The 121,859-nt window shown below is 33.7% G+C and overlaps 14 protein-coding genes across 14 annotated transcripts; 11 read left to right on the top strand and 3 right to left on the bottom strand.

Moving 5' to 3' along the window:
• Window positions 1–1,843: 1,843 nt before the first annotated feature.
• Window positions 1,844–2,791, bottom strand: LOC101966296 (olfactory receptor 1165). The gene has a single exon (XM_005341553.2). It carries the CDS (start codon window positions 2,789–2,791, stop codon window positions 1,844–1,846), a length of 948 nt encoding a protein of 315 aa, XP_005341610.2.
• A 6,122-nt stretch (window positions 2,792–8,913) lies between these two features.
• LOC144376749 (olfactory receptor 5D13-like) lies at window positions 8,914–11,913 on the bottom strand. The gene is made up of 2 exons (XM_078045029.1): window positions 11,885–11,913; window positions 8,914–9,856 (listed from the first exon to the last, which is right to left on the bottom strand). The coding sequence occupies exons 1-2, from the start codon at window positions 11,911–11,913 to the stop codon at window positions 8,914–8,916; spliced, it is 972 nt and encodes a 323-aa protein (XP_077901155.1).
• A 5,871-nt stretch (window positions 11,914–17,784) lies between these two features.
• On the bottom strand, window positions 17,785–19,092 carry LOC106145448 (olfactory receptor 5D13). The gene is made up of 2 exons (XM_078044894.1): window positions 19,001–19,092; window positions 17,785–18,724 (listed from the first exon to the last, which is right to left on the bottom strand). The coding sequence occupies exons 1-2, from the start codon at window positions 19,090–19,092 to the stop codon at window positions 17,785–17,787; spliced, it is 1,032 nt and encodes a 343-aa protein (XP_077901020.1).
• Window positions 19,093–33,416: 14,324 nt separating this feature from the next.
• Window positions 33,417–34,376, top strand: LOC101968012 (olfactory receptor 1165). The gene has a single exon (XM_013365800.2). The coding sequence runs from the start codon at window positions 33,417–33,419 to the stop codon at window positions 34,374–34,376; it is 960 nt and encodes a 319-aa protein (XP_013221254.2).
• A 6,103-nt stretch (window positions 34,377–40,479) lies between these two features.
• Window positions 40,480–41,457, top strand: LOC144376748 (olfactory receptor 1165-like). Its single transcript, XM_078045028.1, has one exon. It carries the CDS (start codon window positions 40,480–40,482, stop codon window positions 41,455–41,457), a length of 978 nt encoding a protein of 325 aa, XP_077901154.1.
• A 10,070-nt stretch (window positions 41,458–51,527) lies between these two features.
• On the top strand, window positions 51,528–52,487 carry LOC144376640 (olfactory receptor 1165-like). The gene has a single exon (XM_078044893.1). It carries the CDS (start codon window positions 51,528–51,530, stop codon window positions 52,485–52,487), a length of 960 nt encoding a protein of 319 aa, XP_077901019.1.
• Window positions 52,488–60,132: 7,645 nt separating this feature from the next.
• Window positions 60,133–61,083, top strand: LOC101963029 (olfactory receptor 5D13). The gene has a single exon (XM_021721337.2). It carries the CDS (start codon window positions 60,133–60,135, stop codon window positions 61,081–61,083), a length of 951 nt encoding a protein of 316 aa, XP_021577012.2.
• A 5,527-nt stretch (window positions 61,084–66,610) lies between these two features.
• On the top strand, window positions 66,611–67,555 carry LOC144376639 (olfactory receptor 5D13-like). Its single transcript, XM_078044891.1, has one exon. It carries the CDS (start codon window positions 66,611–66,613, stop codon window positions 67,553–67,555), a length of 945 nt encoding a protein of 314 aa, XP_077901017.1.
• Window positions 67,556–75,089: 7,534 nt separating this feature from the next.
• Window positions 75,090–76,028, top strand: Or5d14 (olfactory receptor family 5 subfamily D member 14). The gene has a single exon (XM_005342197.2). It carries the CDS (start codon window positions 75,090–75,092, stop codon window positions 76,026–76,028), a length of 939 nt encoding a protein of 312 aa, XP_005342254.2.
• Window positions 76,029–82,503: 6,475 nt separating this feature from the next.
• On the top strand, window positions 82,504–83,451 carry LOC144376747 (olfactory receptor 5D18). The gene has a single exon (XM_078045027.1). The coding sequence runs from the start codon at window positions 82,510–82,512 to the stop codon at window positions 83,449–83,451; it is 942 nt and encodes a 313-aa protein (XP_077901153.1). The 5' UTR covers window positions 82,504–82,509.
• Window positions 83,452–88,920: 5,469 nt separating this feature from the next.
• LOC101956149 (olfactory receptor 5D18) lies at window positions 88,921–94,870 on the top strand. Its single transcript, XM_078045026.1, has 2 exons — window positions 88,921–88,932; window positions 93,911–94,870. Exons 1-2 carry the CDS (start codon window positions 88,921–88,923, stop codon window positions 94,868–94,870), a joined length of 972 nt encoding a protein of 323 aa, XP_077901152.1.
• Window positions 94,871–100,598: 5,728 nt separating this feature from the next.
• On the top strand, window positions 100,599–101,540 carry LOC101962178 (olfactory receptor 5D18). The gene has a single exon (XM_005342196.2). It carries the CDS (start codon window positions 100,599–100,601, stop codon window positions 101,538–101,540), a length of 942 nt encoding a protein of 313 aa, XP_005342253.2.
• Window positions 101,541–108,468: 6,928 nt separating this feature from the next.
• Window positions 108,469–109,404, top strand: LOC101955855 (olfactory receptor 5L1). Its single transcript, XM_005342177.2, has one exon. It carries the CDS (start codon window positions 108,469–108,471, stop codon window positions 109,402–109,404), a length of 936 nt encoding a protein of 311 aa, XP_005342234.2.
• Window positions 109,405–117,090: 7,686 nt separating this feature from the next.
• Window positions 117,091–118,032, top strand: LOC101961898 (olfactory receptor 5L1). The gene is given in 3 exon segments (XM_005342195.2): window positions 117,091–117,457; window positions 117,460–117,592; window positions 117,594–118,032. Coding segments are annotated over 3 exon segments (939 nt in total).
• Window positions 118,033–121,859: the final 3,827 nt, after the last annotated feature.

The raw sequence follows: 121,859 nt of genomic DNA, 5'->3' as shown, positions 1-121,859 counted from the left end.
GGGTCCTTCAGGAGATGAATAGATAAAGAAAATGTGGTATAGATACACAATGGAGCCTTACTCAGTTAAAAAGAAAAATCACCTATGACATTTGTGCTGACAAATGGATAGATCTGGAGAATGTCACGCTAAGTGAAGTAAGCAAGTCCCAAAAAACCACAGGTCACATGCTTTCTGATAGAAGAAAAGTAACTCACAATAAAGTACAGGAGTAGAGGAATGAGGGGAAAATAGAAGTGCACTAGATTCAATAATGAGGACTAGAACAAAGGGAGGAAGGATAAGATACACATAAGATTGCATATTCCATATATTTAGGGTTCAGAGACCAGGACATTCTGACTCTTAAATCAGACGTCCTGAAATACATTTTCCAACCAACTGTTTCATATTTTTCTTTCTTAGTGACTGTCATTCTATAAATTTTAGAAGAAAAGGAAAGATATGCCTTACAACATTGACTCCTTTTTTTAAGCAACTGAGTGGGTACATAAGGCAATTTACTAATAAAAGATTTACAGAAGAGATGAGTTGATTATTAGAATGCCTGATAAAATGTATAATTTCAAAACAATTGTCATATCCCTCAAAACAGGGTACAAGTATTGTTAGAGGTAAGCATAAATTTTTATTGCACTCAGCATTATCTCAATACATTTCATTGAACTCTAATATATTACACTGGAACTCAGACAACAAGGGATGCATAAAAGTATATTTAATACCTACTTTCTGAAGTCAGTCAATAGTTCTCATCATATAAATAAGGGTCCTCATTGTACTTACTCTATTAAGGTGAAACAAAAACTGATGCTTTATAGAACTGCTGGGTCAACACAGTGAGATCTAAAGACTCGCATATGAATCTGGTGCAGTCACTGTTCATTTTTGTTTGTGGCACCTCTATTAAGCACAAGGAAAAGCTAGGCTGTAGCACAAGGAGTGAGTTCTAGGTATGTACTTCTAACTCCTTATTCTGACTTCTGTCGTGTTCACAGGTGAAGTTTAGAAGCATACCTTCTGAAATGCTTCAGAAGAAATATATGAAAAGAGCATATTTTTTAATCAAACTGAAAATTATAAAGCACTCTGAACATTTATTGTAAAGGTAAAATTTCCAAGCTGATTCTAAGCCGCAGAGCCTTAGTTAAAGTGTAAAAGACCAGGCATCCTAAAGTTTCCAAAGTGCAGGGATTGGGTTAAAAAGTAAAAGACTAGGTATTGTTAGAGTCCCTCTGCTACCCCCCAAACCTGTAATCTCTGTAGTTGTTTGGACAATACTGGAACTGCCCAGTAAATATTTCCACTGACTTTCTGGTTGTTTAATAGCTAAGGGTTCCGAGTTGCTTGGCACATAGGCATTGCAGGACCGAAACCAATCAGTTTGAATGTGTACCCCACCTAGGAGCACCAATCACTCCTGCCTGATTGTTCCCGCCAATGTATGCACTAATCCTGACTCAGGGTTGTTGTTCAATTTTCCCGTGCCTCATGATGATTTGTTCTGATGTATGCAAAGCCCCCCACCCTCTCCAAAAAGTGTACTTAAGCTCCTCTGGAACTCTGCTCTGGGCTCTGGGCTGCTCTCCCTTCTTGAGTGAGCACAGAGTCCCAGCACGCTGGAATGTATCCCCAATAAATCCCCTTTTCCCAATTGCATGGAGTCAGTCTCTTGGGTGGTCTCTCCCTCCAACGTTTCGCCAGACCCTAACATTATGATCTTTTCATATTCAATATTTCATGAATATAAACATATTAAAAACATTCAGTTGAAACAAGTTTCATATTTTTTTTAAGAATCATGCATGTTTAAGTTATACAAAAACATATTTATCTGAATTTTTCAATAGAGAGAATGCAGTTTGGTGTAGATTAGCCTCCTGACTGTCTCTTTCACATCTTTGTTCCTGAGACTATAGATCAGGGGATTCAGCATGGGGATCATGACAGTGAAAAGAATAATGTCTACTTTGACCAGGAGCCAGGAGTTTTGGGCATGTGGCACACAGTAGAGGAGAAGAATTATCCCATGGAAGATGCTGATGACAGTCAAGTGAGAGGCACCGGTGGAGAAGGCTTTGCGGAGGCCACCCTTAGAAGGCAACCTGCTGACAGTGGCTATGATGAAGACATAGGAGGCAAGGATGATCAGGAGGCTACACACTTCATTGAATGTAGAAATGACAAAACATGCCATCTGACTGAAAGAAGTGTCAGAGCAGGACAAAGAGAGGATGGCAGAGTACTCACAGGCAAAATTATTTATTGTGTTAAACCCACAACAGGATAGTCTTACCAGAGAATATGTGAGTATCAATGAGCACAGGACACCCCACATGTAAATTCCAGCTACCAGGAGGGCACAGAGCTTTCGAGACATGGCAACTGTGTAAAGAAGGGGTTTACACACAGCTACAAACCGGTCATAGGCCATCACTGCCAACATGAACATTTCTGTAATCACACATGCACAGCCAAAGAAAAACTGTGTCATGCATCTATTGAAGGAGATAGTTCTGTCTTCCACAACTAAGAACTCTAACAGCTTGGGTGTAAATACACTGGAGTAGCAAATATCCAGAAATGAGAGGTGGCTGAGGAAAAAGTACATGGGTGTGTGAAGCTTGGGATTGATCTTTCTGGCTATAATTATGCCCACATTCCCCACCAGAGTGACTATGTAGATGGTGAGGAACAGCAGGAAGATAGGAGCCTGGAGCTGTGGGAATTCTGAGAACCTCACCAGGATGAATTTAGTTATGGTGCTCTGGTTTCTGACTTCATGATCCATGATTCTTCTTTAAAGAAAAAATATGAGGAAGAAAAGAAAATGGAGCAGCAGCACTTGACATGGTGGAGAGGCAGAGACTTAGGTGATGTTCAGTGTGGCCCAGTGCGGACGAAAGCAGTCAGTTTACTGTGGTGAGTCTTCTGCTTCCTCTTGGGTTCTTACTTGATAACTTGCTGCCCATTGATTCGGAGCAATTAGCTGTGTTCATAGGACTGTAGTTTTCTTATCTGGAATGAAAAGTGGTAGTGATCATTATTATTTTTATAATGTAAATTGTCTATAAATGTATCAGATACATGGAATACTTTACATCAAAATATTTTATGACAACCAAGGAGACCTGTTCAATGTCAGACCATCACTGAAATGATCTTATTACTCATATGATAATGTCATGAGAGTCATTGGAAATAGTAAATACTTTCAATATGCAAATAAAGAAGAATAAAAATGAGGGGGGGGCAGAATATATCTTGTCATACATTCACTTTTCTTTATCAATATAAAGAATCTTTTCATATTCTATTCATATTCTATTTTCCTTTACTTTCTTTTCTTTTTTACTGTGGAATGAATCCATGTGTGCTTTACCACTAAACTCCATCTACAGTTGTTTTGATTTTGGGGGACAGAGTCTCAGTAAGTTGCTGAGGGTCTGCCAAAGGTCTTGAGGCCAGCCTAGAACTCACAATTATTCATCCTCAGCCTCTCAAGTAGCTGGAATTACAGGTGTGCCCCACTGTCTCATGCCCAACAAACCCTATTTTCAAATGATCATGAAACACCTACTGAAAAGGGCTTTTAAGTGGTCCCATGAACAATTCTACTGAAAAGCATTTTCTTTCTGTTATATATCAAATGTATGGTAATTTATAAGGTTTGCAATGCTGAATAAAAAAATGATTTCTGTATGGGTATTTTGAAAATTTCTTAAAGGTTTCACATTGATTACTTTCTTCCATGTATGCATTTTGTAGTACATATTAAACACGAAGAAACAACCCATTATCAGCAGTTTTGAGTAAGAAAAATGTAATTTTTCATTCCAAGTAATCCAAAACACTTTAGTCTTGAGGTCATTTTTGAGTGCTGACCCAGGAGGTCATATATTCAAATGATATTTGAATAGATAAGCAGATAAGAAGTACAAATTTTCATTGTGGTAATGTGTATCCTTGAGTTAAAATACAGAAGTATCTCAATAAGATTCTTCATAATCAAAGATAAAGTTTGTCAAAAGAAAGATGTCAAATACTCTCAGTTCGGCTGGGGTTGTGGCTCAGTGGTAGAGCATGTGGCTAGCACATGTGAGGCACTGGGTTCAATTCTCAGCACCACATAAAAAATAAATGAATGAATTAAAGTTTAAAAAAATTAAGAAAAATATTCTCAGTTATGTAAACAATGAAAAGATGGATATGGCTTTATTTATATATATTTTTTTTTCATTTTTACTACCACAGCAAATATAGTGAGATACAATGAGAAAAAAAAAAGCCTGAGTTGACTAGTGAAGGTATCAGAACATATTTTTGAAGATAATATGCTGTGATCTAAATTGGGAAAGTTTCATTTTTGTTTGGGATATGAGACTTGACTGTATTTGAAGGGAGTTGATAGGATGTAAAAAGACATCATCAAGACAGACTGGAATGGAAGAGCTAAGGGGCATAGACTTAAGAAAGGTCAAAGCAATGTAAAGTTTCAGATAACTGTTCCATGAGAGCAATAACTAGTAATCAACTAGTGGTAGTTTTAACATTTCCAAACACTATTTGATTTTAAGAATGATCTAATGTAATAATGTAAACATTTTTTCAAGAACTATTTATTTTAAAATTTATTATCAATGCATATACATATTCTTTACCCAAGAAAATCAAACGTGATTAACTTGATTGGTGGGGGTTCACATAACAACTACAGAAGGAAGATACATAATGTGAAAAAAAACATTTTTTTTACTATAACAATATAGAATTCTCAGATTTTATTAGAAAGTCACTGAACTAGTAATATCAGTATAGTTCAAAATACTTGCATACATACAAGTATAAATATTAAGATGAGAGCAACAAACAAAATGATACCTGTTATTTTTTCTCAAGATATGATATTTGACAGACAAACATACACAATAATGTTGAAATGAAATATATGGGAGCAAAATAGTTAATTTTTGCCATACTCTTAAATTCAAAATGAATAAAAAACAATCGATTACATGTTTTTATAGTAATAGCATGTTAAATTATGTATTTAGGGAAATACTACTTATAATAGTATCAAATATACCAAATCTCTAAAAGGAGGCAAATTACTCTAAACACAATTTTTAAAAATGTATTAAAAAGATTTAGTGTAGTTCATGCAAACGTGTAGTATATACACAGATTGGATACAAATAAATATTATAATCATGTCATTTTGACCAATTCCAATAAAATGTTATGACTATTATTGTTATTTCTTTTGAACTGTGGGATAATAGTTCAATTTTTTTCTTATATTTCTTGTTGTTTTTTAAATTGTTTTTGTTATTGCTTTATTATTGGTAGGTGAACTTTAATTTTGCATATAAATTATATAAATTGACTGTGTCATTTATTGCGCACATATTTGGTCAAACATTATTCGGTTGAATTCTGTGAGGAGGTTTTTTCTGCCGCTCACGGTCCTGCAGATCTTGGGACTTGTCAAATTTCATGATAACATGAACCAATTCTTTAAATTTAATTCCTCATATAGACAGATTCTGATAGATACAGTGATATAAGTATGCATGTAAACACTACCGGTTCTATTTATATGTACTCATTGATCAATATATTTACTATGTATATTGAAATAAATCTGTGATTTTTCCTTATTTTCACAATGCAATAGATTTATTAATGAATTTTAAATGGCATGCCAATTTCTAATTTCTAAAATAAATATATATCATATTTTATATATTAAAATTTATTTCAGAACTTTATTATTAGTATTAATATAATATACTTTTGAGTTTGGGGCTATAAAACTCAGTTACCCCAAAATCAATCTATAATTTTGCTTCTCTCAAATCCACAAATAAAGCCTTCTTTATTCATCACAGTTACAAGCTTTCTGTGTTCTGAGTGCATGAGTTCAAGTTTCATGGAAATTGCAAGACATACTTAATATCACTTTTTCTATAAACTTGGGGTACAGAGACCAGGAAATACTGACTATTGAGTAAGATGTTCCTCAATATATTTCCTAACCAGCTGTACATTTTCCATTTCCTTTCTTATGACTTTCATCCTATAATATTTGGTAGGAGGAAAAGACACCTAATGAGATTTTTGTCCAGTAGAAATACCATTACTGAACCCTCATTTATTTTATCAACATAATACCAAAATTGACATATAAAAAAATTATAATTACTGCTATAATAAAAAGCAAACATTAAGCAGTTTAAACATATTTATCAGGCTGCAAATGTAGCTCAAGCGGTAGTGCACTTGCCTGGCATGCATGCGGCCCGGGTTCGATCCTCAGCACCACATACAAACAAGGATGTTGTGTCTGCTGAAAACTAAAAAATAAATATTAAAAACTTCTCTCTCTCTCTCTCTCTCTCTCTCTCTCTCTCTCTCTCTTTAAAAAACCATATTTATCACTGGATATATCCTCAACAAATATTCTGCACATCTCTTCAGATTAAAAATCATCTTCATATCTAGTAGATCCCATAGTTTAAAAGTTGTGTGTGTGTGTGTGTGTGTGTGTGTGTGTACTATCCATAATCACCACTTAAAACAAGAATTAGCAAAATAACATATAGAATGTAAAATACATGTATTTTCACAATTAAAAATATCTACTCCCAGACTGAAAACACAATTTACTATTTTTTTTAAAAGGCACATTACATTTCTGTCAATACATATCCCATGAGGAGTATTTGAAAAATGCAACTCAATCAACAATAGGTAAGCTGTGAATCCAACCTATGTACCCTTCAACAGATGAATGGGTAGAGAAAAAATGTACTGTATATAAATAGCCAAATATTCCTTAGCCATAAAGAAGGATGAAATCATAGTATTTGCCTCTAAATGGATGGAACAGAAGACTTTCATGTTAAGTGAATTAAGCCAATCTCCAAAAACAAAAAGTCAAATGTTTGGATATGCAGATGCTAACACATAAAATGGGGGTGGAAAAGGAAGAATAGAAGGGCTTTGGATCACACAAATGGGAATGGAGAGAAGGGAGAGGAATGGGAACAGGAAAGATGATAGAATGAATTGAACATAACTTTCCTATGTCCATATACACACGACCAGTGTAACTCCACATCATGTACAATAAAAAGAATGGGAAGTTATACTCCATAAATGTATAATATGTCAAAATACATTCTACAGTCATATGTAACTAAATAACAAATAAAAATTAAAATATATACTAATTTGAATGAATTTACAACTATTTTTGTATTTGCTTAATTTCCCACTATTAAAAAAACTCATTAGATTTCCATGCTTAAAGGTAAAAACATCAAAATAAATGTAAATATAACAATCCAACTTATAACCTAGTAAATTTATTGAATATACAAGTGTTCCATGGTGCATATTCAAACTTCTTAAATCTTTTTGTATAAGAAGCATCATTATTGAACAGCAAACATGCTTCTCAGACACATTCCTACACATAGAGAAACTGGAATGGAGCATTTAATGATTTATCCTCCTTTATTAGTCAACAACTAGAATTAAAGTAGCATATTAAAATGACTATTTAGCACGCTCGAGTAGGATCTAACCCAGGAATTCGAGAATAGCAAGAAGAGTATTAGCGTGACATACAACATCAACAGAATGTAGGATGAAAACCATATGGCCATCTCAATAAATGCAGAAAGGACATTTTATAAGATTCAACAACCATTTATGGTAAGTAGTACTGAACAAATTAGGTGAAGAAGGATTACACAATTACATATAAAAGTCTCATGTAACAGCTGACATTGTTCAGAATGGGGAAAGCTGAAATCCTTCTCTCTCTGATTTGGAAAAAGCAGGTAATATTTTCACCCTTGAATTTGGGGATTAGCGATGTAATTTACTCGGAGTTAAAAGATATTAACACATGGATAACCAGACAAGCTCCAAGTATCTTTCATGGATAGTAAATTCAATTGTGACTCAAGAAGTTCAAGAAGATGAGGGACATGTAGGCTTAAGGGCTGAAGGTGAATTAGTCAAGTTAGTTCACTCTTGCAGCCCAAAGAATTCAACCAATATCAGTAGAAATATTTTAGTCAAGTCATTGATACAATTGCTTAGTAAATATGACTGCAGGGTATGCTTATTTCTATATTATCAGCTAGTAACTGCTGCCTGAATAGTATCTGTTTGTTACATCAATATCAGTGTTGTATATTGTACTTTTATGGAGGAAATTGGAGAAAAACAAAATGAATTTAAAATTACCTCTAAAATATTTAACAACAAATAGTTAATAAAAAAAACACATGAACATGAAGTGCAAGTCTAGAATGATGGCTGTATATTTGCAAATTACATTAATTCCTTTTGCAAACACATAATTATATAAATATAAGTATTATATATATAAATATATATTGCCAAATAAAATATAGATACACTATATTCTAGCCTTTGTAAGAATTTGTATAATTTATTTTGTTTTTATTTTGGTTTCCTACAAATTATCCAATGCTGAAATGACTCATTTTTTATACTAAGTATTTTATTTTGAATAGTTGTTTAGGTACAAATTTTGAAGGATGAGATTAGCTTCCTCATTGTAAAGTAAAATTCTTCAAATCATCTTAAAATATCACACTTTATAGGACAAAAATTGAACTTAAAGTCTTCCTGAACAATCTCATGGAAAAATATGTTAAAACAAAAATTTTTATTTAAGTATAATAATATTGTGATAGTCTAAATTTCATTTCTAATAATATTCAAATTTTAAAATTCACTTTAATAGAGTGAACAGATGTTGAAATGTTAGGTAAAGAAAGCTTAAAGATACATTTAAACACACTTAATTTGTTAATATTTGATTTGTTAGTAAAATAGAACACCAGTACTCAAAAAAAAAAGCTTCTGAAATCACATTTTATGACAAAATAAATGGGTATTGATTAGCTTCATAACTGTCTCTTTCACATCTTTGTTCCTGAGGCTGTAGATCAAGGGGTTAAGCATAGGGATGACCACTGTGTAAAAGACAGAAGCAACCTTGACCATGAGCCACGAACTTTTGTTGTTGGGAACACAGTAGAGAAAAAGGATGGTACCATGGAATATAGTAATCGCGGTCAGATGGGAGGCACATGTGGAGAAGGCTTTGTAGCGCCCCCCAGTTGAAGGCATTTTCATGACAGTGACAAAAATGAAAACATAGGAGGTAAGAACAATCACCAGGCTGCTTATTTCATTGAATGTGGCAAAAGCCAAAAGGATTTTCTGGCTAATAGAGGGGTCAGAGCAGGACACAGCAACAATTGCAGCATGTTCACAGACAAAATTATTTATAAACTTAGTCCCACAAAACGATAAGGTCAACAAAAAGTATGTGAATGTTATAGAACAGACTATACTCCAAGAATATGATGCAGCCACCAACAAAGAACACAGCTTCTGGGACATGGCAACCGTGTAGAGAAGAGGGTTACAGACTGCCACAAATCGGTCATAGGCCATCACTGCCAACATGAATGTCTCTGTCACCACAAATATGCACGCAAAGAAGAACTGCATGATGCAGCCTGTGAAGGAGATGGTTCTGTCTTCCACCACCAAATTTTCTAGTAGTTTGGGAGTAACCACAGTCGAGTAGCAGAAATCGATGAAGGACAAGTGACTGAGGAAAAAGTACATGGGGGTGTGGAGTTTGGGGTTGACCCTGATGATCAGGATCATGCCTGTATTCCCCAGCACAGTGACTGTGTAGATGGTCAGGAACACCAGGAACAGGGGCACCTGGAGCTCTGGGAATTCTGAGAAGCCCAGGAGGATGAATGTCACTCCAGCAGTCTGGTTTCCTTGGATCCTATAGATAAAATGGAAAAGAAGTGAGAATCAATGTTTACAATAGTAAAGGTTAGGAAGAAATGTGAGAGGTATAGTTAGTCTCAATTAAAAAGTGTTGCTGAAAATGTTGGGTTAATGCTGCTGAATTATTTTAAAAATTATTGTTTATTTATATCACATCTGCACAGCAAATAATTTTGAAATTCAAATAATTGAAAACAAAGACAAGAAGAACAAAAATAGAATATATTCTGCTATGTTCAAAAAATAAGTTTCACTATTAAAACAGAGGCTTCCTGAGAAGAGCTTCTATATTTTTGCCTGAATCTGTTAGTAAATTAATTCTGTAGGAAGAACACATACAGCAGATTTCTGTAGCTTCTTCACTGCCTTTCCTCTTGAGTTCTGATGGAATTAGCTCAGAACCATTCAAAAACTTGTAATATGTTAACCTACCTGTAAAATAATGAATTTAGAATTTTATTAGTTCTTTTGTTTTCCTTTTCACTGTCTTTTGTCACTCCATATTTCAACATATTTTGGAGTTGTGCTATGGCGATACTAAACATTTCCCTTTATATTGAACTAGTCTTGAAAATTTTAACAATATCACCTTCCCAGAATTTTATATTACTCAGTAAAATGGGATCACAGCAAAATGTAAAATATGGTGGAATAAAATAGTGAAAGCTATAATTAATCAAAATCTCTTCATTTTCCAATATGGCAAATTTCAGAAGATGAGTAAATGAGGAACAATAGAAACTGTTAAAATACTACAAATTCTTATGTTTTGTTATGTCATGAAAAAAATACATTTTTTCACTCAAGTTTAAAGCCTTGTCAAAACCAAATATCAGAATACAGACTCATTACCAACAGGACATCATGATATTCCTCAATGCCAAAGTAATTTCAACGACAGTCAAATGAGGATCTAAAAATATAAAATTTAAATCACTAGGTAGAAACTTCTGTAAAAAATTTAAAGCATAAGCAACATGGTATGATTCACAGTAGATTGCAGCACTACATTTGTTACAACATGAGAAGGTAGCATGATTTAAAAACTGTGTATACTTGGGAAAGTCAGTCCCAAGCAGCAGCAACTATCCACATGTAGGTACATTTGGGAATACAGTGTAGAATTGTATTTTTGTCCCTGAACCCACACAACAGAAGCACTGTGCAGGATTTCAGTTGGGCAGTTAATCCAAGACCAAATCACCTTCCTAGAGTCCTATGTAATAGCTGTCACACGCTCTTCACTTGTACAGGCTTTGTTCTGTAGGAAAGATGTATCACACAGAGACTGGTTGCTCATCAAATAATCTTTATCTCTTTGCAACACAATGCTAGTCTAATGACTGTTCCCTGATACCTTTCTACCAATCTAATTATTCTATGGAGCACTGTGAGAATAATTTTCCATAATCATTTTAAACTGACATTAGTGGCTTAAAGGATTCAAATATATTTATCAATGAAAGCATGAAATTTTCAGTGTTCTGTCTTGTTTATCTAAAGTGGTCCAGATCTAGATATCCAATCTCATAACCACTCGCCTAACACATTCTTCTCTAGATGCTATATTTATCAACCAGCAACATAGCACATGTTCATTTGCACAAAGTATATTTTTCTGTTCTATTCTCACTTGTATAATGCATGATTTTTCCACTTTCATTGTAAACTATATTCACTTTTCTTTCTCTCCTGTGTACAGGTAAAGAGTGAAGTTTACAATTGACAGTTATCAATGGCTGCAGCCTATCATTTATATAGTTACTCTTAACTCCTCAGAGATTGTGGGTATTGTAAAGGTGATTTTTTTATTACTCTCTACTTACCCAAATGTTGATTTTATTCATGTACAAATTGTGGGTATTCAGTGAGAAAACCAGAAGAACTCAAAAAGTCTCCCTTAGTGAAATGAATTGGATCTGGGTGTATTGGGACTGATACATCAATTTGTCTCCTGTGAATACTATTATAACTTGAGATTTTCCCACTAAACGGAAATAACACAAGAACTGAATGAACTCACCTAAATACAGAAGCTCTTGAGTGCTGCATTTACTGAAGAACTTTTTCCTGAGATCAATGCAATCCCCAAATCATCTGTATTTAATATAACAGACCCTAAATAGTAGAGTCCAGAGTGTATTTCATTGAATGTTTCAAATGTTGCTTTATGTTCCCACCTTTGAAGGAAACTGAGAGATATTGCACCAAATACTTTATACTAGTACCCAAAGTGTCACAAATATTTATCATCAAACCTTGGAGACATGGAATTAGAGAATATCACTGAAGTGTTGCCAAAGAGGCTCCAATTTGAGCAATTAGATACAACATTCACAGTCCCCTGTGGTATCTTGATTGTATATTATTTTTTTAAACCTCTGGGGTGTTTTTGATATAAACTTTACTCATTAAACAACATAATGAATAGCCTTTGACTTTATGTGGATATAAAATAAAGACATGCGCAATGGAAATATCTAAAAAATTAGTCCGTTGTAACTATTAGTAATTCATGTTGAATTTCTTCTTCTCTCTCTCTCTTTTAATATTCTCTCTTTTATCACAAAGGTCTACTTATATAAACTCTGTGTCTGAATATAGATTTACCAACATAATGACTTTTGTTGTTACGGCTTCATTAGTTTAACAGTTATTTTATATATATATATTATATTATATATATATTATATATATAATATATGTATAATTTTATATATATACATATACGTATATATAATACATATATGTATATGTATATATATATATATACACACACACATACATACATATATATATCTCCACATCATTCATTTTCTTAATAGAAAATAATTTGTTGCCAAAGATGTTTAGGTATATCATTGTATCTGAAAATATTGATTTCTGTATTTCAAATAATACAGGGAAATTTTTATATAAAGGATAATACACTCATTAACAGACTTTAAATATACTGAATTTTATTGCCAGATCTGAGTTATTGATGGAGTCTTCACCTTTAGTATATATAACATCATGTTATTTCTAAACAGGAATAATTCACTTCCTCGAATTTTGAATGCATATTAATTCTTTCTCTAATTTCTCTGGATAGGAGCTATTTTGACCAAGAGTATTACAAGTAGACATCCTTCACTTTTCTATCTTGGGAAAAATGTTTTCAACTTTTTCCTGTTCAGTGATATGTGGTTCTCATATAAGAAGACATGAATTGGTGTGAACATTCTTTATATATAAAGATATTTAAAAATATTCTCTATATGTGTAATAAGAATTGTAATGCATTTCGCTATTGTGTATTTTTAAAAAATAAAATCAATTAAAAAAAGTAATATGTGGTTCTGTTATACAAAGACTAGTATCAAGATATGTTCCATTTATACATAATCTCTTAAGAATTTTTATAATGAAGGTACATTGAATATTATTGAATGCTTTTTATGCACCTATTAAGTTATTTATGTGGATTTTGTCCTCATAATGTTGAAGTTATGTGTTGTATTTACTTGCATATATTGAACTATTCTTGATTCCCTGGGATAATTCCCACTTGATCAAGACAGATGATTGTAGTTAGCTATTGTATTCAGTTTTCCAGCATTATGTGGAGAAATTTTGCCTTTATATTTACAGGGGTTACCTGTCTGTAGTTTTGTCATTATTGTTGTACTGCTATTGATTTTGGTATCAGTATAATAATGTTTCATAGAATTAGTCTTTAGAGTATACATGAGTTAAACAGGGAAGTCACCCAATATTTTTTAATGGTGTAGTTTTGACTACTCACTGAATTTTTTACTCATTATTGATTCAATTAGCTTTTATATTTCTTCAGAATTCAATGAGAGTAGGATGTAAGTGCCATGAATTTATCAGTTTCTTCTAGGTTTTCTAATTTGTCACTGTATAGTTGTTTATAAGACTTCCTAACAACCCTTTGTATTTCTATGGTATCAGTTATGTCACTTTCTCTAAATTTGTTAATGCCAACATTTTTTAGGTCTTCTCTATTTTTTGTTTTAATCTAGCCAAAGTCATTTTAGTTTAACTTTTCAAACATAAACCCTACACTTCAATTACAACAATATGTATAACTTTTTAATCATTATGTGTCTTTTCAGAAAATGTTCTGACACACATCTTCAAAGGAAAAAAAAAACTCTCACATTTATCCATCCTATACCCAAAAGGTTTATAGAATAATATCAAACAAAGACATTTGTAATAAAAATAGCCTGTAGCCACCACTTAATCCAACGTTAATGATGTAAATTATATTACTTCAAATGCATTGGGCTTTACAGTTAAAAGGTTTACTCTCAAAAGGAGAATCTGAGAATTTTCTGAAGAAAACGTTTCATTTTTGTAAATAAGTTGCTCATTCACAAACATGTACCAAAATGAAAGTACATTATACTTTAAAGGAGTTTTAACGTGTAGTTTGCAGCTACATATTTTTTCCTACGTGCTTTTATTTCCCACTAAAATAAAGAAAACTAACTGGATTGCCAAATCAAAAATTATCTAATATAAACATCAATATAAAATTCCAATTTTTATTCTAGAGACCCTGTTGAATGTACCAAATATTTCATGATCCATGGTCAACATTTCTGAATACTTTTAGTGTTTATAAACATCTCATTGAGATGTTCTGAGAAGATGGCAGAGCCAGATGGCGGTGTAGGTCTCTCTAGCCTATCCCTCCACAGAAACATTACTTTGAAAAGAGTATTAATGTAAAAAAAATACTTTTAAATTATCTAAAGATCTCAAAATAGAAATGCTATCTTCTTTTAGCAGAATTCTATAGGGGAAAAAATGCATTGAAGAGATCTTGAAGTGCAGTCTCACATTGCTTCCATTCTTCTCCCCCAATCCCAGATACCGTGGTATGGAGAAAGGCACAGTACAATTTAGGGAAGTAAAGGGAGTGTGTGAGGTACTTTACCTCAGCACTAGGTCCAGCTTAAAACTTAGAAGTGGTCAGAAGACCATGTTTTCTGACTCCAGGCTACTCTCTCAGGATAGAACATGTAGACCTGCTAGGTGGCCAGCTGAAATCTGTCACCCCTACCTGGAATCCCAGAAGGTACATCAAGGAGAGAGAAGTATATCCTTGGGGGAAGGAGAGTAAAGTGAGTGGAGGTCTTTTCTTTGTAATCAAGTACTAGGCCCACTGTAGTAAAAACTAATGGTTGGGGAAAACCCTGGGACACACATCTCTGGCTGCAATCTATCAATGGCACTCTCTTAGACCTTTCCCAGCATCAGATGGACATCTAAAACTCTGGTGGAATAGATTTGTGTTCTGTTGCATACAACCCCTGGGTAACTACAGACATTCGGGGCCCCAAATCGACTTTGGTGATAGGAAGGCTATAGTGACTGTGGGTCTACTAATGGGTACAGGATGCTACTCAAGGTGTATAGCCTTTTCCTTTCAGGTGAAAAACAAAGTAGTTTGGAATTAGGCAGAGGTATGAATTGCACAACACAATATATCAAAAACAGTGAATTTTCCACATTAAAATAATTTATTGTAGGCTATAGGATTTTGACTTCAAAAAAAAAAAAAAAGATGATGACATTTGCTTTTGTTAATGACTAAGCCTGAAGTGAAATTTTATATTTATTTGATGTGTTGTACATTCATCATAAATATCATTCCTCCACTAAGTGACTACTAATTCTGTGTGTTCACCCTTTAGTCTGGTGAATTTTTTCACCAGGTTTCTTGTCATAGGCTGTGAAAACAAAATCAAAAGGTGCACCTATCCAGATCACAGAGAATTTGAGATAAGTAATTGATACCTAGAAACAAATAACCCATCACCATTACTTTTTAGAACATACAAGGAAATCACATATATTTGAAAAGTCATATTCTTTGTTATTTACAATGTATATATGCAGTTTTAAATGATAATCTCTAATTTTTTGAAGAATTCTTCTGTCACATTTGTAGAATCAAATATCCATTCATTCATCGGCATTTTCAAAATTAAACTATCTAGAGATTGTAACTATTCAGGTATTTTTCTTTAGAGTTTTATTTTCTCCAGCATGACAAAAGGCTTAATAGAGTTCTTAAATTATAATGTACCATATAACTATCACCTGTATTTTTTAAAAAAATTAAAATTTTAAATATAAGAACTTAAATAATATGTCAAACATAGTTCATTTTATACTGTGTTCACATCCACAGATACATTTTTCCTCTGTATTCAAAATGATTTTATTAATATTGTGCAATATTCGTTAGAACATTTAATGAGTTGTGCATGACATCAGATTGACAGACCTGTGAAAGATAAGTTATATAATCCTATAGTTTGTTGACATGTTGTAAATGTTATGTATTATTTATTGGATAAGTAGGTTAGGTTATGCAGTTTGCTAGTAAATCTTTAAAGTAAAGAAATTTCTATTTTTTTTATTTGAAAATGAATGGCTTACAATTAAGGAGACATCAGGAAACTAGTTTACAGGCTGCTGTTAGATTGGAATCATGTAATATAAAAATTCTTCCAAGACTTTGACTTTCCTATGGAAAATCAACCATGATCAGCATGTGACTAAGACAGTCATTTATTTTCACCAAATCAATGGCTCATCAATTTATGGAAAACATTCATAGACCTAGCACAACTATATTTTTCTGGAACACAGAAAGATACTTTTCCCATTGAAAAATTATCAATAACAGATATATTGAAATATTGAGTACAATTCTTTTGTCTTCCTCCATATACACTATGCCACACAACCTTTCAATTTCATAATAGGTAGATACACTTGATCCTGTTAATGACTCAACTATTCATTTTGGGCTCAACTATGATTTCCATTCGTTAATAGTGTGTCAACAAACATGGCAGAAGGAGACTCATGCTAGCTTTTGTTTTAGTACCTCTTTGTGATAACATTGGAAGAAAATACTCTTACTACTCCAGTGATTCAAAGAGGATCACAAACACTCAGAAGAGTTACCCAGTCACTGTGCAGATCTGCAGAGGAGAGACACGTTGCCCAATCAGACCAGATAAAAACAGGTTAATCAAGAAAAGATCTGACTGATTTAAGCAGGGCTACCTAATCAATCAATCAAAAGTGTGCTATTTATCACTGAAATTCTTTTATTTTGTTATATAGGTATATAACATATATAAATAAATATTTACATGAATGACAAATTCAGATTTAGAAATATCTAATTATGAAGGGTATGGTTGTTTTAATTTTGGATGTGTTATATACAATTACCAAATAACATTTATGTTAACGCATACCATACAATGTAACAAAATAAAAATCTTGACTTTGGGGGGCAGAGATATGCCTTATGCTTTTATAGTGTACCAATGTTCCCTATATGACATTGAATAAAATATTTCTTATAAATTTTTTATCTGTGTGTCAACGAACTCTTAGGTTACGCTATATATACACTTGATTTTTCTCTATCATGGTAAGGCATAAAATTGCAAAAACTCTATAAATTCATTTCCCAAAAATGACTAAAAAAGAATAGAAGATCTATTTTAGAGTAAAGTGCTAACTATAATTTTTTTTCATGACAAACAAGATTAGAAATTTTACTTAAATAAAGACTTATTATTGTATTTTTTTAGAATTTTATGGCTTATTTTCCAAACTTCCACTTAAACAGGCATTGAATTATGGATCAACTGGTGATTATGTTAAACATGTACTGGTTGCTTTTTGAAAACTGAACTTTCAAATTGATGATAATTCTATGATATCTTGGACGATTCTACATCATGATATATTTTTTTAACAAACTTTTTTTTTTTTTTGTGGTGGTGGGGATTGAACCCATTGCCTTGTGCATGAGAGGCAGGCAGGTTACCAACTGAGCTATATCCCCAGTCCCTGCGTGGTATTCTTAAAGAGACATTACAGTATGTGACATAATTTGGTGTTCATTAATTTCCTGACTGTCTCCTTCACATCTTTGTTCCTGAGACTATAGATCAGTGGGTTCAACATGGGGATGACCACTGTATAGAAGACAGAGGCAACCTTAACCATGAGCCATGAACTTTTGGTGACTGGAACACAATAGAGAAAAAGAATGGTCCCATGGAAAATGGTAATGGCGGTCAGATGAGAGGCACATGTGGAGAAAGCTTTGTGGCGACCCCCAGTTGAAGGCATCTTCATGATTGTGATAAAAATGAAAACATAGGAAGCAAGAATGATCACTAGACTGCTTATTTCATTAAATGTAGCAGACACTAAAATGATCTTCTGGTTAATATAGGGGTCTGAGTGTGACACAGCAACAATGGCAGCATGCTCACAAATAAAGTTATTTATGATATTATTTCCTTGGAATGATAATTTCAGTAAAAAGTAAGTAAGAGTCAAGGAACAGACTAGCCCCCAAGAATAGGATGCACCAACTAACAAGTAACACAGCTTCTGGGACATGGCAACCCTGTAGAGAAGAGGGTTACAGACTGCCACAAATCGGTCATAGGCCATCACTGCCAACATGAATGTCTCTGTCACCACAAATATGCACGCAAAGAAGAACTGCATGATGCAGCCTGTGAAGGAGATGGTTCTGTCTTCCACCACCAAATTTTCTAGTAGTTTGGGAGTAACCACAGTCGAGTAGCAGAAATCAATGAAGGACAAGTGACTAAGGAAAAAGTACATGGGGGTGTGGAGTTTGGGGTTGACCCTGATGACCAGGATCATGCCTGTGTTCCCCAGCACAGTGACTGTGTAGATGGTCAGGAACACCAGGAACAGGGGCACTTGGAGCTCTGGGTATTCTGAGAAGCCCAGGAGGATGAATGTCACTCCAGCAGTCTGGTTTCCTTGGTTCCTGAGATAAAATAGGCAAGTTGATTCATAAAAGAAGTAGACCACTTTGGGTGAGGCAGAATGAAATGAGCAAATACTCAGAGACTTACTGGTTATCAATAAAGGTTGTCCTGGAAAATACATTTGGCAGTTACATTTATTCATGAGCAAGCCTTCATTCAATCCACATATAATACAGTATGAAATTTGTACAGATGGCATAATAAGCAAGTATAGAGGTGGAGAACAAAACTGCTATTAGCCCTGAAATATTTCCAAATAGCAAAATTAGCATCACCAGAGAGCACTTACCTGATGGGAAGGACCAGGTTGGATTTTTTTGCATGAAATATAGTTTAATGAGGTACTTATTTTCAAGGAAATAGTCATCATGGTTTTCATGAATTTCTTCCCTGCCTCACCTGCCTCTCTGAAAATTTAATACTCTAAAAATGAATGACTCATCAAATTGATCAAGTAATTATTTCTGTTGTTTCATAGCTATTTCTGAATTTCCTATTTCATTTCCTTCCCATGCTCTGACATACCATTCTCTTCACACATTTTCTATAAAAGAATAATTCATAATTATTGAAAAGTATGAATGCTGTTACCTCCTCTTGGTATTTATTGCAATTTGAGGTTGAAACAAACTTAAGTACAATATGTCCTGACTATTTTTGTTATGTTGAAATATTTCTATCACAACATTCTCAGGTGGTCAATTTAGTCTACCTCCAAACCTCCAAAGATGAGACATTGCTTCCTGAGGAATGATAGTGGTTTTTATTTGCTTCAGATTTTTTTTCTGAAATTCATTGGTTTTGATGGCCACATAGTTCTTTCAATGCTCTATTCTCCTGGTTGTTTCTAGGTTATTCTCCTAATCTCTGGAGAAACAACATTTTTTTTTTAACTTGAGTTATCCCCCATAGCCTCGTTATTGGTCTTTATGAATAATGACAAACCCTAAAATTTCATACAGTATCTAAAACATAACAAATACTTCACTTCCTTTCTTACCATTTATCATTGTGGCATTGTCTGTTTCACTTTAAAATGAAATCCACAATAGCCCAGATGGAACACTAGAACGTAGCAGATCCTCCATAACGTTTATTGAATAAGTAGATGCATGGATGTGTAAATGAATGAATTCTACACTCTAGGTACATATTATACATGTATTTGGGTAAAAGCTTATAATACTACTAAGAAGTTAAAATTGCCTATTGAATTAGGACTGCACTGTAAACACACAAGGGTCTGAGGCACATCTTGTACAAGTAGTTACAGTGAAACCCCATGGGATCTAAGCATGCTAAATTAGTATGAAGCAAGAACAGTTAGGGAATAAAAAAAGGACCATTGTATTATTTTTATATGTTCTCAATATACTTATATATATTTATATATTCCCTCAAATTCCTTACACTATGCTTTTCTTAATTTAATGCAATTATTCACATAACCACATTATAACTACTTTATGAAACCTAAAATAGAAATAGGCATGAAGGGAAGAACATTTCACATAGAACACTTTGAGTCACATGCCTTATGAGCTGACATTAAATATGCCTTAGTTTTCTGTATTATTATGATTTTATGATTCAAGACAATACACACAGCTTGTGTTTTATGAACAAGAACATACCATATGTAACATATCCCTACAGATTTCCTTTGATTCAGTATCCATAATTTAACCTGCTACAATATTGATTTTTTTCTCAATCTATTTTAATATAATACAAATCACATTGAGTCAAAATTCCATGACTATACATTTTTTTCACTTTTTCAAATGTTTTATAAAAATCTGTATTTTTTCTTTAAATCTGTTTTCACATATTCTGAGCGGCCCAAAGTTGAAAGCAAAATCATTGCCATCAAAGACAAATGTATGCTGATATTCATATATTCAGCTGATTCCTACCCTCACATCTTTTCCACGCATGTAGCTTTAACTCACCTCCTACATTCTGCACCAGTACTTATGGCCTTGAGGCTTCAGGCTAAGGTTCACAGTCTCACATTTAGCTTCAGGAACCATCACAATATTCAACAAACTAAAGGTTCAAAGTGCAACTTCTTTCCTTCCTTTCTAGTGACACACACCCTAGCTTATTTCTCATGTAATTTGCCATGCACCCTTCACTGTATGAGCATTTTCAATCATAGAATTATGAAATATAAGCCTTTTCCTCTAACATGTTTCTTCTGAGATTCATCTGAGGAATAATATATGTAATCGCAAATTATGCAATATATCTCAGAATTCATATCACTTATTAAAACTAAAGGTCTTTTGCATTAAAGAAGTTGTTTGTGATACAAAAATAAAATAAAATAGTTCCTTGTAACATAGTCCAGTCAATTAGAGTAAATATAGTGAAAGAAAAAAACAAATATTTCTAGCCTATTTAACTGTGTGGTTGTCAAGGCAGCTAGATTTATATCTGTGTTTGCCTCTTGCAGAGATTATAGGAACATATTCTTCTGCTTCTAAAGTAACATAAAGAAAAAATTGAATCAACCCACCTCAATGCAGAAGAATTTGACTGAATCATTTAAAAAAGTTCTTTACAAAAATTAATAGACTCCTTCAGAAAGAAAGGCTTTTTCTGATTTTTTTATTTTTCAAAATAAACTCAGTGATGACAGAATGAAAGGAAGATGAAAGGCTGAATCCTAGCCCCAAAGGGTGCCACATATATATTCCACCAAGACCTTAGGGATTTTTGACCCTAGAGAGTATAAGTAAAGGACTGCCTCAGAAGCCACACATGGAGCAATTAGATGAAACAAAGCCCATGTGATAATTGGTTGGAATGTAATTTCTTCCAAAGATTAAGGAATACTTTCATTATCAATTAATTTCCATAATCTTACTTTAAATCTGTTTGTCAGGCATAACACATTTTGATATATTTATCTATTAATTTTTAAGTTTACAAAAGAAAAACAGCTATTGAACAACTATCTAGAGATTACTACTCTTAAAAATTTTTTTTTTCCTGAACACCAATGTGGAGATATATATATATATATATATATATATATATATATATATATATATATATATATCCCTGTATATTCAAATACAAAACTTGTATAAAAAATGAATGGATAAAGAAATTGTGGCATATCTAAACAATGGTATATTACTCAGCCACAAACAAGAATGATGTTATGATATTCACCAGTAAAAGAATGGATTTGGAGACAATCATGCTAAATGAAATAAGCCACATTTCCATAAAGAATGGTTGAGTTTTTCTCTAACAAGTAGCCAAACAATCTAGAAAAAGAACGAATTTGGATTTTTGACACTTTCTCATTTCAAACTTTCTAAAAGTTATCATAATCCAAACAACTAAGTACTGGTGTAAAAACAGATATATGATTCATAGACTAATGGAATAGAATAGAAATCTGAGAAATAAACACACACACACACACACACATACATACATACAAACACACATATATATTTAATATATATATCAGAAAATAACCAAGATTCTTTAATGTCAACAAGTGAGTCTTTTTAATGTATGATGTTCAGAAAGCTGGATACCTCATGCAAATAAATTTGAGATTTGTAATTTATAAAAAAAAATACTTAAAATGGATCAATGACTTAAAAAGTTTTAAAACTTAGAAAAAATTCTTAGAAGACAAACTTTATGACTTAGTATTTGTAAATGATTTCCTTGATATCATATCAAAACAATAGAAAAAATTTAAAAATAGAAGAAAATAAGGAAGAAAAGATAAATGGAAAATGACAAATGTTGGGAAGGATGTGAACAAACTAGGCCCTTTACTTTTACATGGGAATGTACAATATTAATGTCTCGATGGATGTTTGTGTGGTGGATCCTCAAATAACTAAATATGGAAACACTATCAGATGCATTAATTCCACTGTGAATAAATATCAAAATAATTAAAAGCAGATTCTCTTGCAGATATTTGTTACTGGTTTTCTTAGAAGCATTATTTACAGTAGCCAAAGGATGGAAAAAACCCAAATGTCCGTCAACAGATGCCATATGTCAATATAGATGAACCATGAAAATATCAAGCTAACTGAAATAAGACACAGAAGGCAAATATTATATGAATAAAAGTAGATGAGATATTTTTAAGAGTAAAATTCATATTGACAAAAATCAGAAAAAAATTAAAGAAATACAATATGGATAAAAGAAATAAAATATAAAAATAGAAGAAATTGAAGAGGACTTTAGAAATGGAAAGACCACCCATATTCTCAGATAAGCAGAATTAATATAGTCAAAATGGTCAAACTTTGCACATAACTTTCCTATGTTCATATATGAATATACATATATGAATATACAGTATATTAATATACAATATAACTTCACATCATGTTCAGCTACAAGAATAAGATTCTAATCAGAATAAATGATACTACATGTATTTATGATATGTCAAGATAAACTCTCCTGTCTAAAAAGAACAAAAGAGAGAGAGAGAGAGAGAAAGATTGTTATACTACCAAAAGCAATATTTAGATTTAATACAATTCCTACAAAAATACCAATGACATTCACCAAAGAACTGAAAAAAATCCATTTTAAAAATTTATTTTGAAGAATAAGAGAATAATCAAAGCAATCCTGATCAAAAGAGTAACACCATTGTGATGGAAACAACACCAGACCTCAAATCATACTATAGAGCTATAGCAACCAAAACAGCATGGTATTGGCACCAAAGCAGTCTTGAAGACCAAGGAATCAAGGAGAGAGAGAGAGAGAGAGAGAGAGAGAGAGAGAGAGAGAGAGAGAGAGAGAGATACATACACATAGACCCAGTCATCAGATACTTGAAAAAGGTGCCAGAAACATCAGAAACATATGTTGGAGAAAAGATAGTCTCTTAAACAAATGATGCTGGGAAACTGGATATCTATATGTAGAAGATTGAAACTAGATTCCTATCTCTCACCCTGCACAAAAGTCAACTCAAAGTGGATCAAAGCCCAAGAAATTAGACCAGAAACTCTGCAACATCTAGAAGAAAATGTATATTCAACACTCTAACAAATTGTCATAGGCAACAATTTCATTAACAAGACCCATTTGGTGGAACAAATGAAACCAAGAATCAATAAGTGGGACAACATCAGATTAAAAAGCTCTGCCCAACAGGGGAAATAATGATGTGCTTCAGGAGAAAGATTACAGAACGGGAGAAGGTCTTTGCCACCTGCTCCTCAGAGCACTAAAGTAAGAATATATAAAGAACTCAAAAAACTTAACTCCAAATAAACAACCCAATTAATAAACGGGCCCAAAACTCTTCTTAAAAGAAGAAATACATGACCAAAAAGTATATGAAAAAAATTTAACATCTCTAGCAATTAAGGAAATGTAAATCAAAACAAGGCACTAATTAAAAAAAATATGAAATAATAGAAGAAACATAAGTAGAGCAGAGGAAAGGAAAGGTGTCAAGAGAAGGAGAAAAAAACAGAGAGGTCCTGGGGACCGAATTAGAGCAAATTATATTCCATCCATGTGTAAATTGCATCAAAATGAAGCTTAATGTTATATGCAACTAATACAAATCAATTAAAATGCAGAAAAAAAGAAAGGATGGAAGAAAAAGTTAAATTGATACAGACACAAACTAGAACACATTTACTGGTGAATGGAAAGAGGGAAAAGAAGGGTTATATTTTAATGGGTATAGATTTTAAGTTTGTGATGTTGGAAACGTTCTCGAAATAGTGGTTATGATTGTTCACCACTGTAAGAGCACTTATTGCCACTAATTGTACACTCAAAAGTATTTAATGTGGTCAATTTTTGTATTATAGAAAATTTAAAATTAAAGCAAAAATTAATACTAACAGCTCAGTGATGTAAAAAACATACTAAAATGGGCAGTTTTTTAGAGAGCTAGACTGTATGGATGGCCAATGATCACTGAAAGAAACTCAGAATTAGTGGGCATCATAGAAATTCAAATTAAAATCATAACAAGATAGCACTACTCAAATGGTAGGTGAGTAATGATATCCCATTAAGATTTTATATTAAACAACATATTTTAAATTTAAAAAAATGCCAATTTCAGATAAGGATATAAAAGAACTGTAGCACACAGGTACCTGATAGGAGGGTAAAGAATTTAAAATATCTTATAACTGTTACAACTCATGGAAGTGAAGTCTTAAAATTTTGAACAAAATCTGTAGACATTTTTTATTTCAATTTTTTAAAATATGTAATGAATGTAGTATTCCTGGATTTAATTGGGAATTTTAAAGTGTCATTGTGAAGGTGGTCCAGTTATTAAAGGGTCCTTCTTAACCACTATTAATAGAGAACTGAAATCTGTAATAGTGGTACCTAAAAGCAATTCTAGGACAATCCTCTGTATGTTCCACATTTATAATGGAAAACTTAATTTAATTAATCTGTATTTAATAATTTAAATGCAGATAGACAATTGATGGATTATAGATAGGTAAATGATGGCTACAGATATACAGAAATAAAGGAAAATCAGAAACATGGAGTTTATATATATAAAAACTACATACATATTTACATAGCTATAGCAATCACATGATTTTTTGCAGTGTATACTTCACATTTTGCAAAACTGCTCTTTATAAGACAGTGCTAAACTTTTAGGCTATATAATTTAAAACAATGTCTAAATGTAATAATTTTTTCCAAATATTGCAAATGATAAAAACAAAATTTGAACATCTGAATGTTTTTTCAGGATAACACAACTCATTATATTAGGAAATGATGAATAAAACCTATATTTCCAAAGTCTCAGTTCATTATTCATTCTTGTTTCACAGGAAATTTTATCTTTCAACATTATTTTAGTTTGAACTAATGAGAATCAACTATTGGTTTTAATTTTCACACATATTATCAAGTTGACTATATTTGTTATCTTATACTCTATACTCGGGGATATAATATGGAAATTGGTAAAATTTGTCTTCATATACTCCAGTAGTAGTACAAAATACAGCTACAAAAGCCTGGGTGAGAAAACTTTTTTTTTTTTTTTTTTTTTAACTTTCAAGTGGTAAAAATAGAATGTCCACTAGGTGGCAGAGCAATATCATCATTTAAATCAAGAATAAACTATTTTTTTTCAAAGTACTAATTTTAAAAGTTTGAAATACTCAGATGAAACATTATACTAACCCATTTCCAATACTTTAAGTACATAGAAAAATTTAAGAACCAGATTCATCAAGGCTTGCTTAAGCAACAGAAACAGACAACCTTCAGAAAAAGTTGAATTTCATTTTTGTTTTTGTTTTTATTTGGTTTTGTTTTGGTTTGGTGTGGTTCAGGGTATTTTGTTGTTGCTGCTGTTGTTGTTGTTGTTTGTTGCTTTTATGTTCCTGGTTCACAAGAAATAAATCTGTTCTATGAAGCTTCAGGGTATATACATCTTATTTTGTCATTTCCAACACAGTAGCTAGTAGAAAAACAGAAAACTTGGTATTGTACATAGACTTTGACTTGAAAAATATGAATCGGAGAAAAGAATAAACAATATAAATTCATGGTAAGTTAAAATTCAATTTTATTCTATTTTTACATAAACTTTGACTCTGTAGAAAAGTGGTTTAAATGCTCCAGTGGTGGGCAGGGGAATTTGTTCCGTCCATTGTACCATTTCTTTCCAGCTTGTCATCCTTGTTTCCTGGTGTTCACCTGATAGAAATTGGTGCACACTAGAAATCAAGGCTTCTTCTGACCTGGAAAGATGGTTGTGAAACTCTTGCCACCACATTCCTGAATGTACCCACTTGATTTTATTGTTGAAATCAAATAATTCCTCTAGACATCAATGTGTTTAAATTGTGAACAGAAACAAATAGGAAACAATGTCATTTGTCTGTCTGAAAATACTTGAAAGTTCATCCCCTTCTGTTTTACAAGTGAGAGACCAAATGTCCAAATATGGTAAAATGACATTACAGCATTTAAATATACATATTTGACAAAATTTTTTTTGTCACTATTAATTTTGACTTGTAACTTATTGATTCCTAGTCACTTACAGCATCAACAATTAAAAAACAATTATTCAGAATTGTTTATCAAATAAAAATTATAAATACCCCTGAAGACTTAAACTGAATCAATATTTCCATTTAATATATTGAGATGTCTCCAAGGTAGCCTGAAAGAATCAATTACATTCATTCAGCCAAAGCATTTTGCATAATTGCAATATGCGGAATGTTAAATAGTGAATCAAACCTAATTCATTTCCTTACAAATCTCACCTCTTAGTGATAAAGAAGCAATACCATGTGGGAAGTTGTAATACAACGTAATGAGTTTAATGACAGTGGTGTATAAGAACTTAGTGAGGTCGCTTGAAAGTAATAACTCCTGGAGTCAGTGGAGCTAAAATTTATTGACAGTATATCTTAATCTATTTAGCTGACAGTATGCAAATAAAAAGATGATTAAAATATGCATAAATATTAGCATAAAGGTAAAAATCCTTATGAAAATACAAATCTTTTAAAAGCATGGAGCAAACAAACCAAATTAATGTTGAAAAGCTATGCACCTATTTATGTGGCATACACATGTATATACTGTAAAATAATAATTTATATGAAAAAATGTTACACAGGTAAAACAAAAATATATGGATTATATTAATATAGTTAATTGCAATGTTAAATTCAACAGGGAGATATATATATGTGTGTGTGTGTGTGTATATATATATATATATGAATTCATAAACAAAAGATTCAGTAAAGTTAAAACTACACTGCTAGCAGAGAAAATATTCTCAATTGTTGAATGCTTTGAAATCTGCTATGACTTTATACATAACTCAGCAAATGATCAATGTTGGTAACTTTTCTATAGAAACTGCAAATATGTATGCATTGCTTTTGTTGGGTGTCATATAAGTTAATTAGGACAAATGTGTTAACATGTCATTTAAAACTTCTATAAAATTGAATGGTGTTATTTGTTTTATTCACCACGGGAAGAAAAATGTTAAAGTCTCGTATAGCCATAGAAAGCTTGTGTATTTCTGGTTGTTTTTTCGTTTATCTTTTTGGAAGGTCTTTTAATAGGTGCATGGAAGTTTGAGTTGCAGTCTCCTCCTTGTAGGTAGACTTTTTCATCATTTTCAAATAATCAATTGTGCTTTTAGTATTTTCTTTCCTAGTCATGTCATATGATTAGAGCTGAATGATATTTCTAGTAAAGTGTGATTTGTGTGTATATATATATATATATATATATATATATATATATATATATAAATATATAACCTTATCTCCAATAGATATAAACATACTTATAGCTGAGAAATTTTACTCAAGATTTTTACCCCACAAAAAATACTTAAGTTTGTTTTCCAAAATATATGGTCCAAAGATTTTATAATGGGACCTGCAAACTAATGAGGCTTGAGAGACATTAAATAAATAAAGCCTTAAAGAACTCTCAATTTTTTTTATTAAAACAATATAATTTATTCAGGCAGTGAATCATAAGCAATAAGAATGAGTGAAAACTGCAGGAACAGATAAAAAATGTCATACATATAATACTGAACAATGAACACAAGTACAAAAAATATAGTATTCTCTATAATTGATTTTATATAAAATTCAAAGCAGGCAAATATAGCAGTGCTTAAATTGAGATAGTAATTTCAATTCCATGAAGGAAGTCTGGCAATTAACAGGTCAAAAGTGTGTTACTGCATTTTGATGTCCTACTGTTGACTTGTATGTTGGTTACACAGCTGATCTCTGGTTGTGAAAACTCATGGAACTGTTTGTGCATATTTCTCTAGGCATATTAATTTTAGTTAAGTTAAAATTGTATCAACATATTTGATGAAGGCAAATATCAAAACATAAGATGAGAAAATTTTGACCTGCAAAAAGGAAAAATGCAGACCATAAAGATACAAATGTATTAAAGTCAACAAATATTTTACATTACAAAGAATATCATTCATAATGAAGTTATGACAGTTTCCAATGTTTATGCAGCCAAGGACATAGAAAATTTTTCATAAAGTAGAAAATATAGGAGATAAAATGAGAAATAAGCATATGACCTTAATTCAATACAAAAGAAAACAAAAGTTTGCTAACTAGGAATACAATCCTAATCAATGCATAATGTGTAACGCAACTTAATCCTAATGAGGAATACAGTTTTTTTTAAATGCATATGAGCACTCATAAAAATTGGCTGTACTTTAGTATTATATATGCAAATACATAGGTGGTCTATATGCATCTAACCATCTGTACAAAAACTATAAATTCAGCAAAAATGATAGATATGTAATTTCCCTGATCACTATTCATCAAAACTATGAATTAACAGGAATGTCTTGTTAAACAATAAAGCATTACATTTAAAAATGTAAAACATTCTTATTAAAAAACAATGAAGAAATTATATAGTTTACAAAGAAAAATTAAAATGGGAGATAGGATATATATCAGAAGACATTCTATATCCATGGGCTAAAAATGAAACATAAACATTCCACATAAGTAGCCTTAAAATCACGATACCATTTAACACATAATTTCTGTGTTATCTATCCTCCAGAAAACCTTTTAAACAAATGAAAACAATAAATGAATCCAAGTTTTTACATGCTGTGAAACAGAGGGACCTATGAAGGGAAAACTTGCCTATAAGTAAATAAATATTTGTAAAAAATGTAAAGAAGTGAATCTTACATAGAACTATCATAATTTGAAGAGTAAAAGGTACAGAAGTATGTAGAGACAGTTCAGTAACAAAGAAAATGGAGAATCTTTTAGTGATACTGAATGATAAAATTGATAAGAAATCTTTATTTACAACAACAAAAAAATTGAAAACAACTTCAGAGGCTGTTGGAACACAGTTTTACATAGACAAGAAAACTAGCAGTTGCTGGAATGTCAGTGAAAAACTTGGGGAAATTCTTTCAAGGGGAAGGAGAAAGGGAGAAAGAAGATGGTGCCCTCTAGAGTTGCAATGTCAAGAGAAGGATGAGGAGATTAGGTTGCTCTAAAAACAAGGTGGAAATAACATAGATACTAAGTACATTAAGCACTACAAGTTTGGATTGATGTGTCCATTTATTTGGGTACAAATATTAAACATACATGCAGATACAGATGTAAACTGTAGACACAGATATATGTAGATACACATGTAGGTATATGCAAACCTATAGGTGCTCTATATGCATCTAACCATCTGTATTGTTGCTTATAATGGGGTAGGCAGGCTTCATTCTCTTGTACCTTCTGCAGGACTAGATACTTTTCTAAAACTCAAATTAATGTTCTCAGCTCCTATTACTCAACAAACCCCCACTTCCCATTCCTATTTTAAATAATAGAGGTGTAAGGGTTCTGTGTTTGGGATCAGGGTCTCTGATGGCTTCATGACTATGGCATGCTTGGTAGGAAGGAATTTACTGTGCAAAGACACAGAATGCCTGGCTGTTAGGAAAACTTCGGTGCATAGATGGGATTTCTGGCTGTTATAACAATGCTCAGCATGGGGAGGCTCTGTGCTAGAGTCTTATCAGCCTTGACCTTGATCTAAGGCACACAGCTCCTGGGAAATAAACTCTCTTGTTAGACAACCACAATGTTTCACCCAGCTCTGTTGTGCCTGAACCTCTCCACCTAAAAGTGACTTTAAACAATAGACTTTCCTGAGATCTATGCAAAACTTCTAACATTGCACATTGCAACTATAGTGTGTAACTGAGGAATAATATGCATAAAGTTGCTAACCTTGCAACCTGCCTAATGACATGATGAGCAATAATATACTACTGATGCCAATGACCTAATGTAACCTATTGATATAAGTAAAATTGGCAGCTTGGCTATTCTGCCATTCTGCCTCTACATTTTGTCTCTGTGTCTCTTTTTATTTTTCTTACATAGAGGAACAAAATTATTTTCATTACAATTATCTTAAATATTTTATATATTCTTATGTCTAACTTCATATATTAAAAATATTTAAAATAATTTGATTCCCTCAATATTTCTAATTTATTTGTTGTAGATACCCATAGTAATATATATATATATATATATTATATATATATATAATATATATATTCATTTTTGTGTGATTTTTTTAGGTTTTGCATTTACTTTTTCCTTTTTTAAAATTGATTTTATTTTTTTAAATACATGACAGTGGAATGCATCACAATTCTTATTACACATGTAGAACACAATTTTTCATACCTCTGTGTATATATAATGTATGTTCACACCAATTCATGTCTTCATATGTGTAGTTTGGATAATGATGTCTACCACATTTCACCCTCATTGCTAACCCCCTGTCCCTTCCATTTTCCTCCCACCCATTTGCCCTATCTATAGTTCATCTATTCCTTCCATGCTTCCTCTCCCTACACTACTATGAGTCAGTCACCTTATATCAAAGAAAACATTCGCCATTTTAGTTTTTGGAATTGACTAACTTCACTTAGCATTATCTCTCCAACTGCATCCATTTACTTGTAAATGCCATGATTTTATTATCTTTATTGCTGAGTAATATTCCATTGTGTATATATGCCACATTTTTTAATCCATTCATCTACTGAAGGGCATCTAAGTTGGTTCTACAGTTTAGCTATTGTGAATTGTGCTGCTATAAACATTGATGTGGCTGTGTTCCTATGGTATGCTGTTTTTATGTCCTAGGGGTATAAGTCAAGGAGAGGGATAGCTGGGTCAAAAGGTGGTTCAATTTCCAAGTTTTCCAAGGACTCTCCTTACTGTTTTCCATATTGGCTCCACCAATTTGCAGTCCCTAGAAGACTCAAAAACCTCTACTAGAAAACTTCTAGAACTAGTAAATGAATTCAGCAAAGAAGCAGGTTATAAAACAAACACCCATAAATCAAAGGCATTTATGCATATCAGTGACAAATCCTTTGAGAAGAAAATGAGGAAAACTATCCCATTTACAATAGCCTCCAAAAAATAAATACATAAATAAATAAAGTACTTGGGAATCAACTTAACAAATAGGTGAAAAATCTATATAGTGAAAACTCCAGAATCATAAAGAAAGAAATCAAAGAAGACCTTAAAAGATGGAAAGAGTAACTGAATTTCTTATGTATGTTCACAAATAATAAACCATCTCTTTTTGGTAGAAAAATAACTTTAAAAAGTTTGCAAACATGTTGTTGGTTATATTTCATAGGTGTGTTATATTGATCTTAATAAGAAAAGTTCTTACCGTTTCAACAAAAGAAAGAGAACAACTTTTAAGTTTTTTGTTCAAATACCTCACAGCTTTAACTAATAATATAGTAATATATTATCTTAGCAAAAATACATTTTCTCAATTTTCCCTTAACTGTAGTATTTGAAGTTCTTTATTAAAATTTAAAATAATCCACTATATTGAATTTTGTACTCACATAGTTGCCTCTCAAATTTTATATTTAATAAGAAGAAATTATGTAGAAAGACATCTATTTTCCAATAGAAGTTAACATTTATATAGATTACAGGAAAATGTCCACATCATACATGAGCAGATGAAAACCTGAATCTTGTCTCAGAATGTTGTAAATTCTGGCCAGGTATTTTTTTATATTACCAACACCAACTTTTTCTTTGTGGGTCAGTCAGCAATGTCTGAGTGTATGTTTTTCCCCAGATCCTTGCCAACATATTTTATTACTTTTATTCTTGATAATTGCCATTCTGACTGCAGTGAGATTACATCTTAGTATAGATTTGACTTATCTAAGTTTTAGAGATGTTAAACATTTTTTTCATATATTTTTTGACCATTAATAATTTATCTTCTGTGAACTGCCTATTCTGACCCTTAGCCCATTTATTGATTAGGTTATTATTATTTTTTTTACTTTAAGTTTTTTGACTTCTTTGTATATTCTGGAAGAGCTTTTGAAAAAGATTTTCTCCCATTCTGTAAGCTCTCTGTTCAGATTCTTGATTGTGTCCTTTGCTGTGAAGAAGCTTCTTAGTTTGATACCATCTCATTTATCGATTGTTGATTTTGATTCTTGTGCTTTAGGTGCCTTATTGAAGAAATTGGTTCTTAAGCCAACATGATAGAGAGTTGGGCCTACTATTTTTTCTAGTAGGCGCAGAGTGTTCATTCTACCATTTAGATACTTGATCCACTTTGAGTTGAGTTTTAAGTTTTTTATTATTTTGTACTTATTTGCATATTAAAAGCATTTACTATTCCCAAGGACTTACGTGATTTGATAATATGAATAAGACAATCATCTCAATGATAGTCTGAGATTACTACATGTCTCCTTGTCTGTCATAAAATTGTATTTTAATGTGAAGTCTTCCATACATCAGAAATTCCATATATAGACAATTTTTATAAAATTGTGATGTTGAACACTTCCACTTTTTTTTTTATTCCAGATAAGACAACTACCATCCTGAAGAACACAGCAACTTGCTCTGAAGCACCAACCAGTAAGATTCCCAAGGGGAGCAAAAGGTCATCACTGCACACTGATCACGTTCATCCTCACTAGCCTACATTGAGCATCACCTCGGTGCCTGCCTCTCCACCATGTCAAGTTCTGCTGCTGTATTTTATTTTCCTTCCTCATATATTTTTTGTTGTTGTTCAAGAAGGATCATGGTAAGTGAAGTCAGAAACCAGAGCTCTGTGGCCACATTCATCCTGGTGGGGTTCTCAGAATTCCCGCACCTACAGGCACCCCTCTTCCTGCGGTTCTTCAGCATCTACACTGTCACTCTGGTGGGGAACTTGGGCATAATTGTGGTCATAAGGATAAATCCCAAGCTTCATACACCCATGTACTTTTTCCTCAGCCATCTCTCATTTCTGGATATTTGCTACTCCAGTGTATTCACACCCAAGCTGTTAGAGATCTTGGTTGTGGAAGACAGAACTATCTCCTTCAATGGGTGCATGACACAGTTTTTCTTTATTTGTATGTTTGTGGTTACAGAAATGTTCATGTTGGCCGTGATGGCCTATGACCGGTTTGTGGCTGTGTGTAATCCCTTGCTCTACACAGTCGCCATGTCTCGCAAGCTCTGTTCCCTCTTAGTGTCTGGGACATACATGTGGGGTGGCCTGTGCTCCTTGTTACTCACTTACTCTCTGCTAGTACAGTCCTATTGTGGATCTAATGTCATAAATCACTTGGGCTGTGAGTACTCTGCCATCCTCTCTTTGTCCTGCTCTGACACTTCTTTCAGTCAGATGGCGTGTTTCGTCATTTCTACATTCAGTGAAGTGTGTAGCCTCCTGATCATCCTTGCCTCCTATGTCTTCATCATTGCCACTGTCAGCAGGATTCCCTCCAAGGGCGGCCTCCCCAAAGCCTTCTCCACCTGTACCTCTCACCTGACTGCCATCAGCATCTTCCATGGGGTCATTCTCCTTCTCTACTGTGTGCCCCATGACAAAAGCTCCTGGCTCCTGGTCAAAGTGGACACTGTTCTTTTCACTGTCATGATTCCCTTGTTGAATCCCCTGATCTACAGCCTCAGGAACAAAGATGTAAAAGAGACAGTTAGGAGGCTGATTGACTCCAAACTGCATTCTCTCCACATAAAATTCAGATAAATGTTTTTGTATATCCTAACAGTACACAACTTTTAAAAATGTTTTTGGTGATACTTAAGTTTTAACTAAATATATAATATGTTCTTCTCCACACAATATTGAATAAGAAATGCTCTTCAATGTTCTGAGTGCTTTCTAATTTTCTTGTTTCATTACAAATATTCTGTTTTTGTGTATTTCTTCTGAAGAATTTCAGAAAGCATGCTTTTAAACATTTTCATGGAACACTACAGAAGTCCAGAATTAGGAGTTAGAAGTCCATATTTAGAACTTACTTCCATTTCTACAGCCTGGCTGTTCTTTGTTCTTTAAGTAGTGAAAACACAAATGACATCTTCCTATACCAGAATCATACTCAAGCCTTCAGAACCAGAAAGTTCTGTGAAGTATAACTTTCTGTTTCACTTTAATACTTTAAGTGCAATAAGAAACTTTTGTTACATATGAAAAACATTGACTGGCTTTATGAAGTAAGTCTTGAAAATAAGAGGTATATCTTTATGCATCACCCATTTTCTGAGTATCCACGCAATATGTTACAGTTCAATGAAAGGTATTGAGGTAATGCTGAGTGCAATGAAAATTTATGGTTACTTGTAACAATATGTGTATCCTGTTTTGAGGGACATGACATAATAGTTATGAAATTGTACCTTTGATCATCCATTCTAACAATAAATTCATCTCTTATGTAAGTGTTTATGAGTAAATTTCCTTATATACCATTGAGTTGGTTAAATAGAGGAGTCAATGTTATTTATGTTCCCTGTTTTTTCCTGAACATCTGTAGGTTACATTGATTATACCTCCAAAATAGATCTATTTATTTTTTTAAGGAAGGAATTTTTTTTTTAAAAAAAGCTTTATTCTAAATATTCATTTGTATAGATCTGTTTCTTGATTTCCATCGTCTCTGATCTATCATTGTAATACATTTGGAATTTAGTGGTTGATGCAACCCTAATATGGTTATTTTTCTTACAAGAAAGTTATTAATGAGAGATTAGCTATTATGTTCTTAGAAAATTTTAAATCTATTTATTTCCCTCTGTTGATTAGAACTGTAATATACATTTCTATTACATTTATAGTGAAAAGCATTCTCTTTGTAAAAAAATGTAGTAATTGACTCTCTGATATTGACTTTAAAATTTAAAAACATGTTCTAAAATATTTTTAAATGCCTAACTAGCTCTTAAGAGCTGAAATATCACCAGTAATTCAAAGCCAATCACAGCCCATTCTCCCAACTCCCAGCAATAATAAAATTATTACTTTAATCATAAAGATATACTACTTCTTCTATAGGTATTAACTGTCTATCTCTTAAAAACACAAATTAGCATTTGCCATTGGCAAACTTTAAGGCAACACAATCATGTAGTGTGTGTTTCATGCATCCAACTTTTATAAATTATCCACGTGATTTTACAAATCATTCATTTTGGTGCATGCATTTATTATTTTAAAACTTTTATTCTTATTTAATATTTCATCAAGTGAATATTCCAGAAATTTTTGTAAGTCCGTATAGATTGAAGGACATTTGGCATCCTTCAAATTAGGAAATATATTCTGTTATACAGTGCATAGATACTCATTATAATGAAATTGCACACGTATTTACATCTGAATATTTTAAATTGTTCCTATCAATTACACTTTTAACAGTAATGTTCAAAATTTAAAAAAGTTCTTATCTATTTTTTCAACAACAGTCAGTATTATTAGTCATTATTTTTACCCATTTGTTGTAGATATTTCATTGCAGCTTTAATTAGAATATTTGTGTTTATTGTGATAAGCATATTTTAATGTGCTTATTGATATTTTTCTAAATGTCTACATATGATGCTTTGCCAGCATTTTCAATTATTTGTGATTTATATTATTTATAACTGAAAAATTTCATATAAATTATGAAAATTATCCCTTTTCAGCTGTGTTCCTTGAAATTTTTTTACATCATGCTTTATTTTCATGTTACTAATATCTTTGACAAGGAGCAAGTTTATACCCTAACTTAGATAGTATATTTTGTCTAATGTTTTATGTAATATTTAAAAACATATTTATGCCCTTGAAATCAAGAAGATATTCTTCCCTAAAGTATTCAAGATGATTTTTGTTCTACACATTCTCTATTAACATTTATTTGATAGAGTTCCTTCAAATATGCTAACATTAATGTAAATATTTAATGATTATCATTTTAGAATTGTTGAAAAATTTTTTCTGCCAAACAATAACATATTTCATTTATCCAAAACATTTATCAGCAACCTCCCCCCAAAACCAACAAAAATTCATACGTACTAAAACAGAATGCGATTTTCTTTTTTTGTGAATTTCAAAAGATTCATATTTTGAATAATCAATTACAAATGGTATAAAATATGGAGTTATTGTTATGGATTGGTTTTATTTTTCTAATGACCAGCATATCAACATGTTAAACTTTCCCATATGATTTGGTGATTTAAATTAATTATAGTTTAAATTAGAAATAAGGGATTTTATCAAAATTGTGTTGTTTATTCTCAGAGAAAACACCTGGTAAAGATTCTCTAAGGTATGATTCCCCAAGGTCAGTCAGTTCCAGGTAAAATACTCAAGTGAGGCCTGAATTTGACTTCTGGGTCTGACTCACCTGAAGAGACTCTGTGATGCCCAGATTTGTTTTTCATAATAAGATAATTTTCATATCCTTGATACCTTCAGTAGTATATTTTGAATAGTATTCTCATTGCTTAATTACCAACTAAAACAATTTGTAAAACATCTACATGTTTTGAGAAATAATTTTTTAAATAATTTGGTAAATGAGACTTCAATGAATAAATCTGTATTTTATTGAATTATTGAATCTAAACACTATAGTAGGATTTGGGTGGGGAAAATTACATTTAAAAATTACAATTATTTTTTGTCAGAGAAACACCTTTTGGGCCTAGTGACAGTCGTGTGTATATCCATCAACTGAGAATAAGAATACCAGGTATTGAACTCTCTTTCCTACACCTTTGAGACCTTGGCATGATCTTGTTTTAAACTTCATCTATGTTATTTAATAATGTTTAATAACTTTGGCAGATATTAATGTTATGCAAATTATTCATTCTCAATTTTTAAAAATCTTTAAGAGGGAGATTTTAAATAAATTGTAACACTATAAAGAGATACAATGTGCCTTGTATATAATTTTTACTTTGAAGTCACATGGGTGAAAGCAGATCTGGTATAAACAGTGTAACTGAAGTCCCTATTTATCACAGAAGTTTTCTATAAGAGTGTACCTGGAATCTGACAGTAGGAGGTAATAGTTCTTAGAATTTGAGGGGAAATCTGTTGTCCTATTTGGAAGTGATATTTTGATGAATGTATTGAATTATAAAATAATATATGCAGGAGAGATTGAAAATGCTGAATGAACAGAAGGAACAGCAGTAGCCTATGGGGATGAAGGTAAATTAGAGATTATAGGTCATCACACAGAAGTTCATAGATTACAGGTATGTTGTGAAAAGTTCATTTTGTAAATGTATAAGAATTTGAGCACCACAGTAATGTAAGACTTAAATTCAGTTGTGCAGGGTGGGAGTAGACTGGTCACCTGAGGATCCCCTGTTACTTAGCTGATTATAAGTGGAATAAGCATTAAGTTGAGAGCACAGTTTGAGATCTTTCATTTGGCTCTAAGTTGTTTTGCTCAGCCTGAAGTCAAGATGAAAAGATAGCGTGAAGGAGCCAGAGAAAAACAGGGAGTAAGGAATACAAGAGAAAATAATGATTAGACCTTGTATCAGGTCAACCTAAGTGGAAATTCTGCCTTAGATGCCTGGTCATATGCAGGATGGAAGTTGTTAGTTCTTTCTAAAACTCTTCTCCTTAAATGTGCAAATAAAATAGTCCCATATGCATAAAGTATTATTATTATTATTGTCATGGGTACATGTACCTGATATCACTATGTATATGGGGCATCTCCAATTAGAAAATAATGTAAAACCATCATCCAGGACTATGTTCCACATTTAGGGAATGTCCCCAGAACTTAGTTTATTTTTCTCTTTACTTTGTGACATTATTTTTATTAATTGAATAACAGACTAATATTCTCAAGGTTTGAGAGCCTGGAATAAGTTTGTATGTAAAACTAAAGAAGTAGTTAGAATGAAATCAACAAAGAACACTGCTTTTACTATCTCTGCCAAAATTTTTCTACTTCTTGTTCCCTATTGGCCCATATCTTGATTTCCAAAAGAATATCTGCCTCTGCGTTCTAGGATTTTTCTTTTTTGGTTAAAAATTACCAGTAAATTTAAAAATACAACTTTATAAAGAATAGAAAAAAGAAACTGAGTCCTAGGTGGATTCCCTACAATGTAGAACACAGTCCTGGATGTTTCAACATCAATTTCTAATTTAAGATATCCCATATACTTCATTATATCATGTAAATGAAGCAGTTACAGTAATAATGATGATGATAATCTAATGCCTGTAGGATCATTGTATTTTTATAGATAAGAGATGCAGAGAGCATGAATAGCTTCTCAGAGCCACATACAAACAGGCTGCTGAGGCAGAATTTTGACAGGGTATTCTGATCTGAAGTCTAAGATTTTTACAAAGTTTGTACATATTTTCAAGAAGAAATGTAAATGATCTATTAACAAGGTTTGGCCAATCAGCAAAATGATTACTAGTATTTGCAGCACTGGTAATCTGAGACAAGGATGTCAAGATGATATGGCCCATTAAAGGAACCATTATTGAAGAAAGGGGAAATATTTCAGGTAGATGTGAAGATTCAGACAGTGTTTACCACACAAGGGGAACAAATGTTTAAAATCTTATAAAATTGGTGTGTTTGTGCTGGATTTGTCCCTTTGCAGACAATGCAAGAAACCAGCTTAGGATTTTCTGACAACTAAACATTATCTATTGTGTGATGTAAACTTTAAGAAACAGAGGGGAAATGTTGCTGAAGACGTGAAAACAGAAGGATCCTTGTGTTTCCTTCTACCCTGAAGTAGGTCTCAACCTTGTTTCGCAGACTTCATCTGTTTGAGCTGCTTAATTGTACCACACCCATAAAAGTAAAACTCAAGTTTTGCATCATGTGTTGATTACATAGATTGGTCTAAATTCTAGGATTTTTGGTAGGAATAATATATATCTCAGCCTTCCAAATCTGCAAGGATTTCAAAAATAAAGTAAATCATTTCTATATTTGAAAAGAACCATTTGTTCAATCACATGAACAATACAAAAAGTTAAAAATGAAACAACACAATGACTCCATGACCTGGACATGGGTGCACGGTTTGTAAGGTGAATTAGCCATGGTAAATTATGTAGAAAGTCATGATTTTGTATAACTGTAAAAAGTCTGTAAAGTGTTGCTTAATACAGATCAGTATTGCCTCAGATTTCATGTGTGAAAATGTTAGAATTATTTATGCTTGTGAACCAAACTCTGGTATACACTTCAATCCTTACTAAATGCGTTTATATCATAGTATTTTACACCCAACATCAAAGGTTGCTTTTTGTTAGTTGGAATTTCTTCCTTTGTATACATTTTCTTGTTTGTATTCGATGTATACAATGTATATGGTTTTTTTGTTACTGCATATGATATTTTTCAAATTTTTCAAATTTTCAAAATAAAAGAATGCTCAATATTTTTCCTTAGAAGTAAAATAATTTAGATTATATAGCTTTTACAGATGCTCAAAGGGTAGGATAGCAGCATCACTGCGAAAGTGAAGTGTCCATGATTTCAGAGAAGACCAATCAAGGTTTTTCAGATGACCCAAGGGGATTCTATGCAACTTTGACTATAGGGTATTTCTAGAACAGTAACACTAAAATATCCATACTGAACTGTTCAGTACGAATTAAGCTGCGGGAATGCATATCTGCCTGACTGGATTATAAACAAGAAACACCTGGTGAAACCCGTTCCTAGGATCCCTATTGCCGGGCATGGTTGAGCCATCTCTGTGGTAGAATGTCCCGTTGCCTGAATTAAGATAGGTTCCTCTGCTTTCCTTTCACAACACCTTCTCTCTGCTCTTTCTTTCAGCTTCTTGGGATGAACTCTCGGATTTCCTCCAACAGGAGCCAAATGCAGGATGAGGGGAACCAGAGTACAGTCTTCACTTTCATCTTCCTGGGCTTCTCAGAATATCCAAAGCTCCAGGTGCCCTTGTTCCTGATATTCTTGACCATCTACACGATTTCTGTGCTGGAAAACCTTGGTATGATACTGATCATCAGGATTAACCCAAAACTCCACACTCCCATGTACTTTTTCCTCAGCCATTTATCCTTTGTTGATTTTTGCTACACCACCACAATTGCACCCAAACTTTTAGATTTCTTGGTTGTGGAGGACAGAAGTATGTCCTTCAAAGGATGCATAACACAGTTTTTCTTTGGCTGCACCTGTGTCATCACACAAACCTTTATTTTGGCAGTGATGGCCTATGACCGGTTTGTGGCTGTTTGTAACCCCCTGCTCTACACAGTTGCTATGTCTCGAAAGCTCTGTGCTCTGCTGGTGGCTGGAAGTTACATATGGGGTGGAATCTGTTCCTCCACACTCACATATTTTCTTTTGGCCCTATCTTACTGTGGATCTGGAATCATCAATCACTTTTGCTGTGAGTACTCTGCCATCATCTCTGCATCCTGCTCGGATTCCTCCCTCAGCCAGTTGGCATGCTTAGTCATCTGTATGTTCAATGAGATTTGTAGCCTGCTGATCATCCTTACCTCCTATGTCGTCATAGTCATTACGGTCATCAAGATCCCTGCCAAGGGTGGCCTCAGAAAAGCTTTCTCCACCTGTGGCTCCCACCTGGCTGCTATCTGCTTCTGTCATGGGGTCATCCTCCTTCTCTACTGTGTGCTCAAATCTAAAAGCTCCTTGCTCCTTGTCAAATTTGCCACTGTGTTTTACAGCATGGTCATCCCTATGCTAAATCCCCTCATCTACAGCCTAAGAAATAAAGATGTCAAGGAGACCTTGAGCAAGTTAATGCACTTAAAAGTGCTTTCTCACTCATGATAGTTACACCCTCCCCCCACACACATTTCCCTTCTAATTTCAAAATAATGTGAATTAAACATTGCATTGATTTTAATTGTTTCTTCAAATAATGATATGCAATTGTTTAGAGAACTTGTGAGATAATTTAAATATATCTGATTATTAAATCAAATTATACTTTAATAACCACTTATGAGCAAAGGAGAATAATGAGAAAGGAAATTCTGTGTGTTTTTTTTTACCTCAACTAGAATACATTAACCTACTACAGTAGGTTAAACAATGGTTTTCTATGATGTCCATAGTCTTTTTTTAGAGCTTAAGTATGTTTCTTTTTATTTTAATTTTTTAATTTTATTCCCCACCCAATCCTTCATTTTTTTTTAGTGTTCTCTTATTCTGTATCCCAATGTGGCAACCTTATACACAGAACTTTTTTTTTTTAAGATAGAGTGAGAGAGGAGACAGAGAGAGAGAGAGAGAGAATTTTTTTAATATTTATTTTTTAATTCTCGGCAACACAACATCTTTGTTGGTATGTGGTGCTGAGGATCGAACCTCGGCCGGACGCATGCCAGGCGAGCGTGCTACCGCTTGAGCCACATCCCCAGCCCTATACACAGAACTTTATTAATAATAATTATCTTTTTATTCCTCCAACCAAGTGAAGAAAGAACATGAGCAACACTATTTGATTTCCACGTAAGCACTTTTCCACTCCCTTTGCCTGCTCTACCTGAAGATCGTGGAATTCATACTTTTTTTCTTCCCAGCTCCAATCTCTATGTATAGGTTTTGAATGCTTACATTTTACTTTTTTCTGCATTTGAAATGCATTTAAATTATACATTCCATTTTATCTGGTGTCCTTTTGAGGAATTTTTCATAAATTGTAACTACACTTCATTTTTTAACTGAATTGTGTTTCATCAAATGAATTTATCAGAATTAGCTTATTTGTACTACTGTTTATTTTTGTCTGGCATTGTTTTCTTTTCAATCTCTTAATGAAAGTGTTTCCATGAACATTGTTCTGAGGGTCTTCTGTTGTTATCTGTTAGTCTAATTGAGTTATTTACAAATTGTTAGAAAATTTGTTTGTAGAAGGAAAAAAATCATCTCCTTCACAGATGCATTAAGCAATTCTTTGTGTGTATTCTCTGGGGGACAGATATATTCACATCAGCAGTGATGTGTCAGGAGTGGTTTGTGGCAGTTTCTCACCATCCTTTCCATACAGTTGCAATGACCCAAAGCTCTGACCTTTCTATCAGCTGTGACATGCTCTAGGGCTATCATCCCTTCCTTTACATCCCTGTACTTTTGATTGGCTTTGTCTTTTGTGTGGTGGCTATGTTGACATATAACTTTGTGAGCATGGTGCTCTTGATGTTTCTCCTGCTCTGTCCCCTACATAATTTAGAAGAGCACTTATGCCTCTAATTTTCTAATGAAATATGGAAGATTTTCGTTACTGTGTGTCCCATGTTTCATTTTGATCATGAAAATGTCTTCAACTGGGGGTGCTACAAATCCTCCTCCACATGAACCTCTATCTGCTATGTTGTTGGCATGGTCCTTTTTCTTTGCTGTGTTCTTCCTTCTAAAATGCAATGGCTTGTTGCCAAGTGACCTGTCTATCATAGAGTGGCCATACCCATGCTCTACCCACCATAGATAGCCTTGGGAGCAAGGTGTGAAGAAGACATCAGGAAGATTACCAAAACCCAATTGCTACATCATAACATGTTCGAGATACTAATTACTTCTGAAATTAGTGGTGCAGTTGTTCTACAACAAATCAGCATATGAATCTATGGTAAATCACCAAGAAGTATCCCAGTGTCTTTGATTTAGATGTCATACAAAGGTTCCTATTTTACATATATATGGTATAACTTGATCAGATAGTGGTTTTGTTCCTAGTTTTTTGAGGAATTTTCATCCTGATTTCCAGAGGGGTTAAACCAATTTGCAATGCCACCAGAAATGTATGTGTGTTCCCTTTTCCCCACATCTTCACCAATATTTATCGTTACTTGTATTCTTGATAATCGCATTCTGACTGGCACTGTAAATCATGTTTTCTCTCTATGTACAAGCACAAGAAAATGTAAAATGTTTTATAAATGTACATTCATGACATAATTTTGCTATTCATGTTAACATAGTTGTGCATCAATTATCTATCATTTTTAAAACTTTGACTAGAATGATTTTAGATCATTTTCATTTGTGAAAAAGAAAAGTAGAGATCTCAATTATTTTTCATCCCATCTATTCCATGATCTTTCAGTGAAACTAGAATGCTGATGTAACATCCAAGTATTATTTGCCCATCAGCTATTTTTAGATGAAAAATGTAATATGCATCCATAAACTATTGGATCAATGACTGAGGTAGCTCTGCTGATATCAGGTGAGCTGCTCTGGCTTGAGAAGGAGCTCAATTGCTCAGCTCACCTTCAGTCTCTCTCTTTCTTGTATCTTCTCTGGACTATTTGCTTACTTATATTCATTTATAGCAGAAGTTACAATAGGTGTTGCCATTAATTAAATACTGCATGTCACAAATTCAATCTCCAATGGTAACATTTAATGGGTCTGAACAAATAACATGGATAAGTAAAAAAATAAAGAAGGGAGAATGTCATCTCCCTCTTATGAAAATAGAAAGTTATATGTCATCAGTCAGGAGTACTGTTAGGAGTGAAGAATTTGGCTCAAAATTTCCAAATTGATGAAAATTAGTACAACTCTGAACACATTCTTGCTTCATAGTGCCATATAGCTTTACTGTGGATAAAATATAACCCATGAATGTAGCTTGATTTCCTGAAGCTTTCATATTATATATGAATTGCCTTCACTTATTGAGATTAAATATAGAAACTCAACTTGTCTTGGGTCTTGTCCACCATGTACCAGTGGAGAATAGGGAACATATCCATTCCTCATAGGTTCATTCTAACCTTTTAGGAGATACTTGTTTTCCTCAAGATTTCCTTTTTCTACCAAATAAAACTTGAAAAATTCTTACTATAACACTATCCCAAGATACATGTCTTATACAACTTACCATTTACATATATTCAACACTTATTAAGTATTGTAATATTTTAAAAAATATACTTTAATTTTTAAAATGTCAATCATTGGTTATAGTTTATTTGCCAGTCTATTATCCTAGAAAATGTCTAGGTGAATGTACATAGTTTAATAAAGATCTCTGAAATTTTTGCTTTTAATTGTGTACAATTTTACCTATTACTAAAATAGTGTCATTTTTCAAAACACATGTATTTAACACAGTGATCAGATCCATGCATTTAAAGTATTTGCCATGTCAAACAGTTATATAACATTTATCTGTGCATTGTTATGTATTTTATCTGTACGATATCATGTCTTCTGACAATGATACATTTATCTACTTATATAATCTTCTCCTTATCATTTATTTAAAGGTATATCTGTATTGTCAACTATACATTTTAAAATTCATAGTAAATATGAAAAAATGAGGATAATACCTGATTACAATTTGAAAATTATTTGATGTTTCATTAGAAGGTATACTGTTTCTGTAGTTGTCATGTGAATATTCTTTATCAAAATGAGGCACTTCTTATTTTGTTTTGGCTGAAGAAATTTCCACATGGATCGCTATTACATTTTAAAAGAAGAGTTTCTGAAAATATGTCTTTACATTTTACATTTATTTGGGTTTATGGTTGTTTAACATTAATTGATTGCTAATTATTGCTGTCATGAAAATTTTATTAAAAATCCAAGAAGTCATGGATGAAGTGGTCTTGAGACTGAGTGACCTGGATTTATGATCCAAGTCTGCTTTCATATTTTCCTCTATTACAATCCTTTTCCCTGAGGGCAAATTGGCACTTTAAACAAATAAGATATTTTCTTCCTTTTGAAAACTGTTTTCTATTTTTCTAATCTTTTTGTCAGTAAGACTGGGTACATTGAATTTTCTTATAATTTAAGCTTTGCTTCTTGGATCATATTCCTTCTTAAAAAATATTTTTGAGTAACCTATTATTCATTTATTTTTTTCTTCTTTTTTTTTCTGTATTTGTTGTGGGAATGAAAATGACAATGGTAGAACCAAGTCCATTCTCTCATTGGTTGCAGGGGCTCTACCACTGAGCTACACTGAGGTTTTTATTTTTTATTTTGAAACAGCATCTCCCTAAATTGCCAACCCTTGAATCCAACAGGCAATCCTCTCGTCTCTGCATCCAGAGTTGGTTATTCAGATGGGAGCCACCTCATTAAGCAACATCTTTCTTTTAAACAAATTTTGCCTTTGATTATACAGGATCTCATTGAGATATTTCTATATTTTAAGCCAAGCAGAGGACATGTAATCCATAGTTAACATCTGTACTTCCTAACTGCTTTTATGATAAAAATTCTACTTTTTTTTATTGATACAGACAGTGACTAGGTTTCTGAATCTAAAAGCAATCTCATAGTTTATAAAAATGATGAATTAAAATCATAAAAAAACCACATATTGGATGATGAAAAGAAGTTAACACCATATGCACAGATTATCTAACCCAAAACCTGCATATCATTCTGGAAAAAAAATGTGCCATTGAAACTTTTTTATATAAGCAAAATTTCAAACATGTAACTTGTATAATTGTCGTTGGGACCACGTAGATTCCAGCTACATTTATCGTTTTAGTTTTGCTTTATAGACAATAGCAAACAAATTTTTAAATAGAAAGAAAAGGAAAAATTAAAAAAGCAGTCGTTTCTAAGGATCAGATTTAAAGTAATGCTTTAAAACTTTAAAAGTATTCTCATTGATATAATCTTTTCCATGGCTTCAGTTGACATACCAGACCAAATGTGTTGGTTTTGTTCAGGCATTCAAGCATCTCAACCAAACATTTCATATTTGCTAGCCATAGTTTTTCAAAAATTCTTACTTATAAAGGCAAACTTTAATTTGATGCTTAATTTTAGAATACCTGTTCTGGATGATCCAAATTACCTGTAGCAGATAATTCAATTTGTAGAATTGATAGTTTTACATTTTATTTTCAAATGCTTATACGTATGTGTACTTCTCAAAGTTTTATGGTCAGCACCCATTCTCATGGTTTTAACGGGTCAATCTTTGGAACCACTGTTTTTTTTTTTTAACTGCTTTTTATTCTAGGAAATGTGTGAATTACATTAGCTATATTTGAAATATCAACACTATAAATTTAGGGGTATGGTGAGAAAGAGAAGAAGCTGCAGTTTTGCAGCACAATCTTGACACCAAACAGATCTCAATTCTCTGATTCTCCAGTGAAGGCATATCAGGATCATATTGTGTCTATAAAGTGGAGTATAAAAAAAGCGGTATAATACATTGTTTGGTATGTTTCCCTGTAAATAATGTATAAATATTCGACAAGGAGAGGAGGAACAACACATGAACTGTTACTGTATTGAGATTAAAAGAGAAAATATGGCTAAGTTTTATTGCTGTTTTTCCCTTTAGTTTTTAGTATTACAATCTATATAGAGAGGTAAGTTGCTTTATTTAATGTGAATATCAACATATAACTGACTTACAGAACTCATGTTCTAACTAATAGAATAGGAAAATATCTCTAATTATTTTGCATGTAGTTCATAACAACAAACTGGTCAGGATTCTCCAGGGTCCAGGTCCCCAAAGTTGAGCAGTTAGATACAAAAGAAGCAATTTGAGCATGGAAAACAAATCCAATGTCTGTTTCTTCACTAAAGAAATTTCTATGCTCCTTGAAAAATGTTTAACAGCTGGGTAAAAATCATGAGTTGGATTCTTCATTGAAGGCTATTTTGCAAGAGTCACTCATTGCCTTTAAAGGGATAAAAATTTATAGAAACATTGTAATTTAGAGGGTGATTGTGCATCGGCTCATTAACAGTTGCAAGAAAGCCAGCAATTTAAAAGTGTACATTAAGAAAATCTGGGTTTTGGTGAGTTGCTTCAGTATTGGGCATCTTTTTCTTTCTTTTGGGGTATATTAAAATCCAAAAAAAAAAAATTGTGGTAAAAAAACATCTATGTGGATTGAGGGAGAGAAATGTCTACAAAGTTCACCTGTAAAAAGTGTCAAACTCTACTCTCATTGTTCCTAACCTCATTTTACTGAGAATGAAACTATGTTCTTTAATGTATGAGATACATGAGAGGTTTTTAATTGTAAGCTTTGTCCTCATTGCATTAATGAATTCAGGAAAAAATATTATGAACAAACATGAATATGCAGATAAAAATAGCAAAATGTGTCAAGTATTTAATGAATACTGTAATAACATAAGTGCAAAATAAATAGAGCCAGAAAAACTAGTGATATTTGGATAACCCTTAAATTGAGACAGAAGAAACAATGAGGTTTGGATAACCAGAAAAGTTTTCTTGGAAGAGCTACTTAAGGATCTTGTTATTGCAGGAGGACATACTATAAAATACTAGGGGAAAATTTGGGGCCATTTCAGACAGTTACAGGAAACAATTATTTTTATAGCGTAAAATTTTAAAACAATAATATGATTTGAGCACTATATTTAGTGACAAATTAATGTGTTTAATACTTCCTGAGGATATTATAAAGACCCACATAGAACATTGTTGATTTCATGCTTTTGAGATGAACTGCTATCAATCACAACTATGCTGTTGTAGTCAAGGTGAAAGGATATCTAGGTTGAATTCTGATGGCTTGAAAGGACTTCATAGATAAATGACAGATGATCACACTAGAAGAAAAGAAGGAAAAATACTTTCAAATTTCTTCGCTTTTCACTTTTTCCTGACTGCCTTTACTGTAGTCATGACATGAGGTCATGAGCAGAAAGCAGTGAACACTGATTGGAAACTGGGAAACAAAGATCATACACAACTGGATTGAGTGGACCGTTGAGGCCTAGACTGGACAGTAAGTCATTTACAACTAAAAACTATAGAATGTAAATTCTCAAGACCCTTTATTTTTTCTTATCCAGTGTCTAAGACATAAGTGTGGTTAATATATGTGTAGTTATTATATATGATCCCAGAAGTCCTAAAAGTACTTAGCTTAATTAGCTGCAAGGAACACCCTAACTCCTTTCACAAAATAATCACCAAAATGACAGTTTAGCAATGATTGTACCCTCTGAGCATTTTTATGGACCTGATAATTTATAACCAAATAAATACTTAACACACACCTTGCACTCAAAATAATTGTCAGTTGACAACCTTTATGTTGTCTGGAATCCTTTATGCCACTGTACTTATTAAACTAAATCATATAATTTATACAATGCAGGTATTCTCCTAGAGTAGAGATGACACAGCATTTTGAAAGGTTTCATACATTTTAAAAATCATATGAAGGTATAGAACCCCAGAATGATCATAGATGATCAGTAAGAATAAGGGAAACTGAAATTATAGTGAAGGATTCTGAGTAAACAGAGAATAATGAATTAAGGTAAGAAGGATCTCAAGGGTCCCTCCAGGTACCATGAAAGACCATGGAGGCAGCAATGGGAGACCAGAGGAGATTCACAAGGCATAAAATGTAACAGTAATGCATAATCCTCAAATTTGACCTCAAAATTCAAAATGCTTAAGCTTGGGGTTCATAATTTACCAGAAACTCATGAAATAATTATGCTGCTATAGTGAATTGTGCTTGTATCAAGTAGTTTAAAGTTGTTTAGTAAGTAGAAAATAACAGCAGTTTCCTGACTTCAATGCTTCCAGGCTTCCATAGAATTACCTGGGCTTGTGGATCTAATTGTTTATGCTGACAACTATTAGGAAGGTTAATGGTGCACCAAGATTATTAAGTGGAATTTATGAACAATTTGTATTAATCATGTGAGAAATAAATTAAATAAAAGTATAAACAAATATAAAGTTATACTGATGAAAAAGCAGACAAACCAATTAAAACATCTGGAATATTTGAAATATATATGTGAATATATGAAAAATATTTGAATATATGAAAGAGAATGAATCATCTATTTTTTCTCCTCTTTAAATTCACAAAACATAAACATAATTATTAGAGTCTAAAAACACAAGAAATACCATTATTGACAATGAAACACTAAGATAAATATTTAAATATAGAATTGGCTATGATGTTTACAGACATGTATTATTTTTTTCAACTATAAGGCTTTGAAGAAGGATCATGGATATGAGCTAAGAGCTTCACTGTAAGGAAAAAAAACAAAAGTAAAATTGCTAATGAATTCTGTACAAAATATATAAAAACAATTATGAGTTTTTAGCTTTTAAATTGTATCACATCATATTTTGATCTTGGCATACTGATTCTTAGAAAGGTCACTTAGTTAATTAAGGTCAGGATTTCACACGTTACCTTGCTATCTTAGCAGATTGTGTCTCCAAAGTCTTCATGTTCATGGATGTAACCAAACACATGTAATTTCAGTGACTGAGCCTAAACACAAACTTTTTGGGTCAACATATGTGATCACCCAGGTGCACCCAATCTTGTATGTAATGGACAGTAAGGTGGTATAGCTGACATTCTGCTAGGAAAATTAGCTTAAGATCTAATGGAAAGTTCTCAGCTATTACAAACTAGAGAAATAATTGTCAGAGTTCTGATAAATACAAGGTAGCTCCATCATATTTTATGGATCTCCACCTTCATTTCCAGAATAAACCTTTTATTTATACTCTACCTTGTGAAATTTCAAATGTTCAGATGTCTACACAAATAGGTTTCATATTTTTTCAATATTGTTATGTCATATTTTATGGGTCTCCACCTTCATTTCCAGAATAAACCTTTTATTTATACTCCACCTTGTGAAATTTCAAATTTTCAGATGCCTACACAAATAGGGTTCATAGTTTTTCAATCTTTTTATGTTGTTTTTCCGTGGGTACTCCACCAACTTATTCCATGGGAAAAAAAAGAGCTTTTTTTTTTATTTGTATCAGGTATTAATTTTTAGTAGTACATTTTTTTGTAGTTTTTAGTTGCTGATAAATATTCAATGTTTATGTTTTCTAGGTTATATACTAAAAACAGACCATATAAGACTATAAAATTATATGAAGAATATATTAAAAATATATTCAGATATTTCCTTAGGATTGATTTGATATATTGAATTTATGATCTTAAAAAGATTATGAAATGGTGATAATTCTACTGAACATAATTATCAGTAGAGTTTGTTATTTATACAGTGCTGAGGGTGGAACCCAGAGCTTCACAGTGACAAGAACGTGTTCCACTAAGCCACATCTCAAGGCAAACAGTGGAATTTTGTTGTTGTTGTTGTTCAGGTCATTTAAAGATGCTCTTAGATATTTGATGAGTTTTGAAAATAGAATATGCATATAAGAAGTAAAATTTCAATCCATTAATACACAACTGTGAATGTGTGGAAAGTACATTTCATACTGTTTTGCTTATTACGTTTTTATTTGTTTGTTTTAATTGTTGCTTGTTTCTGAAATGAGATCTTGCTGTGTTGCCATAGTAGGTCTTGAAATCATGACCTCTCATGAACCTCCTCCAAACACTTCAGTTTGTCTGAATATTCCTCCTCGCCTGGTTACTACTATGGTTTTCTTTTTTTTTCTTTTCTTTTTTAAGCATATTTCTTCTTCTTAAATGATTTGCCCTTCCATCAACTGATACCTGGTATGATCTGCCCAGTGCTTCCTGAGTTTGCTATATATGTTCTTTCTTTTACAGAATTATATTTATCATGAGCATTCTAAGCATCACATACATTTACAAATGCTTTGTAGGAAATAATATTGATAGGTACTACTGTGTTTTGCAGAAAACTGCAATGCTGAAGAAGGATAAAATTTATTTTCTGTTATAAAAAGTCAATGAGTGTTCTAAATAGAATCCAAAGTGAAGCAGAAAAATCAGGAAGCAAATTGACCACATTTGTTTACACTGGTTTATACTGAGCATCTGCAGAGCTTCTTCCTCTTCAAATGCTCCAGTTCTGATGCTCAATTTTATTCTCCCTTTCTCTCTGTGTGTGTGTCTCTCTCAACATCTTCACAAAGAATAATGGTACTTGTGGTACACGACACAGGAAACCAGAGCTCTGTGGCCACATTCATTTTGGTGGGGTTCTCAGAATTCCCACAGCTCCAGGCACCCCTCTTCCTGCTGTTCCTCTGCATCTACACAGTCACTGTGGTGGGGAATGTGGGCATCATTGTAGTGAGAAGGATCAATCCCAAGCTTCATACACCCATGTACTTTTTCCTCAGCCATCTCTCATTTCTGGATATTTGCTACTCCAGTGTATTCACACCCAAGCTGTTAGAGATCTTAGTTGTGGAAGACAGAACTATCTCCTTCAATGGATGCATGACACAGTTTTTCTTTGGCTGTGCATGTGTGATTACAGAAATGTTCATGTTGGCAGTGATGGCCTATGACCGGTTTGTGGCCGTGTGTAATCCCCTTCTCTACACAGTTGCCATGTCTCACAAGCTCTGTGCCCTGTTGGTGGCTGGAACTTACATGTGGGGTGGCCTCTGCTCCTTGATAATCACATATTCTCTTTTGCAACTGTCCTACTGCGGATCAGGCCTCATGAACCACTTTGGCTGTGAGTACTCTGCCATCATCTCCGTCTCTTGTTCTGATTCCTCCTTCAGCCAGATGACATGTTTAGTCATTTCTATATTGAGTGAGGCCTGCAGCCTCCTGATCACCCTTGCCTCCTATGTCTTCATTGTTGTCATTGTCATCAGGATGCCTTCCAAGGGTGGAGTCCGCAAAGCCTTCTCCACCTGTACCTCTCACCTGATGGCCATCAGCATCTTCCATGGGATCATCCTCCTCCTCTACTGTGTGCCCCACTCCAAAAACTCCTGGCTACTTGTTAAAGTGGCGACTGTTCTTTTCACTGTCATGATCCCCATGCTGAATCCCCTCATCTACAGCCTCAGGAACAAAGATGTGAAAGAGACAGTCAGGAGGCTCATCAACTCCAAACTGCATTCTCATCTAACATAATTTTTAAAAAGGATATTTATGTTCTAAACATATTGAAAATTTCATATACTCATTGATAGTACTTTAGCTTTAAGTTAATATATGGTTATACTCTAGATCAATTGAATATTAAATATGCAGTGGTTTTCAGTGTGCAAATTGACCTAGTGTTTTCTCACAAATATAGTGCACTCACCTCTACTTCATCTGAAATTATGAAACAATTATGTTTCAACCTTTCCTCACTGAACACTAGGGAAGGAAAAATGAAGAAATATTTATTTTGGCATTTGCATCTTATGGCATAATTTTATGTTTTTGTCTGTTTGTTTGGTACTGGGGATTGAACTCAGGGGCACTTGACCACTAAGCCATATCTTCAGCCTTTTCTTTTTATTTTATTCAGAGACAATGTCCTACTAGTGGCTTAGCACCTCACTTTGCTGAGGGTGGCTTTGAACTTGAGATTCTGCCGCCTTAGCATCCCAAGCTACTAGAATTATAGACATGTGCCACTCTGCCTGGCTTATGTTGTTCTTAAAATAAAGCTCACACACATTATAAATGTTCTTACCTGAAGGCATTTTCAAGTGCTTGAAACTCACACTTTTGACTCAGCAAGTTCTATAGAATATAACTTTTCATTTCATCTTATACTTTTCAAGTAGAATGGGAACATCAGGTTTATATTATGAAATGATTCTCTGATTTAAGCAAACATGATGGAAATAGTAGCTACTATCTATATGTCACTCATTTTCCTCAAGTATAAAGGTAATATGTTACAGTTCAATAAATGTTGAGGTAGTGATATCAAAAATTAAGACCAGTTCACTTCTAACTCTACTTATATCCATTTTCAATGATACTAAACTATAATTTTAAAACTCTACCTTTGTTTACACATTCTCACCATCAACTTATCTATTCCTTATCAATGACATCTGCATCTACTTAGTTACTTAAACCATTTGGAAAATTTTAACGATTCTCACACAGTCTCTATGTATCTGCCAATAACTCATATTTTTTTACATCTACAAAATAGGGAATTTCTTCACTTCTCTGCTCTCAAAACTATCATAATAATACATTTGATTTATAGTAGTTAATATAAAATTACCCCAATTTCCTTTTTCTTTACTTTTCATAGATTATCCATGGTTTTGTAAAATATGCAATCTGTTTATTTCCCTCCCTAGGTTAGAATTATCTAACCATTTTGTGTAATACATAAAATGAAAATCAGTCTCTTTGAAAAAATGGCATTTTCCTCTCTTGTGTTAGCACTTAAAATTTAAGACATACAGGTGCGCATTTTTTAAGAAAATAACTGTGTAACTCCCAACTAGATCAGAGTAAATCTATTTCCAGCACTATAAAAATAAATGCCTAGCTATTTCCTCTGGCTCCTGCATTAGACAAAATTAAGACTTTTACAATAAAGTTGCATTTGGTATAGAGATTCACTATCTATTTAAAGATACATCCCCCAAAATAGTAAATGATATTTCCTGATTGCATACTTTATAATCATATAAGGCTTACTTCTTGTATAATACTTTATTTACTCTATGACTTTAGGAAAAAAATCATTCAAAATTTTACATATATATGTAGAATTTGTTCATTTTGTCCCTATTTAACTTTTTGTTGTAAAAGTTTCAGGTACTTTTCTATTACTCAGACAATTATGAAGTTTGTTTGTTTTTTTTTTCAGTTATAAGTACATGTATATGGTTATAATGTTCAGAAATATTGATGACAATGAGATTTATAGTAAGAAGTATTGTTCACATATATGTAAGTCCAAACTTTCAAAGAGAACATATTAAACTACAATAAATAGTAGTGTCTGAATATTCCAATGTTATAATCTACTCCATTAGCTATTAGTATTTTCCGGCCTTTGGAAATTTAATAATTTGCTCATTATAGAACATGATTAAATATTTGTGGTTACTGAAGTTGGGAAGATTTTAATATTTGCATGGATATATTTTTTTCCAAATTGTCTTTGTATGCCATGCTACCAACCCATTGAATTATTTTCTTTTTGAAATTATTTTATGTACATTATGGTTATTATTCCTTTTTACAACATGAAAACTTTTTATATTTTGCATTTTTTTCAATTATTAATATCCTTTGATAAGGAGAAAGTTAAATTTAACTCAAATATATCTTTTTAAAAAATGATTTTATAATTATTTAATATTTTACTTTTCTACCTTGAAGTGAGGGAAAATTTCTACTGTACCATGTTTAAGAGTGTATTTAATTCTTTGTATTTTGTTCTATGAATTTCCTCACATATGTCATTTTTGTGGAAAGTGTGAGGTTTTGGTAGAGGTGAATGATATAGGTTTCATCATTATGTGCTCTCTTTGCCTACATGTATCTTGTGGGTAGACAGACATTTCCCCTGTGACTCACCCTACACAGTGTGAGGTTGGTGAATGTGTTGGAAGCTAGTACATAGAACAGGCCTTAAATATCTCCTCATGGTTGATTCTTTCTTCCTGAAGCTTATGCCTTTCACCTAGAGAGAAGCACAACACAAAGAGCGAGTATTCCTTCAACCCTATTTCTGGAATGAGCATTTACAGGAAATTAACCAACCTTAGCAAATTCCAGAAGAGCAGAGATGCAGTCAGCATCAACACTCCTTAACTGCTGCATTTTTACTCATACCTATATCCCATTGTCACGTGCTGTTCACTCAGTAAAATATTGCTTTTGTCCTGTTGCTCTAAAAATGCCAACATTGTTATGAAGGAAGCATCCATGTCTGTGATTTCAGTGTTACCATAAGCTACTGACTCAGCAACTCTTCAAAACCATTCCATAGTCAGTGGCTTAAAAGTTTAATTAATTAGTTTTCCAGAAACTGCCAGTAACCTTATGTGTCTCTGTTTCATGCTATGCAGTACAGGAAAGCATTATGTCCTAGCACATTGCTGTGAGTATGGATTTTCTCAAATCTCTCTCATCATCTTTAGAGTTGTTGGCTCTCTATGGGTTCTGGTTTAGATGTGAGGTATCCCCCCAAGAGCTCACATAAGAGACAATGCAAGAAACTTTAGACATATATAGGAAAAGGGTAAAATTTAAAGAGTAATCAAAGTTGAAAATTTTCCAGATTGAGACCCTGAACTGATGCCACAGGTATAAAAAGTGTCACATGATCGTCCACACTTGCACTGAAACAGAGATGTGACTCATTTCAGGGGCCAGGAAACCCTAGGCTTCGAGGTTGGATGAAAGAGTACTAGAGTGCCTGTGCTCTAAATAAATACTAGAAGTAGAAAAATTTTTGTCCTGATTAAATCCTTTGAGAACTCAAATTATCTTTAACCTGAGTTTTGAACATAATGTTCAGTACTTTCAAAGTTTGCGAAGCACATCAAAAGATAGGAGAAGGGCAGTCTCTACTTCTGGAGGTGGAGAATCTGCAATCTTATTTGGGTGTATTTTTATGCTTCAGTCCAGAGCTTCTTTCTCTGAAGATGGCACCAGTTCTCCCTTAAATGTGTATTTCTTGCTTTACTCCAAAAGATGTCTCTCTCTTGAGATAATCTGCATTCTTACTTTAATGTGTATCTATCTGCGTTCTGTTCTACCTTTCATGTGTATCTAATTATTGATTTACTAAATAAATATGTGTCAGGGAGAGAAGAAGAAGAAGAAGAAGAAGGAGGAGGAGGAGGAGGAGGAGGAGGAGGAGGAGGAGGAGGAGGAGAGAGAGAGAGAGAGAGAAGCCTATTAAATAAAATACAATAACCTTTAGAAATCATGAAAACTTCTTCAGAACATATTATACATCAACAATACATTCCTTAAATAAGATTATTTTAGTCAGTGTTTTCATCACTGTGACCATAAGATCTGACAAGAACAATATAGAGGAGAAAAAGTTTATTTGGGGTTCATGGTTTCAGAGTTCTGAGTCCACAGACAGACAATGCCTTTACTCTGGCTGGGCCTGAGGGAAGACAAACATCCTAGCAGAGGGTGTGGTAGAAAAAGCAGCTCAGGACTTTAGAATCAGGAAGCTGAGAGAAAGCTCTGCTCTCCAGAGACAAAATATATACCCCAAAGGCAGGTCCCCTGTGAACTATCTCATTCACCCACACCCAGGTGCCTGTAGGTATACCCAGGTGGTCCCTGGGATAAGGCTCTCATAATCCAATCATTTACATCTGAAGTTCTTGTATTGTCTCACACATGAGTGTTTGAGGGACACCTAATATCTAAACAATAAAAAAGATAAAACAAAATGAAACATTTAAAAATGTTTAGAAAACTAGACACTAAGATAAATAGTGTCTTTATTAAAAATAATTATATATAAAAAGAATAAAAATATTGTAACTGACATTAAGAATTCATACAGGGGCTGGGGTTGTGACTTAATGGTAGAGCACTCACCTAACACATTGAGGCACTGGGTTCGATCCTCAGTATCAAATAAAATTTTTTTTAAAAATAAAATAAAATAGAGCTATAAAAAAGAGTTTAATTCAAAAATATAATTTAAATCGAAGTTTAATACCTAAATAAATGTAGCTAATGTTAGAAGTTATCTTTGAGGTTTTTCAGAGAGGAAAATAGAAACAAAATATTCACAAACTTTATATCTGATAAGAGGCTAACATCCAAAACATGTAAGGAGCGCCTAGAACTCAATAACAAGTAATGACTTAATATCACAATTTATATTGGATTAAGATCTTGCGTAGATGATTCTCTAGAGAAGACATGCAAATAACCTACATTTCTATGAAAAAAATGTTCTGCATTATTAATTATCACGGAAAGGCAAATTAAAACAATGGGATATTATTTTTAGTTATGGTTCAGAGCTTTAAAGTCCACTTTTTCTTCAATGAGTGAACTTTCATTATTTAATTCAATACCCAAAAGTGGTTAATGGAGTGAATACCATAATGTAATTATCCCTATTGCTTCAAAAGAAAACACAGCTATCACAATGATGTAAGACTGTTTAACTAATTTCATGTTTTTGCAGCCCACTCCAATTAAAATTCCCTAGTGTCCCTATTTCCATAGTCTGGGGACATGTATAAAAGCTGGAGTTTGGCAGAATTCAGACTATGAGTTCAACTTTCAGGTGCTTCTTTTTAAAATCCATTTTACTGGCATGATCACTGAAACATTCCCACTTTCACAACAATCTTAAGCATTTTGCTCTATTAAGTCATATTTGCTCACTGTGGACAGAAGTATCTCAACTTCATTAGTCTTAAGAAGAAATTCTTAGTGGATTAATCAAGAACTTCTGGTTTCAGGTCAGTTCATTAATCTTTTGGTATTTCAGTTCAGGTAGAAAACAGGGGTTCAGCTCACATAGGTGGCTATAAAATTAAGTAGATATCTTTCTATGGCTGGGGACATCTTGATTTTTACTAACAGTGTTTAAAGTGTTTCTCAAAATTCAATTTTGTTCTACAGAAACTGGCAACAGTGACACTACCAGATATCAATGCAGAAAATCACAGAAAGTTTGTGGGATGTTTGTTAATTTTGAGCTCTCCTAGATTTAGTTCTGCTTTGGGTACAAGCCTAATCCTGACACATTTATGTTTATAAAATCTATTGGAAGTTGCTAGGACTTAATTACCAAGTCTTTTTCTGAGTATCTTTTTGTTATTGACCTAAAAAGTATGCCACATGTCCAGAGTAGTAGTAGCTGACTTTACTACTATGCTCAAATTTTGAAGGGAAGTTTATGTATTAAAACAGTATGAAAAATAATGGATATTTAAACTCTGCCCACCCAGGCCCCTTGCTATGGGAAAAACCTGCTCCTAAGAGATGCTCTAAGTGTCAAGTTGCTGTTCAAGTGAGGGTGGGAACTCATGGGGCCAAGGCTAAATCTTGACACTCAATCCAGATAAAGCTGAAAATGTAGAAGACCATCTGCTGATGTATTTCTGCTGCTGCCTCATGTCTCTATCTTTTTACATTTTTCTTCTCACACATCAAGACCTCTCATTTCATTGCCTTTTGCTTACACTTCCTCCTCTTCTCCAAGTTTGCTCATCTTAAAGAAAGGATTGTATTTTGGGGCTATGTAGTTTTTATTACAAAATTTTCATTGTATCATAGAATATATTTTGTATGGAAATATTACTGGTGATTATAAGATCATTTTTTTCTATGTCTGTGTATATATATATAATTTTGTTAATACTTTAACTGTTTATTAATGTGCTTTAGTCAGCTCATTAGATTTTCTCTATGTGTATATATATGTGTATATATACCTGACTTAAAGCACAATAAAGTTATTGAAAATTTGTTTGAAAACCTCTAATAAAAGAATAAAAGTTGACTCAATGTCTCAATAAAACACCCATAAAAATACACAAGGGGCAGTGTACATTGAAGTTTGAATACGACGATGTGAACATATCATAATTCAGCTTCTGTAGCAAATTCTACAGAATCATGTAGAATGGAATCTACATGGAATCATGAAATATAGACCTGTTAAGACTCAGTCCTGTGGAGATTGGTGACAATGACTGGGAGACCAGTGTCTGAGATTGTAGTCTCTGATGACTTCACGGCTGTGGCATACTTGGTGGCTGGGGAAGTTTCTGTGCAAAGGCATAGGATGCCAGGTTGCTAGGGAAATGTCCTCCATGTTAGAATCTTATCAGCCTGGACTTTAATCTCAGGCATAGCATCTCCTGGGAATGAAGGAACCTTCTTGCTAAGAAAACAATGTTTCACGAGTTCAGTAACTTTAAACAATGAACATTCTTGAGAGCTGCACAATTCTCCTAACATTGCACATTGCAACTGTAGATTGTAATTGAGGAAATTGATTCATACTGTTGCTAACTCTGAACCTTTCATGAATACAAAGGATAATGCTTGCATAGTCTTTAATCTGACTTGGAGACATATATAATAAAGATTGCTGGTGTAATTCTTTAGACTTGCTTCTCCAGCAGAGAGCAGCATTCCAATGGACTGCAGCTTTATTTTCAAGATCTGCATGTGTTGATTCTTATTTCTTCCGATCTCCCATCGCCCCTTGACGGAACTTGCTAGTCTGGTTGTGCTGGTCAAGGCACAGTCCAACTACTAAATTCTATGGTGATTTGATTTTGTATCATGTTTAGAAAGGTGTAAAATGAAAAAGCAATTTACACTACCAAATGTGGGTCACCAATGGTGATGTCAAGCTCTCTTCAATCCTTAGTGTAAATCTTCAAATCATAACAAGGTGCTCTTTGGTTCTGCTTCCCTTTCCAATTTTTGTGATTCCTTTATGCTATATTTATTTCAGTTCCACATGAATAATACTAATGAAGGCTGATTTTTAAATAATAAAGTTATTACCACATATTTTTCACATTTAGCATAAATAGAAATCCTCTAGAGGCTTTCTAGAATCACAAAGTGTGGGGGCATCATCCCAGGGTGTTTGATTCAGAAGGTTGATGGGACTGGAGAATTTATATCTTAAGAAATTGCCAGGTTCAGTTGTGGCTGTTCTTTGGGTACCCCACTTCTTATGTCACTCATCACACATGACACCTTTTTATTCCCTCTATTTTTATTTTCTATTAATTCTGATTGTCAGGATTAATTTGTGGTTCTCTTTTGTTTTTTTCAGCCAAGAGGATTTATGATGTCTTCTAAAGGAAATCGAAGCAGCAGGCCCACCTTTATTCTGCTGGGTTTTTCAGAATATCCAGGTCTCCAGGTGCCACTCTTTCTGGTTTTCTTGTCCATTTATATCACCACCATAGTGGGAAATTTGGGAATGATAGTAATCATCAAGGTCAGCCCAAAACTCCACACAATCATGTACTTTTTTCTTAGCCACCTGTCCTTTGTAGATTGCTGTTTTTCCACTGTAGTCACACCTAAACTGCTAGAAAACTTAGTTGTGGAAGACAGAACCATTTCTTTTTCTGGTTGTATCATGCAGTTTTCTTTTGCTAGCATTTTTGCAGTGACAGAAACTTTCATGGTGGTAGCAATGGCCTATGACCGATTTGTGGCAGTTTGTAATCCTCTGCTCTATACCACTATTATGTCTCAGAAGCTTTGTGTTCTTCTGGTGGCTGGGTCTTATACATGGGGGGTAGTGTGCTCCCTGACACTCACATATTTTCTTCTTGCCCTATCGTACTGTGAATCTAACATCATAAATAACTTCATCTGTGACCACTCTGTCATTGTTTCTGTCTCCTGCTCGGACCCTTATATCAGCCAGGTGCTATGTTTTATTATTGCTGTATTCAATGAGGTGAGCAGCCTGATAATTATCACTATGTCCTATGTATTCATCTTCATCACTGTTATGAGGATGCCTTCTGCAAGTGGACATCGGAGAACCTTCTCCACCTGTGCCTCCCATCTGACCAACATCACCATCTTTCATGGAACCATCCTGTTTCTTTACTGTGCTCCTAGTGCCAAAACTTCTTGGCTCTCAGTTAAGGTAGCTTCAGTGTTTTATACAGTGGTGATTCCCATGCTGAACCCATTGATCTATAGCTTTAGGAACAAAGATGTGAAGGACACTTTCCGAAAATTTGTTGTCATCAAATCTCTTTGTCACTCAATATAATATTATTATATTTGTTATTCTATGTCTAAAAAAATAAATAATGTTTAAACTTCATATTCTTCAGTTAGAAATGAATGAATAATTGAAAATGAGAACAACTGAAAAACCAACACTTGGTGAGCATCAGGAATGCTCATTAATTTCAGATGAGGGTAAAAGAAAAAAAAAACTCTAAGACAGCTTAAAAATGCCATATGAAGTTCTAGAAAAAAAATTCTCAAAGAACTTAGCAATTTCTTTTCATAGTATCTGTCCATGACAAGTGAAATCAAATATTTCAGGATAAATACTTCTCTATGACTTGTTCAGTAATATAAGGAAAAGAGAAGGGAGTGTAGTAGGAGGTACTGCTGAGATTTTCTCTGCCCAGTTATTTCGAAAGTGATTTTCTTGGAATATCCAACTTTTCTTTTTTTTTCATGAAGAACTTTTGCTGTTGGCCTATCAAGAATAAATGGGCAAAAGCAGAAAAAATATAGATGAATTTTATTATTTTATCATAGAAACTGATGTAGATACTTAGAAATTACTTATTTACTTACATATACACTGCATGTAATTATATAATGTAAGTATGTATATACATATTTAAGCATATAATCATAATTGTGCACATTTCATATATGGTACAATGTAAAAATATTCAGTAACATATGCAAACCTTTACCGGCACTATGCTTTTTACAGTTTCTTCATAATAACCACATTCTTATACTTTGAAGAATTTGACTGATGAGGCATAATTGTCCTCCCATGTAATTGTCCTAATGGAGATTGAAGGTAGTTTGTTCAAAAACAATAATTTGTCCATTGCTGTTAATTCTGTTAAAGATAGACTGTGTATCAGCCAATGTTTTATCAGTATAAGGAAATGACTGCTATTCATTGTTAAGACAGGGTATTTAGAAGAGTGATTTATCCTAAAAGTGTTGAAAGGACTGCTGAAGAGAAAAAGGACTTCTATGGAGCACTAAAGACTCCGTTAAAAAGGAACAACAAAAATTGTTTATAACTCAAATCATCTCATAATTTATTTCTGTGTCTTAGGGATGGCTCTCCTGGGGTTTTCACTGAGTCCTAATATAGATGTGCCTTCCTCAGATCTGAAAGGCTGATATTGATTGATACTGACTAGTCACAATAGCCAAGTTATACCATCAGCCTATATTCCCACTAATGAAAGAATGAGTAAAGAAAACTTGTTACATACACACAATGGAGTACTATTTGACCATAAAGAAGAACAAGCCAAGTCATTTGAAACTGGAGATCATGTTAAGTGAAATAAGCCAGACTCAAAAAGACAAGTATTGTATTTTTTTTCCCTTTCAAATGTGAAATCTTTATTTATTTATTTATTTGATTTTATTAGTTGCTCAAAACATTACAATGATCTTGACATATCATACATTTGATTCAAATGGGGTATGAATTCTTACTTTCCACGTGTACAGATTGCAGGATCACAGACACTAGTATGGCTGTATGTATAATCATGGCTGTATAACCAATGTGATCATATGTATAATCTAAAATATAGCAACAACAACAAAAATATACCATTAAAGTAGAAGGGGAACTTTTACTAAAGAGGAGAGGGGCTTACAGGAGAGGTGGATACAATTAAAGCATGTTATATGCATATATCATGCATATATTTTGTAGCAGCACAATTCACAGTAGGCAAACTGTAGAACCAGCCCAGGTGTCCATCAATGGATGAATGAATAAAGAAAGTATGGTATATAAATAAAATGGAGCTTTGTTCAGCCACAAAGATAAATAAAGTTATACTGTTTGCAGGAAAATCAATGGAAATAGTGATGATTATATTAAATGAAATAAGTCAAACTCAGAAGGTCAGGGCCACATGGTTTCTCTCATATGTAGAATATAGGAAAAAGGAAAAGAAAGCTGGGGAAGAAGGGATCTCGCGAAAAGCAAAGGGAGATAAGCAGAGGAAAGGGATCAGGATATGTGAGGTGGGGGTGGGCAGGAAATGCTGGGGAGTGATAGTGGCCAAATTACACTGTTATATTGTGTATTTATGTGTATGTGTGAATATGTAAAAACAAATCCCATCATTATGTATGACTATAATGCACCAATAAAAAAATAAAAAAAATAAGTATACATTGCATAATGATTACCATGACTAAGTTAATTAACCTCACCTCATATCACTAACAATTTTTGGTTAATTATTAATCATTGCATTACCATTTATTTACCTTTTCTTTTATATTTTATGATAGTTATCATGTTTGACAAGTCAATGTGCAAATTTTCTATAGTTAAAAGATGTAAAATATATTAATGGAGTACTCCTGATGAGGCACTGTCTCAAGTGATTAAGAAGAAATTAAATTCTTGTGCAATGCCACCTAAGACACTTAGTCTAATTTCTTTGTTCAAAGTAATTTAGTAAACTTTCTCTAGGGTCTAAATCCCCAAGGTCATAGAGATATAAGTAAGACCTTCATTTTCTTTTCTACCTAGAAGTCAGAATAAGCTTCTAAATTTTTCTATTTCTCCCCCACCCGCCTCCTCCCTCTCTGTCTCTCCTCTACCCCTCCTCCTGCTCCTGTCTGTCCCCTTTATCCCTGTGATTTCTGAAACATATTCATAGAAAATTAATCAAAATTCATTCTGGGTGCCTGATGTATTTGCTAGTTCTAAATATTTAGATAATATTTGAAATCTGAGCAAGAATTCCCTGGAGTCTATTAAAAATAAGAACAAAGTTTTCAGGTGAGTACTTTCAACATTTCAAAATCTTGTAGAAATAAGAGGATGTTATATCTAAGACAGTATGTCCTTTGCTATTTTATACAATTTACGAACCATTGAAATCCTGTACCTTTTAAAGCGGGGAACTCTCTTATACTGAAGGCCATACTACCTAGTTATCTTCTAGGGGAACTGATATTTAAGTTCTGATCTCTCCTTCTTTCCCTTGGGTATCAATTCTGGTTTTTCATTGTTGTTGTTTGTTTATTTGTTTTTGTTTCTGCTTTTTGCTTTTGGGATATCTACCATATGCCTAGTAAAGTCAAACTGCAAATTTTTGAAATGATGTTATAAAATATAGGAGTACTCTCAACATTTCAGAATCTTGTAGAAATAAGAGTATGTTATATGTAATAGGAAACAGACGTATCACAATGTTCTGATGTCCTGATAATAACACCTGTAGGTACACCAAGAAGCTATTACTGGAGTAAAAACGGAATATCTCTTGGTGATATTGATTTTCATCTAAGACCTTATGTATTGCAAATGTTGCATCAGTAATCCAAGGAAACAGTATATTTAAGTAAAAGTGAGAGATAATTAAATAAACCAAAGAATAAACTACGAATATTGCTATGATTGAAGAAGGCTGAACACTGGGGATTAGTGAGTTATGGTCTTAGGTAAACCCAAAATGATACATTTAAATTGAATAAATTAAGGGATAGATTGGAATTGAAATGTTTAAAGCCATAGCTTGTTAAGAACCACATAAATTGAGGGTGTAGAAATCATGTTCTCACAGGAAGGTGGAAGGACTACAGGGTTGAATCCAAGCCTCTGCTCCCAGTTTGATAAATCTTCCCTAGGCAAAAACCTGAGATAAGAAGTAGACAACCAGAAAGAGTGAAATTCTCAAGAGAAAACAAAGGGAAAATCAGAAAATGCTTATTGCAGGATGACTGTGAATTAGAAGGTGAGGGAAACCTGGGAATGAGAGCTGAACTCAGCTTTGACATACTAAACTGAACCCACAGGTTTATTGCTGCCCTCGATGATGCTTATTCTGTTTCTTCAGTGTTTTTTATAATAATATGAAGGTTGAAAAATAGCACCAGTTCATTATTGAGCTAAAAATTAAAATGGGTCAAGCCATGGGACCCTCCGTTTCCTGGATTGCATAATTTTTAGACTTGATTAAACAAGTGAACATTATTTCCTAATTTGAAACTTACACATGTTTGAAATAGGTATTATATTTTCATTATTAGTCATGTTCTATTGAAAAAGAAGCTGAGCTCAGAAAATCTAATAATAAAAGATAACATGACAAATGCCAAAGTGTGGAAATGATAATAAATCTCTGTGGTGCAAGCCTGTGCTTCTCTCCTGATGCTGGTCTGTGATGAGCTGTTTGCACTCTCCTGATGACTTTCTTTTCTCTGTGAAGGAAGTACATTGTGGAGTGTAAGAAATAGTAGCTAGCTATAAAGGAGGTGCGAGTTCTTTTTAACTTGAGCTCATAGTACATAACTAAAAATAGAGTCTCCTGTTTATGGGATTTACAGTAATGATCTTGTGTAAACTTGAACATTTCAGAGATGCATTTATTACTGGATCAATTTGTTTTTTTTAAAAATAAATATGAATGTTGTGAACAACCAATAAAAAATAAATAAATAAATAAATAAATAAATAAAAATGAAACAAATAGAGACTTTGTGATTATGAACTGCTACAAACATAACATGTTTTTGCTTTCTCAACATGTACAAACAAAACAATGAATGCATAACTCAAAACTCTTAAGATAATTACATATGTGTCTTTAATCAAACCCTTCTTCAATATCTGGAGTAAAAATGTCCCTATTGCCAGAGAGGGTGAGGGTAATTGTCTAGCCATTGGTCATTATTACTGTATTTTCTAACTTGCTCTATAGAACACAGATGACTTGGGGAAAATGCATTTTACTTTTATTTAAATTATGAGATTTCTGCAAAATAATAAAATAATATGACTAGTAAAGGTGTGAGATTGAAATTTAATAGAAAGTTTAAAAAAATAAATCTGGGTCTGGATGAGCACATTAAAAGCATCAGGGCTTATGAGAAAACCTGTAAGGATAAAAAAAAATAGTGAAAGAACAGGTCCAAAGTATGTTCTTCTCTTTGACAGGTTGCTACCTTATTCTAGCACACTGAGGCAAGTGTCTTGACATAAGGAGGAATCAACAGAAAACTTGGAGGCATGCAAGTCTATGTTTTCTTTAATGTCCACATGTTTTATGTCTCATTGACTTCTGGGGCAACTCATAAATACTTATGACCTCAGTCTAGGCATCCCACCTGCAGGAGTACCCACTCCTCCCTGCTTTTTGTCTCTCGGTACTTCCCTTATACATTTTAGTGCTAAATGTATTCTCATTGCTTCATTAGTGCTGCTTAGTTTAATGAGGAACTGCAAAACAGGCTTTCTATAACACGGCAGAAGAGTGTTCTCTGTCTCCTAACATAAACAAATTCTCTTAACTGATGCCACTGAGGATCCACTCCACAACCCAGCTCATAGTTAACAAACTGTCTAAATGTAAACAAGTGCCACATTTTGTATATGCCACATTTCCCTCACATATCTATGGAGCTACTTGTTTACAATTCATTGTTCCATTTAGAGATCTAAATGAATATTTTTAATGTTTTAGAACATTGCCTGATATAGGGTAAATATTCTATGAATATTTGATCATTATTACTTTTATTATTATTTCAGATTTTTTCTTCCAACAACAATCATGCTGTTAACTGAAGCAAATCAGACTTCTGAAGTCACCTTCATCCTCCTGGGCTTCTCAGAATACCCAGACCTCCAGGTGCCCCTGTTCCTGGTGTTCCTGATCATCTACACAGTCACAGTGGTGGGGAATCTGGGCATGATCCTGACTATCAGTATCAGTCCCAAACTTCACACCCCTATGTACTTTTTTCTTAGTCACTTGTCCTTTATTGATTTCTGTTACTCCACGACGGTGACCCCCAAACTTCTGGAGAACCTGATTGTGGAAGACAGAACCATCTCCTTTGCAGGGTGCATCACACAATTCTTCTGGGCTTGTATATTTGTAGTAGCCGAAACGTTCATGTTGGCAGTGATGGCCTATGACCGATTCATGGCGGTTTGTCACCCTCTCCTCTATACAGTCATCATGTCCCAGAAGCTGTGTGCATCATTAGTGGCTGGGACCTACACATGGGGAGTAGTTTGTTCTGTGACACTCACCTGTTTTGTCTTGGCATTATCCTTCTGTGGGTCTAACATCATCAACAAGTTTGTCTGTGAGCACTCTGCCATTGTCTCTGTCTCCTGTTCAGACTCCTCTGTCAGCCAAATGCTTTGTTTCGTCATCGCCATATTTGATGAGGTGAGCAGCCTCTGTATCATCCTCAGTACTTATGTTTTCATCTTTGTCACTGTCATGAAAATGCCCTCCACAGGTGGACGCCAAAAAGCCTTCTCAACCTGTGCCTCCCACCTGACTGCCATCACCATTTTTCACTGGACTGTCTTGTTCCTTTATTGTGTACCCAATTCCAAAAACTCATGGCTCACAGTCAAAGTAGGTTCTGTATTTTATACAGTGGTCATCCCCATGCTGAACCCCTTGATCTACAGCCTCAGGAACAAAGATGTGAAGGAGAGTTTTAGGAAGTTCATGAATCATCTCACACTATGTTGTTGAAGACTCAGATTTCCAAGGGAATTTGAGTTACTGGCTGAAGCTTTTAAGTGTTTCTCATGCTCCCTGATGCAAATTATTTAGTCAGTTCATTGGTCAGAGTTTGAAATCTGTTTTTAAGACAATTATTTGGTAATTTTTTTCCCATTTCAATATTTAGCAAAATAGCTCCATGAATCAATGTGTTACAAGTTGAATAGTGTCCCCTGAAATATCCATTCAGAACCTCTAAAGACCATATTTGGAAATAGCATTTTTGCAGTTACAATTCAGGTAAGGAGCAAAAAATGAGATCCTATAGGATTAGGGGAACCTAAATTCAGTAAGAGTGTCCTTATAAGAGAAAGAAAAAATGAAGAGACAAATGAGGAAGAGGGCCATATAAAGAAGGGAGCCAATTGGCATTTTAGTCAGCAACCAAGGAGTAAGGAGGGAATATCCTCAGCACCATCAGAGGGATCATAGTCCTTCCATCTCTTAGATTTCAGACTCTGTCGTGAGGTCTGTGAGAAAATGAATCTCTGTCATTTAGAGTCACCAAATTTTGTGGTAGTTTATTCCAGCAGTCCTAGGAAATCTAGGAAATAAGTAATTATCTAATCATAAAATCTAAGTCTCTTATCTTATGCAGTGGTGTGGTAAATAAGGTTTAAAATATTCTTTAAATTCATTCATTCTAACAATGAAAATTTCAACCTTACAGTGGAAGTCTGCACATACAGAGATCCATCAGGGCTGAATAGGAATGTGTGTATGGAAGAATTACTGAGGAGAAGCTGGAACACATTACCTTAAAATCCTACCAAATTCTTTGTTTCTTTCCCTGCCATAGCCTGCCATACTTGTATTATGCTATAGAAAGTGATGTTAGACATGACGTCTCAGTATCAACTAAAAATATTTACTTCAGCTGAGGATGAAGTTGAGTAGTAGCTTGCACTGTTAAATAAATAAATAAATAAATACAACATTGGATTTATGTGATGTTACTCAGAAATTACCAAGAGAAGGGGGGGGGATCAGAAAATATTAGTCTCAAAAAGTGCATTGTCACAGTTGATTCTGTAAATTCCACTTACCAATAGAACAGAAAGCACAAAGAAGTTAAGAATCTGTTTGTATAAATATTGCAAAAATTTTAAGATTTAGTTGATTACACATTAAATCTGCATAGAATGACTTTGTTTGCTATATAATTATGGCATTATTGCAACTCTTTTGATTCAAATATCCTCTGAATTGAATACTCACATGTTTGGTTTAAACCAGAGATTGTCTGAGTCTGAAAAAAAGATCAAAATTTGATCTTTCTATTCCTTTACAAATTACACTTTGTGTTACCAACTTTACAAGGATATTTCCTGTGCATACATCTGATATGTTACTCTGTATCATTTCTTTTAATAGTAAATATTTTTTACCTTTTTTAGAGCATTACTCATACTAGTGAAATTAATTTTGGTAGGTTTTTTTTTCTAAAGGAGCACAACTAAATTGGATACAATCCAGACTTGTTTGATGTCAGAGTTTGGAAATTTAACAAGTGTTTTGGATATATTTTTAAAATTTATTAGTTCTATTCAGTTTTACATGACACTAGAAAGCTCATTGATTCATTGTACACAAATGGAGAATTTTCACTTCTCTGGTTGTTCATAAAGTATATTCACACCATTCGTGCAATAATACATGTATCTAGAGCAATGATGTCTGTCTCATTCCACTGTCTTTTCTACCCCTTTGCCCACCCCACCCCCCGCCTTTGCCCCATTCAAAGTTTCTCCACTCATCCCATCCCCCACCCATTATCTATTAGTATCCATTTATCAGAGAAGACATTCGGCCCCTGTATTTTTGAGATTGGCTTATTGTGCTTAGCATGATATTCTCCAACTCCATCCATTTACCTGCAAATACTATAATTTTGCAAATACTATGAATTTATTTTGATCTTGTTATTGTGAATACAGTAAGACAATGATAATTTTATTCTCTTTTAATGCTGAGTAATATTCCATCGTGTATATGTACCACATTTTCTTTATCCATTCCTCCTATTGAAGGGCATCTAGTTGCTTAAACAGTTTAGCAATTGTGAATTGTGCTGCTATAAACATTGAGATGGCTACATCACTACAGCATGCTGTTTTTAAGTCTTTACAGTATAGACTGAGTAGTGGAATAGCTGAGTCAAATTGTGCTTGCATTCTAAGTTTTCTAAGTAATATCAATGCTGCTCTCCAGATTGGTTGCACCAATTTACCCTGCATCATCTTAATGATTAAATATTAATTATTTCCCCAGAGTAACTGTGTTCATCTCAAACAAAGCCTTTAACTTCATTTTGTTATAAAAATATATATCACCTAGCCTTCCCTTTTATATGAGAGTAGATAATTATAAAGCATAAACTTAATAGGTACTTCACTTATATTTTATTTGTAATGCAGGGATCACACACACATCACCATGATTCTCGACATTTTATACTGGATTACACATTTTGCAGGTAATGCAACTCAAGATTGGTTCACTCTTGGAACAAAATTGGAACTTCCAGTGTTAATTCCACTACTGAAGCCTGAACTTCTGTATGTGTGGTGGGGTTAGGGGTGTGATATTATAGTTATTGAAGAATGAGAAACGTATTTTTCCTCTTCTGAAACAGTTATGTCAAATTGAGTATTTTTAATGAATATCCTTAGGAATAAACTAGTTTGTTAAGTTCTTTATGGTACATTGGCTTGCATACGGAGAGAAGATAAATTTTTTTTATTTTGTTATTGTGAATACAATAAGACGATGATAAAGGACAACGCAGAAAAAAAGTCAGAAAAAATGTGATTATTTAATTATTAATAGCCAAAAATCAGCAGAAATTATCAGACCCAAGGTACTCAAAATCTTTAATTATTGAGTAAATTATTAAATGTACTAAAATATTTCTCTACAGCTCTGAAAGTACATAAATTAGGTAAGATAATAAGAATGGGTTACCCTCTGATCATAATTTGTTAGATTTTCAGGGAAGCAGTCTGTGAGAAAGAGACATTTACAAAGAAATATACAAAATTTCTCATAAATATATTTATTAAAATTGCATGTAGTGCTAAAATGTTTTGGAGTCTACTAACTTCTATGTAGACTCTCTCACATTTCCATAACTCATGTTAAATGTCTGTGAGTTCAACATGGGTATGACCACTCAGAGACTCCGCTGCCCACTGGTAGGAGGTATCTTAAGGACTGAGTTGAAAATAAAAGCAAAGAAGCAACGGATATAAGCTTTCCTAACTCATCAAAATTGGCTAAAGTTAAAATTTTAGAGCTATTCGGATGAAGTGAACATTGTACAAAAGGTCAACGGAATATTTATATCAAATCTAACTAAGTTGGACCCATTTTAGGCAGCAAAGAAGAGAATAAATATCAGGCAACAGACCAGAGGCCCAGATGTGCTGTTCAGTATAGTGAGGCAACTGTGTAAGCATTTTTTAATTAAATTACTAAAAGGTAGGAGTTAGTAAATGTTAGTAAATAATAGCACGAGTCAAGACATTGATGAACCTACTAGCTGAAGACAATAAGGAAAGAACACAAGCAAATCAGGACATCTGAGTGACATGAAGAGTATCTGCTGCTCCCATTCCATGACATGAGGTTAAAACCAGCTCTCCACTACTTTGCCTGACCTCCACTCAGGAAGAGCATGAAGAAAATGGAGAGTGGCCTCTTGAAGAGAGTATGGAGCAAGTACCTGCTCCTGTGAGGAGCACCAGGTGGTAGTGATGCCAGAGAAGGGTCACTATACCATTTCAGAAAACTCTGGCCAAATGTTATTTATTAAAATACAACCACATCAATACATACATTGGACATATATAAATCTCAATTAACATCATCCATCAAAAAAGGCTTTCAGCTTTGACATGTAAAATAAATATATTTGAATATTATTCAAAGCCTACAAGGAATTACAAAATAAGTCACAGAAGCAACTAGAAAGTAAGATAAGGTTTCATACAGTTGGCAAAAATGTTTTAAGCTATGTGTAAAGTAAAATATATTAGCAATTTGGATATGTTATGCAAATTAGATGAAAAATTAGATAACAGTGAGTTCATTTATTAATCTAGAGATAACTGATATTGTATTATTTTCTGATTCCACAAGGATGGTAATAACCTATAAACAGATCCATTTTGTAAGTCACTACTAACAGAATGGCTCACTGTGATATTGTTTTACTTGTTTTAAATCTCTCTCTCTCTCTCACACACACACAAACACATACACACACACACACACACACACACACACATGCACACACACATCTCTGGCCAAATATTATTTATTAAAATACAACCACATCAATACACACATTGGATATATTAAAGGTATAAGGTATGTATGTATCTATTCATCTCCATTTTATAAAATTATATCTTAGTCTTCCATAATTTCCTAATAACAAGAAATGATTAGTATAGTCTTCTTATATTCTGATTTCTATTTCTCAGTTTGTATATTTATATATAAATGTGCATGTTTAAGTGTGTGTGTGTGTGTGTGTGTGTGTGTGTGTGTGTGTGTGGTTGCCCAGTATACTTGTTGCTTTTGGAATCTACCACATGCACATAACAAATATTTTTTAAACCAATAAATTCATTGAAATGTATCTATAAAATATTTTAATTATTTTAACATTAATGATACATTTATTTAACCTAATATGTGTAAAATATTATAATGCCCACATAAAATCAGAAAATAAATTTGCAATATTTTTACGTTCTCTTTTCCTTATTAAGTTTTTGAAAGCAAGTGTGTAGTTCATACTTCCAGCACACCCCAATTAAGAGCTGACACATTACAAGGTCTCAAAAGCCACCTAGGGTGAGTGGCCACCATATTGGACAGAGTAAGCTTAGAATTTCCCCCTGTGGCTTCTCCTGCTTTCCTCTGTCCTGCTCCCTGGGCTCCCTGCTGCTTCTTTTTTCTGTATCTGGGGCAGTGCATACTTTTTGAAAGTCCTCTGCTATATCAATTTCAGTTATTTTTGATGAGGGGGGAAAAAAACTCTCAGAACTTAGTGACTAAAAACTATCTCTTGCCATTCTGTAAACTGACAGGGTAGATATTGTGCCATTATCACCAAGGCCCATGCACGCTGCTGCTCGTATGTGAATAGAGCTAGTACTAATACTTCCACTCCAAGATGGTATCTGCTTATATGTTAGGTGATCTAGTGCTGGGTATTGGCCGGGTTGCTTTTTCTAGCAGCAACTTAACCTGCTTTTAAGTTCTACTGGTTTCCTTATATGATGCTCTCAGAGTTGGAAGAGAGTGAAAGTAGAAGCTATAAGACATCTTGCTGCTTCCCTCCAGAATCTGCAAGGCACTCATACTACACTTTCTTGGTCAAGAAAGTCACAGTTATGACTTCATGTGTCCATCACTGTACTGTGTGCCCCAGCAGGAGCATACTCTCTGGAGAGAAAAGACCTCCTAACTACTGGAGTTCATGGTTTCACTCACAGGAAGCACGTTTTCAGTGGGTGGATCATCAAAAGGTAGAAAAGTCATTCCCTTTACACTTTGGGCTCATACATTATTCTGGTCTCAGAAATTATTACAGAAATTACAATGCATTTTGGATGAAGAGCCTATATATTGAGCCTATGTATCACATTCCAGAGGATAGTATTCTAGAGGTTATTTTTCCATCCTTCTGAAATATTACCATGCCAATTTTCTCAGCCAAATTTGAAAAGACAACCCCATTTTAAATTTCCAGTTCTTCCTTGAAGCCTTCTTTGTTCACTGCTATCCTTCATAGCAACCCCAGAGATGGACAATTGTGGTGCATCTACCTTTAGGTTGTGCCAACATATCATGGGGAATCCTAGGAAAAGAATGTCTCAGTGCTGTCTGCATATTCAAGTTGTCAAGCGAATGAGTTCATAAACTCTTGAACTTATGAGTTCAGGCTGAGCAGAAGGAAGCAATGAAGTAAGAGTATGAACCCTGGATATTGGTGCTACATTCTCTTGTGATTTTAAGAAGAGTGCAGTTGATTGCTGCCCATGCCTAATATGATAGATTGGTAGGATCACCAACAACCTGTTCAAAATGGGATGTTTGGGTTGCATGGTACCTTGGTGACCTTTTACCAATCACTATTGCTAGCAGGATGTGTTAAAATTCTGATAATCTCTATCTGCCATGTATCCTCCAAGGACAATCATATACACTGGGTTATGTGCCCCAAGTAACAGAACAGCCTGTATGGCAGACCGCACTTGTTACAGAGTTTTCTTTTGTTATGGTTCCCACTCAGTAGGAACCACATTTTGATGAGTTTTATAGACCAGCTACAGTAACATTCCTGAATCTCCTATATGCTTACTTCAAAATCTAGAGATACCCTGATTTTTTGTAGTAGATGAGGCAGAATTTCAGCTTTATTTATTTATTTTTAATCATAGAGGGCATTTTAATTATATGTAAACAAAGTATGATACTTAACTCCATGCTGCCATTTTTCTGGGTAATTTCAAGAAAATACCACTTATTAATGATAGTGTAAGAGGCTTGCCTTAATTGCCTGTGTAGGTGCTTATGACGAATAATTTGCTGTTGATTCTCTAGAGTTACTGTCCCTGGGGTTGTAAAGTTAGATATAAGATGTTTGGTGTCCCCATTATACTCAGCCTACAGAGAAACAGGAGGGCGGAGGGCGGTGACCTGTTTCTCTGTGGCAGGTAAGTTTATTCAGGTTTCCTATGAAATTGTGAAAATATTATTTTCCTAATATTGTAACTGGGAGTCTCTTTGACTTTTTCCTTTTACGCTAAGTTACTATAAATGCAATTGAATTCTGATCCATGGAATAATCATGTAAATATTTCAAACTCATTTAAATATTTGGCCTCTAGGTACCTAGACGTCCATTTCACAAAGAAAATAAACATGTTATATTCTCTTTATATGAAACTTCAATTGGTATATAGATTTTATAAGGATGAAAATTAGTTAATTTTGACAAATCTTGGACCCAATACAACTTGGGATGTTTACAAGATATCTCTTTGGTGTCTAAGCTAAAGTGGAAGCTAACCCATAAGCCCTAATAAAGTGTGTGTTCCCATTGTTCTCCTTGACCGCTCAGCAGATAATATATTCTATTAAGGAAATAAGGTTATGAGAGAAAAAACTGCTGAAATAGGATTGTTTCCTCTCTTTATCGATAACCCCCTAATATTTTATTTGTGTTTAATATAAAGCATATTCTCTCACTCTCACTGACTTTAATTGATATGTGCAAATAAAATACACTTGCAGTGCATATCATTCTTTGAAGCAAATCATTCATTTTTTTCACTAACTCGTCACTGGTTTGTGAATTTATATCCATTTCCTATCAGTTATGTGCCTTTCATGCTTATCGACAGCATTGCCACTCATCCCCATAAATCTTATGTTTGACAGGAGCAAGTGTCTTCAACTACACTCTCCCATGGAAGGAAGTTATGTGATGGCTGTAGGAAATCTGAGTCTGGAGACAACTTTTGCCCTCTTAGGTTTCACAGACTTCCCAGAGCTTCAGATTCCTCTCTTTCTCATCTTTCTGCTCATGTACATTATCACCGTGGTGGGAAACCTAGGGATGATAGTGATCATCAAGATCAACCCCAAGTTTCATACCCCCATGTACTTCTTCCTCAGTCACCTTTCTTTCGTTGACTTTTGTTACTCTTCCATTGTCACCCCCAAGCTGCTGGAGAACTTGGTCTTGGCGGATAAAAGCATCTTCTACTCCAGCTGCATGCTGCAGTACTTCCTGTCCTGCACAGCTGTGGTGACTGAGTCCTTCCTATTGGCAGTGATGGCCTATGACCGCTTTGTGGCCATCTGTAATCCCCTGCTGTATACAGTGGTCATGTCACAGAGACTCTGTGCCCTACTGGTGGCTGGGTCATATATTTGGGGTATGTTTGGCCCCTTGGTCCTGCTTTGCTATGCTCTTCGGCTGAGCTTTTCTGGATTTAATGTAATCAACCACTTTTTCTGTGAATATACTGCCCTCATTGCTGTCTCCAGCTCTGACATCCGTGTCCCACACTTGCTGCTTTTTGGCTTTGCCACCTTCAATGAGGTCAGCACACTACTGATCATCCTTACCTCCTATGTGTTTATTTTTGTAACTGTGTTAAAAATCCGTTCTGCCAGTGGGCGTCGCAAAGCCTTCTCCACCTGTGCCTCCCACCTGACCGCCATCACCATCTTCCATGGGACGATCCTTTCTCTCTACTGTGTGCCCAACTCCAAAAACTCCCGGCAAACAGTCAAAGTGGCCTCTGTGTTTTACACAGTCGTCAACCCCATGCTGAACCCACTGATCTACAGCCTGAGGAACAAAGATGTCAAAGAGGCTGTCTGGAAATTGGTAGGGAAAAAAATACCATTTCACTGAACCAGTCCCAAGAAACGTTTTCATCCTAATAAATAAGAGAACAGAACAGAACCTGTTTCCAAGCCTATAGCACGTGTTCCTGTGAGGTTTGTATAGATGTTTGGGAAGCATGGACTGATAAATTCAAATCTCATGAAGAAAAGAAAGAAGTGTAATATTGAGATGAATTTCATAAGATTCTGATCCATGAAACATCTACTTCTTTGAAGTCTCTGAACTCAAATATTTAAAAAAGCACAAAATATGATAGATCATGGAGTGTGGGGGCTACAGCCACTACAAGAATGATTGTAGCTCACCACAGAATTTTTTTTCCTCATTTGTTAATGTGTATGCCAATGAGTGCCTGGCCTTTAAGGTCATTTGAGTTGTGTCACGGAAGTATTGTGTCAATGTGGGGAGATAAAGGTGGATATGCTCTGTGATTAAAAAATAAAAACCTTTCTGATACCTTCATGCCATGGTTCTGTGAATTTTAGAACTTGAGAGTCTGGCAGTTAAAACATTCAAGTCATCTTCTGCTGAGACACAGGATAAGGACAATTATGTTTGTTGGGTACATGGCTACACTAACCTCGAATGACTGATGTGACTTGAAACAGGAACTGAACTCTATTTTTGACTACACATCTAGTGCCCTTTCTGTTTAGTGCTGCTGAGACTTTTAGTGGAAGAGTACGTAAAAATTAATTCTGTCTTTCGGAAAAGACAAACATTGGAATCTTCAATATTTCTAGGTAGCACACTGGTATTACTAGTCAAAATGTTGCAGTCCCAGAATCTGCATACCTGGGAATCTCTAACATTGTCTAATCCAGTTTATCCAGAATATAAGCAATAAATAAATCATTTGGTTTCTAGGAAAGTTACTGGGATAGCAATTCATTCCTCTAAACTTTGTTTAATAAAGGAACTGTATTCAAAGTATTTTTCCTGTATGAATTGCATTTTAAAGTCATTTAATAGTTAACATGAGAGGAAGTTCAGATGAAATCAAGGCTGAAAAAGCAGAAATTAGAAAATCACAACTCTAGAAGTGTTCATCTGAAAAAAAAATTAAAAGACCATAGTGATGGCGTTGATTTAAATGGGTATTAAAATCATTAGGTAAAAGAGAGTGGGTAATTTTAAAGTAATCAACCTGATGCTGTCCCTACATGCAGGGTGCACTCCACATAGGCTTCATACAAGAATGCTCAAGAAATACATGTAGGACAGGGAAAATTAACTCATGCTTCAATAGTTCTTGGAGTTCCTTGTTTTGAGGCTTGAAGTATTGATGAAAGTATTTCATTGCTGTTTCCCTGGAAGTCTTCAAATGACTGAAAGATTCACTGTAATATTGATGTACTGTGTCTGGTTTTACTATTACAGATTATTTCTGGTGATCTGAAATTTTTTATCAGTAATGAACTAACAAAAGTGTGCCACAATAGCACTCAACTGATGTCATTCAATATTTCCTCATTGTCCTATGACAATACCAAGTTAGTGGCATAAATATAGCCTTGAAGGACAAACACAGATATATCTTATATTGTCCCTGTTATGTATTTACAAAGAAATTGAGAAAATGCACAGAAGGCTCACATACTCCAGAGTTGTAAGATACATAAATAAAAGACCTTCTATTTGAAAATAAATGAGTTTGCTCTTCTCTGCAACAAACTCAAAACTCTGCTCCTTCACAAAGACACCTTGCCTGACATTTTAATTAAAATGACAACTATGCTAACATCTATTTTGGCACTGAGGGAAATGATCACATATTTAACTATTTTTATATCCTACTTTAAATATAACTTTGATGGGCAAAGAAACACTGTCTCATCAATTCTTAAGACAGTACCTGGCTCAAGGTAAGCCTGTCATAAATATTTATTGTATAAATAAATGAATGAACAATTAAATGAATAAATCACATACCATAATTATGAACTCAATCTTCTTTCCCTGATTCCTGTACCAGAAAACAATGATCATGGAATAATAATTGTTTTAATTCTGATTATGAAATGCATACTTTTCAAACAGTGTGTGCTCAATGGTTATTACTTATTATAGCTTATTACTGGAGAAAGATTAGATATCTTTGGAGAGGAATGTTTTAATGAGATTTCATTTTGTATTCTTATATCAAAAGCATATCCTTGGAAATAATTGGTATGCAAACATTCTGAGTGACTGGGCATGAAAATATTCTAAAGAAGTTATTTTAGGATTTTCTGAAGTAGAATAATTGAGATATCAGTATTCATTTGCAAATAATTTCTCCTTGCTGTACATTTGTTAAAAATACTGAGGTGCCACAAAAAATAAAACACATGGTGGGAAGTGGGTTGGCAAACACAATTGTACTTCTGCAGAAGGATGCACTCCCAAAGAGAATCTGAAGGACAAGTTCATCTAGGAAGGCAGTAGGATAATATTCATTCCTAAAGAGATAACACCCATTTTTCCTGGCTCCTGATAAGAGGAGTCTCTGGTTATATTCAACAGGATTAGCCAATTTAAAATCTGGGGTGGGCATTAAATAGGGCTATAGTTGTGATTGGATACATATTAGGGAATTGTAAAAATGGCTTCATTCTGACCACATGGTTCCCAAGCTTAAGAAGGTGAAACAATTACAGTAAACATGCATGTGCAACATTGCAGGTTCAACTATAATAGAAAGGAAAAAATAAATATCATATATAATTTTAGAAATACAATATGTCTATTGCAATAAGCTTGGCTAAAGAAATATCAGTACAGAAGACCTTTTTTTTCATTTTTACTGTCAATTTTTAAAATATTATTTTAATAGGTAAATTATAATTGTGTACATTTACTTTAAGTAATCACTTAATGTAGTAATATTCAGAATTTTTTTGAACTCTCTGTCCTCTACTTTCCCACAGTTCTGGTAGGTTTAGCTCTGTCCCAGTTGCATGAAAGGTCATATTTATTATTCAACAATTATTCATGGTATACTTTGTGCTAGTTATTAGTCTAGCAGCTTATAATATATCAGTGTACTCAACAATGAATTTCTCACTTTCCCAGAAAATTTATTTTAGCTTAGGGAAACAAATTATATATTTAAAATGCAGAACAAAAGAATTTAAGAAATGTATTTTTCTGTTTTAAACAGCTTAAATGGTAATATTGTGGAATAGGGTAATCCCTTCAGTATAGTAGTGTGCTCATATAAGACTTCACTAAAAAGATATATTTTGGGCTGGGATGTGGCTTAAGTGGTAACACGGTCAACTGGCATGCTCAGGGTGATAGGTTCAATCCTCAGCACCATATAAATAAAGACGTTGTGTCCACTGAAAACTGAAAAATAAATATTAATTTTTTTCTCTATCTCTCTGTCTCTCTCTGTCTTCTCTCTCTCTCTCTCTAAAAAAAAAAAGATATATAAGCAGAAATTAAAAGGAAAGAATTCCAATAAGAGGGAAAAAAATTCCAGTAAAAGCCAACAACGAAGGAGTGTGGTCTTCTTTTAAGAAACAATGAGGAAGTCAGAGTATCTGCATGCACAGCTAGTGTAATAGTTAGCTTGTACTCACTGTGATCTGATAAGGACAAGTTACAGGAGGAAACGGTTTCAGAGGATCAGTGCATGGTTGGCCCACTCTGAAGCTGAGGGCCAGAGATAAGGCAGATCAACATGGTAGTAGGATAGTTTGGAGGGAAGCAGTTCATGACAAGGCACCCAGTAAGCAGAGAACTCTACACACTAAAGGCAAAATGTAAACTCCCAGGGAACATCCCACTGAAAACCTTTCTCGAGCCACTTTTCACCTGTCTACACTTACTGCCCTGTTAATTTATATCAGTGGATTAATCAAACATTTAAATGACATGTCTCATAATCTATAATCATTTCACCTTTGAAAAGTTGTGCATAGTCTCACAAATGACCTTTTCAGGGTCCCCCCACATCTGAACCAGGTAGGGAAAAGAAGCAACAGATAGGGCCAAGATTTAGCAGAAACTTGATTATTTATCCAGTTGAATGTTGACCTTTGTAAATCTTTCTGCTTTAACTTTCAGTGAAGCATTACAACCTGAACATCTGGATATCCACTCTTTTCCAATATGAACAAATTATTTAATAAGGTAGAAAAGTATTAGGCCTAGCAAATACTATCAAATCATTTTTATATTGATGATTCTAATATATGTTTCTATAAATGAAATTTATGGAGCATAAAATTTATGAAATTTATGGGGCAAAAGACAGTAATGAAGGTATGGGAAAGGTGAATTTAATATGTGTTATATAAAATGCTCCTGATGCTGCTAGATTTTTTTCTCTAAGTTTTCTCAGATATTAAAATTATATGAACTTGAGGTGATTAATTTTAATTGCTTGTGTATGACCTCAAGAGAATTAAGCAATTGATTGTCTCTAGGGTTCTTATCTCCAAAACTAGCTATAGATATAAGAATATTTGAATTGCCCCAAGGAAGCGAGCTCCTGCCTTAGCTGTGAGCAGGTATGTTTTCAAATTCAAAAGACATATTGGTTTAAATTTAATGTAGGAAACCAACTCTCTTAAATTTAGAGTTTTCTTGAGAAATAGATGTGAAAGAACCAGGAACAGTGAATTTTACACTTTTTCTACAAAGTTTCATATTAGAGGACCATCTTAACTAGCCCCTCACCAGTATCACTAAAACAAAAAAATCATGTATTGTCTCACTTTTGCAAATTTTGAAGGAGTTATCAAGAGAGAATATTTAAATAAAATGAAATAGACATTGAATAGAATGTCTATAAAAAAAGAATCTTATTTGATTAAAGTTAGAAGAATGTAACCACTGATAGCAAAAAATAACAAGCTCAACTGAGAAAAAATACTGGAATAAAGATTTCAGCTATAAGTTTTTTCCTGGACTGGAAGTTCATATAAGTTTTCTTTTTTTCTTTTTTTTTAACCCAGGATTTAATAATAGCATTTGTGATAATGCAGTCATTGCACTAAATGTAAAAATAGTTTTAAATAAAATTTAAAATTATTTAGATAAATAAAGCATGGTAGTAAGAAAATAGATGATAGAATGTCTGGCTTGTGCATTGTCTTTTGAGGTTGTCTTTAATGGGTAAATTCATTAGGCTAAGAACAGATATTATCATTGAATGTCTCAGCATATGATTAGATATCTTTATTGATGGGCTATGTAATGACTATTTCATAGATTCTGTGACTAAAGATGACTTTTCATAAATAGTAGGGGAAGGATGCTGGCATGGTTAGATATGAGAGGTTTGGGGCACTAATAACAGAAATATGTTTCTTTTATATTACCCTCCTCTCCCTGCAATGAAATATCTTCAGGTCATAGATAGTACTACCTAAAATTGTTAATTCTACTCTTCTATGGGTAACATAAGCACAGAATAAAAATATAGTGTATTTTAAAGTAAGAGAAAGAGAGAGAAAAGAGAGACTGAGTGCATGATACCCAGGAGAGGGATATTTCTATGTCAGAGTTATATTATAGTTAGTTACTTCTGGCTGAGAAAAGTACCTAGATCCCCCTCTAATATGTATCATCTTGATAGTGCTTTCTAGTACATTTCTTTGTCATATAGCCCATCACAGAATTACCTCAAATAGAATTAGAATTTTCAGTTTGCTTACTTTTTGTAAACATGATTATTAATAAAAAAATTCTAATATCTATATCTAGAATCAAGACCAGACACTGGTAGATAAGAAGTAGATATATCACTGGAGGCCTGAGGATCTTTGCTTCAGTCATAGGTGTGTAGAGTGTTATTAGTCTGCATTTCATTGGGAAACTCAAGATTTCTTTGGCTCTAGAATAAGAAAGTAAATTAAAATATGTTTACAAATTGATCCAGTTATATTTTTTTTCTTTCAGACATTGAGCAAAGTTTGTACTAGAACTCCTTAAGTCAAACAGCATACTTGCTGCAAATTTAATTCATATTTGTGCTGATATCACAGATACTGGGTTAAAAAAGAGGATTTAAGTGATATGTGGAATTAAAAACAAATGCACAAGTTAAGCATTAGCATGTCAATATATAAAGGAACATTTATAAAAATTAATTTATTTAAAAGCTTCCAATCTTTTCGCTGGTTAAAGGATTGAGATCATCCATTATCATTGATAATTAGATTTATCTTATACAAATTTACAATTTTAAATAACGGTTGAAAGTTTTATGTGGACATTTGTTAAAATGGCCATTACCATTGATCCGAATTTTTCATAATTGTATTAAAAATTATCTTTCAGAACTCATAATTTAATTCAATAATTGTATGTTTCTAATGTTAAAAAGGAGTTCATACTTTTAAATAGTAGATATGTTGTCCACCACATATAAATAAACTCACAGCTTCTGAAAGTGGTAATTTATAAACTTGGAAAGTAAACCACACTGCATTTGTCCTCACTCTCCCTAATATTTTTGTTTTCAGGATTAACTCAGATTCCAAACAACAGAAACATGGTTCTGACAGACAGAAATAAGAGTGGGGCCACCTTCACCCTGTTGGGCTTCTCAGATTATCCAGAACTGCAGGTCCCACTCTTCTTGGTTTTCCTGGCTATCTACAGTGTCACGGTGGTAGGGAACATTGGGATGATTGTCATAATCAAAATTAATCCCAAACTTCACACCCCCATGTACTTTTTCCTCAGTCATCTCTCTTTTGTGGATTTCTGCTATTCCTCCACTGTTGCTCCAAATATGCTGGTGAACCTAGTTGCAAAAGACAGAAGCATCTCCTTTTCAGGATGTGTGGTACAAATTTTTTTCTTTTGTACCTTTGTGATAACTGAGTCTTTTCTGCTAGCAGTGATGGCCTATGACCGCTTTGTGGCCATCTGCAACCCTCTGCTCTACACAGTGGCCATGTCCCAGAAACTCTGTGCTGTGCTGGTGGCTGGATCCTATGCATGGGGGGTGGCCTGTTCCCTGATACTAACGTGCTCTGCTCTACAGCTGTCTTTCCATGGCTCCAACACCATTGACCACTTCTTCTGTGAGTTCTACTCCCTGTTCTCCCTCTCATGCTCAGATCCCCACATCACTTCTTTGCTGCTCTTTATTTCTGCCACATTTAATGAAGTCAGCACACTGCTCATCATCCTCACATCTTACTTGTTCATAGTTGTCACAATCCTCAAGATGCAATCAGCCAGTGGGCGACGCAAGGCCTTCTCCACCTGTGCCTCTCACCTGACAGCCATCTCCATCTTCCATGGCACCATCCTGTTCCTCTACTGTGTGCCCAACTCCAAGAACTCCAGGCACACCATCAAAGTGGCCTCTGTGTTCTACACAGTGGTGATCCCCATGTTGAACCCCCTGATCTACAGTCTGAGAAATAAGGATGTCAAGGATACAGCTACCAAAATATTCGGCAGTAAAGTCTCTTCTTTTTGAACATCATATTATCATGAAATTTTTTTCCTGATATATAAATTGTGTTCTAGAAGGTTGGTTTTAAGGATAGGATTAAAATGAATAGAGCCAATATTATGCAGTGGAATTGAAATGGATTTCGCTTTCAAGAGAATAAACTTAGATGTCTTTTTCTTGCTGTAAAACATCGGTAATCTTTTTCATTTTCCTTGTTTTACCTACAAAAGTGGAATAATATAACTCACAATCATATAGTGAAAATTAATGAAAAGCCTACATACCACATGGGATATTGTTCTCTTAGTAAATATTACTACTTTATCTATTTTATAAGATATTTGACATAAACTAAGCTCTTAATAAACCTATGCAATAAGTGGCCAAGTAAAAAGTCAGAAAATATTAACTATCATAGGGAATTTCAGAGAAGGGAATGTTTAAATGCACTGAGGAACTTGAAAGGCATGTTTTTCTAAAATAGTTATTATGTGAACTTGTCAAGGAAAAGAGAAAGAAAGGATTTTGGAGATATAGTTCAGTGAGAAAGGAGTTTTAGTCAGAAGAAAACAGTGTATACATGAAATCCAGGAGGTAAGAATGTGATATTTTATTTTATTGAGCTAATATGACACATTTGTGTATGTGCTGCTAGGTGTCTATGTTTATTGTGCAATGTAAACAATTTCCTTGGTATAAATATAAATTTGAAAAAAAGATACTGTGTGTCTTGAAATATTTTTAAAGTAGTTCTGCATGGTAGTGTGATAATCTATGACAGACCCCACCAGAGGATCAAAAGTGGTAGACTTCACCTTAGAAAATGTCTTACATTAAGCTAACAGACTGGGATGATGGCTTCCTGCTATTATTTCTGCTATTATTAAGCTATTATTCTATCTTGGAAGATATCACACATATTCTCAATTTTACTGAAACTTATTGTTCTGAGCATAAACATAAACTCTGAATTCTCTCAACAAAAATTTTATTTATTTTGTTTTAAGTGTTCCAAGCTAACTATTTATATAATCTTCTTCAAAGTAAATTTGAAAACCATGTATCATCCTAATTAACATAATTAATTAAAATATGAAAACTTTGGTGTTAATAACTACTTTTATTTGAATAACTTGCTCTGCCTTTTACTTCTCTTTACTAAATGTGTCCAGATAATATTCCAAATATTCATCAATACAATGAAAAAATACACTTTTTAACATATTTAACTAAGTGAGAAAAATACCTGGGGTATACATTTGTGAAGGTTTAAGAGCGTTATTTGTTATTGTGATATTATTTTAAATGCTTCATAAATACTAAAAATGTTTATTTAATGTACACTATTAGATAAGGAATCATATAATCCTGTGACCTGGGCACAATGCTACATTCTTTTAGTCCCAGCTACTTGGGAGAGTGCAGCAAAAGGATCACAAATTCAAGGCCAGCCTGGGCAACTTAGAAGGGCCTCATTTCAAAATAAAATTTTTGTTTGTTTGTTTGTTTTTGTCTTGTTTTTTGATGAGAGTAATTCACAAATGAAGATGTAAATGAATAAGAGAAAGTCCATGAATTTGAAGAATAGGAGAAAAGTTATTCTGGGAATGATAGATTTGAAAGGAAACCCAAGAATCTTAAGATTAAGAAAATCTTATCTATCTACGAATAGTTGTTTTGAGAATTTAGGAATAGGTTATCTGTAACTACTTACTTCCATGAAACTTTTAAATGTTTGTGGTATGTAGGGGCACCCAGACTGTGGTTTGAACAATGAGTTCACGTTAAAGATCTATAGTCAGGAAAGGCGCAGACATGGAGGGATGTTGAGGCATCTCAGTATGATGGCCTCTGGCATTACATAGGGAGTCTGCCCTCCCTGAGCCCTTGCAACTCTGCTTGCCCCACAGTTATGTAGTAGTACAAACAGAAAGTAGCATGCAATGCATCTCAACCAAGCATTCTCTGTATGACAATGGGCAAATTTTGCCTGTCTATTCCTCAGTCACTTCATTTGTATATCATTTGTTTTATAAAGAAGAAATATGATGGTAGTTGGATTTAGAAAAGTACCTTGCACATAGGAATTGATCAATAAATGTGTGTCATTATTCTCACTAATGGAGCTTCATGGTCCCCATTCTTTCTGTGGAGAATGATGTGTCTTCAGACTGTATAATGTACAGGAAGTACCTGTTAAGCATAAAGCAGACATACTTATAATATGTGTTCAATCTAACAAAACGATGAAAAGACTCTAGAATGAAACTACAGAATGCTAAAGAAAAAAATTGAAGAAGACCTTAGAAGATGAAGAGATCCCCCATGTTCTTGGATAGGCAGAAATAATATTGTCAAAATGGCGATGTTACCAAAAGCACTATACAGATTTAGTGCAATTCCTAAAATAAGGTTCTTGTGACATACTTCATAAAAATAGAAATGACAGTCATGAAATTCATTTGAAAACATAAGAGGCACAGGAGAGCCTAAGAATCCTTAGCAAGAAAAGTGAAGCAGGAGGCCTCATAATACCAATCATTAAATTATACTACAGAACTACAGTAACAAAAATGGCATGGTATTGACACAAAAACAGACATGAAGATGAAGAGAAATGGAACAGAATAAAAGAAACAGAGACACACCTACACAAATACAGTTACTACATACTAGGCTAAGGCACTATGCACATGCACTAGAGAAAAGATAGCCTCTTCAACAAATGATGCCGGGAAACCTGATAATCCATATGTCACAAAATGAAATTAAACCCCTATCTCTCACCCTGCAAAAACCTGAACTCAAAGTAGATCAATGACCTAGGCCTTAGAACTGAAATCCTCTGCTCACTAGCTGAAAAAGTAGGCCTTATGTCAGCTTAGGAACCATCTTCCCCAACAAGATTCCTAAAGCATAACAAGTACAATCAAGAATCAATAAATGGAACGATATCAAATTAAAATGCTTCTTTATTATCAAGGAAACAATCAAGAATATGAGTAGAGAGACTACAGAATGAGAGAAAAATCTTACCACACTGCATTTCAGATAGAGCATTAATCTTTGGATATACAAAGAAAAAAATTAAAATTAAAATTAAAAAAAAAAACAAATAACCCAGAAAAAAAATGGGCAAAGGAGCTGGTCTGGCACTTCACAGAAGAAGAAATAGGATGGATATATATATATATAATATCTCTAGCTATTAGAGAATTGCAAATTAATACTACACTGAGATTCCATCTCACTTCAGTCAGAATGACAATTAAAGAATACAACTAACAATAAATGTTGGCAAGGATGTAGGGAGTAAGGTACTCTCATACACTGCTGGTGGGACTACAAATTGGTGCAACCACTCTGGAAAGCATTATGAAAATAATTGTTTGAATTCCAAGAGTTTTCTTGATAACTTTTTGATGTCCCACAGAGGTCAGTGATTGTTTTGAGAAGCTTAGGAAACACAGATCCCAGCAAAATATCCACAAACATAAAGTCCATGATATTTTCGATCATAACATTTTCAGGGTTGGAATATATGCTTGTTATTATTATTCAGTTACTAGAATATGTTATTATGGAGGGATATATATATATACATATATATATATAATATATATATATATATATTACTTTGAACTCAGAGAAAGACTACTCATTTTTCCTGGTCACTTAGAGAAAGAAAACTATATTATTACATATACAAAATACAGGATACGTCTCTCAGTTTTATTGTTCACTAAGTCTCAGTTTCTTCATGGTCAGTTCTCATGTTATTAAAATTTTCTCTGATATATATATTTCCTCTCATATTTCACTACTAAAATTTTCATATCATAAATAATGTTGCAATGTTCATTGGTTATTTTTCTGAATCACATCCTTTGCACATCTTTGATGAGTTGTTGAGATAGATTCAGAGGAGCAAATTAGTCAGCAAATAGATCTTTTGAAGATGGAAAACTCATAAATATAGAAAGGCTGTTCTCAAGAGTAATAATTACCTGAACCATAGCCAACATTAGACACTCTATTTAACTAAAACACTAAGCTAATTGTTTAACAAAAAATTATATGGAGTATAATAAGTACTTTCCCATCTAAAATGCATCAATACAACATAAACACTTATGGGTAAATAAGCACAAAGAAGTCTATCTCACCAGTTCATTCTCCAGGAATTGTCTGATATCCCTGAGCTGAGAGTCCTTCTCTTCTTGCTGTTTCTTCTCACCTTTGGAGTCATGGTTTTGGTCAATGTAGGCATGGTTACTTTGATCTAGGTCAGCTCTCAACTGCACACTCCCATGTACTTCTTCCTCAGTCACTTGTCCTTTGTGGACTTCTGCTGCTCCTCAATCACAGTACCCAAAATGCTGGACTGCTAAGAGCCACAGCCAAGTAATATGATGCATGGCATTTTTGGTTGAAAGGTTACACCAGCAAGCCATTGAGATGATATGATTATGTTAAGATCTGCATTCATATGGATATTGGACTCCTGCTGTCCACCTCAGCCTGCTATGGACTCCTGGCTCCTGATTTTGTGCCCAGCCAGACTGCAGCACTGGCCAACATCTTAACCAAGGACAAAGCCATCTACTTTCCAGCATTCATGGTACAATTCTATTTGTTTTGCACTTGTGTGATTACAGAGGGCCTCCTGCTGGCCATGATGGTCTATGGCCTCTTTGTAGCCATCTGCAACCCTCTGCTGTACATGGTCACAATGTGCCAGAAGCTCTGTGCAGAGCTGGTTTCTGGCTGTTGCCTGTTAGCTGTAGTGTGTGCTCTGATTCACTTGTGCTCAGCCCTTGAGTGGAGCTGAATGCAGTAGTGCAGGCTTGTATTCCCAGCAGCTTGGGAGGCTGAGACAGAAGAATAACAAGTTGGAGGCCAACCTCAACAACTTAGCACAGCCCTAAGCAACTTAGTGAGGACTTGTCTCAAAATACAAATTTTTTAAAAGGGTCTGGTGATGTAGTTCAGTGGTAAAGCACTTCTAGGTTCAAGCCCTAGTATCAATAAATAAATATACAAATAAATACATTTTAGATTATGTAATTATAAAACATTCTCTATAAACTAGCAGAAAATAAAATGACAAACTAAAAACCGAGACATTATTTATATGAGGAACAACAGTGGAAAATGGGCACTCCTATAGAAAAACAGAAAAAGGATAATAAGAGTCTTTATATAAAATACAAATAGTTATTAAACATCAGGAGAGTTGTTTTACCAGACTCATAACAATAGAAACATAAATGTAAACATTATCATTTCCCACCCATCAGAATAGCAGAAATTATATGAGTTCAGTGGTAGGAAAACAGACTATTTTATACATCTAGGCAGAAGGTTACAAGCTACAGAACCTTGAAGTATGAGCTACATTTCATATGCACTTAGCCTTATATAAAGGCTAAGTGCTAAGAAACATAAATGTAAACATTATCATTTCCCACCCATCAGAATAGCAGAAATTATATGAGTTCAGTGGTAGGAAAACAGACTATTTTATACATCTGGGCAGAAGGTTACAAGCTACAGAACCTTGAAGTATGAGCTACATTTCATATGCACTTAGCCTTCTCTTAAGCAGTTACAGTTCTAGGAATCTATCCCAAAGATGAAGTGGCAAAAAAAAAAAAATTACACACTCACATGCACACACACACACACACACACACACAGGCACACACATACACACATATTCACTGGTGTTATTTATCACAGTAAAACAGAGGTTGAAATTCAATATGAAGATTTTCTAATATATATGCTGAACATATATGTCTAACATATATCCCAATATAGACTAATTCTTTATAAATTATTATAATATGGAAGTCTCTAACTGAATAAAAGAAAGTGTTTCTACAAATTACTATGATGTACTGCTAAAAACACATTAAATAAAAAACTGTTTTAGAAAAGTTTACATAGTAAAATAAAAAGTGTACAAGTAGAGAAAATATTAAACAAACACTAATAAAATTAGGAAAATATAGACTAAAACATAATAAAATAAATAATAAATAATAAATAAATAAAATAAATAGTTATAAGTGAAAATCTTAATTTGAAGTAGGAGTTTAGATTGAAATATTGTTTTTTTCTCTTAAAAACAAGGATCATTAAAAAAACCTACAAACCAGTAACACTCAAAATCCTTATTCTACAACTTTCCTCTAAAAAGAAACTTGTCCTATCCAGAAATAGAGCTTGTTGGATAAATAACAGAATTTAAGTCTAGCTAAAGAATATATAAAATGAACCTTGGATGATTTATTCGTCTAGAAAGTAAGAATGCTATAAAATCTCTTCGGATAATCTCAAAGAGCCATAGAAGATGATTTGAAATGAGTTCTACTGGTTCATGGTGAGAAATGCTTAATGCAAACTTATATTGACCACAATTGATTAAAGGGTACCAAATAATTTTAAATATCAATATTTAAAATACAATAAATAAATAAAGTTACCGGGATAGCAATTCATTACTTTGAAAGTTGTTAAAAAACATGAAATTAGAAAATCACAATTCTAGAACTGTTAATTTTTTTTGGGGGGGGGATCATGGTGATAATTTCACTTGGTATTGAAATTATTAGGCAAATGTTGTTGGTGAGTAATTTTAAAATGAAGTAATCAACTTGACACTAACTAAACCCATGGATGAGCATTATTGCTTCAAGTCAAAGCACCAGTTAACAGGTGGTTCCCCGTGGGCTGTACCTGGAAGTGCTCAGAACCCGCTGCCAGAGTTCTTGCTGAAAAGAAACTAAGAGTGAATCTGAACCAGTAATGATATTTCATCTGAATATCCCTTTAAAAGAATTGGGGCAGGAACATTTAATTGACATCAAATGAAGCAGTCAGTTTAATGCAGAAAACAAAATGTTCCACAAATGGTTCAATTTCCAACCCCCTAAAACTTCTAAACACACACACACACACACACACACACACACAATGCATTCTTTCACTTGCACACAGATTGGTGATATGATAAAGGAAACATAATGGTAACAATCCAGTTTGACTTGATTAAACCTCAATGGAAAAATACATATTTGGGACAAATGGAAGAATTTAAATAATGGTTTGAGTTTTGAATATTATTGAGAATACATTTTTATTATTGTTATGTTCAATTTTGACATGAATAATTTTTGTTCATTTGTTTTGGTTTTGGTGTGGAGTACAAAATCCTGTCCTTGCACATACTCACCCCTGACCTACAACTCAGCCACTTGACATTAGTGTTTAATCAAAGGTTTATTATTATGAATGATTACACATTTTCATAAACTTTTTCATTAATTCAGTCCTTTTTTTCTTTTTCATTTTCTTTCTTTTTATTTTTTTGATACCAGATATTTAACCCAGAGGCACTTAACCATTTAGCCACATGGATATTAATCCCTAAAGAGGTATTATCCATCACTCCTGGTTCAACATAGGAAGAATTCCAGGATAGAATCTATAGGGTTAGCTAACTTAAACTTGGGGCAGGCAAGAAAAAGGGCTACAGTTGTGACTGGATACTTGTTAGGGAGTTTTAAAAATGTCTCAGAAAGGAAGTCAGAGTATCTGCATGCACAGCTGGTGTATTAGTTAGCTTTTAATGACTGTGATCTGACAAGGACAACTTACAGGAGGAAAAGTTTATTAGGTTTGTGGTTTCAGAGGTTAGGTCCATGGTTGGCCCACTCTGCAGCTGAGGGCTGGAGGTAAGGCAGAGCAGAATGGTAGTAGGGCATGATGAGGGAAGGAGCACAGGAGAAGACACCAAGGAAGCAGAGAATTCTAGTCACTAAAGACAAAATATAACCCCCCCCCCAGGGAATATCCCACTGAACACCTTCCTCTAGACATCCTGTCTACACTTACTGCCCAGATAATTGATATCAGTGGATTAATCCAACATCTATTTCACACCTCTCAATATGTAATCATTCCACCTTTGAAAAGTTTTATGTTGTCTTACACAGGACCTTCTCAGGACACCTCCCCACCTGGCCGACATGTAAACTAGGAAAGGAATAGTAAATAGGACCAAGACTTAACAGTGACTTGATCATTTAACCATTTGAATGTTGACCTTTGTAAATCTTTCTGATTACAACCTGAACAGCAGGAGAGTCACATTTTTCCAATATGAACAAATTCTTTAATATGGTAGAAAAGCATTATGCCTAGGAAATATTAGCAAATCAATTTGATAATGATGATTCATAAATATATATGTATTTATAAATAAAATTTATGAAATATATGTGGAGCATAAAATTTATGAAATTTATGGGGCATATGAGAGTGATCAAGGTATGGGAAAGGTGAATTTGATATATATTATATATGAAATGCTCCTGATGCTACTATATTTTTTCTCTAAATTTTCTCAGATGGTAAAATTACCTCAAATTGAGGTGATCAATTTTAATTGTTTATCCCACCTCAAGAGAATGAAGCAATCCATAGTCTCTAGGGTTCTTATCTCCAAGACTAATGATAGATATAAGAATAATCTCATTGCCCTAACTAGGAGAGCTCCTGCCTTCGCCATCAGCAGGTTTGTTTTCAAATTTAAAAGATAAATAGACTTAAATTTCAATATGGGAAACTGACCCTCTTAAAACCAGAAATTTCTTGAGAAATATATGTAAATGATCCAGGAACAGTGAGTGTACTCTTGCTTCAAAGATTTGGTATTATGCACTCTCATTTTTGCAATTTTTTGAAGGGGTTCTCAAGTTAGAATGTTTAATTAAAATGAAATAGACATTGAATAGACTATTAAAAAATAAAGAAAACCATTTGATTAAGGCCACGAGAATATAACCACTGATAGCAAAAGTAACAACAAAAATTGATTAAAAAAAAACAGTGCAAAGAAGATGTCAGCTATCATTATTTCCTGGACTAAAATTTAATATAAATATTTTAAAGAGGGATTTAATAAGATCATTTGTGATAATAGAGTCATTGCATTAAATATAATAATAGTTTTATATAAAATTTAAAATTCTTTAGATAAATAAAATGTGGTAGAAATATGTGGTATTTAGAATGTCTGGCTTATGGGTGATTTTTTGAAGTTGTCTTTAATAAATAATTTCATAAGCACAGGAACAAATATGGTCATTGAATGTCTCAGTTTTGCATATGATCATGCATCTTTATTGTTGGGCTATATGAAAACTATTTCTTAGATTGTGTGACTAAAGATAGGTTTTCTAGAAATAACAGAGTAAGGTAGCTGGCATGGATAGATATGAGAAGATTTGGCCAGCAATAACAGAATTATGTTTTTTTTTATTATCCATCCCAGGCTTCCCAAAATGTCTTGATGGTGCAGTAATACTTAAAATTGTTACTTGATCTCTTTCACAGGTAACATAGGTACAAAATTAAAATAATGGTTATCTTAAAGAGAGAAAAATAGAGACAGAGGGCATGATCTCCAGGAAAGGGATGTTTCTATGTCAGAGTTTTATGATAGTTATTCCTGGCTGAGAAAAGTATCTATTTCTCCTTCTAATGTGTTTCATCTTGATACTGCTTTCTAGTTTATTTCTGTGGCATATAGGATAGCCTGCTACAGAATTATTTACCAGAGAATTGAAATCTTCAGTTTTCTCACTATTTGAAAATGTGATTATTAATACAAGATACATGCTAATATCAAAATCAAGAATCAGGACCAGAGACCTATAGTGGAGAAATGGATACATCACTAGAAGCCTGAGGATCTGGGCTTCAGTTATAGAAGTGTAGAGGGTTCTTAGTCTGCATGTCATTGGGCAACTCAAGGTTTCTTTGGCTCTAGAATAAGAACATAAACTAAAATACTTCCATAAACTATTCTAGTTATTTTTCTTTTCTTCAGTCATTGAGCAAAGATTGGTAATAACTCCTTAAGTCAAAGAGCACACCTACTAAAAAGGGATTTAGATTTATGTTGATATCATGGATATTGGATCAGAGAGGAAGATTTAAGTGATGTGTGAAATTTAAAAAAAATGCACAAGGTTAAAAATTTGCATGTAATGCTATCAATGAACATTTATAAAAATTAATTTATTTGGAAAATTCTGATTTTTTATGGTTAAAGGACTGAGATCATCAGCTATCACTTGATAATTAGATTTAACTTGTATGAATTTATAATTTTCAATGACAGTTGAATGACTTATGTGAATACTTGTTAAATAGTCATTAATATGTTGATCTAAATTTTTCACATTTTTTATTAAAAATTATATTTGGAAATTAATAATTTAATTCAATAATTGTATGTTTCTAATGTTAAAAAGGGGGTTGTATTTTTAAATTGTAGGTATGTTGTCTACCACATATAAATAAACTCACAGATTCTGAAAGTGGTAATTTATAAACTTTGAAAGTTCAGTAAACCACACTGCGTTGGTCTTCACTCTCCCTAATATATCTGTTTTCAGGATTAACTCAGATTCCTAACAACAGAAACATGGTTCTGACAGACAGAAATAAGAGTGGGGCCACCTTCACCCTGTTGGGCTTCTCAGATTATCCAGAACTGCAGGTCCCACTCTTCTTGGTTTTCCTGGCTGTCTACAGTGTCACAGTGGTAGGGAACATTGGGATGATTGCCATAATCAAAATTAATCCCAAACTTCACACCCCCATGTACTTTTTCCTCAGTCATCTCTCTTTTGTGGATTTCTGCTATTCCTCCACTGTTGCTCCAAATATGCTGGTGAACCTAGTTGCAAAAGACAGAAGCATCTCCTTTTCAGGATGTGTGGTTCAATTTTTTTTCTTTTGTACCTTTGTGGTAACTGAGTCCTTTCTGCTAGCAGTGATGGCCTATGACCGCTTTGTGGCCATCTGCAACCCTCTGCTCTACACAGTGGCCATGTCCCAGAAACTCTGTGCTGTGCTGGTGGCTGGATCCTATGCATGGGGGGTGGCCTGTTCCCTGATACTAACGTGCTCTGCTCTACAGCTGTCTTTCCATGGCTCCAACACCATTGACCACTTCTTCTGTGAGTTCTCCTCCCTGCTCTCCCTCTCATGCTCAGATCCCCACACCAACTATTTGCTGCTCTTCATTTCTGCCACATTTAATGAAGTCAGCACACTGCTCATCATCCTCACATCTTACTTGTTCATAGTTGTTACCATCCTCAGAATGCGATCAGCCAGTGGGCGACGCAAGGCTTTCTCCACCTGTGCCTCTCACCTGACAGCCATCTCCATCTTCCATGGCACCATCCTGTTCCTCTACTGTGTGCCCAACTCCAAGAACTCCAGGCACACCATCAAAGTGGCCTCTGTGTTTTACACAGTGGTGATCCCCATGTTGAACCCCTTGATCTACAGTCTGAGAAATAAGGATGTCAAGGATACCCTCAGCAAAGTATTGGGCAGTAAAGTCTCTTCTTTTTGAGCATCATATCACCATGGAATTTGTTCCTGAAATATAAATTGTGTTCTTTACCTTCAATTTTAAAGGAAACATTAAATTAATATAGTTAATATTGTACAATATAATATAAATTGATTTTTCTTTCAAGAGAATAAAGTTGGCTCTTTTTCTTGCTGGAAAACATTAGTAATCTTTCTCATTTTCCTTGTTTTACCTACAAAATTCGAATAATATGAGATTACTTATAATCAGATTGTGAAGATTGAAGAAAAAACATACATATCATATGAATACTGTTTGTAGCTTAATACATATCACTACTGTATCCATTTCTTATAAGATATCTGACAATACTAAGTTGTCAATTATATTATTCAATAAGTGGCCAATTCATAAATCAGAAAATTTATGAATTGGCCACTTATTGAATTCCCTATCATAGGAAATTTCAGAGAAATGATTGTTTTAATGCACTGAAGAACTTGAAAGAGATTTTTTTTTTTGTAGAATATGTATTGTGTGAACTTGTTTAAAGACAAAGACAGACAGTACATACATTAAATACAGGAATTAAGTCAAACTTCTAATAGATATTTTATTGAGCCAATTTGACACATTTGTGTATGTGCAGCTATGTGTCTATGTGCATTGTACAGTGTGAACAATTTCCTTGGTATGAATAGAAATTTGAAAAAAAAAGATGTTGTGTGTCTTGAAATATTTCTAAAGTAGCTCTTCGTGGTAGTGTGATAATCTACGATAGACCTCACCAGAGGCTCAGGAGTGATAGACTGGACCTTAGAAAATCTCTTACATTAAGCTATAAGAGACTAGGTTGATGGGTTCCTGGAAACATGTACTTCAAGCTGATATTCTGTCTTGAAATATATCACATATTCTCAGTTTTACAGAAACTTTTGTTCTAACCATGAACATAAACTCTGAATTCTTCTCAACAAAAATTTCATTTATCTCGTTTTAAGTGTTCCAAGCTAACTATCTATATAATCTTCTTCAAAATAAATTTTTAAAAATGCATCATCATAATTAATATAATTACTTAAAATATGAAAACTCTGGTGTTAATCACTACTTTTATTTGAATAATTTGCTCTGTCTTTTCCTTCTCTTTACTATATGTGTCCCAGTAAAATTCCAAATATTCGTCAACACAAAGCAAAAAATAAATTTCCATATATTAAGGGAGAAAAAACCTTGGGATACTTTTATGTGGGTTTAATAGAGTTATTTGTTATTGTGATATTATTTTAAATGCTTTATCAATATGAAAAATATTTGTTCCATGTACAGTATTAGATAAGGAAACAAATAATCCTCTGACCTGGCCACAATGCTGCAGACCTGAAATCCCAGCTACTTGGGAGACTGTGGCAAGAAGATCAGAATTTCTAGGTCAGTCTGGGCAAATTAGTAGGGTCCCATTCCAAAATGATATTTTAAAATGGCTGGGGATGTAGCTCAGTGTTAGAGAATTTTCCCAGCTTGTGCAGATTCTAGTTTCAAACCTCAATACCACATACATGAAATAAATAATAATAACCTTATGAGCATATACATTTTAAATGTAATAAGGAATGTTTTGAATATTGCATGTTCTATATCAATAAACAAACCAAGATAACAGCTGCTATGTCCAGGTCAGATCTGCATAAAATTATTCAGTTGACACATCCAATAGATGTTTGCTATTTCTACCCAGTGGTTTTATAGGGCCTTGGAATGCAATCTTTATAGTCACTCGCTTTCTCAAATCTGGGAAAGCTGCCACAAAGATTTTTCACGCATAATGGATTACCTATTAAAAATACGATATTTCACTTTATTTGATCATTTATTTTTTATTACTTTTAGGGAATTTTAATATACATAATAACCCAATTTATTTTTTTTAATTGTTGCCTTGTATTTTCATATAAAAATGGGATTCACTGTAATATAATCACATATGAAAACAGCATAGATTTGTTGATTGAGTTCCCAACTACCTACCTACCTCCAATCCTCCTCCCTAAACATTCTATGCTCTACTGTTCTCCTTCTATTTTCATGAATTCCCCAATTTTGAAACCCTTTTTGTCTCTAGCTTCAACATTGGAAAGAATCTACTTGAGCTTTCATTTTTGAGTCTGAATTATTCAACTGATCATAATGCTCCAGTTCTATCCTTTTATCAGCAAATAATATGATTTCATTTTCTTTATGGCTGAGTAGAACTTTATTGTGTATACATACCATATTTTCTTGATCCATTCATCTGTTTTAATAAAACTTTGCCAATTCAATGTTTTAATAATAAGGTATAACATTATAGGGCTTAACTGTAATTCGTGTAACACTGTCATTTGCAACAGAGATAGACCTGCAGGACTTTTGTTAAGTGAAATATAGGAGACACAGTGAAACAAAATCATAATCTCATTCATGTGTAGACTATTAAGCAGTTGATTTCATGCCACTTAAGAAAAGAATAGCAGTGGGATGCAGTGGTGCATGCCTGTAATCCCAGCAGTTTGGGAGGCTGAGGCAGAATCACAAGTTCAAAGCCAGCCTCAGCAAAAATAGGTGCTAAGCAACTCAGTGAGATCATATCTCTAAATAAAATACAAAATAAGTCTGAGGATATGGCTCAGTGGTCGAGTGCCCCTGAGTTTAGCAGACACACACACACACACACACACACACACACACACACATACACACAAGAATAGAATAGCAATTACCATTGGCTGGGGAGTTCAGGGAAAGAGGAGCTTTATTATTTGAAGGAGGAAGAAGTTTTAGCGCTCTATGGCACAGAAGAGTGACTATAATTAAAACTAAATATCGTATATCTCCAAATAGTTAGAAAAGAATGTTTTCAAATGCACTCTCTGTAAAGAAATTATAAAAGGTGATGGAGATGAAAATTAGCTTGGGTTGATCTTCACACAATATGCACATGAATAAAAGACTCACATTGCATTTCATAAATGCATACAAATATATTATGAGAATAAAAAATTAAATACAAGGAGAAATTTTAAATTTGAACCTTTATATTATTCACTTTTTGGATAGTGACCTTGAAATCAATTCAGATAATGCCTTGTGGGCAGAGTTAGTTAGTGTAGAGGAAGGGAATAGAAATGCATACTAAGGATCTGAGTAGCATTGCACCAGGGCATCAGTAACCCTTACTCGCTGTTGTGGGAACTAAACTCTCTCCAGAGACTGACAAATGTCCCACTGCAATCAGATTCTTCTGGGAAAGATCAGTGCTCCATGGGGAACCAGAAGCCTGATTCTCCATCTTCAGACTTGAAAATACAAATAAATTTTCAGAATTATATTCTGCATTGAACTCAGGGAAAGACAAATAACCCATTTTCTTCTCCATCTGATACTAGAAAAAGCATGTAATCAGAAAAATATCTTTAAATCTGGGTGTTTCTTCCAAGGGCTGGGGAGAGAGAATGAATGTGAGACATCTCACACTCTTTGCGTTTATTATCTGTTGAAGGCCATGAAGCTATATGTCCTTTATTCAAAACAAAACAAAAATATCTAACCTCCTCCATTCCACATCATAGTTATTTGATTCAAATTAATTTACTTTAACTTATACATAATAATGAAAAAAATGTAGATAAATGAGGGTACCATGTATATATTGTGAAATGTTTAAATACCAGGTTAAATATATCTGTCTCCTCAAATGTTTATTATTTCTTAATATTGAACTCTTCAAAATTATTTATTCTACATAAAAAATATGGGATTATTGGGAAATGTGATGAACACCTACCTATGCTCCGACAAATTAGGAAACCCATAACAAATGGATAAATTTCTGGACACATACAACTATGCAAACTGAACCATGTATACTTAGAAAACCTGACAGAGCAATGGTAATTACCAAGACTGTTTCAGTAATACAAACGTCTCAGCAAAGTAAAGCTCAGGATCAGATACATGGCTCCATGACCAAATTGTACCAGAAATGTACAGAATACTACTGGAATGAGAATACACAGATAAGGAGCACCACAGAGAACACAAACATATGTCCAAGTATTTACAGCTTACTGACTTTTTGCAAACAACAAAAACAAAACAGAAAAAGAAAAAAAGAAAAAGAACTTACATTAGAGAAAGGAAATCCTCGTTAATACACGGTGCTGAGGTCACCAGATATCCACATGCAGAAATAAATTAAAAAAACAAACAAACAACAAATTCTGATCATTCACCATATATCAGCATCAAGTGAAAACTCATTAACATCTTAAACTAAAGACCCATCATTATGAAAGTAATGGAAGAAAACATAAAGACATGTATCAGGACATTGATCTGGGTGAATGTTTTTTGGGTATGATCTCCAAAGCACAGGCAAAACAAGGAAAAAATTGACTCATGAGATGACAAAAACTAAAACATCATTTGTACAGCAAAGGAAATGACCAACATAGCAAAGAGATAACATACCAAATGGAAGGAAAATAGGGACAAACTATCCCTGCAACATGGGATTAATAGCCATAATGTGTAGGGACTTGAACAACTCAGCAAAACCCAAAAAATAATTCCATTAACTCTGAGCAAATGATATGAATAGTTCAATAACATTATCAAGAAATGCAAATGAAAACCACAGTGATATATTATTTCAACCCACTTGGAGTGGCAATTACCTAAAAGAAGAGAAGTAGCAATTGTTAATGAATGTGAGAAGTAAGAGGATTTCTTGTACACTGTTTGTGGGAATTAAAATTAATACAGCCCATTATGGAAAATAACATAGAGTTTTCTCAAAATATCAGACATAGAACTAACACATGATTGAGCAATCCCACTACTGGGAATTTAAATTAGAAACTAAACTCAGTATTACAAGTGACTTTTGCCCTCATGTTTTTACTGCAGCACTATGTACAATAGTCATGATATGGAATAAAACTAAGTATCAATTGATGGATGGGGAGTGGTAAAGGAACAATGGAATAATATTCAGCTATAAAAAATGAAATTACATAATTTGCAGCAACAAGGATGGAAGTGAAAAATCTGATACTAAGTGAAACAAACTAATTCAAGAAAAAGTACAGCATGTTCTTACCTATGTGTGGAAGCTAAAGAGCTGATTCAGTAGTAAAGAACAGAAAAGCATTACCAGAGCTAGGGAAGGATGTCAGGGAAGCAGAGTTTGGAAAGGCTGTTACATAGATTAGAGATGTGTGGAAGAAATAACTTTTAATGTTCTATAGCATGGTGGAATACAGTTGGCGATAAATAGTGAACATTTTCTAAATTGGTGGAGAGTGTTTTGGATGTTCCCAAGATAAAGAAATTATAACTGCATGAGGTAATAGATTTGACTCTACCCTAATCTGACCATTACATATTGTGCATATGTATTGAAATGTCACAGAATACTCCATAATGCAGAATTTATTTGTGATAATTTAAAAATACATAATTAAAAAAACATAACTATCAGATAAGGTGATTAGTTTAATAGTTGCTTTGTCACCTCTAGAGAAAGGGGACAACATATGTTCTCTAGGGTTCTTGTCTCCAAGGGTCTTATCTACAGGTATAAGAACACACATTTCCCACCCAACAAGGAGAAAGCCTAACTTTGGTTTATTAGGTTTAAAATTTCTAAAAAAAGATTGTTTCTTCACATCATTCATTATTATTTCCATTTTCAAGACTAACTTTAATATTATAACCTAAATAAGCCATGGTACTCTCAGATAGAAATAAAAGTGGTGTCATGTTCACCCTCTTAGGCTTCTCAGATTACCCACAACTGCAAGTGACCCTCTTCTTAGTTTTCCTGGCTATCTACAGCGTCACGGTGGTAGGGAACATTGGAATGAGTGCCATAATCAAAATTAATCCCAAACTTCACACCCCCATGTACTTTTTCCTCAGTCACCTCTCTTTTGTGGATTTCTGCTATTCCTCCACCATTGTTCCCAAGATGCTTGTGAACCTAGTTGCAACAGACAGAAGCATCTCTTTTTCAGAATGTATAGTACAATACTCTTTCTTTTGTACCTTTGTGGTAACTGAAGCTTTTCTGCTAGCAGTGATGGCCTATGACCGCTTTGTGGCCATCTGCAACCCTCTGCTCTACACAGTGGCCATGTCTCAGAAACTCTGTGCTGTGCTGGTGGCTGGATCCTATGCATGGGGGGTGGCCTGTTCCCTGATACTAACATGCTCTGCTCTACAGCTGTCTTTCCATGGCTCCAACACCATTGACCACTTCTTCTGTGAGTTCTCCTCCCTGCTCTCCCTCTCATGCTCGGATCCCCACACCATCTCTTTGCTGCTCTTCATTTTTGCCACTTTCAATGGAGTCAGCACACTGCTCATCATCCTCACTTCTTACTTGTTCATAGTTGTTACCATCCTCAAGATGCGATCAGCCAGTGGGCGACGCAAGGCCTTCTCCACCTGTGCCTCTCACCTGACAGCCATCTCCATCTTCCATGGCACCATCCTGTTCCTCTACTGTGTGCCCAACTCCAAGAACTCCAGGCACACAATCAAAGTGGCCTCTGTGTTTTACACAGTGGTGATCCCTATGTTGAACCCCCTGATCTACAGTCTGAGAAATAAGGATGTCAAGGACACTGTTAGCAAATTATTTTGTGGTAAAGTCCCTTCTTTTTGAGCATCATAGTATCATAGAAGTTTGTTCTCATATATAAAGTGTGTTCTTGAAGGTTTTTTTTAAGGATACCATTAATATTGTCATAGTTAATATTGTGCAATGGAGTGGAAATGGATTTTACTTCCAACGGAATAAACTTGGCTCTTTTCCATATTGAAAAAGTCAACAATCTCTCTTATCATTGATATATTTAATCACAAATTTAGTTAGCACAATATAGTTTCTAAACTGTGAAGATTAAAAGACAACATGCATTCTATCTGTGATATCCTTTTATAACTCAATATTAATTTAATCCCCCTTTCATATAAGATACCTATTGTATACCAGCCTATTAATAAACATGAGAAATTTATTTACAAAATAGGATTAGTAAATAAATAATAATTATACTAATGCATAGTACAGCACTGAAGTATATGATCATTTTGTGATGGTGAAAATAATAAGACCCATAAAGATTCATCTAGGGCTGAGGATGTGGCTCAAGAGATGACACCCTCTCCTGGCATGCCCAGGGCGCTAGGTTCGATCTTCAGCACCACATAAAATAAAATAAATATGTTGTGTCCACTGAAAACTGGAAAATAAATATTAAAAAAACAAATTCTCTCTCTCTCTCTCTCTCTCTCTCTCTCTCTCTCTGTGTGTGTGTGTGTGTCTCTCTTTCTCTCTCTCTCTCTAAAAAGAAAAGATTCATCATAAAGAGAATGTTATAAATGCATTAAGGTTTATTTGAACAATGTCTTCATAAACTAGGTGTAATTTGGACTTTGCCTTGGCAATGAGAATGGGTAGAATTTTGCAGATACCTTTCAGTGAAGAAAGAATTTTATTAAAGGTAAAATAGAATAAATAAACTCAGATTGGAGAGAATGTGAAACTGAATCTAAGAACCAACAAATAGTTCATTAAGTTAATGTGATATAATTTGCATGTACTTGTACATGTGTGTGCATCTGTTGTGTAGTGTATACAGGTTACTTAGCATGAAATTTAAGTAAAATCAGGTCTATATCCCCAATGCATTTGTAAAGAAGCTCCAATGTGGCAGCACAATATCTATTTTATACTTCACCATATATTTATGACTCACTGCTTGAATATGAGAAGATCTTACCAGCAAAAGCAATGTTGATGCACACCTGCCCAACTTGTTATTCGTGCTGCCATTCTGTATGTTAAGATGTCACAAATATTATCAATGTATTATGTACTTTTTTAAAATAAAGGCATAATCCATGAGTCCTCCCCAACAGAATTCTCTTTCACCTTGAAAGAAAAGTATTTGTATTTGTATTAAATATTGAAAGATAATTAATATCACCATATTATTATTCAAAATAAGATCAAATTATCATCAAGTCCTATTCACTTGATGATTAAAAACACCAGATTTCTACTTTAATAAACTCACTTTTTAAAAATAACTTGGGTGTCATTTTTCTTCTCTTTACTAAATTTGTTTAAATAAAATTCTGAACAATCATTAATATATATTTAAAAATCCATTTATTTTATTAAGGTAAAAGAGTAATCTGGTGCCCAATTTCATATGGCCAAATAAAGTATTTCTTCTGATAATGTTATTTTGTTCATTATAATTTTTGTTTTGTAATTATTAATAATAGTCACATTACATCACTAATTAAAATATAAGAAATCTATATTTTGATAAAATATAATTAAACTTTTTAAATATTCCTGAAAATATTTATTTTTATGGGCATATGGGTTTGAATTTCTAATTTCAATTAAATATATGTATTTGTAGAAAACTAACTTAATTCTAGGAGTCAAGTGTTTTCAATATCATTTCTATTTCAATGTTGTAGTAAATGACAATATTGCAGCTGACCAATTCAATAAGGGTTGTTATTTTTAACAAATAAGTTTTAGAGCATTTTGTTTTGAAGTCACTAGAGTTAATCACTTTTTCAAACTCAGGAAAGTTTACAGCAAAGATTTTCTCAGGTCTTACCATATGCAAATTAAAGATATCTATGATTCTTCTACATGTAACTTTGTTATTCAAAATAATGTAATTAAACAGTTTATAAGATTTAATATCCACATTTAACCTTGCATATATTTTATCTATATGATATTGTAGCATATTGTATGATATTGTGTGGTTTAAATATATATTATGAAAAACTTCATTTGCAAAAATACAGATAGACCTGGGCAATATTAGATGAAGTGGAAAAGCAGGACAGAGAAACACAATTATCACATAATCCCATTTCTATGTGGAATTTAAAAAGTTGATCTTAGAGAAATTGAGAATAGAATAACTGTTACCAGAGACTGGGAAGAATAGAAGGCAGTGGGGAGGGAGAAAAGTCAGACAGGAGAAATAAATTCCTGTTAGCTAGAAATATTTTTTCATGTATTTGTATGCCACCTGCATTTTCTCTTTTGAAAAGTATATGTGTAGTGCTTTTGTTTATTTATTAATTGAACTGTTTGCTGTTTTAGTGTTAAGTTTTTTTAGTTCTTTATATATTCTAGATATTAATTATTGAGGAACAGGTGGCAAAAAATTTCTTCCATTCTAGAGTGTCACTGGGCATGCTTTTACTTGTTTTCCTTGCTAGGAAGAAGAATTTTAGTTTAATTCCATTCCACTTATTGGTTTTCTATTGTGCACTTTAGGAATCTTGTTAAAGAAGTTGATTCCTGGAAAAATATGTTGCAGTGTTGACCCTACGTTTTTCTTCCAGAAATAAAAATCAACCAATTTTTACATATACCTCACAGGTCTTTAAGTATGAGATATTGAAATGCAAATAGTTTTCTGTGTGGCATTTGTTGGATGACATTCATTATAGTCAATCATGTTCATTGCAAATACTCGTTTTGCTTTGGTATCATGGGATGTTCTCTTCAGTAGTATTCATCTTGTGACAAAAGTTTTAGGGTTTACTAGGAGCACTCTGAATTAGTATTCAACAAATATTTCCATCAGCCTACTTTATATCTGATTTCAAAATATTCCTCCATGGACTAGAATACATGCTCTTTTCCATGAAAATATATTTGTATAACCTAGGGGAAAATAATAGTTGAATTGTCTTTCTGAAGAAGACTTCAGACATCATGAATATTTCAAGTTGTCCTTTTTCAAAAGTTTTTCAATTCATTTTAATTAGTTATACATGTCAGTAGAATGCATTTATTTTCTTTGATATATCATACAGAAATGAGGTATAATTGCTAATTTTTCTGATTGTACATGTTATAAGAATCACATTGGTCATGCAGATAAAAGGTAATAATGTCAGATTCATTCTGTTTCCTTCTACTATCCCCATATACCCTCTTCTCCCTTCCCTTCACTACCCTCTACCTAATCTAAGGCAACTCTATTCTTCCCTAGTGTCCCACTTAATGTGAATTCACATCTGCACATCATAGAAAACATTCAGCCTTCAGTTTTGGGGGATTGGCTTATATTGCTTAGCATGATATTCTCCATCTCCATCTATTTACCAGCAAATTCCGTAATTTCATTCTTCTTTAAAGCTGGTTAATATTACATTGAATGTATGTACCACATTTTCTTAATCCATTCATCTATTGAAAGACACTTAGGTTGCTTTTATAGTCTAGCTATTGTGAATTGAGCTGCTATAATCATTGAAATGGCTGCACCACTGTAGTATGATGATTTTAAGTACTTTAAGCATAAACCTAGGAGTGGGATAGCAGGGTCAAATGGTGGTTCTATTCCAAGAGTTTTCTGAGGAAGCTCCATACTGCTATCCATAGTGTTGCACCAATTTGCAGTCCTACCAGCAATGAATGAGCTTCCCTTTTTCCCCACATCCTTGACAATATTTGTTCTTACCTGTATTCTTGATGATGTGTCTTAGGTTTTGGAATTTTTTTCTCATTATAGTAATTCACAATGAAAATGTGAATGGATAAGAGAAAATCCCATTAAAGTATAGGGTAAAAGGAAGGTAGATATGCTAGCTGCGAATTTAAGAGAAAACCCAAGATTCCTTAAATTAAGAAAATCTTCAGATCAAACTTGGAAGAGGTTTTTTCTCTTTTTTTTTCTTTTTAGAATTTAGAAATGACTTATAATAAACTACTCACTTCCAAGAAAATTTTAAATTTTTTTCTACCTAGGGACACATAGACTGTGGTTTGAACATCCTGAATTTGTGTTAAAGTTCTATATTCAGGAATGGAGAAGATAGGAAGAATGGTGAAGAACCCCAGTACAATGGCCTCTGGCATTGCACATAGACTCTCTCCTCCCAGAGTCCTTGAAACTATGCTCTTCCCACAGTCAAGAGGTAGTACAAACTGAAAAGTACCATGGGGCTCATCTCCACTAAAGATTCTCTGTGACATTGGGCAAATTACACCTGTCTGTGCTTCAGTCACTTAATTTGTAAGGGACATAAAATCATTGATACTTTTATTTTTATAAAAATAAAGAAGAAATATTTTAATAGTTGGATTTAGAAAAGTACCTTGCACATAGAAAGTGCTCAGTAAATGTGAGCGGTGGCTGTTATTCTCACTAATGGAGGCTCATTATCCCCACTATTTCTTTGGAGAATAATGTATCTTCAGACCTATTACATTGCAGGAAGGAGCTGTTACATATAAGGCAGACAAACTTACAAGATGCATTCATATATTTCATAATAGCAATGTGAGGTCTCAAAGAGGCAATGCTTGAATGTAGCATGCAGTGTTCCAAATTCATCAAAATTCTCAATGAATGGTGTTAGCTTTTAATAACATACAAAAATATCAGAATTATAATATGTACCACATTATTTATTTTCCCCATTGTGTATCTCATAGTGCAAAAAAAATTGTTTGGATCCCAAGAGTTTTCTTGATATTGTGTTGCTATCCTACAGAGATCAGTGATTGTTTTGAGAATTTTAGGGAACACAGATCCCAGAGGAAAATCCATAGACATAAATTCTATGATACTTTCCCATCATAACATTTTGAGAAAAAAAGAAAACAGTTGAATGTCTACTATACAGGTAGGTTGAAATATAAGGTCATTATTTAGGGGGGGGGACTGTGTATTAATAATATTTTCTGGGACCTGAAAACTTGATATATTTTCCTATGTTTGAAACCTATTGTAATCATATGTGAGAGAAGAATGATGTATAAAGGAGGGAAATAGTATTACAATTTTTTTAAAAAATATGTGTATATATTATCCTTTTCTTAGAGAATGCTTTGAGAAATGCCAAATTTTAAGCACTCCTTTAAAAAAATATACTGATGCTTCTATAGTAAATGACATTCTCAATGGGAAATGGGAAGAAATCTGCAAAACCACATGTCTCATAAGAAAGGCTAGTGTAAGAGGAAAGTCAACATAAATAATGCGGATGAATGCCTTTTACCATCTTTCATTTACATCACTCTCACAAGAACTCCATCTCTGCAACCTGCTTGAGCCTGCATGAAGAGTCTGAGAGTAACCACAATGCTGAGAGTTACCATGAGAAACCCATGAGGATTTCCATTGAGGCACATAGATGTGTGAATCATCTCTGAAGTGGAAAAGAGAGGAATTAAGTTAGCTCTGTGCAAAGCACTTTGAAGTGTCCCTTGCAGGGTTTCTCCACTGTGTGAAATGACTGACAGTATCATCCTGGGGTTGTTTGGTGGTGATGGTCATTGGGGTGTTGGAGAGGGATGGCAATGTGCATTATGGAGTGTTTATATATATATATATATATATATATATATATATATATATATATATATATATATATATATATCCCAATAGCACACCCCACTGACCATTGGGAAAACCAAAACTATCACTGACAAATGTCACTGTGTCACAAAGTGGTCACATTCATTTCTGGTTTGTAAGCAGTGGTCTGTGAGCAAACAACCCCTAATTTTTTTTTTAAGTACAGGAAAAAAATTTTTAAAACTATGCATTACTTTGAACTCAGAGAAAGACATCTCACTTTTCCTAGTCATTTAGAGAAAGAAAACCATATGATTATGTATACATAATATCTCTGACCCTCAGTTTTACTGTTTATTAACTCTCATTTTATCATGGCAATTATCATATCATTAAAATTATTTGATGTGATCATTTAAAGAGAAATGTATTTTCTCTCATATATGTATTATAATTTTGGACATTTTCCCTCTATCTGATACTTCAATTCTGAAATTTCTGTATCATAAATAATGCTGCTATGTTCATGGTCGTTATTCTCAATCACATCCTATGCACACATTTGACAAGTTCTCAAGATAGAATCAGAGAAATAAATTATCAAATAGCTCTCTTCAAGGACGAAAACTCATAAATAGAGGAAGGCTATTCTCAAGAGTACTAATTCCCTGAATCTCTAAAATATATCAATAAAACATAAACACCTATAGGTTAATAATAACAAAGAGGCCGCCTATCTTATCAGTTGTCAGAGTGGAAAACTCAGAAAATGTTACCCTAGATTTTAAAATTTATTTCCTTGGATCATAATATTTAGAGTATTGATCACAGAGTAAACTAGGTAAAATGATTTTAAAATTTATAGAGAAATGAATCCAATCAAATAATATTTTGGCATCACCCCTCATGATTCTATGCCAAGCTTGCAATTTTGAAAAGCTAATCAAAGCATTATACAAGTTTTTGTAAATATTAATTATTTCATATGATCTCTGAAATGAACTATAGGCTTTATACATCTCTACTATTCAATGCTATAATTTTTGTCAAATTTCATATGAAAGATTTCTCATTTCTTGATAGGTAAAATTAAACTATTCTATTGAGTCTGTTGTGATTTGTTTATTTTATTTATTCATTTTTTACCAGCCAAAATCATATTTGAATTGCATAATAAAGTATAACATTTAGGTTTTTTTTTTTCCTCCCCAGCTACATAGCTAGTAGGGGCACATGGCTGAGGAAAACTGCACCACTGTGACAGAGTTCATTCTGCTGGGATTGTCAGATGTCCCTGAGATGAGAGTCCTTCTCTTCCTGGTGTTCCTTCTCATCTATGGAGTTACAGTTTTAGCCAACCTGGGCATGATTGCTCTGATCCAGGTCAGCTCTCAACTTCACACTCCCATGTACTTTTTTCTCAGCAATTTGTCTCTTGTGGACTTTGCCTACTCCTCAGTCATTGTGCCAAAGGTGTTGGCCAACATCTTAACCAAGGACAAAGCCATCTCCTTCCCAGCATGCATGGTACAATTCTATTTGTTTTGCACTTGTGTGGTTACAGAGGTCTTCCTCCTGGCTGTGATGGCCTATGATCGCTTTGTGGCCATCTGCAATCCTCTGCTGTACATGGCCATCATGTCCCAGAAGCTCTGTGCAGAGTTGGTTTCTGGCTGTTACCTCTTAGCATCAGTGTGTGCTCTGATTCACTTGTGCTTAGCCCTTGAGATCCCATTGTATAGGTCAAACGTGATCAATCACTTCTTCTGTGATCTACCCCCTCTCCTAAGTCTTGCTTGCTCTGATGTCACTGTGAACAAGGTTCTGCTGTTCACTGTGGCTACTTTCAATGAATCTATGACCACTGTGATCATCATCACCTCCTACCTGTTCATTGTCATCACCATCCTGAAGATGCACTCTGCAGAGGGGAGGCGCAAAGCTTTTTCCACCTGTGCCTCCCACCTCACAGCCATCGTTGTCTTCCATGGAACAATCCTTTCCATTTACTGCAGACCCACTTCAGGCAATGGTGGAGATGCTGACAAAGTGGCCACGGTGTTCTACACTGTGGTGATCCCCATGCTGAACCCCCTCATCTATAGCCTGAGAAATAAGGATGTGAAAGAAGCTCTCAGAAAAGTTGTCAGCTCTAAAATGCATTCCTAGAGAATGTGTATTTACCAGGACTTTGGTTGCAAAGTAGAGGCAGGTGGAGGGTATGATTAGTGGACTGTAGCATTGAAGTGGAGAGAACACAGGAACAAGCCCAGGAGTCACAAGTGAGTCTTTTGATTTATTTATATTTGTGTCTTTTCAATTTCCAGCTGTGGGATTAAACATGTTTCAAAACTTTCAGACTATTCTTTTCTGTTTTTAACTTTAAAATAATCAGTAAAGTTTAAATGGATATGGTTAATGGCAAGATTAAGACACACATACTTGTTTTGGTGTAAAGCCTTTGTAAGTTAAAGAAGAACATAAGAATTGTACTTTATATTAGTATCCCTGACCCACAAAACTATCTTTTCAAAATGGAATCTCTGTAGTTTTGTAAAGAATATCACACAATTGACAGTGTGTACACAGAATGAGAAATATATATGTAAACATACATTTCTATTATTTTCTTTCATTGCTATATATACACATATATAATATTATTTACTATATATTCCTTTTTCCTTTTTGTACTGCAGTTGTCCTAATGTCCAGTGCTTGAACCTTGAATAATATCTCATTTCATGTGTAATATGATAATAATTTCATAAGTATTTAGGAACATTGTGTTATAAAGCCTCAGAACATCAGCTTAGACTGATCCCTAGTAGATGATTAGTCCCCCTATGTCTGTCTCTCTCCTCCTTTCATATATTTATAACCATTTAAAAAACGTTATTAAAGGTAACAGAATTTCTGAATTGTCTCTTTTTTTAACTTTATGTTTTCTTCTTATTTTCTTGCTAACACTTCAATTAACTGTAGATTAAGTGATTAATGATACAAGTGTATTTCTAAGCTCTGTTCACGTTTCTTGCATGCATCCTTGGTCTTGATGAAATGCTGTTTTTTGCACCTTTCTTTATGCATCTAAATCATATTTCTTCATTCATTCCTGATTGATGTACACCACTGACACTTTAAGGCTGGATTATGATTTCATTTTCTAAATGGTATTCACTTATTTAAGTGAAGCTTTATGTATAATAATTGTTTGAAAACAATAGGCTTCAGTTAATGAAAGCCTGGACAGATATTTTGACCTTGACTTTTTTAGTTTGACAGAATTTAATGTCTTCAGTCCTCAATTTCCTCCATCCTAATGCTGACAAACTTTACTAACCTCACAGTATTTCATTAAAATTAAATTTTGAAAATGTATATTTATTCACCAAATTCTGGAAAGTATTTTTGGTGTGTATCATATGTTTCTGGAGCTATTTAAATTTTTATCCATTTTACTGTCTGTGTCATATAGTAAATTCTCTTTAGTTATCTTTTTATTGAATAGATAGGTGATTCAACACTGGTGGCTGAACAGTATTCATATTGAGAAAAACAGATGCATACAGAACCCTTTGGAAGCCACCAAGAATTGAGAATTGGCTCAAAATTGCCCATATATTGACACTTATATTCAATTAATCAGGGTCCCTTAGGAAAACAAAATATCATCAGGATTCAAAGTAAGGTGTGAAGAGTCTTAAAATCTAAAAGAGCATGAAGGGAACACTGTTAATTTCAGTTTTAGTAACTGCAGAGAGAGTCTACAGTTTTTGATATCAGGGTACAATATGGAAGAGATATCTTCACCAGAACATTAGAGCTAAGAGGAAGCACTTTTGTTAGCTGGCTTTGAAGGCTTGAAGAAGAGATATTTTTCTCAGATCAGCCAATAAGACCAGACTAGGACCCAGCAGGGTTCAATTCTCTACATGCACACCCTAAGGGAGTGTCTTTGAAAACCAAAGTGGGTGATGCTAGACTGCTGTTCCTACCTGAGAAGAGAGTATCTTGAGGTAGGAAATCCTTGAGTTTCCACTGCGGTTGTATTAACATTAAAAGGATTGCAAAAACAAGAAGAGGTTCATGTCTTTGTTCTGCATCCTTTCCTCCCCATATTCCTTCTTTCTCACTCTTTATATTTTCCTTCCTTCTATAGATTGTAACTGGAAGCCACATAGAAACAGCACCCAGGAAGACAGTGTACAAATCACACCAGAAGCATCACAAAGAACAGAAGTGTGGAATTTAGAAGAGATCAGATCTAACACACTCCTGAGGAGTGAGGAGAATCCAAACCCATTCTTCTATTATAAATGGCTGACATTTATAATAGAAGAATGGGTTTGGATTTTCCTCATCTCCTGAGGAGTGTGTTGTGTATCTCTCTATATCTGAACACTTAGGCAAACACCAAAACTCTCAGTCTTTATCACATTGTCTTAATTATAGAGAGATTGATAAAAATAGATGAGGTTGATTTTTAGTAATAGCCATGACCCCATGTTACCATACACCCTATGTGATAAAGACAATGCCACTGTTTACTACAGTGTAGCTGTGGAAAACTTTCTGGTTCCAAATCATGTAAAGCTAGCACTTTTCCCACAATTTCCATAAAGCAATTATCCATATGTTTCTCTTGGTAGTTCTAGTCACTAACTAATATGAGTGTCTCCTGGGAAGCATAATTCCAAAGGAATTATAACCATTGGCAATAACTTCTTTTATTGGTGACCTGCTATGTTGATAGAATGGAAAGGGTGATTCAAATTTGGGAAGGAGGCAAAGCAAAGGCACTTATGATTGAAACATAAGTTTGCAGATTTGGTGTTTATGTTCACCTATGTTTCATATGTTGTTCTCGATGAATTCAATAAGAAAATTGGAAAGGAACTCTTTTCTATAATAATAGATTTTTATGTGGTATCACTTAAGAAAACATCCTAATAGTGAATTATATAAGGTAATATATTTATTTATTTGACAACTACACAATTAGGGATAGAAGAGAAAAAGGGATTTTCAAAGTGGAAACATCTAATCTTCAATGACATTTTCACTTAGTTTCTACAAGATTTTCATTCCAGTACTGTGCTCACAATTTCAAAAAGTGTTAATATTCTTAATAATGATTTGCAAGACATTTGCAAGAAAGAATTGGCTTATAAAGATACAATTTGAAAACAAAATGACAGAATTAGGAAATATCATTTACTTTTCTGCATGAGGCATATTTAAAATATGTAGTTTACATTTGGAATATATTTACTCAAATTTTTGCAACTTAGAGAATAAACACAATGAGAATAAGCTCTGATTATTTCATGCTTTTACTTAAAAATATTTTACTTATACTTTGAAGTCTTAACTCTCATTGGTTTTCATTTGATTAACTTTTGTATGTTGAATGAGTGAGTGCTTACAAGGTAGCTCTTTTAACAAACATTCCTCAATATTCCACTGTTCCCACAAAATCATTTATTGATAATTTTTTATTTCCTTCTTGGTGTGCAATATATCAATTATTATATGTTATAATTTTTAAAAAGTTATGTTCTAGCATTGATTTTGCTATCATGGTCAGGTCATGTACCATATCTCAATCGACCTTTCTTAAGGAAAAGTAAGGTTATGTTACTTTACAAAGGAAGTTAGCATTAATATCCAAATTTTCATATGACAGAACCACCATTAATAAGACAATGATATATTATGTCTCACTTATATGAAGTGTTGGCATATTAATGCCTAGTCATAATCATAACTATGCCTCTTTCTGGATATTTTAATACTTGGTAGGGGAAGAGAATCAATATAACATGAATTAAGATTCAACATCACTTGAGAATAAATTGAGTAGTTCCTAAAAAATATTTGGGCATAGTAATAGATATGTTTCAATACTCACTTTCACAGAAATAAATTAGCTCAAACATTTGATTATATATTTGTTCTAGGCTACAAATCAATTTGCAAGAGAAAAATAAAAAATAATGAAAAGCTATTTTTTTATTAAAAAAATCCATAAAACATTTTAATTATTGTCCTACTTAAGCCCTGGAGTAACCTATTGCTGGATTAAAATGACCCATGGAATAAAATATTCATCCTCTCCACCAACTAGTTTAACTCTTACGACTATTATGAAGGTTTTGCAATTTAAGTAAAATCAGCTTTGAAATGGAAGTTAGTTCATAAAATTTAATGCTTAAGTGATAATAAAATCAGTCTTAACTAGGAAGAGGAGGGTGTTTTAAAATTTTAAATGACTAAGAAATAATATTTATTTAAAGAACATACAAAACATACAAGTCTACCAATTAAAGTTGCATTTCTATTGCAGAGTTTTCCTTTGTTACTCTCTGATATTTGAGTCAAATCTGCCTCTACTCTTTGGACTCAAGTTTCATCAAAAAAAAAAAAATATATATATATAATTTCTAATCCCCTCATCTGCCCTAGAGTTTGGGGAACTGATCAAAATCGTGCTGGTTCTTGACACTCCTTGGATGCTGGTCAGAAAACTAAGCAAAGGAATGTTGATAATGTCACTGTGTCTGCAGCCTAACTTACAAAAACCCTGTTTGAGTGGTTTTGGGTCGAAAGGATGTATGCCACTCATCCAGGTATCTTCCATTGGACAAAACTCCACCAGGGAATGGAGACTGTGCCTGCCAAAGTACCAAGAGGAATGGAAGTGTTTCTGTCTGTTGCCACTGAATTATTTTTTGGGGTAGTCAGTGATCTCTTGAAAGTTTTTCCAATAAACCATGTGTCTCCCATGCTGTCTCCAGGCACTTTCTTTGGCCTGTCCACAGCCCTTCCTACTGCCTTTGGCACAATTATGTTAAATAAGAAAGTCTTAACACTGACTGTGAATATGTGCTTCTCTCCATTCAGTCTATATGCCTTCTCCAGCAGATTACTTTGAGTTTGTTCAAATTACAACTGATTGTGCTTTCATTATCTCCTTTGCAAGAAATGCATAAAAACAAAATTGTTTTTTGGCTGGTTATTAGGAAGATTAAATGAGCTAAGCTTTAAATAAGATTTAGATAGATTGTAACACACAATGCATGCCCAATAGGTGAGTCTTGTGATTAAAACTATCTGACCAGAAGATCTATTACCGTTATTGTATTTGAAGAAACTTCAGGGTAGCTCAACACAGTCTGCCCTCCTGGAAGTTAAGGGATTTTGTAGTGTTACGAGAAAGGGAAAGTTCATCATAAATATTCATGGTAATTTCAAATGGCAATACAATCTGTGCCTCCCATTTCAGATATTAGGATACAGAATTCCAATCACTCATGAAATCTGGAAAAAAAAAGAAGTTTTAGTATTGTTTCCAAATTTAGAATTTTTTTTCTTTTTAATTGGCTATGATAGTTGTACTTATAGAGCACAGTGTGCTGTTTGTATACATGTATATGATGTGAAGATAAAAATCAGGGTGATCTGTATAACTATCACCTCAAACATTTGCCAAGTTTCTTTTTTCTTTTTTTTTTTTTTTGTGTGTTGAAAACTGTTTCTTCTCACCATTTAAAATATACTGTGCATTATTCTTAATATGTTCACCCTACTCTGCAATAGAACACAAAGTTATGGTGGTTTTAAAACCAATTTTCTGATCACATTCCACAGAGATTAATTATTTTTGAGGCTTCTATGACATCAATTTTTACTTCATTTTTTTTACTTTGTTAAACCATAGAGATTAATAATTATTTTAGGTAAGGCATTCATTTCCCAGGAGCATAATTTATAATATAAAGTCTTTAATTGCATGTTATCTACATCTATCACCTTCAATTCCAAGAAAGAAACATCTATATCACAGGTTTGTTCACTAAAACTAGACTCTAAGTGCTTAAAAGAAAAAAATGTGTATATATATATGTGTGTGTATATATATATTCTGAGCAAAAAATAATAATTAATAACATGGTTAACATGTTTTTGACTTAGAGAATGCTTATGAGAACACTTATCTCATGCCCTTTTCATTTTTTAAAATGTTATCTAAGAGACAGTAGAGAAATTACAAGTCTTTCTTCTGTAATATCAAACATTAATATATATAAAAATACAAGCTAAAATAGTAAACTTTCTCTTTTTCTGTTTCTCCCCTGCTTCTGCCACACTAGCATTCTTTATGAGATCTACAATGACCAAAGATGAGCTCGTATTTGCCACTGCTATTCCAATTTTGAGGGTGGAGTTAATGTGCCTGCAAGGTGGTCATGAACTTCATCTGCTCAGCCTAGAAGGATACTTTTGGGTTTTCTTTGGGTTTATCATAGGCTAGTAACCTATGCATAGAACGTAGCAAACAAATTGTTCAAAGAGAATTTTCCTCTTTTATCAGGGCATGAATCTTAGCATCTTTTTTAATGGCCATGAATTCAAGAGAATAGTTTGTTTTCATTACTTTAAAACTGGCTCATAATACAGAGAAGCCATCAGGCTACTTCTGGTCTAGACTGTCTTCACTCAATTTTCAGTACAATGTGTTAATTAAGTAAATATCTAAACCTACAAATTACAGAGAATACAAAGTAAAATTATTTTGATTTAATTGACATCTTCCTTAAGGGAAAGATCAAAATGATAGTTTCCATTTATACAAATACTCAATTTAGCCTCTTTATACAAATAACACTCTGAGGGACCTTAGAAAAATGTCACTTCCTTTTTAAAATATGGATAAACTTTTATATGTGTATGTGTGTGTGTGTGTGTGTGTGTGTGTGTGTGTGTGTGTGTGTGTGTCATAGCCAAATTTAAGTTGATGACATATAGGGCATCTATCTGATTTCACATTTCTACATATACACTCTCATTTACAACTAAAAGTTTGCATCCTATATACTGCTGGTGTCTCTTTCTAATTTTTTTCTCAACAATTTTAAAAGTACATTTGCACAGTAGATATGATACACCACAGCTTGCTAATTCTTTCACTTTTGACTATTGTCAAAACAGTAACAAACAATAATGAGAATTAAACATAGTTTTTTCATACTCTTTCAATATAATCAAGTTTGATAATAAATTATTATATTATTTCTAGTTTTAAAATTATACAGATTTTATTGTTGTTAATGTTAAAATTTCAACAAATGTTGATGAATTACTTTTATAAAAAGCAAGAAAGATGTATTCCATCTATCTGTATCATTAAAAGACTTAATAATCATCGTTACAGTGAAGTACATAACCATTAATTTGACAAATAAAAACTATTATGCCTTTGACTATGTGCATTCATTTCCTTTTTTGGTTCTGAATAACTCCAACTTTAAAGAATCTTCATGAACCACTATTTTCAAGGAAAATGTTCACACACTCCAACAAAAAATTTAGAAAACTTTTATGGGAAAATTTTAGGTTAGTGATAGATTTAACAAAAACAATAATATGTGTACAGTAACTTTTATATTTCTTGGTCATAATTTTTATTTTTTTTTTGTGAATAGAAGTTAATTTCCATGTAACATTAAAGCATACTTTAGAAACTATTTCAAAGTCAACCAAATCACCTACTCCAATAGATCATCTGAACTGTGCAAGGTAGTTAAAGATTGAGAATCCTTCAAGATCATTACTAATTCTGAAATTAATTGTCACTAGTAAACTCTACTGAGAAACATAGGTTAGAATATTATAATTATGGAACATTATATCAATTTGGTAGTTATGTTTCTCTTACAATTCATGCATATGTGTTTCATATTAATGTTATTTGATACAGAATTTAATGTCCACCTACCATTTCCTCTTTCATATCTTCCCAGAAGTAAACCAATAGATATACTATATAAGTTAACCTGACATCTGTTGGCCATGTCTGAAGAAAACTGCACCACTGTGACAGAGTTCATTCTGTTGGGATTGTCAGATGTCCCCAAGCTGAGAGTCCTTCTCTTCCTGGTGTTCCTTCTCATCTATGGAGTCACAGTTTTGGCCAACCTGGGCATGGTGGCACTGATCCAGCTCAGCTCTCAACTGCACACTCCCATGTACTTTTTTCTCAGTCACTTGTCCCTTGTGGACTTCAGCTACTCCTCAGTCATTGTGCCCAAAATGCTGGCCAACATCTTAACCGAGGATAAAGCCATCTCCTTCCCTGCGTGCATGGTACAGTTCTATTTGTTTTGCACTTGTGTGATCACAGAGATCATCCTGCTGGCTGTGATGGCCTATGATCGCTTTGTGCCATCTGCGACCCTCTGCTATACATGGTCATCATGTCTCAGAAGCTCTGTGCAGAGCTGGTTTCAGGCTGTTACTTGTTAGCATCAGTGTGTGCTCTGATTCACATGTGCTTGGCCCTTAAGATCCCATTGTAGGTCAAACATGATCAATCACTTCTTCTGTGACCTACCTCCACTCCTAAATCTTGCTTGCTCTGATGTCACTGTGAACAAGGTTCTGCTGTTCATTGTGGCTACTTTCAATGAATCTATGACCATTGTGATCATCCTCACCTCCTACCTGTTCATTCTCATCACCATCCTGAAGATGCGCTCTGCAGAGGGGAGGCGCAAAGCTTTTTCCACCTGTGCCTCCCACCTCACAGCCATCGTTGTCTTCCATGGAACAATCCTGTTCATTTATTGCCAGCCCAGTTCTGGCACTAGTCTGGATATTGACAAAGTGGCCACAGTGTTCTACACTGTGGTGATCCCCATGCTGAACCCCCTGATCTACAGCCTGAGGAACAAGGATGTGAAAGAAGCTCTCAGAAATGTGCTGTACTCCAAAATATTATCAAAGACAATTTGATAGAATATAATTTGGGTAAAGAGTAAATAGGTGGGCAGAGAAGTTGGAATGCAGAAGATGAGGAAGAACTAGGCAAGTATCAGTAAGTCTTTTTGTTCTCAAATGTTTGTGTGTATTCAATTCATAAAGATAGGATTCAGCATGTGCAAAAGTTGAAGTCTGCTGATTTATTCAGCAGAAATGTGCTGTACTCCAAAATATTATCACAGACAATGTGATAAAACATAATATGGATTAAGGGTGAGTAGGTGGGAAGAGGAGTTGGAATGCAAAGAATGACAAAGAGCTAAGCTGGTATTAGTGAGTCTTTTTGTTCTGTAATCTTTGTGTGTCTTGAATTCATAAAGCTGGGAGTTAGCATGTTCACAAATTAGTCTGTTTTGTAGTTGTTCAATATATAACATTGTAAAGTGATATGGTAAATAGCACTGTTATGACATGAATTTTTAATTTGTTTTAATCTGTCACATGTTTTAATGAAGAACTCACAATAGTCATTTGTTTCAGTAAAGCTTTATTGAATACATAATACTTTAAGAATTGAAATCATGATTTTTATAGTAAAAACACCCCCTTATAATTAGTTTACACAATCATGAGGATTAATGTGTACATATATTGTTAACTGTTTTTATTTCTTCTTGTTTTCTTTATTATTGTGGTAGTTGTTGCAATGAACATTATATAACTTCATCATACCTTATACAACTTCATTATATAACTCCATCCATATCATATTATTTGAAAAATGGAGACAATATTAATAATCATTTCATAAAAATCTTAGAAGAATTAAACTACATGTCAAATGTAGGTAAAACCCCTTATATATAATTCATTTTATCTCTTTTTATCTGGATTCTATATTATCATTCTTCATCATTTTTAGTTGTTGAATTACCATCATCCTGAGTAGCTTTCCTTTTTACTTCATCTTAACTTCTGATGCCTATTGATACCTCTTCAATATTTTTTGGATGTAATGCTTACTGTATCTTATAAGTGCATGTATATTTATTGTTTATATAATGATTTCTTGTCCTTGTTTTCTCTGGATGTTAGCAGCATTTCTTAATTCAGTTCTGACTCAGATACAGCATTGAGTCTTCATTTATAAATTCATTATAATTTATGCAAATTTTTACTTTGTACTTGCTTGTTTAAATGAAGCTTCTTCTAGCTGTAAAACATTAGAAAATCACAAGATCCAGTTAATAAAAGGTAAGATTGGGGGCTGGAACTGTGGCTCAATGGTAGAGCACCCGCCTCGCACATGTGAGGCACTGGGTTCAATCCTCAGCTCAGCATAAAAATAAATAAAGATATTTTTAAAAACTAGGATTGGTTTCAATCTTGATTATTTAATTTGGAAAGTAATTTAATTTCTGCAATCCTTATATTTTTTGCATTTTCACACTGCCTAATTCTACTAACCTCACAGCATTTTTTGAGATTAAATTTTGACACTATATATTCAGTGGTGATTACATTCTCACAGGAAATAAACTTTGCTAATTAATAATTTGAAACCAAATAGTGTCTTTACTATTAATTGTAAGATACAGTCTACCACAGATATTTTATAACAGATGAAACTGTTTGAAAATAGATTAAATATGAAAGGGATTCAAATGTCAATGATCTTCTACAGAATTATGTCAGGAGAAAGACAAGCACTTGAATTCAGCTTATCACCCATTTTATACTGAATTTTCACATTTTCACCCAAGACTTTCCATTTCATGACTATTAGATCCTTGTACTAAAAACCTAATGCCAGTATAGGGTTAGCAAAACCAAAAAGAGTAGAAACTAAGATTTGTGATCCAGAGTGGTTTTGACAATTAATGGATGATCTTTAATTCTGGGCACATTCTTACTCCTAACAAGGCAAATATCAGAGTGAGATCAAACATTCCAGCTTAAGGGAGTAAAGAGAAGTGTTCTGCTGAATGCTTTTCTATGTAAGCGTCCATTATTGAGAGGGTATGGGGATATGTGAGGAGGGCAACTGATCAGGTGTAACCCTCTCTGATCACAAGAAATTCACATTTTGATGGGAGAGAAAACCATGTCAATGTATCTGCATAATTGTATCACACCAAGGTTTGAGTAATGGTTAAATAAGGGCAAATCCACAGAAATTGTAACCACTAGAGAATAATGAATGCAGTCTGGAGGAAACAGAACATGTTATAGATGGTTCCCCCTGGCTCCCATTTTTCTTTTCTGTCTTAATTTTCTTATTTTTGGTCTCAGTTTCACACATTGAAATGAGGAAGGTTCTAACACTGGCTCTGACTCTCATTTTTTCCTCTGTAAAATCATGTAGTTGGGAAAAACCAGCAATTCTCTTTGCTTTGGCCAAATTACAACTATCTGTGTCTCTATCACCTATTTTGTAAGAAATGCATAAAAACAAAATTGTCTCTTCACTGGCTGTTAGGAAGATTACAAGCTAACATTTAAATAGATGGGATTTAAGGCTAGGTATAATAATCCATGCCTGTAATCCCAAGGGCTCAGGAGGCTCAGGCAGGAGGATCACGAGTTCAAAGCTAGCCTCAGCAACATAACAAGGACCTAAAACAATTTAGTGAGACCCTTTCTCAAAATAATACATAAATGAATAAAACAGAAAATGGACTGGTGATATGATTCCATAGTTAAATTCCCCTGGGTTCAATCCCTGGCACAAATAAAAAAATAGATATTATACATGTTTATAGGGCATAGTGTTTTCTTTCTAAACATGCATACATGATGTGATGATCAAATCAGCATGATTTGTATATCCCTTGACTCAAAGATCTGTCTTTTTTTTTGGTACCAGGGATTGAACTCAGGGGCACTTGACCACTGAGCTACATCCCCAGCCCTGTTTTATATTTTATTTAGAGACAGGGTCTCACTGAGTTGCTTAGCACCTCACTTTTGCTGAGGCAGGTTTTGAACTTGCCACCTCAGCTTCCCAAGCTGCTGGGATTACAGGTGTGCACCACTGTGCCAGGCTGTCATTTTTTTTTCTGGTAAAAACATTAAGAATCTGTTGTTTTGTCCATTTAAGGTATACAGTGAATAATTGTTAACTATATTCATCCTACTCTGCAATAAAGACCAAGTAATGGTAGTTTAAAAACAGATTTTCTGATCAACTTCCACAGAGATTAATTATTTTTGATCCTTCCATGACATCATTTTTTAAATTTTGTTATGCCATAGAGATTAGAAGTTGTTATAGGTAAAGGATCCATTTCCCAGGAGCTTAATTTATAGTATAAAATATTTTATTGCATTCTGTCCACATTTAATACCTTCAGGGAAGAAACATCTATACCACAGGTTTGTTTACTAAATCTAGACTCTAGTTACTTGAAAATGAAAAGACATATATTTTCTGAGGAAAAAATAATTAATATGTTTAACTTATCTGCCTTTGACTCAGAGAATGTTTATGAGAACACTTATCTCATGCCTTACTTTTTAAATTTTTTCTTTTAAGAGACAAGAGAAAAATTACAATTTTTTTGAAATATCAAACACTAATATATTTAAAAAATACAAATTAAAAATAGTAGACTTTCTCTTTTTTCCCACTTTGGCCACACCAGAATCCTTCATGAGATCTACAATGACCAAAGTTGAGCTCACTATTGCCACCGCTACCTCAATTTTAAGTGTTGTGTAAATGTGTCTGCAGGTGGTCATGAACTTTCTCTGCTCAGCATAGGAGGATACTTTTGGAATTAATATGGATTCATCAGAGACTTGTTTTCTATTACCACAGACTATTGAGAATAAAAATTTCAAAGAGTATTTTTTATTCA

The sequence above is a fragment of the Ictidomys tridecemlineatus genome, chromosome 4 (genome assembly GCF_052094955.1).
Source record: "Ictidomys tridecemlineatus isolate mIctTri1 chromosome 4, mIctTri1.hap1, whole genome shotgun sequence".
Lineage (NCBI taxonomy): Eukaryota > Metazoa > Chordata > Mammalia > Rodentia > Sciuridae > Ictidomys > Ictidomys tridecemlineatus.
The sequence above is the reverse complement of the archived record's forward strand: the minus strand, read 5'-3'. Positions and strand labels throughout refer to the sequence as shown.

Coding starts and splice junctions, on each gene's coding strand:
- LOC101966296 (XM_005341553.2), bottom strand. CDS start 2,791: ATGGATCATGAAGTCAGAAACCAGAGCACCATAACTAAATTCATCCTG.
- LOC144376749 (XM_078045029.1), bottom strand. CDS start 11,913: ATGCAGCACTCAAGAGCTTCTGTATTTAG. Junction 9,857..11,884: donor TCAAGAGCTTCTGTATTTAG/GTGAGTTCATTC, acceptor TTTTATCTATAG/GATCCAAGGAAACCAGACTG.
- LOC106145448 (XM_078044894.1), bottom strand. CDS start 19,092: ATGACTATTTCCTTGAAAATAAGTACCTCATTAAACTATATTTCATGC. Junction 18,725..19,000: donor CATCAGGTAAGTGCTCTCTG/GTGATGCTAATT, acceptor ATTTTATCTCAG/GAACCAAGGAAACCAGACTG.
- LOC101968012 (XM_013365800.2), top strand. CDS start 33,417: ATGGTAAGTGAAGTCAGAAACCAGAGCTCTGTGGCCACATTCATCCTG.
- LOC144376748 (XM_078045028.1), top strand. CDS start 40,480: ATGAACTCTCGGATTTCCTCCAACAGGAGCCAAATGCAGGATGAGGGG.
- LOC144376640 (XM_078044893.1), top strand. CDS start 51,528: ATGGTACTTGTGGTACACGACACAGGAAACCAGAGCTCTGTGGCCACA.
- LOC101963029 (XM_021721337.2), top strand. CDS start 60,133: ATGATGTCTTCTAAAGGAAATCGAAGCAGCAGGCCCACCTTTATTCTG.
- LOC144376639 (XM_078044891.1), top strand. CDS start 66,611: ATGCTGTTAACTGAAGCAAATCAGACTTCTGAAGTCACCTTCATCCTC.
- Or5d14 (XM_005342197.2), top strand. CDS start 75,090: ATGGCTGTAGGAAATCTGAGTCTGGAGACAACTTTTGCCCTCTTAGGT.
- LOC144376747 (XM_078045027.1), top strand. CDS start 82,510: ATGGTTCTGACAGACAGAAATAAGAGTGGGGCCACCTTCACCCTGTTG.
- LOC101962178 (XM_005342196.2), top strand. CDS start 100,599: ATGGTACTCTCAGATAGAAATAAAAGTGGTGTCATGTTCACCCTCTTA.
- LOC101955855 (XM_005342177.2), top strand. CDS start 108,469: ATGGCTGAGGAAAACTGCACCACTGTGACAGAGTTCATTCTGCTGGGA.